Consider the following 120,603-nt stretch of genomic DNA (forward strand, 5'->3'; position numbering starts at 1 on the left):
AGAGAAAAGTGCCAAGAATGAAACTCTCAGGAAAACCAACATTTAAGGGACAATCTAGGAAGAATTGGCCAGCAAGGATATGGCATGAATTGCAATCTTAAATAGGATTATCAGTAAAGGAGACCCTCTTTCCCATCTGCCCATCTTTTTATGTAAACCTTTCTATATCCTTACAGTCTAGATGTCTTTTTGTAAACCGTATTTTATTGTTTTTTTCTCTTCTTTTTTTTTTTTTTGAGACAGAGTCTCGCTCTGTTGTTCAGGCTGGAGTGCAATAGTGTGATCTCGGCTCATTGCCACCTCTGCTGCCTTGGTTTGAGGTATTCTCCTGCCTCAGCCTCCTGAGTAGTTGGGACTACAAGCACCCACCACCATGCTCGGCTAATTTTATTGTTTGTTTGTTTGTTTGTTTGTGTTTTCGAGATAGAGTCTCTATTGCCCAGGCTGGAGTGCAATGGCATGATCTTGGCTCACTGCAACCTCTGCCTCCCAGGTTCAAGCAGTTCTCCTGCCCCAGCCTCTCGTGTAGCTGGGATTACAGGCGTGCACCACCACGCCTGGCTAATGTTTGCATTTTTAGTAGAGACGGGGTTTCACCTTGTTGGCCAGGCTGATCTCAAACTCCTGACCTTATGATCCGCCCGCCTTGGTCTCCCAAAGTGCTGGGATTATAGGCGTGAGCCACCACGCCTCGCTTTTTTTAAATTTTTTTTTTAGTAGAGACGGGGTTTCACCATTTTGGTCAGGCTGGTCTCAAACTCCCGACCTCAGGTGACCCACCCACCTTTGCCTCCCAAAGTACTGGGATTACAGGCATGAGTCACTGCGCCCAGTCCTATTGTTTTTTTTCTAAAGGTTTTCTATGTTTTTTTCTAACTGATTTCTAGGGTTTTTTTCTAAAATCTTAGCCTTTTAACTTGAACCTTGAGTCCATTTACATTCAGTGTAGTCATAGAAACATTGGATTTATTTTTTTCTTTTTTTTTTGAGACAGTCTTGCTTTGTCGCCCAGGCTGGAGTGCAGTGGCGCGATCTCGGCTCACTGCAAGCTCCGCCTCCCTGGTTCACGCCATTCTCCTGCCTCAGCCTCCCGAGTAGCTGGGACTACAGGTGCCCGCCACTACGCCCGGCTAATTTTTTGTATTTTTAGTAGAGACGGGGTTTCACTGTGTTAGCCAGGATGGTCTCGATCTCCTGACCTTTTGATCTGCCCGCCTCGGCCTCCCAAAGTGCTGGGATTACAGGTGTGAGCCACCACGCCCGGCCAGATTTATTTTTTTTCATCTTATGTTGTGCTTTTCATTTGTTCTGCCTTTTAAATTAAATTTTGTGTTTTTTTTTTCTTATTTCTTTACATCAATTATTTTCTCTCATTTTATTTTTTCCATTTACTAGTTTGGAAATTATACCTTCTTTTTATTTTTGTTTTCTTATTAGTTATAAGAAACTTTTTTTTTTTTTTTTGAGACAGAGTCTTCATCTGTGGCACAATGGCTTGATCTCAGCTCACTGCAACCTCCGCCTCCTGAGTTCAAGCTATTCTCGTGCCTCAGCCTCCTGAATAGCTGAGATTACAGGCGCCTGCCACCATGCCCAGCTAATGTTTGTGTTTTTAGTAGAGACAGGGTTTTGGCATGTTGGTCAGGCTGGTCTTGAACTCCTGACCTCAAGTGATCTGCCTGCCTTTACCTCCCAAAGTGTTGGGATTACAGGCGTGAGCCACTGTGCCCAGCCTTCTTTCGTTACTTTTAATATCTCTTTGCGTCTCTATATGCCAGGTATGGATACTGAAGTAAGTATAGTATGAGTTTATTTTTGTTCATACTGCTTCAAATTAATTGGGTAACCTGAACCTCAAGGTCGTTGTCTTCCTTCAGTTCTAGAGCATCAGTGGATGGTGGGGGTACACCCTCCTGCCTAGCTTCTGGAGGCTTCTCTCTGTAGCATTGAGGAAGTCTGGAATTTTCAGTCCTCTACTAGAGCTGGGAGTAGCAGAGAGAGAGAGAGCCAGTGTATCAGGCAGGGGTGAAGAACACGCATCCGAAGGCTGAGATGTAGACTGCCGACTTGGAACAAGAGGAGGAGGTAGCCATATCTTAGCAACCTGGTAAATGGCTGCTTCCTTGGGGATGTTGGTATCATAATCTGGGAAACTGCAAACTGCCCAAATACTGTAACACAAATGCAAGGAGTGCAAAAAGCATGACGAGACTGAGCGTGGTGGCTCACGCCTGTAATCCCAGAACTTTGGGAGGCTGAGGCGGGCAGATTGCTTTACACCGGGAGTTTGAGACCAGCCTGGCCAACAAGGCAAAAACCTGTCTCTACTAAAAATTACAAAAATTAGCCTGGCATGGTGGCGCATGCCTGTAATCCCAGCTACTCGGGAGGCTGAGGCAGGAGAATCGCTTGAACCTGGGAGATGGAGATTGCAGTGAGCTGAGATCATGCCACTGCACTCCAGCCTGGGTGACAGAGTTAGACTCTGTCTCAAAAAAAAAAGCATGACTAATTCCCCTAAAGAAGTAATTTTATCATTAATTGACTCCTTGTACATGATATTCATTTGTCATAGGCATCTGAAACATGTTCCCTCTTCCCTATGCCATGCCTCCACAAATAACACAGTTATCAAACCTCCTTGAAATTCTTTCTTCTTCTTGCCAAATATCTCTAGTTGTTTCAAATGTTAATTTTAGAACACGATTTCAGACTCCTTGAGAGTCAATCTGTCCTCCAGCATTTAGTTTATTCTACCAAAGCCCCTTTTACATAGAGTATCTGAATTATTAGTCCAATTTTAAGGGGTGAGGATGGGGAATTATATATATTTATATACTTATAAATATTTGTATTTATATACTTACATATAAATATATTTATTTATTTATTTATTTATTTTTATTTATTTATTTTTTTGAGACTGAGTCTCACTCTGTCGCCCAGGCTGGAGTGCAGTGGCGCAATCTCGGCTCACTGCAAGCTCCGCCTCCCAGGTTCACGCCATTCTCCTGCCTCAGCCTCTCCGAGTAGCTGGGACTACAGGCGCCCGCCACCACGCCCGGCTAATTTTTTTGTATTTTTAGTAGAGACAGGGTTTCACCGTGGTCTCGATCTCCTGACCTCGTGATCCACCTGCCTCGGCCTCCCAAAGTGCTGGGATTACAAGCGTGAGCCACCGCGCCCGGCCTAAATATATGTATTTATATAATATTGTATATAAATATGTATTTATATAGTATATGTAAATATATATAACTTATATTTATAAATGATATATTTATATATGTATATGTAATATGTATAATATATACTTATTATATATGAATTATAATAATATATTTATATTTATATATTTATATTTATTTATGTATATGTATATTTATATATGTATATGTATATTTATATATGCATATGTCATATCATGTATAATATATACTTATATATGAATTATAATAATATACATAATGTAAATATAGATATGGCAGAGGATGATAAGCACAATGTACTTGTATTTCCTAAAGGAGGTAGTCAAGAAGATTTAACCCTCCTGGCCAGGCACTGTGGCTCACACCCGTAATCCCAGCACTTTGGGAGGCGGAGATGGGCAGATCACCTGAGGTCAGGAGTTCAAGACCAGCCTGGCCAACATGGTGAAACCCCCGTCTCTACAAAAATACAAAAATTAGCCGGGCGTGGTGTCGAACATCTGTAAGCACAGCTACTCGGGAGGCTGAAGCAGGAGAATGGCGTGAACCCGGGAGGCGGCGGCTGCAGTGAGCCAAGATCACGCCATTGCACTCCAGCCTGGGCGACAAGAATGAAACTGTCTCAAAAAAAAAAAAAAAAAAAAAAGCCGTGTATAATGGTGCACGCCTGTAATCCCAGCTACTTGGGAGACTGAGGCACAAGAATCGCTTGAACCCAGGAGGTGGAGGTTGCAGTGAGCCGAGATTGCAGCCACTGCTCTCCAGCCTGGGTGACAGAGTGAGAATCCATCTCAAAAAAAAAAAAAAAAAATTGACCCCTCTTTATTAAGGCATATTAGGAAGCTGCCAGCCTGATTTGGCCCAGTGACTTCCCTGCCACTAAATATGTAAGCAGAAGACTAACAGAATTCCAGAATAATTATTTTTGGAGTTATGAGTTACAGGCCTCTAGGAAGAAAAGTATCGTGACTTTTTCCTTCCCTCCGCATTAAACTGGGAGTGAAAAGCATGAGTAGCTACATATGCTTAAAGTCACAGAATAGTTAGTGCCATGTGGTACTTCACAGATGGCATCTCAGCTGATATTCACAACAACCCTGGGGCAACTTGGGGAACCATCATTGCACTGCTAAGAAGCTAAAGTGACTTGTATTAGTCACAGGGAGGATCCCAGACTTGAACTCAGGTCTATTTGGCTCCAGAGCTCTGGGCATTTCCACTTTACCACACTCCCAGGATAATAAGCATTGGGAGAGACTGGGAGGAAGAGCATAAGGGCAGGGGACATAACTGTTGGAACGTAGGATGCCGAAGTTACTAGTTAATTACCTATTTGAAATGCCCTGAAAACACCTGACTGCAAATCCACTCTCAAAGGAAACTGGTGAGGCAGCCCGGAAGATGTACTTGAATGAATATGGATATAATTTTGCTTATTTTACTATGAAATACTACTGTATTAGTCTACTGTGGTTGCTGTAACAAAATATCACAAACTGGGTGGTTTAAAACAACAGAAATTTATTCTCTCACAGTTTTGAGGACCGGTCCAACATCAGTATCATGGGGCTGAAATCAAGGTGTCAGCAGGGCCACACTCCTTCTGGGAGCTTTAGGGGAGAATCCATTTATGCCTCTTCCAGCTGCAGGTGGCCGCTGGCATCTTTTGGCTCGTAGCCGTATTACTTGAATCTCTGCATTTATGGTCTTACTGACTTCTCCTGTCAGTTTCAAATCTCCCTCTGGCTCTCTCTAATAAGGACCATTATTATTATTATTATTATCATTATTATTATTATTATTTTTTGAGATGGAGTCTCGCTCTGTCACCCAGGCTGGAGTGCAGTGGCGCAATCTCGGCTCACTGCAAGCTCTGCTTCCCGGGTTCACGCCATTCTCCTGCCTCAGCCTCCCAAGTAGCGGGGACTGCAGGCACCTGCCACCATGCCCGGCTAATTTTTTTTTTTTATTTTTAGCAGAGACGGGGTTTCACTGTGTTAGCCAGGATGGTCTCGATCTCCTGACCTCGTGATCTGCCCGCCTCGGCCTCCCAAAGTGCTGGGATTACAGGCGTGAGCCACGGCGCCCGGCCGATAAGGACCATTATTAAGGGCCCACCTGGATCATCCAGAATTCTCTCCCCAACTTCAGAGCCTTAAATGGAACACATCTGAAAAGACACAATATTTGCGGTTCCCAGGGATTAGGATCTGGGATATTTGGGTAGCCATTATTCAGCCTACTACACTCATATTTCTACATTTTCCCTTTTTATTCTATATTACATCATTTATTAGTACAAAAGTAATAGGTGTTTGCTATGAAGAATTAGAATATACAGGCTGGGCATGGTGGCTCCCGCCTGTAATCCCATTACTTTAGGAGGACAACACGGGTGGATCGCTGGAGACCAAGAGCTCAAGACCAGCTTGGCCAACATAGCAAAACCCTGTCTCTACTAAAAATACAAAAAATTAGCCATGGTGGTGGCCCACACCTGAAATCCCAGCTACTCGAGAGGCTGAGGCACAATAATTGCTTGAGCCTGGGAGGCAGAGGTTGCAGTGAGCCAAGATGGAGCCACTGCACTCCACTCCAGCCTGGGCAACAGAACAAGACTCTGTCTCAAATAAATAAATAAATAAATAAATAAATAAAATAAAATAAAAAATAAATTAGTTAATAAATAGAATATACAGATAAGCCAAAGAAAGAAATTTAAAATTGCCTATAATTGTATTCCCCAGCAATAAGCACCATTACTATTTTGGTGGCTGTCTTTGCAGTTTTTTCTCTTGAACATATGTTTATATGTAAGCTTCATTACAATTTAAAAATCTAGCTGATAGTGTAGCCCTCAATCTCACTTCAGAGAAACCCACCTCACAAGTTGGGAAACACTGACACTGATGCCCCTTTAGAAAACCCAGGATGTAGACATTTATTTGCGGGGGAAACTTTGATATCCCTCTGTGGCAGATAGGCTACTGTCAGAATGCTCTTTTTGAAATAAGAAGTTACGTAACATAAAGACAAGTTCCTGGTAGTTTGTGCAAAGACAGAGGAAAGAGTATGCAAGAATGTCATCCTCAAGAGAAGCGCAGAGAGATTTCTTCAGTCCTCAGCTGAGTATAAGCTGGCTTCCTGGAGTCTGTGAACAGAAATATCCAATGTGAGTGTGCCTGTGCAAGCCCCTGGCTGTTTATACTCCGGAGGGTGTCCCCATGCGTCATCGGTGGAGTGGACCAAAACTGGTGATCTGTTTGCCCTGTGTGACCTTGCCCAGAGCCCTGCTGACTGAGAGAACACATCTGCTGGAAGTCCTCTGGGATTCAAGGTACAGGGGTAAGCATGACCTTGAATGCAGTAGCAATGTGCTTTAGACAACTAAGCTGGCTCATTTCATTTACTGCTCTATCTCCCACGGTTAAGCATTAAAAATACATGTTGGGGCTGGGCGTGGTGGCTCACGCCTGTAACCCCAGCACTTGGGGAGGCTGAGGTGGGCAGATTACCTGAGGTCAGGAGTTCGAGACCAGCCTGGCCAACATGGTGAAATCCTGTCTCTACTAAAAATACAAAGATTAGCCGGGCATGGTGGTGCACGCCTGTAGTCTTAGCTACTGGGAGGACTGAGGCAGGAAGAACGCTTGAACCTGGGAGGCAGAGGTTGCAGTGAGCTGAGATCGTGCCACTGCACTCCAGCCTGGGTGACAGAACAAGACTCTGTCTCAAAAAAAAAAAAAAAAAGAAAGAAAGAAAAAGAAAAAAAATACATGTCAGATGTTCAAAAGACTTTGTTTCATTTTAAGGTATAGAACAAGTAACTCAATAAGTAACAGCAATAGAATTCATATGTTGTGAACAAACAGGAAACAAATGAGTAATTCCTTTCTTGAAGGAATTGCTAGCTCTTGCATCTTTTACTCTGAAGTCCTACTTCTTCCCTGGCTACTCCTGCCTACACCCATCTTCCCTTTCTGAACTGGTAGTACTTGTGTCTAAACCACTCTTATTGTGCTTTGAAAAAAAAAAAAAGGAACTGCTCAGCAGTTCAGTTCCCCTCTCTGTACATTGTCCTCTCACAGAACAAGAAGGTATCTGGTCTACAAGAACTCGAGGCCTCACTGAAACAGAAAGCAAATACAAAGAAACTTTATTTTAAAAACGTGTCTTGGTCCCCCAAGAAGAGGGCAATTGGATTGCTCAGCCAGGTACTGTGGGTAGAGATGGGATTTTTAAGGTCTGGGGCCCAAATATTAAAATTTGGGTTTACATTCATTTAAAGCTTGTGTCTGGGATGTACAAAAGCCTTAACATTGACGAGTGTGGTTTGCATGCCTGGCTGGATTTGCCTGCCGAGAAACCTTTAGGGGTGGTTAATCGGGTCTGCTGGGGCTTCATCAGGTTCAAGGGGTACATGTACCCCTTGGACTACTGTGAGATGGAAAGGACTTTGGAAACACTTTTTGGCATTACAGAAAGGAAACTCACTCCTTTTTTTTTTTTTTTGAGACGGAGTCTTGCTCTGTCACCCAGGCTGGAGTGCAGTGGCGTGATCTCGGCTCACTGCAACCTCTGCCTCCTGGGTTCAAGCAATTCTCCCGAGTAGCTGGGATTACAGGTGCCCGGCACTGCGCCCCAGCTAATTTTTGTATTTTTAGTAGAGATAGGCTTTCCCCATGTTGGCTAGACTGGTCTTGACTCCTGACCTCGTGATCTGCCCACCTTGGCCTCCCAAAGTGCTGGGATTACAGGTGTGAGCCACCGCACCCGGCCAGGAAACTCACTCTTGTTGCTAAGACTGTTGTTAGAATCACAGATGATCAAAGCTGAAAGGAACCAGGTGGACTACTTAGTCCATCCAATCTCCCAAGTTACTGATGAGAAACCTGATATTTGGAGACAGAAGTGAAAGAAATCACCCTTTACGGGACACCTATTTCGTGATAGGGTCTTTACATACATTATCTCAGTTGATCCTTGCAGCCTGGCTTTGAGAGGTGGAAAATGTGGTAGAGAGGAGTTAAATGTCCTGCCCTACGTCACACTGCTAATTGTCTACAAAACTAGGATAGAACCTGGTCAGCACACTTCTTAACTGTTCACACACTTTTATAATATTAGTCGTATTAATGTGTTTAAAATACCACAGACTGGGTGACTTAAACAACAGAAATTTATATTCTCACAGTTCTGGAGGCTGCAAGTCCAAGATCAAGCTGTCAGCAGGGTTGGCTTCTCCCCACGCCTCTCTCTTTGGCCTTTTCTCTCTGTATGCACATTCCTGATATCTCCCTTTGTGTGTCCCAATTTCCTTTAAAGGCCCTGTCTGCAAATACAGTCACATTCCGAGGTTCAGGGCTTCAACATATGGATTTGGGGGAAGCCCAGTTCAGCACATAACACTAATATTAACATGTGAGATTGCCGAAGCCTATTAAAGACCTAAGAACATTCTAGTCTAGAGCCTTTTTACTAGAAAGGAAGACAGATAACACCTACTGACCATATTTGTCACAACTACTTTCATGTTTAATCTTCACAACAGTCCAGGGAGGTGGATATCATGCATGATTCGGAAAGCAAAATTCGGAAAGGCTAAGTAACATGTCTAGGGATACTTACCTCATAAGGTGCTGAGTGAGGATTTGAATTCAGATCTGCAATGCCAAAGCCCACACACATTTTCCATTTCTGTGTGCTTCCTGTCTGCTCCTAATTCTATGTACTCTTTCCCTTATTTTATCTGTGAGGTGTGGGAATGACCCCATAGACGTGGGTTATATGGGTCTAGAGAAACTTCAGTTCTCTGAGGAGCTCATGTAACCATTTATAAGAAAATACCAATTTTAGAATTAGTACTAAATATTATTTTCCAGCCAGGCACGGTGGCTCATGCCTGTAATCCCAGCACTTTGGGAGGCCGAGGCAGGCAGATTGCCTGAGCTCAGGAGTTCATGACCAGACTGGGCAACATGGTGAAACCCCGTCTCTACTAAAATACAAAAAATTAGCCAGGCATAGTGGCGTGCACCTGTAGTCCCAGCTACTCAGGAGGCTGAGGCAGGAGAATTGCTTAAACCTGGGAGGCGAAGGTTGCAGTGAGCCGAGATCATGTCACTGCACTCCAGCTTGGGAGACAGAGTGATACTCCATCTCTGTGTGTGTGTGTGTGTGTGTGTGTGTGTGTATGTATACATATATATTATACATACACAATATATATTATATATTATACATACACAATATATATTATATATTATACATACACAATATATATTATATATTATACATACACAATATATATTATATATTATACATACACAATATATATTATATATTATACATACACAATATATATTATATATTATACATATACAATATATATTATATATTATACATATACAATATATATTATATATTATACATATATAATATATATTATATATTATATATAATACATATATAATATATGTATAATATAATATATATTATACATATATAATATATATTATACATAATGCATATATAATATATGTATGATATAATATATATTATACATAATGCATATATAATATATATGTATTATATATAACATATATATATAATATATGTTATATATATTATTTTCCAATGTACAAATGTGGGGAAAGGACTTCTTCTACCCAATTCAGTTATTCACTGGACAGCTTACGGGGAGGGGTTGCAGGGCCATAGCTACATTCCAGGGGAGTACACAGGTCTCAGTCCTATTCTTTTTTTTTTTTTTTTCTAACACGGAGTCTCTCTCTTTCACCCAGGCTGGAGTGCAATGGTGCTATCTTGGCTCACTGAAACCTCCACCTCTGGGTTCAAGCAACTCTCCTGTCCCAGCTTCCCAGGTAGCTTGGTTTACAGGTGTGCACCTCCACACCTGGCTAATTTCTTGTATTTTTAGCAGAGACGGGGTTTCACCATGTTGGTCAGGCTGGTCTCAAACTCCTGACTTCAGGTGATCCACCCTCCTTGGTCTCCCAAAGCGCTGGGATTACAAGCATGAACCACCACACCTGGTCCACAGCCGTGTTCTTTATGCCAGTGGGTAACTGAGAAAAATTACATGAGCTTCAGCGTACGGGTTGATTTTGCTCTTGAGAGCAATTAAAAACTTTATACGTCTTAGCTCCTTCCTCTGTCTTCTTCCTCTTTTTCTACTCTCACTTAAACTTTGACCCAGTCAGGGATGGTCTGATTCTTCCCAAACCCACCCCTTTTTGGGGAAGTAGAAAGGGAGAGAAGAATCTACAGTTGCTGCCATTCACTGAGTCCTTCCTGTGTGCCACTCACTACCCCTTGATTGAGGACTCTTAGTGTGTCAGTGGTAGAGCTGTAGTTTGAACGCAATCCTGACACCAAAATGTGCCCTTGCTTAAGCTCCTGAGCTGCCCCAATTTCTTTTCCTTCTTTTTTTTTTTTTTTTTTTTTTTGACACAGAGTCTCGCTCTGTCACCAGGCTGGAGTGCAGTGGTGCAATCTCGGCTCACTGCAACCTCCGCCTCCCGGGTTCGAGTGATTCTCCTGCCTCAGCCTACCGAGTACCTGGGAGTACAGGCGCCTGCCACCACGCCTGGCTAATTCTTGTATTTTTAGTAGAGACGGGGTTTCACCATGTTGGCCAGGATGGTTTTGATCTCTTGACCTCGTGATCCACCTGCCTTGGCCTCCCAAAGTGCTGGGATTACAGGCATGAGCCACCGCGCCTGGCTGCTCCAATTTCAATGACAATTTTTTTATATTGTTAATGAATCAGTTTTAACATAAAAGGGAAATTTTATTTTCTAAAAATAGATATGCTTTTGAAGCAGCATCATTGTCTGGGGTAAATACCCGATGTTCGTTGTCTCACGCCAAAGGAATCCAGGACACAGACACACAAGAAGTGAGTTTGAGAGTGGAGGTTTAGGCTGGGCACGGTGGCTCACGCCTGTAATCCCAGCACTTTGGGAGGCTGAGGCGGGCAGATCACGAGGTCAGGAGATTGAGACCATCCTGGCCAACATGGTGAAACCCCATCTCTACTAAAAATACAAAAATCAGCTGGGTAAGGAGGCATGCATCTGTAATCCCAGCTACCCAGGAGGCTGAGGCAGGAGAATCGCTTGAACCCAGGCGGGAGAGGTTGTAGTGAGCTGAGGTCACACCATTGCACTCCAGCCTGGCTACACAGTGAGGCTCCATCACAAAAAAAAAAAAGTGGAGGTTTAATAGGCGAAAGAAAGAGAAAAGAGAATAGCTCTCTCTCCTGCAGAGAGAGAGGGGAACCTGAGTGAGTGGTTTTGTGGTGAAATGCATGGTTTTGTTGCTGTTGTTGTTTGTTTTGTTTTGTTTTTTCAGACGGAGCCTCACTCTGTCGCCCAGGCTGGAGTGCAGTGGCGTGATCTCTGCTCACTGCAAGCTCCGACTCCCGGGTTCACGCCATTCTCCTGCCTCAGACTCCCGAGTAGCTGGGACTACAGGCGCCCGCCATCACGCCTGGCTAATTTTTTGAATTTTTTAGTAGAGACGGGTTTTCACCGTGTTAGCCAGGATGGTCTGGATCTCCTGACCTCGTGATCCGCCTGCCTCGGCCTCCCAGAGTGCTGGGAGTACAAGCGTGAGCCACCGCGCCCAGCCAATGCATGGGGTTTTAGAGATGAACTTGAGGCCGGGCGCGGTGGCTCACGCTTGTAATCCCAGCACTTTGGGAGGCCGAGGCGGGCGAATCACAAGGTCAGGAGATCGAGACCACGGTGAAACCCCGTCTCTACTAAAAATACAAAAAATTAGCCGGGCACGGTGGCGGGCGCCTGTAGTCCCAGCTACTGGGTGAGGCTGAGCCAGGAGAATGGCGTGAACCCGGGAGGCGGAGCTTGCAGTGAGCCGAGATTGCGCCACTGCACTCCAGCCTGGGCGACAGAGCGAGACTCTGTCTCAAAAAAAAAAAAAAAAAAAAATAGAGATGAACTTGAGAAGGTGGTGTCTGATATACATAGGGCCGGAGAGATTGGTCAGAACAGGTATGACTTTGCATAGCGCACGAAGGAGCCGGCCATTCCACCCTTATGTTTTATTATGCTCTATCTGGCCGGCGCTATGTTGTCTGTTCCTACTGTACACATGGTTGAAAAAGAAAAGGGAAGATGGATCCGCCATGTTGAATATGCCTGGCCCCCAGGTGGCTTTTTTCTATGGGCACAGCTACTGGCATTTACCAATGCAAGCTTTTAGCTTATCTATACTTGCAGCTTGATTTTTCAGGCTGCTTTTTATTAGAAAAGAAATGATTTAGGTACTGCTTTTTATAAAAAGGAAACTTTACCTAGGACTTTCTTACCCTTACTTATCACTCTCACAACAGAAACATTCACAGCAAACTTGCCATGGCTGTGAGCACCTAGTTTAACCTGAGGAGATCCTTATTCAAAGAGCTTGTGAAATTAGAAAGATTAGAGTCAAAGTAAGCTATTCTTAGAGAAGTTTTTGTGGGAAAGGACCCCCTTGTACAAAATTATTCATTGTTCTGTATTTATGATAGCCCCAAACTGAAAACAACCCAAACATCCATCAATAGGAGAATAGATAAATAAATTCTAGTTTTTTGCTTTTTTCTTGTCGTTGTCCAGGCTGGAATGTGGTGGCACGATCTCGGCTCACTGCAACCTCTGCTTCCTGGGTTCAAGCGATTCTCCTGCCTCAGCCTCCCGAGTAGCTGGGATTACAGGCATGAGCCACCACGCCCGGGTAATTTTTGTATTTTTAGTAGAGACAGGGTTTCACTGTGTTGGCTAGGCTGGTCTTGAACTCCTGACCTCAGGTGATCCGCCCACCTCAGCCTCCCAATGTGTTGGGATTACAGGCATCAGCCACCGTGCCCGGCCAATACACTCTAGTATTTTATACAGTAGAATACTACTAAGCAATGAAATGTTACAAACTACTTATACTACAAGCAACAGCATGAGTAACTTACAGAGGCATTGTGTGGAATGAAAGGAGTAGCACATACTGTATGATTCCATTTATGTGAAGTTCTTCAACAGGCTAATTTATGGTTTAAAAAAATCAGGATAGCAATTGCCTTTGAGGATGTGGCGGAGATGGAATTTGACTGAGAAGGGGCACAGGATACTTTCTAAGGAGAGGGCAATGTTTTCTGTCTTGATAGGTGTTTGAGGTAGAAGCATTTTTCAGCTCATCAAAGAGTACAGTTAAGATCTCTGCTTTCACTGTAGGTGAATTTTTCCTAAGAAAGAATAATAAACCAATATTGAATTCTAGTTAATTATATGGACATAGAAATGTACTAACGTCTGCAACTTATATTGAATGTGCAAGAAAATAAGTAAAATAGATTGATAAATGAATAAAGGGATGGATTTTCTCTATGTTTGAAAATGTTCATAATAAAATGTTAGGGTAATGGCCAGATGCGGTGGCTCATGCTTGTGATCCCAGCATTTTGGGAGACTGAGGCAGGCAGATCACTTTTTTTTTTTTTTTGAGACGGAGTCTCGCTCTGTCGCCCAGGCTGGAGTGCAATGATGCCATCTCAGCTCACTGCAAGCTCCGTCTCCCGGGTTCACGCCATTCTCCTGCCTCAGCCTCCCGAGTAGCTGGGACTACAGGCGCCCGCCACCGTGCCCGGCTAATTTTTTGTTTTTTTAGTAGAGATAGGGTTTCACCTTGTTAGCCAGGATGGTCTCGATCTCCTGACCTCGTGATCCACCCGCCTCGGCCTCCCAAAGTGCTGGGATTATAGGCGTGAGCCACCGCGCCTGGCCGGCAGGCAGATCACTTTAGCCCAGGAGTTTGAGACCAGCCTGGGCAACATGGCAAAACTGTCTCTAAAAAAAAAAAAAAATTAGCCAGGCATGGTGGCACACACCTGTGGTCCCAGTTACTCAGGAGGCTGAGGTGGGAGGATCACCTGAGCCCAGAAGGTTAAGGATGCCATCAGCCATGATCAGGCCACTGCACTCCAGCCTGGGTGACAGAGTGAGACCCTGTCTCAAAAAAAGAGTTTTAATGTTAGGATAACATGAGTTCCCATGCCAACTCCATTCACATGAGTTCCCAAGCCAACTCCATTCACATACTGCAATCACACTCACATAGCTCCCATTTTGTTTCTCTCCACCCAGTGATTCTAGTTCTCTTCCCCACTTCCTGTCTGCCCTCTCATGCTGTCTTTAATTCAGACTTTGCATCTTCATCCTGATGCAGGGGGTCGTGTATGTGTGCATGAGGAGCCGGGGTAGATCATCTAACTTGGTTTGGGAATGCACACAGAGCAGTCTCAGAGGCTTCTGGGCCCCTGCTTTTCAGAGTGTGTGGAGGGGAAAGGGAGAAAGGAAGTTGCTTTTCAAAGCAGCTAGGAGGATGAATGACAGGACCATACCGTTTCTTATCTTAAAAAATTGAAATCCGTTTCTTATCTTAAAACATCACTTTAAACATGCTCTTCATACCATAATCTCTCCCAGTTGCTCATAGGATAAAGAACAAATGCCTCATCTTGGCATACAATCTTTCCATAGCTTTTCCCCTTTGTACCCTGGAAGCATAACTCCTTTTTTCTGTCTCCTCAATTACTCATATTGATAGGGAAAGGGGGCAGGGAAGTGCTGGGAAGAGAAGGGCGGGTCCCTGGCAAGGGCTCCACCCCCAGGCCTGTGCCCACGGACCTAGGTGAGGACAGGCGCTCCTGCTTTGGCGCCCAAATGTTGCATTTCCCAAGACCACCCTGGCCTGCCACACCGTCATCCTGTGCGTATAAAAATCCCAGAGTCCCTTGCAGGCAGACACACAAGCGGCTGGACATCGAGAGGAACACATCGGCGGAAGAAGATACAAGCAGCTGGACGTCGAGAAGACGTTGAAGGGAGAATGCTGGCGGAAGAGCACACAACAGACACTGGCACGCCAGTAGGCCATCCACCAGAGGAACTACGCGGAGTTTGGCGTGGAGGGTTGGAGAAGAGTTGGCGGTCTGTCTCCGGGGAAAAACCATCTCCCTTCTGGCTACCCCATCTGCTGAGAGCTTCTTCCACTCAATAAAACCTTGCGCTCATTCTCCAAGACCACGTGTGATCCAATTCCTCCGGTACACCAAGGCAAGAACCCCAAGGCAAGAACCTTGGAATACAGAAATCCCTCTGTCCTTGCAGTAAGGCTGGGGTCTCACTGAGCTAATACAAGCCGCCTACGGACAGCTAAACTAAAAGAGCACCCTGTAACACACACCCACTGGGGCTTCAGGAGCTGTAAACATTCATCACTAGACACTGCAGCGGGATTGGAACCCCACAGCCCGCCCATCTCTATGCTCCCCTAGAGGTCTGAGCAGCGGGCACTGAAGAAGCGAGCCACACCCCCATCGCACGCCCTGCGAGGGAACAAGAGAACTTTTCCCCTTTCCATACTCCCTGATCCCATCCTCTCATTTGCAAGGCGTTTTACATCCTCCCCTCCACCTCCACCCCAGCCCAACTACCTGGCTTCATTTTACTTATCCTTTTTTTTTTCTTTTTGAGGCAGAGTCTCACTCTGTCTGCCAGGCTGGGGTGTAGTGGCGCGATCTCGGCTCGATGCAACCTCCGTCTCCCGGGCTCAAGTGATTCTCCTGCCTCAGCCTCCCGAATAGCTGGGACTACAGGTGTGTGCCACCACGCCCCGCTAATTTTTGTATTTTTTTTTTTTTTTTTTTTTTTTGAGACGGAGTCTCGCTCTGTCGCCCAGGCTGGAGTGCAGTGGCGCAATCTCGGCTCACTGCAAGCTCCGCCTCCCGGGTTCACGCCATTCTCCTGCCTTAGCCTCTCCGACTAGCTGGGACTACAGGCGCCCACCACCACGCTGGGCTAATTTTTTTTGTATTTTTAGTAGAGACGGGGTTTCACCGTGGTCTCGATCTCCTGACCTCGTGATCCGCCCACCTCGGCCTCCCAAAGTGCTGGGATTACAAGCGTGAGCCAATTTTTGTATTTTTAATAGAGACGGGGATTCACCCATGTTGGTCAGGCTGGTCTCGAGCTCCTTACCTCAGGTGATCCGCCTGCCTCAGCCTCCCAAAGTGTTGGGATTACAGGCGTTAGCCACCGCGCCTGGCCGTACTTATCCTTTAAGACCTGGTTCATGTGCTCTCTCCTCCATGAAAACTTCCTCCCTGGATGATTCCAGTCCATATACTCTTTCCTGGAAATACTGGAGAGAACGTAACCTCTGCACCATTCATGTTGACACTTATACCGTCTTTTGGCATTTAATTCCAAGTTGCCTTCTTGGCTCTGAACAGCAGAAATGAGAAGAACCTTTGAAGAGAAGGGCAGAGTTCCAGTTGAACATAGTTTAGAGCTCTAGGCCAGGAGTCCAAACACCTGGGTTCTCTTTAGGGCTTGGCCATGAATAGCCAGGGGCTTTGAGCAAGTTTTTATCTGGTTTGGGTCACCATTTTCTCATCTATGAAAAGCGGGGCATTACCTAGATAATTGCACCAGCCCCTCCACCTGATAGTCTCTGGTTCTGTTTTGTTTGCTTTACAGAATGAAGAGTAGTTTTACAGAAAAAAGAGGACAATATTGGGATCACCTTTGATCTGTCCATTTGGAAATAATATTTTCTATTGAGTTATAGAAAGGTGGGAAGCTTTCATTCAGAACAAGTAAGTATATGAGAAATAACATCTGCCTGGTTATACAGTCTGCTACCAAATACTGGTGATGTTAAATGGAAAATCAGTTCATGGCTTCCTCTGACCAGTCATGTGTGGAATTACCAACAAATATTCTTCTGTTGTTTTAGGAATTCAGTTACAAACATGGTAACTTGTGATAAAAGGCAGAACCACAGATAGGATAGGACTTACACAAAGAGTGACCAGGTGTATGTTTTAAACTGTTAGTTCTCATCACCTGTTCAGCCAGACAGCAGAGAGCTACACGTCAAGCTCATTGTGAAGAAACATGGTGTAGATCTAAGTGGCAACAAAAATGTAGCTCTTTCCACTTTAACGACTGGGTGTAGACCTGAGCTATCTAGTATATTAATAGTAGCCACTAGCCCTCTGTAGCTATTTAAAGATGAATTTAAATAAAATAAAATAAAATGTAAACTTCAGTTGCAAAGTCACTGTAGCCAGATTTCAAGTACTCAGTAGTCACATGTGTCTAATGACTACCATATTGTATAATGCAGATATAGAACATGTTCATTATCACAGAAAGTTCTATTGAAAAGCATTGGTCTAGATAAAGAGATATTCTGAAAAGAATGAATAATGAATAAATGAGCAGCATTTTTTCCACCTAATTACTTGATAAGGAAGGAGTATGATGGTCTACATACAAGGAGATATAACAGTAAAATAATATCTTACTGTTTATATATATATATTTATTTTTAATTTTTTTTGTGAGACGGAGTCTTGCTGTGTAGCCCAGGCTGGAGTGCAGTGGTATGATCTTGGCTCACTGCAACCTCCACCTCCTGGGTTCAAGCGATGCTTCTGCCTCAGCCTCCTGAGTAGCTGGGACCACAGGCGTGTGCCACCATGCCCAGCTAATTTTTTGTATTTTTAGTAGAGATGAGGTTTCACCATATTAGCCAGGATGGTCTCCATCTCCTGACCTCGTGATCCACCCGCCTCAGCCTCCCAAAGTGCTGGATTACAGGCGTGAGCCACCGCACCTAGCCACTTTTCCAATTTTAAGACATTTTTGTGTATGAGAGTTATGTGACTTATTCAATATCATGAGTCTTTTAAATAACGTGTCTTCATTTTACAGGTGAAGAAAGGTAGTCTTAGGAAGGCTAGGCTGTGAACTTGTGTGTGTGGGTCTCTAAGCCTTTCTGAGGCTGTATTGCTTTTTTTTTTTTTTTTCCGAGACTGAGTTTTGCTCCTGTTGCCCAGGCTGGAGTGCAATGGCGCGATCTGGGCTCACCGCAACCTCTGCCTCCCAGGTTGAAGTGATTCACCTGCCTCAGCCTCCCAAGTAGCTGGGATTACAGGCGTGCGCCACCACGCCTCGCTAATTTTGTATTTTTAGTAGAGACAGAGTTTCTCCATGTTGGTCAGGCTAGTCTTGAACTCCCGACCTCAGATAATCCGCCCACCTCAGCCTTCCAAAGTGCTGGGATTACAGGCGTGAGCCACCGTGCCCGGCTAAGGCTGTATTTCTTTAGCTCTAAACTGAAGATCACAACGGGACACAGACTTAGAGGTTACTTCCATAGGGATGATGTGGAAGCTAGAGAACAGATGAGACCCCAGAAGGAGAGAGATGGGACTCTCTTTCAGGACATGTAGACAGGGAATATTCCGGCTGAGGTCAGCAGTAGAGCTCTGCAATGGTGAGAAACGACAGCTGGGGTGGGGTCCTGGTGCTTGGAGTGATTGATGGTGCATTTCAGGCCAGAGAGGTTCTGGGGTCTTTGAGAGGAGTGCATTCCCTCTCTGTTCAGTCAACACAGGTTTGAAAGACAGGAGCAGCCAGGTGCGGTGGCTCACGCCTGTAATCCTACACTTTGGGAGGCTGAGACGGGCAGATTACCTGAGGTCGGGAGTTCGAGACCAGCCTGACCAACATAGAGAACTCTCATCTCTACTAAAAATATAAGGCTGGGCGCAGTGGCTCATGCCTGTAATCCCAGCACTTTGGGAGGCCAAGGCGGGTGGATCACGAGGTCAGGAGTTCAAGACCAGCCTGGCCAAGATGGTGAAACTCCATCTCTACTAAAAATATAAAAAATTAGCCGGGCGCAGTGGCAGGCGCCTGTAGTCCCAGCTACTCAGGAGGCTGAGGAAGGAGAATCATTTGAACCCGGAAGGTGGAGGTTGCAGTGAGCCGAGATCGTGCCACTGCACTCCAGCCTGGGTGACAGAGTGAAATTCCGTCTCAAAAAATAAATAAATAAAATAAAAATACAAAATTAGCTGGGTGCGGTGGCACATGCCTGTAATCCCAGCTACTTGGGAGGCTGAGGCAGGAGAATCACTTGAACCTGGGAGGCAGAGGTTGTGGTGAGCTGAGATTGCGTCATTGCACTCCAGCCTGGGCAGCAAGAGCAAAACTTCATCTAAAACAAAAAAAAAAACAAACAAAAAAAACCAGGAGCGGCCTAGCCCAGGAAGAAATCTAGTGCAGATGGTGTCTGAGAGTTAAAAACCAGGAAGACATTTCTCCGAGCTGTCACAAACATAGCGTAGGTACAGTGCCTGGGTACGGTGTGGTCTGCATTTCAGAATTAGATCTTGCAAAGTCAGACACAAAAAGGACACAGCTACCCTCAACACCAGGCGAGAGAGCTTACATTGGATAAAAACCAATGTTTTGATGTGCTACTCTTCAGAAAAGACCTAAGTGTGTGGGAGATACAATGTGCTCTTCCTTTGTCCGGTGACACCTGAATAAAGGCTAACATATATTGAACGAACATATATTGAGCTACTATAAAAATAGTAGCTAACATATATTGAGTTATTACTTCGTATGAGATACTATACATGAATTATTGTAACAACTTCCTAAGTTAAATACTGTTCTTGACACCATTGTACGGATGAGGAATCCCCAGTGTGCTGGAGCTGGTTCTTACTGTGATGTGAAACCTGATTATTGAATTTTCAGTATTTTTGTTAGCGAGTTAACATAAGCTGTTAGCTTGAAATAGGCCATGGTAGGAATATTTATACCACGGGGATTGGTGAATGCTACAGATTAGGGCCTTTACTCCCAGAGGGCCAGTTTCTGAAACCATTTAGCAGCACATCCTTTTTTTTTTTTTTTTTGAGACGGAGTGTTTTGCTCTCATTGTCCAGGCTGGAGTGCAATGCCACCATCTCGGCTCACTGCAACCTCCACCTCCCAGGTTCAAGCGATTCTCCTGCCTCAGCCTCCTGAGTAGCTGAGACTATAGGCATGCACCACCACACCAGGCTAATTTTGCACTTTTAGTAGAGACAGGGTTTCTCCATGTTGGTCAGGCTGGTCTCAAACTCCCGACCTCTGGTGATCCACCTGCCTCGGCCTCCCAAAGTGCTGGGAATACAGGTGTGAGCCACTGCGCCCGGCCAGCAGCACATAATTGAAATAGACTCAAAGAGGCTTAGTGACTTGCCAAGGTCACACAGATGGTAGCAAGTGGCAGATCCTAGGCCAGTGCCATTATTCTAAAGCCAACGGTCTTACCACTACGACCTCACTGGGGACTGTTTTATATCAGAGGGACAAGATAACTCACCTTACTTCTTCACCAAAGCAAAACCATCTTGCTCATCAATAACTCTGGGGTTAGAAATGCTTTGCAGAGGCCGGGCACGGTGGCTCATGCCTATAATCCCAGCATTTTGGGAGGCCGAGGCAGGTGGATCACAAGGTCAGGAGTTCGAGACCAGTCTGACCAAAATGGTGAAACTCGTCTCTGAAAATAATACAAAAATAAGCTGGGCATGGTGGTGCGTGCCTGTAATCCCAGCTACTCAGGAGGCTGAGGCAGGAGAATTGCTTGAACCCAGGAGGTGGAGCTTGCAGTGAGCCGAGATCGCGTCACTGCACTCCAGCCTGGGTGACAGAGCAAGACTCCATCTCAGAAAAAAGAAATGCTTTGCAGAGCATTTCTTGTAGGTCTGGAATTCAGGCATTTGGCATCTCCATAACTCAGGAGATGCCCATAGGAAAAAAATGCATGGCCCTAATGCTCTGGAGACAGATGCTGATATGCACATTTTATATAAGCAAATAAATATGTATATTTCTCTCCATCTCCTCAGTGAATTTCATAAAGGACAATAGCCGAGCCCTTATTCAAAGAATGGGAATGACTGTTATAAAGCAAATTACAGATGACCTATTTGTATGGAATGTTCTGTATTGCGAAGAAGTAAACATCATTTGCTGCGAGAAGGTGGAACAGGATGCTACTAGAGGGATCATTCACATGATTTTGAAAAAGGGTTCAGAGGCCTGTAACCTCTTTCTCAAATCCCTTGAGGAGTGGAACTATCCTCTATTTCAGGACTTGAATGGACAAAGTAAGTATCAGTTAGTTTTGCATCTATTTCTGCAAGTAGAATAGACCATAACAAAGATCCATCATCCCCATGGCAGAGCCTCTGCTTTTCCTTCTCTTCATATCACCTGGCAGTGGCCTCTGATTCCTGCTAAGGAAAAGCTTAGATGATTTCAGGAAAAACTCATAGTAGATCAATTGATGGTGAAGCCAAACAAATAACCCCAGGGCCAGGGAATAAATGATTGAGTATAGTCTCACTGCAAGATAAAACTGGACAATAAGTGCACTAGTTAAGCTGCCAATGCAGCGATGGTTCTCAGCATTCCCTGGTTGGATGAGATCTACCTATGAGAGAGAGGCCCAGCTGACTACCTACTCCATGTCCAGGCCTCCTGGTAAAGACAGCCTGACTGACAGAGGACCATGATTCTATGTTTCATAAAATATTGTTTTTTTTAATTAGTAAATAAGGTCATGACAGATTTTACTCAGAGTGAAGGCCTAATATGCTGACAGTTATCCCTAACCATCTTTCTCTGCCAAATTCTTTACTTTCCCTAACCCAAACACAAGCTCCTCCCTTTTCCAACCAGCTGCTATAAGATTTGGTTGTGGAAAGGAGGAAACAGAAAGCAAAAAGGGGAGTGGGGTAAAGGATGCCGGGGAAAGGAGGAGCAGACAGAACCCTTTGTGCCAGCTCAGAACTGGGAAAGAATCTTACATTCACCAATGGCAGATTCTCAGCCTCACCCCCCCGTTCATCCTCCTGAACTCTAGGTTTTGAGGAGACACAGAATTGGGTCCTCTTTAACATCACCTCTTCTCTAATAGGTCTTTTTCATCAGATATCAGAAGGAGACTTGGACGATTTGGCTCAGGATTTAAAGGACTTGTACCATACCCCATCTTTTCTGAACTTCTATCCCCTTGGTGAAGATATTGACATTATTTTTAACTTGAAAAGCACCTTCACAGAACCTGTCCTGTGGAGGAAGGACCAACACCATCACCGCGTGGAGCAGCTGACCCTGAATGGCCTCCTGCCGGCTCTTCAGAGCCCCTGCATCATTGAAGGGGAATCTGGCAAAGGGAAGTCCACTCTGCTGCAGCGAATTGCCATGCTCTGGGGCTCTGGAAAATGCAAGGCTCTGACCAAGTTCAAATTCGTCTTCTTCCTCCGTCTCAGCAGGGCCCAGGGTGGACTTTTTGAAACCCTCTGTGATCAACTCCTGGATATACCTGGCACAATCAGGAAGCAGACATTCATGGCCATGCTGCTGAAGCTACGGCAGAGGGTTCTTTTCCTTCTTGATGGCTACAATGAATTCAAGTCCCAGAACTGCCCAGAAATCGAAGCCCTGATAAAGGAAAACCACCGCTTCAAGAACATGGTCATCGTCACCACCACCACTGAATGCCTGAGGCACATACGGCAGTTTGGTGCCCTGACTGCTGAGGTGGGGGATATGACAGAAGACAGCGCCCAGGCTCTCATCCGAGAATTGCTGATCAAGGAGCTTGCTGAAGGCTTGTTGCTCCAAATTCAGAAATCCAGGTGCTTGAGGAATCTCATGAAGACCTCTCTCTTTGTGGTCATCACTTGTGCAATCCAGATGGGTGAAAGTGAGTTCCACTCTCACACACAAACAACGCTGTTCCATACCTTCTATGATCTGTTGATACAGAAAAACAAACACAAACATAAAGGTGTGGCTGCAAGTGACTTCATTCGGAGCCTGGACCACTGTGGAGACCTAGCTCTGGAGGGTGTGTTCTCCCATTAAGTTTGATTTTGAACTGGAGGATGTGTCCAGTGTGAATGAGGATGTCCTGCTGACAACTGGGCTCCTCTGTAAATATACAGCTCAAAGGTTCAAGCCAAAGTATAAATTCTTCCACAAGTCATTCCAGGAGTACACAGCAGGATGAAGACTCAGCAGTTTATTGACGTCTCGTGAGCCAGAGGAGGTGACCAAGGGGAACGGTTACTTGCAGAAAATGGTTTCCATTTCGGACATTACATCCACTTACAGCAGCCTGCTCCGGTACACCTGTGGGTCATCTGTGGAAGCCACCAGGGCTGTTATGAAGCATCTCGCAGCAGTGTATCAACACGGCTGCCTTCTCGGGCTTTCCGTCGCCAAGAGGCCTCTCTGGAGACAGGAATCTTTGCAAAGTGTGAAAAACACCACTGAGCAAGAAATTCTGAAAGCCATAAACATCAATTCCTTTGTAGAGTGTGGCATCCATTTATATCAAGAGAGTACATCCAAATCAGCCCTAAGCCAAGAATTTGAAGCTTTCTTTCAAGGTAAAAGCTTATATATCAACTCAGGGAACATCCCCGATTACTTATTTGACTTCTTTGAACACTTGCCCAATTGTGCAAGTGCTCTGGACTTCATTAAACTGGACTTTTACGGCGGAGCTATGGCTTCATGGGAAAAGGCTGCAGAAGACACAGGCGGAATCCACATGGAAGAGGCCCCAGAAACCTACATTCCCAGCAGGGCTGTATCTTTGTTCTTCAACTGGAAGCAGGAATTCAGGACTCTGGAGGTCACACTCCGGGATTTCAGCAAGTTGAATAAGCAAGATATCAAATATCTGGGGAAAATATTCAGCTCTGCCACAAGCCTCAGGCTGCAAATAAAGAGATGTGCCGGTGTGGCTGGAAGCCTCAGTTTGGTCCTCAGCACCTGTAAGAACATTTATTCTCTCATGGTGGAAGCCAGTCCCCTCACCATAGAAGATGAGTGGCACATCACATCTGTAACAAACCTGAAAACCTTGAGTATTCACGACCTACAGAATCAACGGCTGCCGGGTATTGTAAATATCAGTGGTTTGTGCTATGTTCACTTAAAAAAAAATAACAGTGTATAAATTTGGAAAAGGAGAGAGGAGACTCTATTTCTTCTAAAGGGTTACAGCCTGCAAGGTAGCCATCCCACAGGCTGGGAAACATGCCTCCAACCAAGAACAGAGACAGGCACCTCGAAGGAGGGTTGGGGTAGACGCTTTATGTTGAATGGGTTGGCTAAACATACATATTCAACAGATTACAGGAGGAGCTATGAATATTCATGAAGGTGTTCTTGACTCATGCATATTGAATAAACATGTATGTAACATACAACCCATGTTCACTTTGGGGTGGAGATTTAGCATTTAAATCAAGCTTATCCAGCCTGCAGCCCGCGGCTGCACGTGGCCCAAGACGGCTTTGAATGTGGCCCAGCACAAATTCATAAACTTTTAGAAAACATTATGAGGTTTTTTTTGCAAAATTTTTTTTTTTTTTTTTTAGCTCATCAGCTATCATTAGCATTAGTGTATTTTATGTGTAGCCCAAGACAATTCTTCTTCCAATGTGGCCCAGGGAAACCAAAAGATTGTACACCCCTTTAAATGATTTAAATGTATTACAATTAGGCCTATACTTGAGAAGTTCTTTTCAGAACACAAAGGTAAGCAGGTACGCAACCTCTGTAAACCAGCCAGAACCAGTCTGTGGTTGGTGGTCCTCTGATCAGGAGAAAGTTACTGAAATCACTCTCTTCTCCAATCAAAGCTGTAGTTATGGCAGATGGAACAGGGATTGTTAGCATTTGTGAGCTAGATGAGTTGCGAATTGTTTAATATTCACAACTATCAATATTGCTTATCTTGAAACCAATGCTTGTTTAGCTACCAAAGAAGAAAAATCTGTGGCAGTTACGACACACTTTATTCTTTTTAAAATTTTTTTTTATTTTTCGAGGTAGGGTCTTGCTCTGTCACCCAGGTGGGAGTGCAGTGGTGCGATCACAGCTCATTGCAGCCTCAACCTCCTGGGCTCAGTTGATCCTCATTGTTTGATTTTTTTTTGGAGAGATGAGGACTCACTATGTTGCCCAGGCTGGTCTTGAACTCCTGGGATCAAGCAATTCTACTGCCTCCACCTTCCAAACTATTGGGATTACAGGCGTGAGCCACCATGCCCAGCCTAGGACAGTTTATTCTTTAAGTGTAAAGCTGCATGACTTAGCCTTTGCCTGGCATGGTCTTATGTCCTCTTTATAACTTGGTAATTTATTGCCACAAAAAGTCTGTTCTGTTAGTCTTTTTTTTTTTTTGAGACGGAGTCTCGCTCTGTCGCCCAGGCTGGAGTGCAGTGGCGCAATCTCGGCTCACTGCAAGCTCCGCCTCCCGGGTTCACGCCATTCTCCTGCCTCAGCCTCTCCGAGTAGCTGGGACTACAGGCGCCCGCCACCACGCCCGGCTAATTTTTTTGTATTTTTAGTAGAGACGGGGTTTCACCGTGGTCTCGATCTCCTGACCTCGTGATCCACCCGCCTCGGCCTCCCAAAGTGCTGGGATTACAAGCGTGAGCCACCGTGCCCAGCCCTGTTAGTCTTATGATCTCTATGTTAACAGTAATGTTGACGAGTTGTGTTCAAACCATACAAGAGAGGGAGTATAATGATATGTGTTTGACCTCCCATCCTGTCATGGCCAGGAACTGAGTTTAAGGTTTTTTTCTGGGGTCCCCTTAGCCCAGAGGGGATGCATTCAGTTGGTGGGGGGCTTAGGATTTTTAGTTTACGGCTATAATCAAGCCTGCTGGAAATATTAGCCAGGAATACTGTGAAAATGTTAGATATCATATAGTTTTGCTTTATTTATTATTTATTTTTATAGATATGGGGGTACAAGTGCAGTTTTGTTATATCGATATATTTCGTGGTGGTGAAATCTGAGCTTTTAGTGTAACCACCGTTATCAATTAGTAACCACCGTTATCAGATTATTTCTCATCCCTTGCCTCCCTGTCACCCTCCCACCTTTCCAAGTCTCCAGGTCTATTCTGCTTTCTATCTCCATGTGTACACATTATTTAGCTCCCACTTGTAAGTGAGTATATATGGTATTTGATTTTCCGTTTCTGAGTTATTTCACTTAAGATAATGGCCTCCAGTTCCATCAATGTTGCTGCTAAAGACATGATTTCATTTTTATTAGTTTTGTTTTAAATTTTCGCCGGGCGTGGTGGCTCACGCCTGTAATCCTAGCACTCTGGGAGGCCGAGGTGGGCGGATCATGAGGTCAGGAGATCGAGACCATCCTGGCTAACATGGTGAAACTCCGTTTCTACTAAAAGTACAAAAAATGAGCTGGGCGTGGTGGCGGGCACCTGTAGTCCCAGCTACTCGGGAGGCTGAGGCAGGAGAATGGCCTGAACCCGGGAGGCAGAACTTTCAGTGAGCCGAGATTGCGCCACTGTACTCCAGCCTGGGCTACAGAGCAAGACTCCATCTCAAAAAAAAATAAAAATAAAAATAAAAATATAAATAAATAAATAAATTTTCTAGTAGTTTCTACCAGGTGTCAGGACTTGAAAGGAAGGTAGAAGGGCTGTGGAGAGAGGTCTATGTTGGGGGAAAGCTGTTAGATTGGGAGCCATAGGGAAGATTCCCAGAGCTGTAGTCTGATTGGAAAGATATATATACACATACATGCATATATACATATATGTATGTGTTTAAATATATTCAAACTATTTTTATTAAAAATATAAATATATTTAAAACATTTTTATTAAAAAATGTATTGGGAGGCTGAGGCAGGTGGATCACCTGAGGTCGGGAGTTTGAGACCAGCCTGACCAACATGGAGAAACCCCATCTCTACTAAAAATACAAAATTAGCCAGGCGTGGTGGCTCATGCCTGTATTCCCAGCTACTCGGGAGGCTGAGGCAGGAGAATCACTTGAACCTGGAAGGTGGAGGTTGCGGTGGGCCAAGATCATGCCATTGCACTCCAGCCTGGGCAACAAGAGTGAAACTCTGTCTCAAAAAAAAAAATTAAAAAAAAATATATATATACATGCAGGTTAAGCTTGTCTTCAGCAAATCCTTCTCCTGCAAGCACCCCCATCTCTACCCAATACCCAGTCCTTCCCTGCCAAGTGGCACCCTGCCCTACTTCAAGTCTTGGAGGAAATCCAACCTGTAAATTAATCACCTGCAGGAGCTAGGAGCTAATTGTGTTACAAGATTCTCATCTGGGAAATTGTAGAAGATACTCAGCTCCATTCCCACCCTAACTGTTGTTTACTTGGTTGGGGCCAGGCCAGGTGACTCACACCTGTAATTCCAACACTTTGGGAGGCCAAGGCAGGAGGATTACTTGAGATCAGCCTGGGCACAATAGGAAGACCCTGTCTCCAACAAAAATTAATCATCTGGGCGTGATGGTGCATGCCTGTAATCCCAGATACTCTAGAGGCTGAGGTGGGAGGATCACTGGAGCCCAGGAATTTTCAGGCTGCAGTAAGATATGATCATACCCGTGCCTGGGCAACAGAGCAAGACCCTATCTCCAAAAAGACAAGAAAAAGAAGAATGAATGGCAGAAGATTTGGGGAATATTGTCTAACACGATGAAGTTTCAGATTTTAGACTTCAGACACAGATATGTGAGGGCAATCTTTCTGGGTAAAGGGGATACTTCCCCAAATTCTAAATAACACTAAAGGAGAATATCTGCCCTACCTGTGTAGACCAGCCTGGTTGCCCAGAGCAGGAACTGCTATGTGCTGTGAAGCTATGGGAAGCAGGAACCTTGCTGTACTTAACTGTAGCAGTCTGGGGTTAGTTTTCAAACACAAGCAATTTCCCACCCAGCTCTGCCTTGCTTGTCACCCTACAGAGAAACTTTCTATCATTTTAAGATTCTAGAATTTTTTGTAGATAATCTTTGAAACCTCCTCCCTAATGCGGGAATCCCTTCTGTAAGATTCTGGATGTCATGAAGACTGTATTAGACTACCTTCTGTGTCAGGAAGCTCATCATCTACTCATGACAACTATTCTTTTATACTGATCTTGTAAAGTGATCACCTATGTGCTGAATTTGGCCTACATGGTGTTTAGAATTCTTTTTTAATGTTTGCCATTTAAAAAAATTATTTACTTTATTTAATTATTATTTTTTTTGAGACAGGGTCTCACTCTGTCCCCCAGGCTGGAGTACAGTGGCACAATCTTGGCTCACTGCAACCTCCGCCTCCTGGATTCAAGCAAGTCTCCTGCCTCAGAATCCCAAGTAGCTGGGATTACAGGCGTGCGCCACCACACCTGGCTAATTTTTGTATTTTTAGTACAGAAGGGGTTTCACCATGTTGGCCAGGCTGGTTTCAAACTCCCAACCTCAGGTGATCCACCTGCCTCGGCCTCCCAAAGTGCTGGGATTACAGGTGTGAGCCACCACACCTGGCCCCAACCTGTTGATTTTTTAAAGGTATACATAACCATAGCCAACATTATTGAACACATACAGGTATTATTGAAGTGAATATCGTGTATGAACTCATTTAGATGTCTTAACCCTATAAGGTTAATTTTTTCATTTTTCATTTTTGTGGATACATAGTAGGTATATATATTTATGGGGTACATAAGATGCTTTGATCCAGGCATGCAATGTGTAATAATCACATCATGGAAAATGGGGTATCCATCCCTTCAAGCATTTATGTTTTGTGTTATGAACAATCCAATTGTACTGTTAGTTATTTTAAATATACAATTAACTTATTTTGACTTAGACACTATGTTGTGCTATCAAATACTAGATCTTATTTATCCCTTCTAAGTATTTTTTTGTATCCATTAACCATTTCCACCTCCTTCCTACTACCCTTCCCAGCCTTTGGTAACCATCCTTCTACTCTCTCTCCGTGAGTTCAATTGTTTTGATTTTTAGATCCTACAAATTAAGTGAGAACATGTGATGTCTGTCTTTCTGTGCCTGGCTTATTTCACTTGCCATAATGACCTCTCTTCATCTGGCTTTTTTGTTTGTTTGTTTGTTTGTTTTTGAGAAGGAGTCTCACTCTGTTGCCCAGGCTGGAGTGCAGTGGCGTGATCTCGGCTTACTGCAACCTCTGCCTCCCAGGTTCAAGTGTTCTCTTACCTCAGCCTCCTGAGTAGCTGGGACTACAGACGTCCAATAACATGCCTGGCTAATTTTTGTATTTTTTAATAGAGATGGGGTTTCACCATGTTGACCAGGCTGGCCTCGAACTCTGGACCTCAAGTGATCCACCCACCTCAGCCACCCAAATTGCTGGGATTACTGGCGTGAGCCACCGTGCCTGGCCTATAATCCCATTTTCTACATAATGCTCAGCCTCCTAAGTAGCTGGGACCACTGACATGTGCCACACCTCGCTACCTCACTAATTTTTTCTCTTCTCCTTCTCCTTCTCCTCTTCCTCCTCCTCCTACTTCTCTTCCTCCTCCTCCTCCTTCTTCCTCTCCCTTCCCCTCTCCTTCCCCCTCCCCCTCTCTCCCTCTCCTCCTCCTCCTCCTTCTTCTCCTTCTTTTTTGTAGAGAGGAGGTCTCTCTATGTTGCTGACACCAGTCTTGAACTCCTGGGCTCAAGTGATCCTTCCCCTCAGCCTCAAAAACTACTAGGATTATATGTATGAGCCACTGCACCCAGCCAGTTTTAGAAGGGTTTTTTTTGTGGGGTTTGCAGAAGGGGGTGTTGTAGATTCCTTGACATTTTTATCATAGACAATCATGTTATCTTCGAAAAGAATGATTTTAAATTCTTCCCTTCCAATCTGAATTCCTTTTATTTTACTTTTTTGCCTTATTTCCTGACTAGGACTTGTAGTACAATGTTGAATAGTGACATGAATGAACATCTTGCCTTGTTCCTGAACTTAGGGAGAAAGCATTCAGACTTTCACCTTTAAGTATAATGTCAAACGTAGTTTTCTTGTAGGTGTCTTTTATCAAGTTGCTTAGAATTTTTTTTTTTTGTCATGAATAGATGTTGGATTGCGCTAAAGGTGTTTTCTGTATCCATTTATATGATCATGTCATTTTACATGAATGGATGTTGGATTGTTTTTATTAAATTATTTTTAGATTATTTTTGAGGCAGGGTCTTGTTCTGTCACCCAGGCTGGAGTGCAGTGGCATGATCATAGCTCACTGTAGCCTTGACTTCCTGGGCTCAACAGATCCACCCACCTCAGACCCCTGACTAGCTGGGACCATAAGTGTGCACTATCACATCTGGTTAATTTTTAAATTTTTTGTAGAGACGAGTTCTCACTATGTTGCCCAGGCTGGAGTGCAGTGGCGCGATCTCAGCTCACTGCAATCTCCACCTCCTGGGTTCAAGCGATTCTCCTGCCTCAGCCTCCGGAGTAGTTGGGATTACAGGCGCCTGCCACTACGCCCAGCTAATTTTTTGTATTTTTAGTAGAGACGGGGTTTCACCATGTTGGCCAGGCTGGTCTCGAACTCCTGACCTCGTGATTCGCCTGCCTTGCCCTCCCAAATTGCTGGGATTACAGGCGTGAGCCACCTTGCCCAGCGTCAATTTTCTTTCTTTTCTTTTCCCTCCTTTCCTCCCTCCTTTCTCTCTCTCTCTCTTTCTTTCATTAAAGACAGTATCTCATTCTGTCACCAAGGCTGGCGTGCAGTGGTGTGATCACAGTTCATTGCAATCTTGAACTCCTGGGCTCAAGCGATTCTCTTGCCTCAGCCTCCTGAGTAGCCAGGACTACTCACACCTGCCACCACACCTGGGTAATTTAAAAAATATTTTGTAGGGATAGGGTCTGGATATATTGCCCAAGCTGGTCTTGAACTCCTGGCCTCAAGTGATCCTCCTACCTCTGTCCCCCAAACACGGGGATTATAGGAGTGAGCCACTGTGCTTGGACTAAAATTTTTTCTTCTACGTCTTTTTCTGGTTTTCATATCAAGTTAATGATGGCTTCATAAAATGAGTTGGGAATTATTCTTCGTACTTCTATTTTCTGGAAGTGATTGTGTAGAATTGGTGTTATTTCTTCTTTAAATGTGTGGTAGATATGAAGGCAGTTGAAGGAGGAAAAAAAATGAAAATAAATGTGTGGCAGAATTTGCAAGTGAACATATCTGTGCCTGCAGATTTCTTTTTGGGGAAATTTTAGATAACAAATTCAATTTCTTTAATAGCTAGCTATAAGGTTATTCTGGTTACCTACTCCGTATCACATGAGTGTTGGTAGTTTGTGGTTTTCAAAAAATTAGGCAATTTCATATATGTTGTCAAATTTATGTGCATAGATTTGTTTATATTATTCTGTAATTGTCCTTTTAATATCTGCAGTGTATGTAGTGATATCCCCTTTTTTGTTTCTGATATTGGTAATTTGTGTCTTTTTCTTTGTCAGCCTTGGTAGAAATTTTTTAATTTTATTGATCTTTTCAAAGATCCAACTTTTAGGTTCATTGATTTTTTTCTATTGTTTACCTGCTTATAATTTTGATTTCTGGGCTGGGCATGGTGGCTCACGCCTGTAATCCTAGCACTTTGGGAGGCTGAGGCCAAAGGATCACTTGTGCTCAGGAGTCCGAGACCAGCCTGGGCAACATTGTGAGACCTTGTCTGTGTTTTTAATTTTTATAATAAAGGCATAATAATTTTGATTTCCACCCTTATCTTTATTGTTTTCTTTCTTCTTTCATTTATTTTGCTCTCTTCTGTAATTTCTTAAGTAGTATGCCTAGGTTGTTGATTTGAGGCCTTTCCTCATTTCTAATATAAGTATGCAATGCTGTAAATGTCCCTGTAAGCACTGTGTTAGCTGCAGATTTTTTTTTCTTTTCACCCCTTTGTGAGGGGAGAGCTGCAGATTTTGAAGTTTTGTTTTTATTTTTATATTTTTCAGAATATTAACCAATTTTCCTTGAGACTTAAACGCATGATTATTTTAAAATGTGTTATTTAATTTCCAAGTATTTAGAAATTTCCCTGTTATTGGCCGGGCACGGTGGCTTACGCCTGTAATCCCAGCACTTTGGGAGGCCGAGGCAGGCAGATCATGAGGTCAGGAGATCGAGACCATCCTGGCTAACATGGTGAAACCCCGTCTCTACTAAAAATACAAAAAAAATTAGCCGGACATGGTGGCAGGTGCCTGTAGTCCCAGCTACTTGGGAGGCTGAGGCAGGAGAGTGGTGTGAACCCAGGAGGTGGAGCTGGCAGTGAGCCGAGATGGCACCACTGCACTCTAGCCTGGGCGACAGAGCAAGACTCTGTCTCAAAAAAAAAAAAAAAGGAATTTCCCTGTTATCTGGGAAATTGGTATCTAGTTTATTATTTGGAGAACATGCTTACGGTGAAGTACAATGCCCATCTCTTATAAAAAGTATATTTTTATGTCTATTTCATGAGCATTTTTGGCTCATGGTGATCATTAAAATATTTTGATTGGTAACAAAAATGACAGTAATAGTAAATGACATAGTAAATAGCAAATATCTGCTAAAGAGTCCAATCTTTTTTCTTTTGACAGGTGGTCTGACTGACAGCTTGGGTAATTTGAAAAACCTTACAAAGCTCATAATGGATAACATAAAGATGAATGAAGAAGATGCTATAAAACTAGGTCAGATCTCTGTTCTCATATTTGTATTAATGTAAGTTTGATAATAAGAGGAGTTAACTTTAGGCTGTGACACTGGCTGTGTCTGCACAAGGCAAGAATGTTTTTATGTACTTGTGGCTACATTGGTTTCCCTAGACATTTTCCCTACTGCCATTACAATCCTTCAGCATCATTTTATTCAAATTGTACAACACCAGATGGTAACCCTTTTGGGAAGAGAGCCCATGACGTGTTTTTAACTTCCGTCTCCCTGGCTCATTGGCTATGTTTTTATTTAATGCATAGAAACAATATTTTAAAGTTTATAGGATGGTTTCATAATTGCATAGAAACAATATTTTAAAGTTTATACTATGGTTTCATAATTAAGTAAAATTTCCTAAATGAAATAGGACACAGGAAACAATGTGAATCAAGAAAACTTTGGGGGAAGCATGCTTTCATTCTGCACTGGAGGTTGCGTTTCCCCAATCAAAAAAATGAAAAGGAAAAGGAAACTTCAGGAACACAAGCAGAACACATGGCTTACCACAGGGAACCAGGCCCTCCAGGCCAGGGAGGATTCCTGTTAAAGCTGCTTTCCTTGAATGTCCCTGTTTTCTCATGTGTTGGATTTTTTTTTTTTTGGCTCTTTTTTTCCCTATTTCAGTCCTCACTAAAATACTCCTCTCTTCCCTTCATCTTGTTCCTTCTTATTCTGCTTCCTGCCGAAAGACAACTCTAGCCTATAATCAAAACATGGCTGAAGCCTGGGCACAGTGGATCAACCTGTAATTCCAGCACTCTGGGAGGCCAAGGCGGGTGGATCACCTGAGTTCAGGAGTTCGAGATCAGCCTGGCCAACATGGTGAAACCCCGTCTCTACTAAAAATACAAAAATTAGCTGGGCATGGTGGTATGCACCTGTAATGCCAGCTACTTGGGAGGCTGAGGAAGGATAATCACTTGAACTCAGGAGGAGGAGGTTGTAGTGAGCTGAGATTGCTCCACTGCACTCCAGCCTGGGTGACAGAGAGAGACTCCATCTTGAAACAAAAGCAAAAACAAAAGCAAAACATGGCTGACTTCTTTTCTTTATATGGCCTACATGAGAATAATCAAATTAATTCAGTGTTCAATAAACATTTATTGCATGTATATAAATTACACAGAAAATCAGAGCTGGAAGGGGATTGAGAGCATCTAATTCCACTCATTCATTTCACAGAAAACTCCAATGCAACCTAAAATAGCTTATTGACTTGCTCAAGATCTTACCAACTGGTAGAAAGAGGTCAAAAAGTACCTCTCTAGGATAGCCTGCTTCTGCTATTAAGGAACCAAAATGTGAACTTGACTAAACCAGTCTAATTATATTAGTAATAATTTACTCTTTATTAAAGAGTTACTGTGCTATAGATTAGACATTAGCCTCAGCAGTTTTTATATACCTCATTCCATTGAATCCCCACAACAGTCCTAGTACATAATTATAATGATCCCTAACGCTTCAGCTAAAAGATTGAATAACTTGCCCAAGTTTATAATTATTAAGTAGGGGATCCAAGAACTGACTGCAAAGCTCATGCTCACAACCTCTAACCTGTATATACTCCCATGACAATAATGAACATTTATTGAGCACTTACTATGTGCCAGGCACCACATTACATATGTTACATACATTATCTGCAACCTTCCCGAAAGCTCTGCAAGATTGATATTATTAGAATCATATATTTCTTTTCTTTTCTTTTCCTTTCTTTTCTTTTCTTTTTCTTTTCTTTGAGATGGAGTCTCGTTCTGTCACCCAGGCTGGAGTGCAGTGGTGAGATGTCGGCTCACTGCAACCTCTGCCTCCTGGGTTCAAGCGATTCTAATGCTTCAACCTCTGAAGTAGCTGAGATTACAGGTGTGCACCATCACGCCCAGCTAATTTTTGTATTTTTAGTAGAGATGGGGTCTGCCATGTTGGACAGGCTGGTCTCGAACTCCTGACCTCAGGTGATCCGCCCATCACTGCTCCCATAGTGCTGGGATTACAGGTGTGAGCCACTGTGCCTGGTCATTAAAATCATTTATTTCTTTCCTGTAGGCTACAGTACCATCAAGATAAGGCAATATTTTAATGACACAAAGTGAGGCCTAACCAATCCTAAACTGCACATTAGCTTTAGACCTAAGAATGGGGGATATTTTAGAATGTTTCCAATTGTACTGTTGATATAAGGTAAATCTTTCTTCTGGTTAAACATGCTGCAGTGGATGTGGTCTTCATTCTAAAGCTTCAGGCAGGCCCCATATCATAAGTCCCAGGCAAGACTTTTGAGGCTGTAGACAGTTGCACTAGAAGCACTCCAAGGAGCCAAGTCCCCATCTACCCCCCTGAACTCAGCCCCCCACTGTTTAAGATTTTTGAGAAGATTGAAAGGAGAGTGCTCTGGAAGACTTCATCCATGTAAAGAATTATAGTAAGAGTATACATTGATGCCCATTAAAAAGACTACAAATTTACTATAGTGTTTCTCATGCTACTAAGAGAATAACCTCCATATAAGCGATTTTTGTGTGGTCCAAGAGACTGGAAAGTGAGAGTTGAAAGAAAAAAAGCTCTCTTTGACTCTTTGTAACTTAAGGTCGCTGCAGGAAGAACATGGGAAGGTCTCTGCACAATGATTCTTTGCTTTCTTTTCAGTTCATTAATCTATGCTTAAATCGAATTAACTTGGTATCCTAATACATTCCTTTCTATCTTTTTTCAGCTGAAGGCCTGAAAAACCTGAAGAAGATGTGTTTACTTCGTTTGACCCACTTGTCTGACATTGGAGAGGGAATGGATTACATAGTCAAGTCTCTGTCAAGTGAACCCTGTGACCTTGAAGAAATTCAATTAGTTTCCTGCTGCTTGTCTGCAAATGCAGTGAAAATCCTAGGTAACTGTTGCTTCCATTAACTTAATTAGGACAGTATAACAGAACATGTGATACTATTATACTAATTCACACTAAATGTCTCAAATGGAAATTTAATTTTAAGGAAAACTGGAAAAGATAATAAAAACTTCTGGATAATAAGCAGATTGTTTTTAATGATTTTTCTCCATATTGGAATTAAAATCAACTATTGATGGATAATAGGGGAGAATTTCAGAATAATTGAAGATGTAAATTTTAGAGAAAGTGAAAAGGAAGAAAATAAGAAATAGGTGCTTGAAACTTGCCACAGAACCTGTCATATAATTTACTGCCTAATAAACATTTAAATGAATGGATAAATGATTGAGAAGTGGGAGATAAAGATTTTCTTAAATGATCTCAGTCCTCTAATTCCTACCCATTGCCCTGTTAAGATGAAGTTAATGTGCATTGATATGACAATTGAGTCATATCAGTTCCCAAAGGGATGCATATCAACTAAGGGGAAACTTACTGCATATTTCTGGATAAACTATACATATGTAATTCAGACATATTTTAAAATTTAGATTTTGGAAAAGAGTGGTATAATCTTTTTAAAGTTAAACTATATAACTGCTGGGAGTCTCTAAAGATAACTAAGGAAGCTATTTGTATACTAATATAAAGTTACAGCTAGAGAAACCCACAGTTGAAAAAGGCTAGATAAGTACTGGGAATATGAGAACAATGAGCACATGCCTTTATTTCTCTACTTACTGATGGAGAGAGACAGGCTTAGAACTGGAAATAGCAAATGTACTCTTTTAAAGAGAAGTTCAGCAGGTTTCTTATTGTAGAGCACAAAACCCAGAAGATACTTTAAGAAAAGGGCTCATATGATTGATTAAAAATAATAATAGCCAATATTATAACAAGAGTACATATTCATGAAAAACTTGTCTGATTGTTTTAAAAAGGAGATTTTTCTAGCCCTGATAGAAAAAACTTCAGCTAGATTAAGCAAGAGTGATAATATGTGAAGAAAAGAACTAAGCAATTCTTAGCTAGACTGGTACCATTATAAAATTAATGTTTGCATGCAAAATAGTTTTCCATTACCTCAACATATTTGTGTCTTTGTCATTCAAATACGTCTTTTGTACATAGCATAAAACTGGGTCTTGCTTCAAAAAAAAGTTCTGAATATGTGATTATCTCTGCCTTTTAATTAGAATGTTTAGTCCATTAAGATTTAATGTAATTGTTGATATGGATAAATTTGAATCTGCCATTTTGCTATTTGTTTTCTTTTTTTCTCATCCATTTTTTTACTATGTTTTTATTATTATTATTATTTTTATTATTACTTTTTTTTTTTTGAGACGGAGTCTCACTCTGTCGCCCAGGCTGGAGTGCAGTGGCGCAATCTCGGCTCACTGCAACCTCCGCCTCCCGGGTTCACGCCATTCTCCTGCCTCAGCCTCTCCGAGTAGCTGGGACTACAGGCACCTGCCACCACGCCCGGCTAATTTTTTTTGTATTTTTAGTAGAGATGGGGTTTCACCGTGGTCTCGATCTCCTGACCTCGTGATCCGCCCGCCTCGGCCTCCCAAAGTGCTGGGATTACAAGCATGAGCCACCGCGCCCGGCCCTATGTTTTTATTATTATTAACATCACAACTATTATGTCAATAAAATCATCTAAGTTGAGGTACACAAAACCAGCTCATTTCATTTTTGTTGTTGTTGTTCCTGTTTCTCCTGCATGATTAAGGGCATTTATAATTGAAGCAACTTTACATTTTATCTGGTCCAACTACCTCATTCTATAGAGGAAGACATTGAGGCTTAGAGAGACCAAGTGATTTTTCCATGATGAAATAACAACTACATCCCATGCTACTTTAGGCTCTACGTGACCTGGAATTTATTACTGAGAACCTAGGACCAATGACTATTTGCCCATTTGGTCATAACCATGGGATTTGGGGGTTACACCTATGCCAGTGCCTTTGGAAATAATTAAAATAACCAAGGCAAGTTATGGTTTGCATTACTATTAGCAGAAAAGATAAGAACTCAAGTATTCTAAGGATACTTCAAAATACATTTATATTTACCTGAAAATATTTTTATTTTGGATTACTTTTTTTCCCAGCTCAGAATCTTCACAATTTGGTCAAACTGAGCATTCTTGATTTATCAGAAAATTACCTGGAAAAAGATGGAAATGAAGCTCTACATGAACTGAGTAAGAATGACAATTCAGCCAAAATCAGATACTTGAATATGTTTGGGTAGTCAAAATACATAGCCTGGGCCCTGAGGTCTTTTATACCCATGTGTGCCTTACTAGATGCACCCCCCTTAGGAAAATCATTTAGGCCTTTCTTAAACTGCCCTTAAGGAACACAGGCCCATGTCTTTTAAGTCACCAGTTTACATATGCTCACTGCACTGAGGCGGGATCCCACATGCTTTCCTCCTTTGAGGAGGCAACTGTCAAGAGTAGCTGATGTGCAAGACAAATTTGCTTAAGGAATTGGTGATACAATTTTTTAGGTGTGACAGTGATATGTGATTATGGTTAAAAGAAAAAAAAAGGAAAGAACTGATTCATATTGTCCATGATTTGCTTTAGGATAATACAGGAGGAATTAGGTCAGGATTAAGCAAGATTGCCCATGATTTAATGTTTTTGAAAGGTGGCTTATTAGTATATATAGTTTTATTATATTCTTCTGCATAATGTTTGTATATGCATGAATACTTTCCAAAAAATAACCAAAAATTAAGTAGATTCTCATTACAGATTGAGTAGGCTGCAGGGCCACCAAACATAAAGATCATTCCTTCCCCAACATCCCTTTGTTCTTCCTCAGTTTTGAGATCATCCAGTCCCTGAACTGCTCTTTGTTTCTTCCAGTTGACAGGCTGAACATGCTAGAACAGCTCACCGCACTGCTGCTGCCCTGGGGCTGTGATGTGCAAGGCAGCCTGACCAGCCTTTTGAAACAACTGGAGGAGGTCCCACAACTCACCAAGCTTGGGTTGAAAAACTGGGGACTCACAGATACAGAGATTAGAATTTTAGGTAGGTACACACATACAGAGCCAAGATAAATGGATCTGGCCCTTAAAAAGTTCTTAAGTTGGCTTTGCTTATTTTGCCCCCTTATTTTATTTTGCTTCCTCTTTTTTTAAAATATAAATGTGTCTAAGGAATTCATTCATGTTACAGTAAGAAGACTTAAAACACTGGCCTTCCTTCAGGTTGTACGCCCTTTACCTACAGAATTAAATGAAAAGCATTCACAGTATCCAACAAGATGTATTATATTAGTCATAGCTCTTACTAGCCTTAACTTTCTGAAATTCAGCAATGCCCCTCCCTCCAATATCAGGAAATATTTTCAAGTTACTTATTGGGTATTCAAAACATATAAAGATGAATGTAGCTGTATCTAAATAGAGCCACAAAGTATCTTTAAATAGCTGTAATATCCAGAAACAAATAGATCTATATAAATGACTGAAGACACCACAAACCTCAGACAGTTGATGAAAGAAGCCCTCATACTATCTGTATTAGTTTTCAATTTCTGTATAACATATGGCCTCAAAACATAATGGCTTAAAACAATAACCATTATCTCAGTTTCTGTGGTTCAGGAATTTGGGAGTTTAGCAGGTTAGCTCTGGCTTGACCTCTCTCATGAGAGGGTCTGCTGGAGGATCTCCTTCCAACATAACTTCTCACATGGTTGGCAAGTTAACACTGGCTGTTGGCTGGAGGCCTCACTTCCTCATCACTAGACCTCTTCATAGGCTGTGAGTGTCCTCACAACATGGCAGCCCACTCATTTCTGGTCATTTCTGACATATCCCACTGGTTGCACAAGTTATTCCAATCCAGCATATGGAAACATTAATACAAGGAGGTCAGGCTCATCAGGTTCAACTTGGAGGCTATCATACTAAAGCCAAGGACTCGTGAAAACAGCCTCGATCACCTTCATTTCTCTTACAGATTGTCTAAAATGTGTTTAGTTTATGTAACATACAATTTATTAAACTGTTTTTTTTGTTTGTGTTTGTTTGTTTTTGGCGGAGTCTTGCTCTGTCGCCCAGGCTGGAGTGCAGTTGTGCGATCTCGGCTCACTGCAAGCTCCGCCTCCCGGGTTCATGCCATTCTCCTGCCTCAGCCTCCCGAGTAGCTGGGACGACAGGTGCCCGCTACCATGCCTGGTTAATTTTTTTTTTTTTTTTTGTATTTTTAGTAGAGATGGGGTTTCACCGTGTTAGCCAGAATGGTCTTGAGCTCCTGACCTCGTGATCCGCCTGCCTCGGCCTCCCAAAGTGCTGGGATTACAGGCGTGAGCCACCACACCCGGCCCTATTTAAACTGTTTTTAAGTGTAAAAGCTTTGTGGCATTAAGTACATTCATATTATTGTGCCACCATCACAACGTCCATCTCCAGAGCTTCTTCATCTTCCCCAACTAAAATTCTGTACCCATCAAACATTAACTTCCATCTGCTGCTCTTTTTACAACCTTCTTTCCTGGAGATGTGTACCTAAGTCCTTAGGCTGCCCAAGGGTGTGCCTTCCTAATGGTGCTTTAAGTTCTAGATCTTTCCTTCCTTTAATTCCTAACTTCACTTCTATCCACTCCCTCAACCCATTAACTCACATCATCCTGGTGTCATTCTTTCAGGCCCTTCCTCTATTTTAGGTTATATTAGAGTCAGGTGGCTTCTGTGACAGACTAATTAGCTAGCTGATAAATAATCTCTCTTAGGTAACCTCATACCTTAAGTGAGCTGGAAAAGATGTGTCTTTTCAAAGAGGCCCTTGAAGAATATATAGATTTAGAATTCATGTTGGGGAGGCATTTTTAGGTTGAGGTCTTTTAGCGTCCTTTAAATCTTTAAGTAGGTAGCTGCCTACTTTGTCCACTCCCAAGGCTGGCCATTGAGACCAGAGAAGGAAATGGTGTGCTTACTGAAATAAAAACTGAGCTAGGCAATAATTTGTAATTGGACTTTATTTTTATTTCTTTGTTGAGAAAGAGTCTCACTCTGTCTCCCAGGCTGGAGTGCAGTGGCATGATCTTGGCTCACTGCAACCTCTGCTTCCCAGGTTCAAGTGATTCCCCTGCCTCTGCCTCAGCCTCAGCCTCAGCCGAGTAGCTGGGATTACAGGCATGCTCCACCACTCGGCTGATTTTTGTATTTTTAGTAGAGCAATTTGGCTTTTGCCATGTTGGCTAGGCTGGTCTCGAACTCCTGACCTCAAGTGATCCACCAGCCACAGCCTCAGCCTGCCAAAGTGCTGGGATTACAGGCATGAGCTGCACCAGGCCCTCAGTTTTTTTAAAAAAAGAATTTGTGAACTGGGCATAGTAGCTTACACCTGTAATCCCTGTGCTTTGGGAGGCTGGGGTGGGAGGATTGCTTGAGACCAGGGACTCAAGAGCAGCCTGAGCAACATAGGCAGACCCCATCTATACAAAATACTTTTTTAAAAAATTAGGCCGGGCGTGGTGGCTCACGCCTGTAATCCCAGCACTTTGGGAGGCCGAGGCAGGCGGATCACGAGGTCAGGAGATTGAGACCATCCTGGCTAACATGGTGAAACCCTGTCTCTACTAAATATACAAAAAATTAGCCGGGTGCCCAGCTACTCAGGAGGCTGAGGCAGGAGAATGGCATGAACCTGGGAGGCAGAGCTTGCAGTGAGCCAAGATCATGCCACTGCACTCCAGCATGGGCGACACAGACTCCGTCTCAAAAAAAAAAAAAAAAAATATTAGCTGGGCATGTTGGCACATGCCTGTAGTCCCAGCAATTTAGGAGGCTGAGGAGGGAGACAATCCCTTAAGCCCAGGAGGTTAAAGTTGTTGTGAGCTACGCTCATGCCACTGCACTCCAGCCTGGGTGACAGAGTAAGACCCTGTTTCTTAAAAAACAAAAAAGTCAATTCAGTAAGAAGATATAATCATTATATATATATATATATATACACATATATACACACACACACACACACACACGTATATTCAGACATATGTACATATATATATACACACACACACACACACACACGCATATATATGTCCCCAACACTGGAGAACCTAGATATATAAAGCAAATATTGTTAGAGCTAAAGAGATAGATAGAACCCAATACAACAATAGCTAGAGACTCAACACCCCATATACAGCATTGGACAGATCTCCCAGACAGAGAATCAACAAAGAAACATCAGACTTAATCTGCACTATACACCAAATGGACCTATGGGATATTTATAGAGCATTTCATCCAATAGCTGCAGAATACACATTCTTCTCCTTAGCACATGGATTATTCTCAAGGATAGACCACATGTTAGGCCACAAAATAAGTCTTAAAAAATCCCCCAAAATTGAAATCTGATTCAAGTATCTTCTCTGACCATAATAGAATAAAACTAGAAATCAATAACCAGAGGAACTTTGGAAACTATACAAACAAATGAAAATTAAACAATATGCTCTGGAATGACAAGTGTGCCAATGAAGAAATTCAGAAGGAAACTGAAAAATTTCTTGAAATAGGCTGGGTGTGGTGGCTCATGACTATAATCCCAGCACTTTGAGAGGCGAAGGCGGGAGGACTGCTTGAGCCCAGAAGTTTGAAACCAGCCTGGGCAATATGGTAACATGTCGTCTCTACAATTAAAAAAAAAAAAAAAAAAAAAAAAATATATATATATATATATATATATATATTTAAATTTTCTTTAAGACAAATGAAAATGGAAACACGACATACAGAAACCTACAGGATACAATGAAAGCAGTATGTCCTGTCCCCCACCTTCCTCCCTCCCTCCCTCCCTCCCTCCCCCACTCCTCTCTTTCTCTCTTTCTTTTGAGACAGGGTCTCCCTGTTGCCCAGGCTGTAGTGCAAAGATGTGATCACAGCTCACTAGCCTTGAACTTCTGGGCTCAAGGGATCCTTCTTCCTCAACCACCCAAGTAGCTGGGACTAGAGGCCACTATGCTCTGCTAATGGACCTTCCTCTTCAACGATCTTCCCTTCCACTCTCCTTCATCCATTCATTCTATGAGTATGCAATGACTAGATTATGATAAGCCACTTAAAATTGTTCTACCTGCAAAATAATAAATGCAGATATCCCATTCTCAAACCACAACCTCCTGTATTTCTATCTACTCCTAATCGCCAGTTCTTTTACTTCACTGGGACTTCCAGTCCGTTGATCCCACTACCTTCTACCTATTTTTCAGGCCCTTTCTATTTTGACTTGCCTTCCTACCTAATTTCAACTCCATCTTCCATCCCTGCAAACATTCTTGTCCTTAATAGCTGAAATTCTCATGGCTCACAGTAGCATGAGTCAATTCAGGCAATGACTTTGAGTGATGGATGTGTGTGATAGATGCAACGGTGAAATGAAAAGTGTAATGAGAGATGGAGTCTCTAATTAAAGAAAAACCACCTAATGAGATGCAGGCAGAACATGAGATGTGGAATGTGAGGTATGAAATGAAATACAGTAGATGGGGTGTACTTTCCTGACAAAACTCCAGGCCTGGATTGTCCTTAAATTTCCCTTTTTAAAATTTTGTAACTACACTCAGGATACGGGGGAAAAACTGCAAAATTTGGGAGATAAATACAAGTTCATACTGACAAATTTCAACGAAAATATTTAGAAGTGAATGCTAAGAAAACGCTGTATATCGAAACTTGTGGCATGCAGCAAAAGGCAGCAAAAAAGAGTAACTTTACAGTGGAGAAGGCTGTTGACACTACCTCGGTCAGGTGAACAAGGTCAACATTAACAATGGTGATTCATGTTGATAGTATGTACCTAGATATGACATGACGAAAATAGTACTTTACCTCTATGATATTCCTCCCCAAAGATCCATATCCCCCATCTAACGATGAGAAAAACATCAAACAATCCTAACTGAGGGACTTCTACAAAAAACCGACCAGTATTCCTTGAAACTGTCAAGGAAATAAAAAACAAGGTGATTATGAGAAATCGTCACAAGCATGAGGAACCTAAAGAGACATGACGATGAAACATAATGTGCTATCTTGGATGAGTTCCTGCAACAGAAAAAAAGACATTTGGTCAAAACTAAGACTGGGTGTGGTGGCTCACACCTGTAATCCCAGCACTCTGGGAGGCCGAAGTGGGCAGACTGCTTGAGCCCAGGAGTCCGAGCCCGGTCTGAGCAACATGGCAAAACTCAATCTCCAAAAAATTAGCTGGGTGTGGCAGCGTACACCTGTAGTCCCAGCTACCTGGGAGGCTGAGGTGGGAGGATGGCTTGAGCTCGGGAAGTTGAGGCTGCAGTGAGCTGTGATCATTCCACTGCATTGCAGCTCGGGTGACAGAGTGACATCCAGTCCCCTCCCCCCCAAAAAAAATAGAAACAGAAAGAAAGTGAAAATACAGGCCGGGCGCGGTGGCTCAAGCCTGTAATCCCAGCACTTTGGGAGGCCGAGGGGGGCAGATCACGAGGTCAGGAGATCGAGACCATCCTGGCTAACAGGGTGAAACCCCGTCTCTACTAAAAATACAAAAAATTAGCCGGGCGTGTTGGCGGGCACCTGTAGTCCCTACTCGGGAGGCTGAGGCAGGAGAATGGCGTGAACCCCGGGAGGCGGAGCTTGCAGTGAGCCAAGATCGCGCCACTGCACTCCAGCCTGGGGGACAGAGCAAGACTCCGTCTCAAAAAAAAAAAAAAAAAAAAAGAAAGTGAAAATACAAACTACAGAACGTGAAAAAAAAAACTGCAGATCACATTATCTGATAAAGGACTTCTATCTTGAATACATAAAAAAACTCTTATGGCCGGGCGCAGTGGCTCACATCTGTAATCCCAGCACTTTGGGAGGTCGAGGCAGGTGGATCACAAGGTCAGGAGTTCGAGACCAGCCTGGCCAATATGGTGAAATCCTGTCTCTACTAAAAATACAAAAAAATTAGCCAGGTGTGGTGGCACATATCTGTAATCCCAGCTACTCGGGAGGCTGAGGCAGAAGAATTGCTTGAATCCTGGAGGTGGAGGTTGCAGTGAGCCGAGATTGCACCACTGCACTCCAGCCTGGGTGACAGAGCGAGACTCCGTCTCAAAAAAAAAAAAACAAAACTCTTACAACTCACAGATAAAAAATGCAAATAACCCACTTTGTAATAACCCAATTTGTAAAATGGGCAAGAATCTGAACAGATATTTCACCAAGGAAGATATTTAAATCGCAAAATAAATACCAGAAAACATAATCAATATTAGCCATCAGGGTAATAATGTAAACCAAAACTACAATGAGATACCACCTGAGACCCACTAGGGATGGTTATTATTTTTTATTAAAAGACATACAATAACAAGTGTTGTTGGCAAGGATATGGAGAAATTCATATGCTGGTAGTTAGAATGTAAAATGATGCAGCTGCTGAGGAAAACATTCTGGCAAGTTGTTCAAAATGTTAAACATAGAGTTGTCATATAGACCCAACAACTCTTTTCCTAGGTACTCAAGATGAATGAAAACCAATATCCCCACAAAAACTTGTATATTAATGTTTATAATAGCATGTTTAATAGCTCAAAAGTGGAAACAATTCAAATGTCCATCAAATAATGAATGGATTAAAAAATGTAGTATGAAAAAAATTAGTCGTGTGTGGTGGCACATGCCTGTAATCCCGGCTACTTGGGAGGCTGAGGCAGGAGACTGTCTTCAACCGAGAAGGTGGAGGCTGCAGTGAGCCGAGATCGCGCCACTGCACTCCAGCCTGGGTTGGAGAGTGAGACTCTATCTCAAAAAAAAAAAAAAAAAAAAAAAAATTTATAGCACTAAATGCCCACAAGAGAAAGCAGGAAAGATCCAAAATTGACACCCTAACATCACAATTAAAAGAACTAGAAAAGCAAGAGCAAACACATTCAAAACCTAGCAGAAGGCAAGAAATAACTAAAATCAGAGCAGAACCGAAGAAAATAGAGACACAAAAAACCCTTCAAAAAATTAATGAATCCAGGAGCTGGTTTTTTGAAAAGATCAACAAAATTGATAGACTGCTAGCAAGACTAATAAAGAAGAAAAACGGAAAGTCTAAAAAAAAAAAAAAAAAAAAAAAAAAAAAAAAGAAAAGAGAGAAGGATCAAATAGATGCAATAAAAAATGATAAAGGGGATATCACCACCAATCCCACAGAAATACAATCTACCATCAGAGAATACTACAAACACCTCTACGCAAATAAACTAGAAAATCTAGAAGAAATGGACAAATTCCTCGACAAATACACCCTCCCAAGCAAGACTAAACCAGGAAGAAGTTGAATCTCTGAATAGACCAATAACAGGCTCTGAAATTGTGGCAATAATCAATAGCTTACCAACCAAAAACAGTCCAGGACCTGATGGATTCACAGCCGAATTCTACCAGAGGTAAAAGGAGGAACTGGTACCATTCCTTCTGAAACTATTCCAATTGATAGAAAAAGAGGGAATCCTCCCTAACACATTTTATGAGGCCAGCATCATCCTGATACCAAAGCCCGGCAGAGACACAACCAAAAAAGAGAATTTCAGACCAATATCCTTGATGAACATTGATGCAAAAATCCTCAATAAAATACTGGCAAACTGAATCCAACAGCACATCAAAAAGCTTATCCACCATGATCAAGTGGGCTTCATCCCTGGGATGCAAGGCTGGTTCAACATACGCAAACCAGTAAGTGTAATCCAGTATATAAACAGAACCAAAGACAAAACCCACGTGATTATCTCAATAGATGCAGAAAAGGCCTTTGACAAAATTCAACAACCCTTCATGCTAAAAACTCTCAATAAATTAGGTATTGATGGGACATATCTCAAAATCATAAGAGCTATCTATGACAAACCCACAGCCAATATCATACTGAATGGGCAAAAACTGGAAGCATTCCCTTTGAAAACTGGCACAAGACAGGGATGCCATCTCTCACCACTCCTATTCAACATAGAGCTGGAAGTTCTGGCCAGGGCAATCAGGCAGGAGAAGGAAATAAAGGGTATTCAATTAGGAAAAGAGGAAGTCAAATTGTCCCTGTTTGCAGATGATATGATTGTATATCTAGAAAACCCCATTGTCTCAGCCCAAAATCTCCTTAAGCTGATAAGCAACTTCAGCAAAGTATCAGGATACAAAATCAATGTACAAAAATCACAAGCATTCTTGTACACCAATCACAGACAAACAGAGAGCCAAATCATGAGTGAACTCCCATTCACAATTGCTTCAAAGAGAATAAAATACTTAGGAATCCAACTTACAAGGGATGTGAAGGACCTCTTCAAGGAGAACTACAAACCTCTGCTCAATGAAGTAAAAGAGGATACAAACAAATGGAAGAACATTCCATGCTCATGGGTTGGAAGAATCAATATCGTGAAAATGGCCATACAGCCCAAGGTAATTTATAGATTCAATGCCATCCCCATCAAGCTACCAATGACTTTCTTCACAGAATTGGAAAAAACTACTTTAAAGTTCATATGGAACCAAAAAAGAGCCCGCATCGCCAAGTCAATCCTAAGCCAAAAGAACAAAGCCAGAGGCATCACACTACCTGACTTCAAACTATACTACAAGGCTACAGTAACCAAAACAGCATGGTACTGGTACCAAAACAGAGACATAGATCAATGGAACAGAACAGAGCCCTCAGAAATAATGCTGAATATCTACAACTATCTGATCTTTGACAAACCTGACAAAAACAAGCAATGGGAAAAGGATTCCCTATTTAATAAATGGTGCTGGGAGAACTGGCTAGCCATATGTAGAAAGCTGAAACTGGATCCCTTCCTTACACCTTATACAAAAATTAATTCGAGATGGATTAAAGACTTACATGTTAGACCTAAAACCATAAAAACTCTAGAAGAAAACCTAGGCAATACCATTCAGGACATAGGCGTGGGCAAGGACTTCATGTCTAAAACACCAAAAGCAATGGCAACAAAAGCCAAAATTGACAAATGGGATCTCATTAAACTAAAGAGCTTCTGCACAGCAAAAGAAACTACCATCAGAGTGAACAAGCAACCTACAGAATGGGAGAAAATTTTCACAACCTACTCATCTGACAAAGGGCTAATATCCAGAATCTACAATGAACTCAAACAAATTTACAAGAAAAAAACAAACAACCCCATCATAAAGTGGGCAAAGGACATGAACAGACACTTCTCAAAAGAAGACATTTATGCAGCCAAAAAACACATGAAAAAAATGCTCATCATCACTGGCCATCAGAGAAATGCAAATCAAAACCACAATGAGATACCATCTCACACCAGTTAGAATGGCAATCATTAAAAAGTCAGGAAACAACAGGTGCTGGAGAGGATGTGGAGAAACAGGAACACTTTTACACTGTTGGTGGGACTGTAAACTAGTTCAACCATTGTGGAAGTCAGTGTGGCGATTCCTCAGGGATCTAGAACTAGAAATACCATTTGACCCAGCCATCCCATTACTGGGTATATACCCAAAGGACTATAAATCATGCTGCTATAAAGACACATGCACACGTATGTTTATTGCGGCACTATTCACAATAGCAAAGACTTGGAACCAACCCAAATGTCCAACAATGATAGACTGGATCAAGAAAATGTGGCACATATACATCATGGAATACTATGCAGCCATAAAAAATGATGAGTTCATGTCCTTTGTAGGGACATGGATGAAACTGGAAACCATCATTCTCAGTAAACTATCGCAAGGACAAAAAACCAAACACCGCATGTTCTCACTCATAGGTGGGAATTGAACAATGAGAACACATGGACACAGGAAGGGGAACATCACACTCCGGGGACTGCTGTGGGGGGGGGGAGGGGAGGGGAGGGACAGCATTAGGAGACATACCTAATGCTAAATGACGAGTTAATGGGTGCAGCACACCAACATGGCACATGGATACATATGTAACAAACCTGCACATTGTGCACATGCACCCTAAAACTTAAATAATAATAATAAAATAAAAAATAAATAAATAAATAAAATAAAATAGCGGGGGCTGGGCCTGGTGGCTCACGCTTGTAATCCCAGCACTTTGAGAGGCCAATCTCTCTTAATATTTCCTGGCAATCTTACTGTGTTTCTGTATTCAACACTGTATGTAAACTATTTCACACTTTTTTCTTCTCAATCAGTACTCAGCGTCTCCTATTTCACAGAGGATGTGATTGTTATTTTTTCTCTCCTTCTCCTGTAGAGCTTATAGTAGGTTTCTCTTCTCCTACCTAAGTGCAGTCTCTTTAGCAGTGCCTGAGATGCCAGCCTCGCCCTCACTCCGGTTCAGGGACATCATTTTATTGATTGTGCCTCTTGTTACTGGCTCCCTCCTGTCAGTTTTTAAAGTTGCTCAAATCTCTTCCATTTTAAATAAAACTCTCCCTGAGTCCTATCTTCCTCCTTTGGTTATCATTCTATCTCTCCTATCCTTCAAGGTAAAAGCTCTAAAACAAATTTTATGTACCCTTATGACATCTCCATTTCCTGACCATCTGCTACTTCCTACTCATTGCATCTCCCCACACCCCTCCATGTGGCTGAATTTCAATAGACACTTTCAGAAGTGTTTACTTGATTCCTCTGCAGGAGTTGACACTGAGCACTCCCTTCTTTTCAAAACATTCTCTTGACCTCCATGCCACCTTGGCTACTTCTCAGTCTTCTTTTCAATGGTGATTCCTCTACCCAGATATTAAATGTTCCTAGTTTTCCTTAAAGCTTGGTCTAGACTATCTGCTCTTCTTCCTCAGAGATTGCATTTGATCTCCAAGCTTTGCCATGTTTTGCTCTTCACTCCCAAAATTTTCTTACCCATCAGCAATCTGAGACTACAACATAAAAATCATTGCTAGTTCAGGTATCTGTTTCACCTGTTTTTTTGTTTGTTTGTTTTGTTCCAGGCTGGAGTGCAGTGGTGCGACCATGGCTCACTGCAACCTCTGCTTCCCGGGATTCTCTGTTCTCTATTCGCTTCTCCGAATCCCAAGTGATTCTCCTGCCTCAGCCTCCTGAGTAGCTGGGATTATGGGTCCCTGCCGCCACACCAGCTAATTTTCGTATTTTTAGTAGAGACGAGCTTTCATCATGTTGGCCAGGCTGGTCTCAAACTCCTGACCTCAAGTGATCTGCCTGCTTCAGCCTCCCAAAGTGCTGGGCTTACAGGCATGAGCCACCACACCTGACCAATTTCACCTGCTCTAACAAAACCCTTTGTTAAATGGCATCTTTCAACTTGGATGTTTGAAGCTGAACTCTGCTATCCAGCCTGTTCTCAAAGAGCTCATGCCTGTAATCCCAGCACTTTGTGAGGCCGAGGTGGGTGGATCACTTGAGGTCAGGAGTTCAAAACCAGCTATGAAACCCTGTCTCTACTAAAAATACAAAAATTAGCTGGGCATAGTGCACATACTTACAATCCCAGCTACATGGGAAGCTGAGTTGGCAGGATCACTTACTTGTGCCAGGGCGGCAGAGGTTGCAGTGAGCTGAGATCGTGCCACTGCACTCCAGCCTGGGCAACAGAGCCAGAACCTGTCTCAAAAAAAGAAAAAAAAAAAAAAAAAAAAAAAAGAGCCATCACAGACCGTATTCATGTTCTAGAAGCTCTGTGTTAAATCCTGGGCCCAATCATTCTGCTGTGTAGATCCTGCTATCATACTTTATTTTCCAAAAGCTCTTTCTTAGCATCTTATTGTTGCTGAGTAGATGCAGTCTACTGAAAAACTTAGGATCTCTGAAAAACTGAGGTCTTTGGAGTTTGATTTTTCTTGTTTTCTACAGTGCCTGATTTCTTTGGGAGTTGTTTGGCTTTTAGTCTCAGTCTTCCTTGTGGGAGGCTGTTGTCAAATGTCTGATAATCCTGTACTGTCCTCTTCACATTTGAGAGTGAGACAGAAGTTGATAGGGAGTTCTGTGTGTCTAAGGGAGGTGGTGACTTTTTGACAGGCTAACTTCACTAGGGGGTGATTGGGGAAGCAAAATGGCCCCTTCTTTGTAGGGCCTTTTCCTGGGGGGCAGTTCCATTTCTCCTAAGAAGAATCCTCCAGTCTTCCTCCTGGAGCATATAAGCCCAACTGCAAGTGTCTGGGAACAAAGTGGAGTGGGAAAGCCTATTGCTTTTGTGTGCTCCCAGGGTATCCTGACCTACCATAGCACCCACCACCCATCTAATTACTTGATAATGCATGTCTTCACACTATTTTGTAAGCCCATTTAGACAGGGACCATGTCTGTCGTTTGCACATATCCCCAGCACCCAGCATAATCTGCAGCACATAGTAGCACTAAAGATGTTGCTGAATGAATGAACAGTGAGAGCTCTGGTACTGGTTTAGGTGAACTACAGGACAACACTAACGAGAGTTGTGTTTGGGATACAGAAACCCCCAAGAATCAGAACCCTTCTACCCAGGGCATTTGAGATTTTTCCTGGAATTCCAATCAAGCCATTTGCACTCTCCACAGCCTACATACAGCCTATGGCTCTAAATGTCATGGATTCTGTTTCTCTCAGATATAGTCTGCTCCTCATAATATAAGCACTGCAGATTAAATGAACAAAAGACATGCCCTTGGTTCCTGCACTAGCACACATTCCAATAATTATCTAAGAAACTCTCTTAAATTGATGATAAAAGATCCTTATACCTTAGTAGATAACCAGTATAAATTGCTCACACTCTGAGGGTGGAATGGGCTTTAAATTCTTCTTAAATTCCTTTTAGGTGGTGCAAATATGTTCTGCTAGGTGAGAAGGAGAAAAAAAGTTGATCTTTGGGGAAGGAGCCTTAAATAGACACACAACTGGCAACCAGCATTTGGACTGAGTGCATGCCATGCTGGGAAGCATATGAAGAAGGGGCAAAGGCAGAAAGGACATGAACATGAGATGGAAGAGAGAGCAGGGAGAAAGCCATCCTCCAAGGAACAGAGGAGGTGGAAGGCAGGGGAAAGCGAGGACCTATGTACTATTTGGGCTGGGCACAGGCTAAGCTGCGATAACAGAGACCCAACTATACACATCTCCCAAGAAACACAAGTTTAATATACAACAAATTAACCCTCCAAAGTTGGGTGAGGTACACTAAGACTAAGATGAGCTCGGATGAGCCGAGTAATGTGGATTGATAAGCCAGGCATACATCTTCTGCAATTTGTGTGTGATACTCTGGAGTATAAACATGTAAGTAACAGAGTTCCCGTGTCCAGTCTGCCTGTCTGTCCACTCTGTACTTCAAGGTGAACTTAGTCATCCAGAAAAGGCCAGGTAGGTGGGTAGGGCTAACGTTTTGCACAATTTAATATGCATAATTAACACAGAGCTAGTTTTGTGAAATCCTAATGTTGTATACTGGCCAATCTGTATGATGGTACCTGACCTAAAAGAAAGGTAGTTTTTCTTATTGCAAGACTCACTTGGGTTCCAGTACCACCTAAACTGGTAACATAGGATAAAGGACGAACACTAAATTATTTGTGTGTGTGTGCATTCTTTGTGTATCAGAAAGACAGGATATCCACCTACCCTCTGTAGGAAATACTTTAGGTGCCCTATTATGTAAGGAATGGAGGAACTTCCTGAAGAGGCTCGGGAGGGTTATACATAAACAGATAAACAAAAACACCCAAATCTTTAGATACTGAAGGAGGCTCACTTACTCAAGTTTACAGTTAGGAACATACCCAAAGAAACAACAGTTAGGTAGTGTTTACTTTTTCAGAAGAGGAAACGACCTAATATTGCCAAAGATTGACTCCAGTTTTGAAAACAAGTACTGAATAATAGCATCTCTCACACATCAATTTTAAAGCAATCTTCCATTTCCTAGGAGTAAGGAAAAGGGAAAAAAATGTAATTCATTTATATATTGTTGCTACCTCATTACAAATCACTATTTATCAGATTCCCTTATACTCTAGGAAAAATATAATAGACCATATTCACAATCACTGCCCTAGCTATAGAGAATTATATTAATAATTTCTTTCTGAGGCAAAGCACTGGTTCAAACATGGCCATTTCAAAGTGAAAAAAAAGTATGTAAAATAAATGTAGAACCTATTTTTTTTTTTTAATATTTTTCTTCCAACTAATATACTTATTTCTTTACTCAGGTGCATTTTTTGGAAAGAACCCTCTGAAAAACTTCCAGCAGTTGAATTTGGCGGGAAATCGTGTGAGCAGTGATGGATGGCTTGCCTTCATGGGTGTATTTGGGAATCTTAAGCAATTAGTGTTTTTTGACTTCAGTACTAAAGAATTTCTACCTGATGCAGCATTAGTCAGAAAACTTAGCCATGTGTTATCCAAGTTAACTTTTCTGCAAGAAGCTAGGCTTGTTGGGTGGCAATTTGATGATGATGATCTCAGTGTTATTAAAGGTGCTTTTAAACTAGTAACTGCTTAAATAAAGTGTACTCGAAGCCAGTAAGTGCTCTGGGACCTCATTACTTTAAGCCTGGTAGTTAAAAAAAATCTTGCAAAAGGATGCCAAAGAAGATAAGGAAGTGGAAAGAAGTTTAATTTGATCATTAAAAACATGCAACAGTTTTGTGTCTTAGCTCTCCTACTAGGATTATTGGCTCCTTGAAGGAACCCTCATTCATCTTTGTGTTACCTTTGGTCTGGGTCACACCAACTGGTATACTGAATGCATAATTAACTTAGTATAGTGCCTGGCATGTAACAGATTCTCAACAATATTCTCAATAAATACTCGCTGAATATGAGATAAATTATTAATAGCTACTGAATAAAGATTATTTAAAATCAGAGAGGAAACTCCATATATGTTCTTTACTCCAAACAGTTTAATTCAAACAATCTGGAATGTAAAAAGCACTTTCTGATATTAGGAGATCAGACTCCCAAAAAAGATCAGCATTCTTTAGTCAAGCAAAACTTGGAAGTTTACAAACAGCTAAATCAGAGGCTTGAAATTCAGGTCCTCTCCAGTACCTGCTACATTATATGTAATTCCAAACATGACTTCAGAGATTAAAGAAGAAAGGGAAGATGTTTCCCATTCTTTTGTACCCTATATAAACTAAGGGTACCCTGCCCTAATCTTTTTTCCAACACTTCCCCAAATAACCCTTCCTTACAAAGAAAGAAGTCTAAGAAAACTCTCTAATCTAAATATATTTAAGTAGAGGCAAGCCTGAAAAAAAACAAAAACCTAAATGGTGTTAGGCTGTGGTTCACCTATTCTCATGGCACCTCAAATTAATGGCTTGGGTGTTGGTGTAGGTAACACTTGGCCCGTATGTTGAGGTAGTCACTAGATAAAATTCTGGGCACAACATCTGTTTAGCAACTGGGCACACACTCTACAGATTTAGCCATAACGTTTTGAAGCTGATATTTTACAGATCAACTAATTAATTCCTCTCCCTAACTTTACAGATGAGAAAGCTCATATGATTTGCCCATGGGTTATAAAACTACTTCCTTACACAGTGGCAGCATCAGAACTGGAATTCAGATCTCTTGCCTCCTAGGCAGTGTTTTTCTCATTATAATACGGTGACTTCATAAAGCAGGGTTAATTACACTCCACAGAGCCTACATCTTAATCACAAACAATGGGACAAATATTTAAAAATATTTAAATTGAACTTCTTTCTCTGTCTAGCTTCAAGTGATTCTGTGGCAAGATTTACTAGTAAGGCTGCTGCCTATAGGCCTATGCTGGGCGAGTTCCTTATTTTCATATCCAGAAGTTAGTCAGAGCTTGGCAAATAAGACTTCTCTATATAATAATGCATGGGCCAATGTCCCCTGTAACATCTTACATTCAGAAAGTAGGGCCAATTCTTTCATAACCCACAGGCAACTGTGAGTGTCCTTTCTCAAATAGTGAAGGTAGGTATTAAAGCACCTTTGGTGGGACAGATGCACAGGTGTTGCCTCTGAATTGGTGTTGAGGAAGTAGGCATAAAACCTCACACAGAACTGTGTTTGGTACCTGAACATTTTAAAATCCTATGGGGATGGGGAAGACATGCATGGGGTGGCAGCACATACCTCTTAACCATAACTCAGGACATGGCAGTTCAGATTTCATGCATGACCCTAATTCACATTTAGTTGAGATCAATGGAGGAAGAAGAATCATCCTGTAATAGTAGACCAATAACAGATACAGTAATAGTTGGAAAACATAAGATAAAGGCCAAGGAACAGGTTGCCTTATTACATTTTACGAAGTATCATTTTCCCCAGTAGTCAAGGTAGCGTAGGCTGTATTTCTTTAGCAGGTCACATGCCTCAACAGGGTTTGCAGATGTCAAAGACAATGACCAACTCCTCACTAAGAAAAAGTCTTTAGGGCATGGTCACTTATTACCACAGATGACAATTCTGCTTGACACAGATGGCTTCTTGGATGTTTTTAATCCACAGTGAAGAAAAAGGATTTCAAAGTGCTGCTCCTATTTGAAAGTGAATGAGTTGACTGAAGAAACTGTTGCAAATTCTAGAAAAACAAAAATCTTCTCTAGATAGCTGGCTGATGGCTGGGAGAGTCATAAATCTCCAGGAGCACTGGATTCCAGGAAAGTTAGGTCCATTCTCAAAATCCCATTTTAAAACTGTTATGGTATGCATAATAAAATAAAACAATAAAAAACCCTCCTAGGTCATGTGTGACTGCTGCTTGTTATACTTTTTGGAAGTAATATTAGCCATGTTAGAAAGTCCTTAAACTCTACATTTGGAAAACAACTAAAAAATAACATAATCTACATAATTCTCACACTTCATCACAGTTAACAATTTCCCATTTTTGACAAAGCAAAACAAAAAGAAACTGCCCACTGCAGACCTAACAATGCTGTATTCTATAATCTAAGGTCCATTATGCTTTGGTAAAATTATATTATATATGCTCAAATTCTTTGTGCAACTTGAAAAGACATCAAATCCCATATTATGTATGGAACTCCATGTGTTTTGGTAATATATTTGATATATTTTGTTAATAAAATAGGAAATTAAAAAGCCAATGAATGGAAATGTGTCAGAAAAGATAAATTCATTATGTCAGTATTTGATTAAATGTAACATAGAAAATTGGGATTCTTTCACTGCATATCACCAAAAGTTGGGTAATCCCTTAATCAAAATAAAACACCGAGAACCATGGACTATTTACAAATGTACTAAAATTTTTAAAGGAGAGAAACTTTAACAAAAATCTTGATAATTAAAAATTCAAATTGTGCTAGATAGCATGTATTCCAAAATTTCTGCTAAAAATTTTTGCTTTTAATTTGTAAGACATAATTCAGGAGAATCTCAAAGAAAAATGTAGCAATTAAGTTGGAAAAGCTATAAAAGAGACTTTTACTTTTTGAACAGACATTTTTCCCTTTCCCAAAATGTGTATTACTCAAGAAGCATGTTTATAAATTTCACTAAAGAAAATATCTGCCAGGCGCGGTGGCTCACACCTAATCCCAGCACTTTGGGAGGCTAAGGTGGGTGGATCATGAGGTCAGGAGTTCAAGACCAGCCTGGCCAACATGGTGAAATCCCCCGTCTTTACTAAAAATACAAAAATTAGCTGGGCGTGGTGGCAGATGCCTGTAATCCCAGCTACTTGGGAGGCCGAGGCAGGAGAATCATTTGAACCCAGGAGGCAGAGGTTGCAGTAAGCTGAGATCACGCCACTGCATTCCAGCCTGGGCAACAGAGTGAGACTCCATCTCAAAAAACAAAACAAAACAAAAACTAAGGAAGCCTTAATAAAGTACAGCCTTAAGTTAATAATAATGTATTGGCCGGGCACAGTGGCAGAGCAAGACTCCGTCTCGGGAAAAAAAAGAAATATTGGCCGGGCGCGGTGGCTCACGCTTGTAATCCCAGCACTTTGGGAGGCCGAGGCGGGCGGATCACGAGGTCAGGAGATCGAGACCACGGTGAAACCCCGTCTCTACTAAAAATACAAAAAATTAGCCGGGCGCGGTGGCGGGCGCCTGTAGTCCCAGCTACTCGGAGAGGCTGAGGCAGGAGAATGGCGTGAACCTGGGAGGCGGAGCTTGCAGTGAGCCGAGATTGCGCCACTGCACTCCAGCCTGGGCGACAGAGCGAGACTCCGTCTCAAAAAAAAAAAAAAAAAAAAAGAAATATTGTATCTTAGTAATGTGACAGATCCACTCCCCACTCCATCAAGTGGCTCTTATAAAGGTAAGGTCACATCACACTGCAGTCAACTACAAAACCAAAGATACCAAAATCCAAATTTAAAGAAACACATTTTCTAAAGGAAGCCTATTTAAAGCCTTTAACATTTACGAGGATTTCACTGTCACAAATACATTTTACAAAAATATAGTTTCATAGCTTTCATGAAATGTGAACAAGCTTACTATTATCTAACATTTAGAGTAAATGATTAAACAGTCAATGCAAAGTTGGATTACTAAATAAATTGGAAGCCAAAGAATCAATATTCTTCATAAAAATAAGTTAGAGTCTATCATGGTCTTGGTTGTCCAATTCTATTATTAGTTCCATATCTACTTGGTATATTTGTAAAACCTGTCCTCAATCCTTGAGTTGCTCCAATTCCTGGAACTCCAAGTCCTTGATTAAGCATGCTGCTGTAAGGTGTGTGTCCATGATTGAGACCGAAACCATAAGGCCTTGTTTGTGTGTTTAGAAGAATAACTGGGTTCACATTTTTCCCAGGAGTGTTAAATGAAAATTCTGGAGGTGGACTACTAGGTTTAGCTGGAGTTGATGTAACTGGGTTCAAATCATCAGTACCCTTTAAAAGAGGGATTGGGATTACGTGATGATCTGAAAAGTTTAGGACATTGGCTGCAACAGGCCCAGACAATAAGGCAGGCCTAATCCAGTCATCCTTGAAAATTTGAACAGTCAGAGTAGACACTAGAGTGTACAGCCTGTTGGTCACATGAGCAAGAACCATTTGTTCATTGGCATCTCGTCGAATTCTTACATGCACTGATCCAGCCTAAAAGGGGCAAAATCATAACAAAGAGATTGCTTAGAATTACACTAACGAAAATTTCATTAGATAAAACATTTATGATTTGTTAAGTTCCTGGCATTTTCTTTGAAAGAAAAAGCTTAATGTTAATATTTCTTAAAGACTACTTGCTGGTGATTATCATTGTAATGAGTTAAATAATTTGTGAATCTTTAAAATACAAAAAAAGAAATATCCACGTAGGAACAAGATAGGCATGTTATAATACAAGGAAGAATATAAATGAAACATAGGAAAAATACAATGTAAGAGCCGAAAAGGTAGGTATTAATTCCAATTGAAGAAGATTTCAAAAGGAGATGGCATTTAATCTAGGGTTGGTGATTAAACGGAATTTCAAAAAGTAGAGAGGCATTCCATACTGAGGGAAAAGCAATGAAAATGTATGGCATACTTGGTAAGAATAAGCAATAATACTAATATATAAAGAAGTCCTGGCCGGGCGCAGTGGCTCACATCTGTAATCCCAGCACTTTGGGAGGCCGAGGTGGGTGGATTACCTGAGGTCAGGAGTTCGAGACCAACCTGGCCAACATGGTGAAACCCCGTCTCCACTAAAAATACAAAAAATTAGCCATGCATAGTGGCGTGTGCCTGTAATCCCAGCTACTTGGCAGACTGAGGCAGGAGAATAGCTTGAACCCAGGAGGCGGAGGTTGCAGTGAGCCAAGATCGCACCACTGCACTCCAGCCTGAGTGACAGAGTGATATCCTATCTTGAAAAAGAAAAAAAAGAAGTCCAAGTATTTCAGGGGGCAGAAGGAGGAGGAGGGAGAGAGAAGGAGAGAAGGAAGAGAGGAAGAAGAGAAGGAGAAAAAGAGGAAGGGGCTGGGTGCGGTGGCTCACGCCTGTAATCCCAGCACTTTGGGAGGCTGAGGTGGGTGGATCACCCCTGAGGTCAGGAGTTCGAGACCAGCCTGACCAACATGGTGAAACCCCGCCTCTACTAAAAATACAAAAATTAGCCGGGTGTGGTGGCACGTGCCTATAATCCCAGCTACTCAGGGGGCTGAGGCAGTAGAATTGCTTGAACCTGGGAGGCGGAGGTTGCAGTGAACCAAGATCACGTCATTGCACTCCCAGCATGGGAAGAGAAGAAGGGAAGAAGGAAGGAAGAAAAATGATAGGTAGATAATAAGGTTAAAAAGAGGCTACCAGAAGACTCTAAAATGATAAGGAATTTCTATTTAACATCAGCAACCTAACAGAAATAAATAATCAGACTTCAGAAAAATTGTAGGTATAGATGACTGGAAATCAGGTAGGAAAAAAGCTTCAACAATCTAGATTAGAAATGAGAAGAGCTGCCAAGTGCAGTGGCTCATGCCTGTAATCCCAGCACTTTGGGAGGCCAAGGCAGGCGGGTCACCTGAGGTCAGGAGTTCGAGACCAGCCTGGCCAACATGGCGAAACCCCGTCTCTACTAAAAATACAAAAATTAGCTGGGCATGGTGGCATGCACCTGTAATCCCAACTACTCAGGAGGCTGAGGCAGGAGAATCACTTGAACCTAGGAGGCAGACGTTGCAGGGAGCAGAGATCATGCCACTGCACTCCAGCCTGGGAGACAGAACAAGACTCTGTCTCAAAAACAAAACAAAACAAAACAAAACAAAAGAGGAGAGCTGAGCCAGGCCAAAAATAGTGGGATCAAAGAGGGACAGATAGATATATCATATTCCAGGGGCAGAAATGGAAGGACTTGATACCCAGCTGGAAGTAAAGGATGAGGGAGATTGACTCATCAAAGATGATATCAAGGCTTCTAAGGGATAGAGAGCAGCAGCCATTACAATGAGAGTTAGAAGTATATTCGTTAACTTGAAAAAGTGTTTACCATAAATTATGGGTTTTTTTGGTTTTGTTTTTTCATTTTCTTTGTAGAGATGAGGTCTCACCATGTTGCCCAAGCTGGTCTCGAACTCCTAGGTTCAAGTGATCCTCCTGCCTCAGCCTCCCAAAGTGCTGGGATTACAGGCATGAGCCACCATGCCCGGTCCATAAATTATGTTTTTAAAGTAGATAATCAGCAAATGATCCTATTTTGGTTAACACACACACACACACACACACACACACACACACACACTCCCCCAGCCTGAGCAACATGGTGAAACCCCATCTCTACAAAAAATAAAAAAAAATTAGCTGGGTGTGGTGGCACACATCTGTAGTGCCAGCTACTCAGGAGGCTGAAGTGGGAGAATTGATTGAACCTAAGAGGTCGAGGCTGCAGTGGCTGCACCACTGCACTCCAGCCTGGGTGACAAAGACAGACCTTGTATCAAGAAAAAAAAAAAAAAGAATTCAACCCCATTTACAATATCCACAAAAGAAATAAAATACCTAGAAATACATCTAACCAAGGAGGTGAAAGCTCTCTACAAGGAGAACTATGAAACACTGCTCAAAGAAATCACAGATGATACAAACAAATGGAAAAACATTCCACGCTTATGGATTGGAAGATCAGTATCATTAAAATGGCCATATTGTCCAAAGCAATCTACAGATTCAATGCCATTACTATCAAACTACCAATGCCATTTTTCATAGAAGTAGAAAAAAATATTTTAAAATATCTATGGAACCAAAAAAGAGCCCAAATAGCCAAAGCAATTCTAAGCAGAAAGAACAAAGCTGGAAGCATAGCATTACGTTACCTGAATTCAAACTATAAGGCTACAGTAACCAAAACAGCATGGTACTGGTAAAAAGACAAACACACAGACCAATGGAACAGAATAGAGAACCCAGAAATAAAGCCACATACCTACAGCCATCTGATCTTTGACAAAGTCAACAAAAATAGGCAGTGGGGAAAGGACTACCTATTCAATAAATGGTACTAGGATAGCTAGCTAGCCATATGCAGAAGAATGAAGCTGGACCTTAACTTTCACCATATAAAAAGATTAACTCAAGATGGATTAAAGATTTCAATTTAAGACCTCAGCAGGGTGCTATGGCTCATGCCCTGTAATTCCAGCACTTTGGGTGGCTGAGGTAGGCACATCACCTGAGGTCAGGAGTTCAAGACCAGCCTGACCAACATGGTGAAACCCTGTTTCTTTTTTTTTTTTTTTTTTTTTTTTTTTTTTTTTTTTTTTTTTTTTTGAGACGGAGTCTCGCTCTGCCGCCCAGGCGGGAGTGCAGTGGCGCAATCTCGGCTCACTGCAAGCTCCGCCTCCCGGTTCACGCCATTCTCCTGCCTCAGCCTCTCCGAGTAGCTGGACTACAGCGCCCGCCACCACGCCCGCTAATTTTTTTATATTTGTAGAGACAGGTTTCACCGTGTCTCGATCTCCTGACCTCGTGATCCGCCCGCCTCGCCTCCCAAATACTGGATTACAAGCGTGAGCCACCGCCCGCCGTGAAACCCTGTTTCTACAAAAATGAAAAAAAAAAAAAAAAAAAAAAATAGCCGGGCGTGGTGGCAAACATCTGTAGTTTCAGCTACTTGGGAGGCTGAGAAGGAAAAATCACTTGAACCCAGGAGGCAGAGGTTGCAGTGAGCTGAGATCATGCCACTGCACTCCAGCCTGGGTGATAGAGCTAGACTTCATCTCAAAAAAAATCAGACCTCAAAACTGTAAGAATCTTGCAAGACAACCAAGAAACACCTACAGAATGGGAGAAAATATTCGCAAACTATGCATCAGACAAAGGTCTGATATCAGAATCTATATAGAACTTAAAAACTGAACAAGCAAAAAACAAATAACCCCATTAAAAAATGGGAAAAAAAAAACACGAACAAATATTTCTCAAAAGAAGTCATACAAGTGGCCAAGAAGCATTAAAAAAATGGTCATCATCACTAATCAGCAGAAAAATACAAATCAAAACCACAGTGAGATACCATCCCACACTAGTCAGAATGGCTACTACTATTATTATTATTATTTATTTATTTATTTATTTATTTATTTATTTATTTTGAGACAGAGTCTTGCTCTCTTGCCCAGGCTGGAGTGCAGTGGCACAATGTCAGCTCACAGCAACCTCCACCTCCTGGGTTCAAGCAATTGTCCTGCCTCAGCCTCCCAAGTAGCTGGGATTATAGGCCCATGCCACCATGCCCGGCTAATTTTAGTATTTTTAGTAGAGACAGGATTTCGCTATGTTGGCCAGGCTGGTCTTGAACTCCTGACCTCAGGTGATCCACCTGCCTCGGGCTCCCAAAGTGCTGGGATTACAGGCATGAGCCACCACGCCCGGGCAGAATGATTATTATTAAAAAGTGAAAAAACAACAGATGCTGGTGAGGCTGCAGAGAAAAGGGAATGTTTATACACTGTTGGTGGGGATGTAAATCAGTTCAGCCACTCCAAAAAGCAGTTTGAAGATTTCTCTAAGAACTTAAAACAGAACTACCATTTGACCCAGCAATCCCATAACTGGGTATATATCCAAAAGAAAATAAATCTTTCTACCAAAAAGACACATGTACCTGGATGTTCATCGCAGCACTATTCACACAGCAAAGGCATGGCATCAACCTAGGTGCCCAATAACTCCTAGGATTGATGGGCACCTAGGTTGGATTGCTTAAGGAAGAGTTCGAGACCAGCCTGGGCCACATAGCAAGACTATCGTTATAAAAAATAAATTAGCCAGGCACACATATGCAGTCCCAGCTACGAGGAAGGCTGAGGCAGGAAGACTGCTTGAGCCTAGAGGGTTGAGGCTGCAGTGAGCCATGACTATGCCCCTGCACTCTAGCCTGGGTGACAGAGCAAGACCCTGTCTCAATAAATAAAAAATAAGACATAAATAAGAAAAATAAAAGTTAAAGAAACGGACAGAGACAAGTATCAAGGATGACAGTATTTATCTCTAGATGGCAGAATTATTAATGATATTTACTCTCTTTTTTATGACTTAGTTACAAGTTTTTATTTTCTTAACAATTGGGTACTATTTGCCTAATAAAAACTTAAAAAATATATATATATATATCATAGATGGCCAGGCATGGTGGCTCATGCCTGTAATCCCAGCACTTTGGGAGGCTGAGGTAGATGGATCACTTGAGCTCAGGAGTTTGAGACCAGACTGGACAACATGGCAAAATCCCATCTCTACAAAAAAATACAAAAATTAGCCGGGCGTGGTGGTGCGCGCCTATAGTCACAGCTACTTGGGAGGCTGAGGTGTGAGAATGGCTTGAGCCCATGAAGCAGAGGTTGCAGTAAGCCAAGATCGTGCCACTTACACTCCAGGCTGGGCAACAGAGCCAGACTCAGTCTCAAAAAAATAGAGTAAATACAATTAAATAAAATGTCCAGCAGACACTCTATGTTGGTCTCTAAATAAACACAGATTTTCAAAAAAGAAAAAAAATTCTTACAAATCATAAACTGCACATAAATTAGCCAAATTGTTTAGTAACAACGTATCTGAATCTATGACTTGAAATACTAAATAGAGAAAAATAGTAAGAGAGTTATTGTCAATCATGAGACAGAGAAAATATCTATATTCCTTGAATTTGACTTCTAGTTTATTACTTTTAGCTAAGACAAGCCATGTCTTGAAATCAAGTCATCTTTGATTTTTCCCTTTTCCTTTGCCACTACCATTCACAGTTGTCACTACGTAAGTATTAAAGATGCCATATCCTCTTTCAGTCTGATATGGAAATCAAAGTAATTAAAATAAGGAAACTCTATTTTTAGAGTATGAACTTGAAAATTCTCCTATAATTACAGTGCATGCGTTAATCCATGGCTTTTGTGATATTAACTTTTAGCAGCTCAAAACTTGTTTTATTAAATTCCTGGGTCTTAACCAGGGACTTCATAGGTGTGGTTTCTAGATGCCAACTTCTGAGTTGATGACTATATTCTTTGCGTTTATAAGCCATCCAATGTCATTAACACAATTAAAAGAATGGTTAAGTGGTCACTTCGGCAGCACATATACTCAAATTGGAACAATACAGAGAAGATTAGCATGGCCTCTGTGCAAAGATGACATGCAAATTCATGAAGTATTCCATATTTTTAAAAATTAATTAATTAAAAAAATAAAGAATGGTTGAAAATGAACTATAAGACTCAAAGTGTGTAGTTCCAAAAGGCATTCTAGAAGGCAATTTGGGAATTTGCATCAAAAGCCATAAAAAATGTGGATATTTTCAGATTTACAAAAACTTCTAAAAATTCATCTTAAGAAATAATCATAGATATTTACAAAGATTATCCCATAAAAATGTTTATCCCAGGCTGGGTGCAGTGCCTCACGCCTGTAATCCCAGCACTTTGGGAGGCCGAGGTGGGCAGATCACAAGATCAGGAGTTCAAGACCAGCCTGGCCAACACAGTGAAACCCTGTCTCTACTAAAAATACAAAAAATTAGCCAGACGTGGGGCATGGTGGCGGGCATCTGTAATCCTGGCTGTCTCTCCGCAGATTCTACAAAAAGAGAGATTCCAACCTCCTGAATCAATAAAAAGGTTTAACTCTGTGATGAATCTACGCATCACAAAGCAGTTTCACAGAGAGCTTCTTTCTAGTTTTTATCTACTTGGGAGGCTGAGGCAGCAGAATTGCTTGAACTCAGGAGGCGGAGGCTGCGGTGAGCCAAGATCATGCCTTTGCACTCCAGCCCAGGTGACAGTGTGAGACTCCATCTCAAAAAAAAAAAAAAACTTATCCCAGACCTGTTAATATAGGAAAAATAGAAGAGAATCTAAATATTCATGAAGGGACTTATGAAATAAATTATGGCATATTTAGATAATGTAAAACTAAGAAAACCAAAAAATTATGTTGGGATTCTTGCAAGATGGCGGCAGTGGTGGCAGTTTTTGAAATGCCTCAAATATTTCCATTAAAACAAAGAAAGTAAAATAGCAAAACTGAAAATCTATGGACAATATCCACAAAAAACCAGGTAACCCAGTACCCCTATGAAAACCCAAATACAAGGTATAAGACCTTCAAGGTAACACAATCTGTGCAGCAGGAAGCAACAGCACATCTGACTGACCTAAAAACCCCAAAGCGGCTAACAAGACTTAACGGAAATCTAGGACAGCCAATATGAGAAGAGCAGCTGCAACTGGGAGGAGTTTTACACATTCACAACAGTGGGCAAATACACTGGGTCTGCAATAAGGGCTGGAATAGTCTGAGCCCTATGAGTTCTCGAAAGTAACCAGGCAAAGCTCCCCTCCAAAAAAAAGAAGCCCCATATCAAAAAGAAACAATGGCAAGAGAATCCAAACTCAGTAGTACAGTTGAGAAAAAGGACAGAAGAAGTTCAGATAAAAATGTAAGGCAGGGCCAGGCACAGTGGCTCGTGCCTGTAATCCCAAAACTTTGGGAGGCCAAGGCAGTAGGAGTGCTTAAGGCCAAGAGTTCAAGACCAGCCTAGGCAACACAGCAAGACTCAGTTTCTACAAAAAAAATTAAAAAGATCAGCTGGGCATGGTGGCGTGTACCTGTACCTGTAATCCCAGCTACTGGAAAGGCTGAGGTAGGAGGATCATTTGAGCCCAGACATTTGAGACTGCAGTGAGCTATATCTGTACCACTCACTCCAGCCTGGGTGACAGGGCAGGATGCTGTCTCCTTTAAAAAAAAAAAAAAGGCTGGACACAGTGGCTCACTCCTGTCATCTCAGGACTTTGGGAGGCCAAGAAGAGCAGGGAGGCCAAGAAGAGCAGATCACCTGAGGTCAGAAGTTTGAGACCAGCCTGGCCAACATGGTGAAACCCTGTTTCTACCAAAAAATTCAAAAATTAGCTGGGCATGGTGGCATGCACCTGTAGTCTCAGCTACTGGGGAGGCTGAGGTGAAAGGATCGCTTGAACCCGGGAGGCGGAGGTTGCAGTGAGCCGAGATCACGCCATTGCACTCACTCTAGCCTGGTGACAGAGTGAGACCCTGTCTCAAAAAACAAAAACAAAAACAAAAAAAGGTAAAAATGGCAGAGAGGAACAGAGCCAGAATAAAAAACTTGCTTCTTTCACAAAATCACCAGAAGATGGAGCTCTAGACCCATGAATTTGTACACACTATCCTAAACCATGCCTAATTTTAAAGTTCAGGAAAACTAATTTCACATAAAAATGAGTAACAGAAAAGGACAGAGGGTCAAATCCCACACAAAGTTATGTAAGAAAAAGAGACTATAAAACAGATTATAAAAGATTACCAGACAGATAAAACTACATGTCAGATAAAACTATAACCTACTTTTAAAAAACCAATCAAAAGATATAAAACAAGATCATAAATCAAAATCAGAAAACCTTGGAAATGAGATGACAATTGTAATACAAGAAAAAAGATCACTTTAGAAATGAAGACTTACTCAGAATACAAACATAAGGAAACATACAGGTATACTTTAAGAGACACAAAAGGTTAAAAAAACAAATTAAAAGGAAATTAAAAGATAAGAATTTGAGAGAAAATAACAATAAGAAAGGCAAAGATCCAACATATTCAACATGCACATAACAGAAGTTTCCACAAAAGAAAACCAAAGAAAGAGAATAGAACAAATATTACAAAATATAATTAGATGTTTTAAAAAATTATTTTTGAAACAGTATTATTGAAAGCGTGCACTGTGGACCGAGTGCAGTAGCTCACACCTGTAATCCCAACGCTTTGGGAGGCCAAGGCGGGAGGATCACTTTAGGTCAGGAGTCTGAGACCAGCTTAGTCAACGTGGTAAAACCCCATCTCTACTAAAAAAAAAAACAAAAATTAGCTGGGCATGGTGGTGCATGCCTGTAATCCCAGCTACTCGGGAGGCTGAGGCAGGAGAATCGCTTGAACCCTGGAGACAGAGGCTGCAGTGAGTCGAGATTGCACTACTGCACTCCCACCTGGGCGTCAGTGCGAGACTCTGTCTCAAAAAAAAAAAAAAAAAGAAGAAGAAGAAAGGGTGCACTGCATACCTGAAATAACTGATGAGGAATGACCAATGCCAAGACATGTTCTAGTAAAGGTACTGAACTTAAAAGAAAATCTTTTGGGCATCCAGGCAAAAAGATCAAGTGACATATAAAAGGAAAAAAATTAAGACTATCATTAGGCATTGTCTCAGAAATGCTTCATGCCAGAAATAAAAGGGATTACGTATTTTTAAGAAACTTGAAACAAATGTGTACTGAAGAGTTTATATCCAATCAAACTAATTTTTAATTATAATGTCCACAAGCTGCTTTCAACATTCAAGAATTTAGAGAATATTGTTCCCAACGGCCCCTTCTAAAGAATTTAAAGAAGTGTAGTGTGGTGGGTCCCCCACTAGGTTATTTGAGGGTGTATGTCCGCTGCCCGAACTCTGAAGGCCAGGCAGTGAGCCAAAGCCATGGTGCACAGTCGAGGAGCAAGCGACCCTGAGAACCAAAGATTGTAGAGAGCATCTGAGACCCTACCAAGGAAAACAGTCTCATTACACACATACAGCAGGCAAAGAGCGAGAAAATTAGCTTAAAAGCAGCTCAGAAATGGGAGGTGGGTAGATCTCTAAAGCTGTCCTGCTGCTTCCCAGGAGTGCCCCATAGGTAAGTCCTAATAAACTCACCTACTGGCCATGCTGGACCTGTCCAAGTCATTCTTTGGTCTCTTGACACTTTGGTCACTTGGCACCTTCCCAGTAAGGAGGCAGGGGATGTTACAGTCTCGTTTTTCTTGTAATAAGTTTTAGATATCCAAAATAATGAGAGAGGGAAAGAGTTGGGGAAGGTGGAGGTGAAGCAACCATTTTCCCATTACAAAAGTATAGCCTGAAACTAAAGGCTGCAAAGTGGGTAACATCATTGAACTGCTGGACCAGCTTTGATCTGTTTATCTATAAAATTTGTGTTATATTAGAAAAATCAAACCCTATCTGTTTTTTTAAAATAATACTGTAGAAGAGTATTTAATGACATAGAAAACTGTTCATGATAAGTTAATTAAATGAAAAGAGCTAATTATAAAACAGCATGATCTCATTTTCTGTTGTTTTTTTTTTTTTGGAGACAGAGTCTCACTCTGTCACCCAGGCTAGAGTGCAATGGCATGATCTTGGCTCACTGCAACCTCTGCCTCCCGGGTTCAAGTGATTCTCCTGCCTCAGCCTCCCGACTAACTGGAATTACAGGCGCGTGCCACACCACCATGCCCAGCTAATTTTGTATTTTTAGCAGAGATGGGGTTTCACCATGTTAGCCAAGTTGGTCTCAAACTCCAAACCTCAGGTGATCTGCCCGCCTCGGCCTCCCAAAGTACTGGTATTACAGGCGTGAGCTACCACGCCCAGCCCATGATCTCATTTTCTAAGGAAAATAAATGTATAAACACCAAAATATGAACAGCAGTTTTCTTTAGATGATAAGATTATAGTGCTTTACATTTTCTGTATTTTCCTCATCATTCCTAACGTACGAGTAAAACCATGTCACAATAAAGTCTGGTATTGAGGTTCAAACTGAATTAGAAAATACGAAATTTTATGCTGAAGCAAGTTGTGTTACTGTAGTTCTTCAAAATATTCAGCAAACTCTCCAAAATGAGAATTACAGTTAAAAAAGAAAGCAATTGCACTTTTAATTTTTTTTTAACATTTTCTTATTTGGGAATTACACTGACTACAAATTTGTCTTATCTGGACACTCTTGTATTATTATCATTAACATGTTTGAAGGAAAAAAAATAAAAACATTCCTCTATTGTTTGGGAGGTTAAGGTGGGAGGACTGCTTGAGGCCAGGAGTTCGAGACCAGCCTGGGCAACAGAGTGAGACCCTGTCTCTAAACAACAAAAAATCCCTCAGTTAGGTAATGGAATTCATGTACATTTCAGACTCTGCTTAACGTAACTAGGAATCAAAGGCTCTATGAAAATTTTAAGGAAATACTTTTTTTCAGTTTTAAAAATGGAAGACTATATTTTAAATTATAACTAAAGTCATATGTAAAAGAACATACCAATGAGCCAAAACCTAGGGTCCAAAAATGTTCATTTCGGACTTCTAAAACTCCATCTAAGGTAGATACCTAACCAAAAACAGAAAGAGGTGATCAGAGTTGTCTGTACTTAACATATCCAATGCAGTTTAGTCACATTATGGACTTAGTTTAAGCTTAAGAATGACACAGCCAAATCCTGCACAAGGACACTCATTAGCTAAGAGAAGTCTCAGACCACTCAAGATACCATTCCTGTTTGTTCCATACTGACCTAAGACTTTGCTTTCCTAGTTTCTTGTTTGCCCCAATTCTTTTAGAATGAGGTCCCCACTGCTCAGTTTTAAACCCCTACCCCCACCAATTTCTTCAGCAGTGTATGGTTCTTTTCATATCAATATGGAATATATTTATATCTAGCACTTTGTGGCATCAGATTTTTTACTTAATTTTTTTGTTTTCTCAATCACTTCTTTCTCTGAAATCCCTTATAACAAATCTCTGTACAACACAGGATGTTGTTTGGATGTGAGTCTAGAAGAAATTCCAAGGCCAGATATATAATGTGTAGCCAATTGGTACGGTTACACAGGACACATACCCAAGGCCAGGCTTCACTAGTTGACAGCAGTAGCCAGTTATATTGGTAAAAGTGGCCTCTGTCACACTGACAATCAAAGGTTTAAAATAGTTTCAACATAAAAATAGTTCACTATTTTATTTCTTCATTAGTTAGTAGGTGGAAATTTATAACAACTTAAAAGAAAGTCTAGGCTGGGCACGGTGGTTCATGTCTGCAATTCCAGCACTTTGGGAGGCTAAGGTGGGTAGATCACTTGAGGCCAGGAGTTTGAGTCCAGCCACGCCAACATGGCGAAACCCTGTCTCTACTAAAAAAGTACAATTAGCCAATGGGGAGCAGAGAACACGGCACTGCACTCCAGACTGGGTGACAGAGCAAGACCCTGTCCCCCCTGAAAAAAAAAAAAAAATCACAGCATTTGACCGGGCACAGTGGCTCATGCCTGTAATCCCAGCACTTCGGAAGGCCAAGATGGGAGGATGGCTTGAGAGCAGGAGTTCAAGACCAGCCTGGTCAACACAGCAAGACCCCATCTTTTTATATATATATATATATATATTTAAAAAAAACAAACAAACGTCTGGGCACAGTGGCTCATGCCTGTAATCCCAGCATTTTGGGAGGTCAAGAGGGGAGGATCATTTGAGGTCAGGAGTTCGAGACCAGCCCGGCCAACATGGTGAAACCTTGTTTCTACTAAAGATACAACAATTAGCTAGGCGCGGTGGTGGGGGCCTGTAATCCCAGCTACTCAGGAGGTTGAAGCAGGAGAATCGCTTGAACCCAGGAGGCGGAGGTTGCAGTGAACCGAGATCATGCCACTGCACTCCAGCCTGGGTGACAAGACTCAGTCTCAAAAAAAACAACAAACAGGCTGGGCACGGTGGCTCACACCTATAATTCCAGCACTTTGGGAGGCCGAGGCGGGTGGATCACAAGGTCAAGAGATCGAGACCATCTTGGCCAACATTGTGAAACCCCATCTCTATTAAAATACAAAAGTTAGGCCGGGCGCGGTGGCTCATGCCTGTAACCCCAGCACTTTGGGAGGTCGAGGTGGGTGGATCACAAGGTCAGGAGTTCAAGACCAGCCTGGTCGAGATGGTGAAACCCTGTCTCTACTAAAAATACAAAAATTAGACGGGCATGTGGTGGGCGCCTGTAATCTCAGCTGCTTGGGGGGCTGAGGCAGAAGAATCACTTGAACCTGGGAGGCGGAGGTTGCAGTGAGCCGAGATTGTGCCACTGCACTCCAGCCTGGGTGACAGAGCGAGACTCTGTCTCAAAAAAAAAAAAAAAAAAAAATACAAAAGTTAGCTGGGCAGGCCAGGCGCTGTGGTCATGCCTGTAATCCCAGCACTTTGGGAGGCCGAGGCGGGTGGATCACAAGGTCAGGAGTTCAAGACCAGCCTGGCCAACATAGCGAAACACTGTCTCTACTAAAAATACAAAAATTAGCTGGGCGGGGTGGCATGCACCTGTAGTCCCAGCTACTCAGGAGGCTGAGGCAGGAGAATCGCTTGAACCCAGGAGGCAGAGCTTGCAGGGAGCCAAGACGGCGCCATTGCACTCCAGCCTGGGCGACAGAGCAAGACTCTGTCTCAAAAAAAAAAAAAAAGTTAGCTGGGCATGGTGGCACGCGCCTGTAGTCTCAGCTACTCAGGAGGCTGAGGAAGGAGAATCGCTTGAGCCCGGGAGGAGGAGGTTGCAGTGAGCTGAGATTGCACCACTGCACTCCAGCCTGGTGACAGAGCAAGACTCTGTCTCAAAAAAAATAACTAAATAACTAAATAAAATAAATAAAAATCACAGCATTTATAATAGGGTGGTCATTAGGCCATTACCTTCCACATTTACTTCAAGTGAATTTGATTTCCAAATTGAACAATATCTCATATTTTTCTATGTTTGCCACTATATTATGGCTCCTAGTACGTTATTGTGAAGAACATGAACTTCCCTCAAATAAAATTCTAGGTAGAGTTGAATAAAGTATTAAAAGTATCCACCTTTTCAATTCCCTGACATAAAATAAAATGATTTTATTTACTATTCCATCTTACCTCTCTGATGAGTTTGTCCAACTGACCGATAACATGCGGTGGTGTTGTCTGGGGAAAAATATAACAAAATATGAATAACGGGGGAAGGAAAAAAGTTTGCCAACAATGGTCCTGAACCCCCCCCCCAAAAGGATTTTAAGCCAGTCTTTGCTTTGACAGGTGTCCTATCATGATTTAGAGAAGAGAGGTTTCAACTGGCCCCATTAGTGGAGCAATATCATCAACTGGCCCATACCTGCTTTTTTATCTTGAAGATAAGATAAAAAGATAAATAACACTTAAACAACCAACCAACCAACAAAAAATCTTTGGGAAATGATTACAAAGGTTGCATTTTGTATAGGGCATAGCACTATGCAACTATTATCTGATTATTTTTATTGTTTCTGGAGATGGAGCTACTGCCCTAAGTTTTGGAAAAGGCATAAGGAACCACAGTGCTTACATGCACATCCAAGCCCTGGGAAACTGCCTTTTTTTTTTTTTTTCTTGGAATCTCGCTCTGTCACCCAGGCTGGAGTGCAATGGCGCGATCTTGGCTCACTGCAAGCTCTGCCTCCCGGGTTCAAGCCATTCTCCTGCCTCAGCCTCCTGAGTAGCTGGGACTACAGGAACTCGCCACCATGCCCGGCTAATTTTTTGTATTTTTAGTCGAGATGGGGTTTCACTGTGTTAGCCAGGATGGTCTTGATCTCCTGACCTCGCGATCCAACCGCCTTGGCCTCCCAAAGTGAACACAATGAAACCTCGTCTCTACTAAAAAGTACAAAAAATTAGCCGGGCGTGGTGGCGGGCGCCTGTAGTCCCAGTTACTCGGGAGGCTGAGGCAGGAGAATGGCATGAACCCAGGAGGCAGAGCTTGCAGTGAGCCGAGATTGCACCACTGCACTCCAGCCTGGGCAACAGAGTGAGACTCCGTCACACACACACACAAAAAATCTAAAAAAAATTTTAGGCCGGGTGCAGTGGCTCACGCCTGTAATCCCAGCACTTTAGGAGGTTCAAGGCGGGTGGCTCACCTGAGGTCAGGAATTTGAGACCATCCTGGCCAATGTAGTGAAACTCCAGCTCTACTAAAAATACAAAAATTAGCTGGGTGTGGTGGCACGTGGCTGCAGTCCCAGCTACTTGGGATGCTGAGGTAGAAGAATCGCTTGAATCCTGGAGGCGAAGGCTGTAGTAACCTGAGTGTAGCGCCACTGCACTCCAGCCTGGGCAAGAGAGAGAGACTCCGTCTCAAAAAAAAAAAAAAAATTAAGTAACATTGTTTTCACTTGAAAAATAATAATAGTTTTAAATTTGTGATTTTGTCACATTATAAATATAGGAGGATTTGTGAGTATTTTACGGGCTAATGGACTTTCATCAGGTTCTTGCTATATGAATTTCAGAGATTATTGTTTGACTTCATTTCTCGCAGGGGCTTCCAGTAACTAAAAATTTCACAATCTGTACTGTTAAAGGGAGGGCATTAAAAAAATTTTTGTTTTGTTTTTTTGAGATGGAGTCTTGCTCTGTCACCCAGGCTGGATGCAGTGGTACAATGTCAGCTCACTGCAACCTCCGCCTCCCAGGTTCAAGCAATTCTCCTGCCTCAGCCTCCCGAGCAGCTGGGATTACAGGCGCACGCCACCATGCCCAGCTAATTTTTGTATTTTTTTAGTAGATACAGGGTTTCACCACGTTGGCCAGGCTGGTCTCGAACTACTGACCTTGTGATCTGCCTGCCTTGGCCTCCCAAAGTGCTGGGATTACAGGCGTGAGCCACCTCGCCTGGCCAAAAAACTTTTTGTAATTAAAAATTATGGCTGGGCACAATGGCTCTTGCGTATAGTCCCAACACTTTGGGAGGCCGCAGCAAGAGGATCATTTGAGACCAGGAGTTTGAGATCAGCCTGGGCAACATAGTGAGAGCCCAACTCTACAAATATATTTAAAAATTAGCTGGGTGTGGTGGTGTGTGCCTGTAGTCCTCGCTACTCAGCAGACTGAGGTGGGAGGGTCCTTTGAGCCTGGGAGGTCAAGGCAGCAGTGAGGCGAGATCCCACCACTGTATTCCAGTCTAGGTGACAGAGCAAGGCCCTGTCTCTTTAAAAAAAAAAAAAAAAAAATTAAAATTAAAAAATAAAAATAAAAATTTCACAATCTAGTAGAACAACACATACAACTTTTTAATCTGGTAGAAGAACATGGCTAATATTAAGCACACGCATTGGAAGAAGAACCTTACCTGGAGTAAGACTTTCCCACTGTACACACTCATGGGATACATAGTGCCAAATGTCATCAAGGCAATGGCTATAGCAGAGGCAGTGTCTACGGCAAAATAATTACTAAAAGGAAAAAAAATTCTAAATTTTAAATTTATATCTCAATGGGCATATTACAATTAAATCTCCTGAACATTAATTATCTAAAGCAACAGGACTGAGCAACAGGACACAATTTTATCACAACTGGCCACTACTTGCAAAGAAACATTTCAAAGAAAAAAAACTCCAGTTTTTAGAATTCTTTCCTTTCAAAGTTTAGTGGAAAAATAACTATTATGTTAATTAGTAGGAAGAAGTATGATGAAAACAAATGTGGACATTTCCCCGTCAGGCATTTTTTTGTCAAACTGTCTGTCAACTAGAAAGAGCTGAAACACATTTATTTGCTTGAGACAGACAAAAAACTTCAACTAGTAATTTTTTCTTGAAAAGAGACAATAAAAAGAGGTTTTTTAATTCAAAGGTATAACTGGATAAGTAGATTTGTTTAAAACCATTCTTGTGAAATACTTTTTAAAAAAATATGACCAATTTCTTTGCAAATAGCAGACACATACCTCAACTATTATGACCTAATTTTTGGTGGATAATGTACATCACTAGGCAGAAATAGGCAAGCCCATACTGGTAGATTAACTATCAAATAGTCAAAACTCCGTTTGTGGCTCCTACTTCTTTTTTTTTTTTTTTTTTTTTTTGAGACGGAGTCTCGCTCTGTCACCCAGGCTGGAGTGCAGTGGTGCGATCTCGGCTCACTGCAAGCTCTGCCTCCCGGGTTCACGCCATTCTCCTGCCTCAGCCTCTCCGAGTAGCTGGGACTACAGGCGCCCGCCACCACGCCTGGCTAATTTTTTGTATTTTTAGTAGAGATGGGGTTTCACCGTGGTCTCGATCTCCTGACCTCGTGATCCACCCGCCTCGGCCTCCCAAAGTGCTGGGATTACAAGCGTGAGCCACCGCGCCCGGCCTGGCTCCTACTTCTTGATCGATTTCTATTCCCACTTCATCTTCTACCATCTTGTCGACTTCCTGAGCGACTCCCTTGTGGACTCTGTCTCACTGACCGGCTGCCAGATCCACCACTTGATCGGCCCAACTGGCCACTTGACCAACCGCTCCTCTGTCTGGAATTAGAAGATGTGTTTCCATCATAATATTCTTCAATTTCAGGTAATTTGGCTGGCACTGAGAATATCCAGTTGGAATCATGCCACTCTGCCTGTAACCTTTCTGACTTAGTTGTAGGAACACCAAAGCAAACACCCACATTTCCTTTCAAGAGGCACATTCTGGTAATCTGAGACACTGCATTACGACTCAGCTTTCCATTAAGTTCTTTCCAAGCACAGCTGACATCCTGTATTTCCTCTAGGCTTTCCAGAGTCATGGTCACAAATCCCTTATCAGAGGTGATCAAAGATCGTGGTTCAAAGCTTGATGCACCAGAAATGTGGGCTAAAGCTGCAGCCAATGCATCCACTGCCCCTTTCTCTTCTATCAGTATCTGAGCTGATGGTTGGAAAAAATCAACAGCAGCATAAGAAACAGAAGCCAGAGACCTTATGGCACCCATGCTTTTAGATTTAACTAAATCCATTGTAGAAGGAACACCTACACATTTAAAAGTAATTCCTGCTTTTTGTTCCACATATCTTAGTTGACCTCTTTCTCTTGGTTGATAAAAACATATACAAATCCCTGTCCGTCCAGCTCTACCTGTGCGTCCAGAACGATGGATATAGACTCAACATCCTGAGGAGAATTTTGAATCACCAGGTCAACTTCAGGAATGTCCAAACCACAGGCAGCCACGTTGGTTGCCACCAAAACTTTAAAACTACCTTCTCTGAAGCCTTTTAGTGTAGTTTCTCTTTGTGACTGTGCAATGTCCCCATGTAAACACTGGGCATTCTATTTTATGTGTGGATTCATGGTCATTTCAGTTACACTCCTCTTGGTCTCACAGAAAATAATAGCCCTCCCTTCAGACCCACTGTAGACTTGAAGGACATCTCCAATAAATGCTGGCCTCTGAGACCAATGACACTGGATGGGCAAATGTTCCACAGTAGCTGCAGCCTTTTGAGTCATTTTTCCAACAACATCAATCTTCGTATCTGGATTTCACACATTTTTTTGCAACTTTGTATACCCACTGTGGGCAAGCTGCAGAAAAAAGTAAAGTCTGAGGAATGTCTTCAGAATCAGTTTTGTAGAATTCATGAATAATATCTTCAACTTGTTCAGCAAAACCTAAATCTAATATTTGATCCACTTCATCAAGCACAACATGGTACAGTTTAGAAAGATCCAGTTGGAGCTGGGCATAGTGGTTCACGCCTGCAATCCCAGCACTTTAGGAGGCCAAGATGGGCAGATCACAAGGTCAGGAGATCGAGACCATCCTGGCTAACACGGTGAAATCCCGTCTCTCCTAAAAATACACAAAAAAATTAGTCGGGGGTGGTGGTGGGCGCCTGTAGTCCCAGCTACTCGGGAGTCTGAGGCAGCAGAATGGTGTGAACCCGGGAGGCGGAGCTTGCAGTGAGCCGAGATCCAGCCTGGGCGACAGAGTGAGATTCTGTCTCAATAAACAGACAAACAAAAAACTGTTTCTTGATTTCTTTGGAGTCTTTCCACCAAAGGGATGGCAAAATAGAATGTCTTTCTTTCCTGTTCCCGTCTGTGCTTGAGCTATTAAATCTCTTCCTTCATATACAGGACCAAAGGTCTTAACTTGAACAGCAAAGAGAGATGTTACCCCTCAACCTTTCAGAAGCTTTATAGTCTCTTCAGAAATAGGAAAATTGGAGAAGGTTCCTTCTTTCTGTTCACGTTTTAAGGTCTCCTCTAGTTTATTATCACTTGATTTATGAGTAGAACTATCTAAGGATGATACTTGCTTTTTTTTTCATATTCATCAATATCTCATTCAGTAGATCTTTTCTTCTTGACTTATGAAATTTAGAGAATTCATCTGAAAGTCTATTAAATCCTTCTTCAGTGTCTCCATTTAGCTTCTCTTTCATTTTAGTTTTTTTGGTCTTGGGAGCATCCAGGTAATCTGTAACACCATTTTCTCTAGTTTCTGATTTCTCATCTGAGTCATAATGGTGACTTGACTTCCTTCTGCCACTCCAGCACTGTGTAATGTATTTTCAGCTTATCTTGTTTAAATCTTCATAACAACCATATAAGGGAAGTACAGGTCCATAATCCATTAGCCGAAATTGTGATATCCATAAAGCTCTCCTGCCTCTCCTCCTTCTGGCTCTTGGACTCCTCCAAGTGTGCTTCCAGTTCCATAATGTACCCCCAGAAGAGTTTCCCAGGCATTACTGGCCACTGCTGCCTCCCTCCAGGCACAGTGGCCACAACCACCTACATGCAGCGAAAACGTGAAAGGAAGCAGGGGCAGGGCGGCCACTCAGCCGTGGCTGTGCGTCACTCAACTAGTAATTTTTGATACAGAAAGACTAATGGAATCTGTCAGGAATTATATCAAGTTTCCAGTGAGCGATAATTATTTCCAATAAAACTTCAAATTCCCCAGGAATTTCACCAGGTAAGATTCTCCAGGAATTTTTTATGTTAACACTGTAGTCAACATCAACAATTCAAACTGGCTGAAGTTCTACCAACAATACAGACCAAAATGCCAATAATTACAAGCTGATTGTGCATTCTTTTCTACTTTTCCCCACATGCTGGGAATAGAAATGTGAATGAGACACAATCCTTGCCCTAGAAATAACAGGAGATACACATGTGAAAAACATAATGAAGCACTTTGGGCACTAAGGCAGAAATGTCTACAGAGTACCATGACCACACAAAAGATTGAGTGACAAGGCTACTGGGGTGGAGATAATCCAGAAGGTGATATTTGGGCAGAGACTTCAAAGATGAGCAAGTGAAAGCAGCATGTGCAGGGGCATGAAAACCCTGACCCAGCAATAAAACCACAAATGGTCAGGAATAGATAGATGGATGGTTAGTAAGGTTGGTAGGGGCCTGATTACACAGGACTCTGTACTAACAACTTCAATTTTTGCCACTATGCAAAGGGGAGGGTTTTGAAACAGGAAGATATTATGTCCAAACTAGCAATTTTGAATGATCACAGTAGCGACAAAATAAAAGATAACTAGCAATGGATGAGAATGAAAACTAGAAGACCAGAGGCTATTCTAGTTAGGCCAAGGAAATGATGATAAAGGTCTTAATTAGGACAGCAGCAATGAGAATGGGAAAGAGGGGACAAATAAACATATATATATATATATGTTTATATATGTATCAACATGTGTGTGTGTGTGTGTGTGTGTGTGTGTGTGTGCGTGTGTATATGTCTCATATATATATAACCTCCTCCGCTTCCTGGGTTGAAGTGATTCTCTTGCTTCAGCCGCCCAGGTGGTTGGGATTACAGGTGTGCATCACCACGCCCAGCTAATTTTTGTATTTTTAGCAGAGACGGGGTTTTGCCATGTTGGCCAGGGTGGTCTTGAACTCCTGACCTCAGGCGACCCAGCCGCCTCGGCTTCCCAAAGTGCTGGGACTACAGGTGTGAGCCACTGCACCCAGCCAAATAAATAAATATTAATAAACAATTACACAAGGCTTGGAGAAGAATTAGAAATGGCTTGGGGAGTGGTGAGAGAGGAGGAGGGAAGAAAAGTGGATATTTTAGGATGCACTGGAGTTCTTCAAAAAACTGAAATATTGGGGGGATGTGGGGGATGGTTAATGGATATAAAAATATAGTTAGAATAAATAAAATCTACTATTTGATAGCAAAACAGGGTTACTACAGTCAACAATAATTTATTGTACATTTTAAAATAAGAGCATAATTAGATTATAACACAAAGGAAAAATGCATCCTTGAGGTGATGGATACTCCATTTACCCTGATGTGATTATTATGCACTGTATGCCTGTATCAAAATATCTCATGTACCCCATAAATATATATACCTACTATGTGCCCACAAAAATAAAAAATTAAATAAATTAGATAAATACAGAATTATCATATCACATGACCCAGTAATTTCACTTCTGGGTATATATCCACAAGAACTGAAGAAGGACAGATATTTGTACACTCGTGTTCACAGCGGCATTATTCACAATAGCCAAAGAAATGGAACCAATTCAAATATCCATTGATGGATAAATGGGTAAACAAAATGCGCTGTTTACCCATTATGCATTGGAAAATGTGATTCAGCATTCCAATTTAAAAGGAAGGAAATTCTGACACGTTACAACATAGATGAACCTTGAGGACATTATGCTAAGTGAAATAAGCAGACACAAAAGAACAAATATTGTATGATTTCATTTCTATGAAGTACTTAGAGAAGTCAAATTCCTAGAGACAGAAAGTAGAATGGTGGTTTCCAGGGGCTGTGAGGAGGAAAAGGAAAGCTGTTTAATGAGCATGGAGTTTAAGGAAGGAAGGAGGAAAAAGGTTCTGGAGATGGATGGTGGTAATGGCTGCATGCAATGTCACTAAATTTTACACTCAATGTAAATAAAAAACTCTATGTTGGGATTACAGTCATGAGCCACCGAGGCAGGTGGATCACCTGAGGTCAGGAGTTCAAGACCAGCCTGGCCAACATGGCAAAACTTCATCTCTATTAAAAATACAAAAATTAGCCGGCTGTGGTGGCAGGTGCCTGTAATCCCAGCTACTCAGGAGGCTGAGGCAGGAGAATTGCTTGAACTCAGGAGGTGGAGGTTGCAGTGAGCTGAGATCATGCCATTGCACTCCAGCCTGGGCACCAAGAGAGAAACTCCATCTCAGAAAAAAACCAACTCTATATTATGTATATTTTAATGCAATTTAAAATAAGAATGCATTGGCATAAATGACAGTATTTTTCTTGTATTTCCCATTCACTGAGATGGGAGATAGAAGAAAAAACAGTTTCAGAGTTAAGGGAAAATAGGTTCAGTTAAAGTAGACACATATAGAAGTCAGGAAGATACGCCTTTTGGAATTCAATAGAGATGTGGGCTAGAAAAAAAAATCTGGGAATCCCACAGAAGTAGCAAACAAAAACAAATACTTGCATGTGATTTTAAAGGAAAATACACAAAACAGCAAGAACAATAAGGACAAATTCTAGTAAAGACTAATATTTAAAAGGTAGGTAGCCAAAGAATCACATGCCATAACATGTTAAGCTTAAAGCAGCTGTAAAGCCTATTTCCTAAAAGGCTTTATTTTTTAAAAATTGTTTCACACCTATGTCCTCTTCTCCTCCCTCTCTCGGCAATAGCAGCAGTGGTTCAGATCTCTTTCTTACTGTTCTCTTTTCTGTTTCACTCATCAGGTCAACAGTAGGGAATTTAAATTGTTTTCCAGTCTGCATTATACAATGTGGTAAGAAATACTTATTGAACCCAATCCCCTTAATTTTTCAGATGAAGACACCTAAGGAAAAGACGTGACCTAAGTTACACAGGTCATAAGCAAAACTGCTAGAAGCTTGACCACTATCCATCCTGTTGATGCCCTTAAAAGTAAGGCCCCGGAAATCAAAACATACTTGACAACAATACAAAATACTCACTTAATTTCAATGAGCATATATGTAATACAAAGAGCAAATGCTCCAGCAAGATCAATCAAAACAAATGGATTCATTCGGGGAAGGAAGATACTGCTAAGTCCTGGAATAATTCCACACAAGCTAAGAAAAAACAAACAAAGAGTATCCATTAGCAGAATTCACATAAAACTGGTGACAACCTTGTAAAAGATAACTTGTATTTTGGTACCACATAGTGTACTTCTTAAAGAAAGCAAAGAGGATTTGTGAACAAAGCCCTTTCATTTATAAAGTTCTCTTTTGTATTGTCAATTAAAAAGTAAAGGGAGAATAACAATCTGATCTGTGTGATTCATGTAGTAACCTCAGCAATGAATAATTTAAGTTCCCATGATAGATGCATTTCTTGTGTATTCCTTTAAATTATGCATATCATGAAACTCTATAACATCTTACCTTCGACTAAGATCTGCAACATGCTCTTGAAGCCAGCTCGTACTAGCAGCTTTAAGAAGAAAATACTTAAATTATCTATATAGAAGAAAAAAAACCCACTACCCGAAATATTTGAGTTCTTTAATTTTAAAAAATAAATTTGGCAGTGACTGAATAATATTACAAAAGAACATGCTACTCCTCAAATCTATAAATGTTTCCTCTTTTATGCCCTTATGCCACTAAGTCAAAAGCAGTTTCAACTATTACACAATATACAGTTGACCTGAAGGAATTTATGTCATTGTTACTATTAAAGTTTTAAAGGTTCTTTATACTTTTTCTTTTGAGATGGAGTTTCGCTCTTTTTGCCCAGGCTGGAGTGCAGTGGTGCCACCTCGGCTCACTGCAACCTCTGTCTCCCGCGTTCAAGCAATTCTCCGGCCTCAGCCTCCCGTGTGGCTCGGATTACAGGCGCGTGCCACCACACCTGGCTAATTTTGTATTTTTAGTAGAGATGGGGTTTCACCATGTTGGTCAGGCTGGTCTTCAACTCCTGACCTCAGGTGATCCACCTGCCTCGGCCTCCCAAAGTGCTGGGATTAAAGGTGTGAGCCACCGCGCCCGGCAGTTCTTTATACTTTTAAGCAGAGCTTCCTAACTAGTGCGCTGAGAATGGGCCATAGGTATAGGCTGAGTATCCCAAATCTGAAAACCAAAAATCCACAACTTTGAGCACCAACATGATACTCAAAGGAAATGCTCACAGGAGCGTTTTGAATTTTAAATTTTCAGGTTTGGGATGCTCAACCCATACATATAATGCAAACACATATAAGACAACCGAAAATGTGAAACACTTCTGGCCCCAAGCATTTCAGATAACGGATATTCAAACTACATACAAATTAATTCCCTCAACTCTCAAAAAAGCCAGGTGAGGACCTGGGTACCTACAAAGACACTTGCCAGTTACTAGTCTTGGACAAGCAGCCTGTGTCTAGACTCAAGAATCCTCTTCCATTTATCTCAGAGTGCTACAGAAATATCCATTTTTAAAATGTGTACCATGATGTAAAAAAGATTGGCAAGACTTACGCAAAAGAAAAATAGTTGAGCAGTTAAGATGTCAGAATATCTGGCTTTAAATCATAGCTCTGCCTGTAACTAGATGTGTAGCATTGGGAAAGTAATTTAATCTCTCAGTGCCTTAGTGTAAAATGGGCATGATAAAAGTATTTACTTCATATGACTAGAATTAAATGGGTTATTCTATGTAAAGTATTTGGCAGTGCTTGGCATGTAGAAAGTACTTAATATTATTTTCCACTCAAATTTCAAGTAATTTCACAAATCTTTTTTTTTTGTTTTGTTTTGAGATGGAGTTTCACTTTTATCACCCAGGCAGGAGTGCAATGACGTGATCTCGGCTCACTGCAACCTCCGCCTACTGGGTTCAAGGGATTCTCCTGCCTCAGCCTCCCGAGTAGCTGGGATCACAGGCGCCTGCCACCATGCCCAGCTAATTTTTATAATTTTTTAGTAGAGACAGGGTTTTGCCATGTTGGCCAGGCCGGTCTCGAACTGCTGACCTTGTGATCCGCCTGCCTTGGTCTCCCAAACTGCTGGGATTACAGGCGTGGGCCACTACACCCAGCCTTCATTTTTTTTTTTAAAGCCAGTCTTGCTATGTCTCCCAGGCTGGAATCAAACTCCTGAACTCAAGCAATACAACCACCTCAGCCTCCTGAGTAGCTGGGACTAGAGGCACATGCTACCAAGCCCAGCTAATGCCACAAATCTTGATGTTTCTGGTAACTTTCATTTCCAGCTAATGAAAATATAAAGTAGTCTGGGAGCAGTGGCTCACGCCTGTCGTCCCAGCACTTTGGGAGGCTGATGTGAGAGGACTGCTTGAGCCCAGGAGTTTGAGACCAGCCTGGGTAACACAGGGAGACTTTGTTTGTGTAAAAAATAAATAAATAAATAAATAAATAAATAAATAAATAAATAAAATAAAATAAAATATAATAAAAATACAAACTAGATAACTTTTCTGGAAATAAATTTGGCAATATACAACAAAGCCTTTGAAAAATACTGTATTTTTAATCCAGTAAATAATTCCTTCTCAGGGAATTTATCCTACAGAAAGAATAAAAAATGCAGACAAAGTTGATCTAAAGAGGCTGATTATAGAGTTATTTATAAAAGGAAAAGTTAGAAATGTATAAAATATTTTAAAATATTCATAACAATATTATGCAAGCATTAAAAAATCATTTACATTCAAAGAGTATTTAATGAGAAGCAATACTGAAGACATAATGCTAACAAAAAAGCCAGACATGGCCGGACGCAGTGGTTCACACCTGTAATCCCGGCACTTTGGGAGGCCAAGGTGGACAGATCACCTAAGGTCAGGAGTTCGAGACCAGCCTGGCCAACATGGGGAAACCCCGTCTCTGCTAAAAATACAAAAATCAGCCAGGCATCGTGGCACATTCCTGTAACCCCTTGAACCAAGGAGGCAGAGGTTGCAGTGAGCCAAGATTGCGCCACTGCACTCCAGCCTGGGCAACAGAGTGAGACTCCGTTTCAAAAAAAAAAAAAAAAGCCAGGCATAAAATTGTAACATATACAATTCTAAGTAAGCACATAAAATTATATGTACATATGCATACAAAAAACTGGAAGGAATAACATAGAAATGTTAACATATTATCTGTGGGTCATAAGATTATCAGTAGTCTTATTTCCTTCTTGTATCTTCCTGATCTTTACAGGGAAATAGTGTTTCTAAATCTTTGCACCATCTTGAAAATTTCTAGAGTAAGTGTTATAGTATTTTATAAATTATGAATTTTTTTCAAGAAATTCTGGTGATCTTAAGTATCATTATTTAATTTTCTAATTCATGCAGTAATTCTTTAACTCATACAAACACAATTTATCTTCATAACATTCATGAAGTTGTTTAAACTTCAATGGGCCTTTCAGAAAACTTTCTTGTCTTGACTGTCCTAGAGTGAAATCTAAAAAGATCCACACCTATCTGTGCTTCTCTATACTTCAAAGTGTGGGTCTGTGCACACATCCCATTTCTGTTTTCACCTCACTTCTCCATCTCTTAGTGGCTAACTCTTTTGTGGGTTAGTGGGATTCCAAAACACTGAAATTATTGAAAAAAGAAAATAATTTAGACTACAAAAGTGAAAAATCAGTCTGAAGTTGTAAACACTTCAAAATAAAAGAATATTTCAAAAGAAATAAAGTTTGGCTACTTGCAAATATATATGCCCATCCACCACTGCCAAAGAGAAGTTCCTGGGAACTTACTTTGTTAACAGAATACAATTATTTTCAATTAGCATATCAACTATTCTAAGTATACTGATATTTCTAAAATGCTTACAATAGACTTTTCTTAGATAGATTACACATTTAAAAATCTCACATTATTTGGTAAATGGAATTTTTCATCACCACATGACTTAATTTACAGGTCACTCCTGCCTGTTTTAAAATAATTTGTTATTTTAAAGCTTGAACTAATGAGATTTTGTTTTATAATTTTCCACTTAAAAAAGACTTGAGAACATTTGGGCTAGTTCTCTCTTCTCTTCAGAATACACTTCCTCATTGATTTGAGTGAATGAAACAAACAAAAGACTTGTTTTTATGAGAGATTAGCTGGATTTTTAAATTAATAGTAAATAAAAAACATACCTTCTGAGACATAAGCAAAAGGTTTATTCCGAATAGAAAGCATCGTGAACAGGTTGAAAGAAAGAGCCACAAAAGTACCAACTAATAATCTTCCCCTAAAAAGAACAACGATAACATTCACCTTTAATTTGTTCTTGGTATTATCAGTATGTAATTTCAATATGTAGAGGGACTAAGAGGTAGGAAGGTAAAGTGGTCTGCTTTAATGATTTGGTGTTTCCAGATACAGAATCTGAACTTAGTTTCTAGCCCCATCACCCATGTCCCATCTACTGTTGCTCCATCTTACAAAGGATAAGAAAGGACTTTTAGCATTAACAGTATCTTCCTACAGGTAAACGCTGTTATAAATATGTATAAATATTAATGGTATTTGTTTTACGATATACTGGACAAGTCAGACTTCATGGAATTAAACTGATCAGAATAGATAAGGTCCACACAGCAGCTATGCAGTTGAGAAATACAATTGTTTTTTCATATATATGATACATACAATTCTCTTTTCATATATATATGAAAATCACATAGTTGCAATATACATGAAACATATATACATTTCTTTTTTTTGGAGACAGGGTCTCACTCTGTTGTCCAGGTTGGTCTTGAACTCCTGGACTCAAGCGATCCTCCGGCCTTAGCCTCCCAAAGTGCTGGGATTACAGGTGTGAGCCCCTGAGCCTGGTCCAATTCTCTTTTCTATAGGTGCTATGAAAAGATTTTGAAGGTCAAATTTGAAATTACAGAAGACTAGGGGGAGCTGGCTTAGCGTTTCCTAGGTCTGGAAATAATGAGAAGCCTGAAGCCAAGATAGAAAGGCCTTCCTGTGTAGTATAAACATATTTAGAACTTGGGAACTGTTAAGAGTAAAGAAATGGAGTCTTGGTATTAGGGAATTTTGTTTGTGAAATACCAGCAAAAACGTTATGTTGCCACAGTCTGAACTCTGACATTGGCCAACTGTTTAATAATACATCAATTAATAATTAAGAATCAATAGTAAATTATATATCGAAAATAAAATCTCACGTGTGTATCTCGGGCTGTTCCAAAAAGCGTTCTGCACTAAAAGAAATAAAAATGTATTAAATAAGTCCTATAAATTATAAAGTTAAAAAGCTTTATTAAATATATCACTAACCCGCCTTAAAGTTCACAAAATCTTTTAACATTATAACTATTAACTATTAGCAGTGATGAGGCAAGGAGACTCACAAATTATCCTTTTTAGTTGTTTTCTTTTTTCACAAATTATCCTTAATATGTAATGTCAATCTTTCTCTGCCAAGCCTATTTCAATGGGTTTGTAATAAGCATCAAACATGCCTGACTGAATCTCTGTTGCATTCACAACTACTTCTGATTCAATTTAGTAGCATTAAGGAAGGAAGTAAAAAAAATGAAACAGAAGAAAAAGTCTGAAACATAAAGAAAGTGTACTATCAAAACTCTAGCCCTGCTCATCTAAATTTTCGTACCCTTGAAAGCAAATGTGTCTGATGGGTTTCTTTCATGTTCCCAAAGGTGTTATAGGTGGGATTTAGAATAATATCATACACAAGTGTACCTTTCTTTTAATATAAAGAGAGCTCCCAACTGTGCCAAGACTGTGGAGGCAAATACAGCCAGGACTTCTAATCTTTCAAACCTGAAACCAAAACATTAATTAGATCATCACAATTCTTTGAATTCACAAACCAGTCTCTCTAGAACACATTTACATTCATTTATTTGCTTACTTAATACACACATGTGCTGTCTACTATGAGCCAAACACTGTTAGAGCAGATTAGGGTTTCTAGAATAATAATAAACAATGAAAATCACAGATTCCAAAGAGTACCTATTTGTACAATTCCCAGGACTCAGAAGAGAGAGCCCATGTCAGAGGCTTTCTCTTCCCAGAAAAACTTAAAAATGATTAAAAAAAAAAAAAAAAGACAATTACCAGGACCCACTTATAGTCCTTATTTTTCTAGAAATAATCACAATCATAATAACACTTAATTGACCCACTGTGCGTTAGACACCAGAGTGCTTAACATATTACCTCATCTAAACCTCCCAACCCCTTATTAGAATTACTTTATCCACTTTTTTCTTTTTTTTCAAGAGATGGGGGTCTCGCTATGTTGCCCAGGCTGGACCCTGAACTCCCAGGCTCAAGTAATCCTCCCAGCTGCTCAGCCTCCCGAGTAGCTGGGACTACAGGCATGTGCCACCACACTTGGCTCATTTTTTTTTTTTTTTCCCAAACAGATAAGAAATTTAGGACACGAAGAAGAAAAGTAACTGTTTACAGTCATATAGCTAGCAAGTAGAAGGTTTTCAAACTCAAACACTCTGACTCTAGAATTCATATTTTAACCAGTTATTATACTGCCTCTCATTTCTATACATAATTACAGTGAATTATGAGTATATTTTATAATCCCTAGACTATAAGCCAGAGGCCAGGAACTGTTGTTTTAGTTTTTCCTGCAACACATAGTCTAATGGTATTCAACATTTATGGTAAGTATAAATGCTTAAAATTTTTCAAGAAAATAATCATGGAGGCACAGAAAAGATAAAAAAAATTAAGACTGTACATCATATTGTTATTTGTAAAGGAAAAATGTTAGAATCAACAATAGAACATTATATATTGTTAAACAAAAAAAGTATTTATTGACATGGAAAAAGGTGAGTGAAAAAAGTAGGTTATAATAGAATACAAATTAAGTGTTTTTTCCAGCTACTGAAAAAATAAAAAAGAACAGGAAAAAACAGTATGCAAATACATCAATGTTATTTGTGGAAGTTGAGAAGCTGATATTAAAATGCATATGGAACTGCAAAACATGAAGGAAAGCAAAGATAATCTTGAAGAAGAACGAAGCTGGAAGATTTATACTACCAGATATCAATAGGTATTTCAAAGCTGTAATAATTAACATGCAGTACTAATCCAAGTCCAAATACACCAAATCGTACAGAAAAGAGAATCTAGAGACAGATCTACACATATACAGTCATCTGATCGGTAAAAAAGGTGGCACATAAAAGCAGTAAAGAAGAGCCAGGTGCAGTGGCTCACACATGCAATCCCAGCACTTTGTGAGGCCGAGGCAGGCACATCACTTGAGGCCAGGAGTTCAAGACCAGCCTGGCTAACATGGCGAAACCCCGTCTCTACTAAAAATACAAAAAATTAGCTGGGCGTGGTGGTGCGCGCCTGTAATCCCAGCTGCCTGGGAGACTGAGGCACAAGAATTGCTTGAACCTGGGAGATGGAGGTTAGGGTGAGCCGAATTGCGCCACTGCAGTCCAGAATATGCCTTTACTCCTGCTTCACACCATACCAAAAATATCTATTCCAACTGGATTGTAGGATTAAATATGAAAAATCAAACAGTAAGGCTTCTAGGGGATAACAGAACAAAGTGTCTTCATGACCTGGGGGTATGCCAAGATTTCTTAACAAGTGCACAAAAGGATCAACCCAAAAAAATAAATTTAATTTAAAACTTTTTTTTTTTTTTTTGTGACGGAGTCTCACTCTGTCACCCAGGCTGGAGTGCAATGATGCGATATCAGCTCACTGCAACCTCCGCTTCCTGGGCTCAAGTGATTCTCCTTCCTCAGCCTCCTGGGTAGCTGGGATTACAGGCAACCACCACCATGAGTGGCTAATTTTAGTATTTTTAGTAGAGATGGGGTTTCACCATGTTGGTCAGGCTGGTTTCGAACTCCTGACCTCAAATGATCTGCCCACCTCACCCTCCCAAAGTGCTTGGATTACATGCGTGAGCCACCGTGCCCGGCCTAAAATTTAAAACTTTTATTCATCAGAAGATACCATTAAGAGAAAGAAGGGCAACTACGAGAAGGAAAAGATACTTATATATAAAGAACTGTTACAGATTAATACAGAAAAACGGAAAATGGTTAAAAGATTTTAACAAGCATTTTAAAAAAGAGGTGATCTGAATGGTTAATCAACATATGCAAAGGTGCTCAGTTAGTCATAAGGAAAATAACTTAAAACCACAATGAAATACCACTGCATATCATAGAATGGCCTTTATAAAAAAAGACAGTAACAGCTGGGCACGGTGGCTCCACACCTGTAATTCCAGCTACTCGGGGTATGGGAGGATCGCTTGAAGCCAGTTCAAGACCAGCCTGGGCAATATGGTGAGACCCCGACTCCAGAAATATTTTAAAAATTAGCCAGGCATGGTGGGATGTGCCTGTAGTCCTAGCAACTCAGGAGGCTGAGGCAGGAGAGCCACTTGAGCCCAGGTGTTGAAGGCTGCAATGAGCTATGATCATGCCACTGTACTCCAACATGGGTGACAGAGTGAGACCCTGTCTCAAAAAAAAAAAAAAACGGCCAGGTGTGGTGGCTCATGCCTGTAATCCCAGCACTTTGGGAGGCCAACGTGGGTGGATTACTTGAGGTCAGGAGTTCAAGACCAGCCTGGCCAACATGGTGGAACCCCATTTCTACTAAAAATAAAAAAATAAAAAAAAATTAGTCAGGCATGGTGGTGCGTGCCTGTAGTCCCAGCTACTCAGGAGGCTGAGGCACAAGAATTGCTTAAATTCAGGAGGTGGAGGTTGCAGTGAGCCAAGGTCGCACCACTGCACTCCACCCTGGGTGACCAAGCGAGACGCTGCCTCAAAAAAAAGAAAAAAAAAAAAAAAAAAAAGACAATATCAACTGTTGGCAAGGACATGAAGCAATTGCAACTCTCAAACACTACCAGTGGGAGTATAAATTGGTAAAACTGCTCTGGAAAACGGTTTGGTATCATCTTATCTTTTAATAATGAACATGCAAATCCAAACTAATTCCACTCAAAGATACATACCCAACATAAATGGGTACCCATGTGCACTAAAAGATATATACAAGAATGTTCAGAAGTAGTTTCATTTATAATAGCTAAAAAGTGAAAGTCATCTAAATGTCCTTAACAATTAAGCAATTTGTGATATATTCATATAATGGAATATGAGAGCAATGAACAAGAATGAACAAGATAGTACATACTACATTCCATCTACAGGATATTCAGAAACAGGCAAAACTAATATGCAATGTTAGAGGTCAGATTACCAGTTACTTCTGGTAGGGTCTGAATGCACATGAAGGGAGGTTTTGGGGGACTTGTAATGTTTTATATCATGGTCCAGATAGTAACTATACAAATTTATTCATTTCTTAAAATTCATCAAATTGCACAAAGATATTACAGAAAACAAGACACGGTCCCTACTTCTACGAAATTTATTTTTTTTTTTTTTTATGTTTTGAGACGGAGGATGGAGTAAAGTGGCACGATCTTAGCTCACTGCAGTCTCCGCCTCCCGGTCTCAAGTGATTCTCCTGCCTCAATCTCAAGAGTAGGTGGGACGACAGGCTCACACCACCACACCTGGCTAATTTTTGTGTTTTTAGTAGAGATGAGGTTTCACCATGTTGGTTAGGCTGGTCTCAAACTCTTGACCTCAGGTGATCCTCCCACCTCGGCCTCCCAAAGTGCTGGGATTACAGGCATAAGCCACCACACCCAGCTCTGAAATTTACATTTTAAAGGGTAGGAACAGAAAAACAAATACCTTGTTTGGTAAGTTCTGTACAGAGAATTATAGTAGTCTGATGGGACAAGAGATTAACCAGATGACTATTTTTGATTGGGCCAGTCACTTAATGGAAATTAGCATTTAGTGATATTAAGATATGAATAACACGATGAAGCCAGCCTTGCAAAGATCAGGTGAAGAGCATATCAGGCAGATGTTATACAAAGGCCCTAAAATGGGAATGAGTTAGTAGCGTTCAAACAACAGAAAGAAAGTCAGTGTCCTATAGAGGGCATGAGAAGATTAAGTTGAAGAAAAGTAGGCAGGGTCCTCATCATATACGGGCTTTGTAAATTAGAAAAAAGAGTTAGGATTTTATTCTAAGTATTATGGGAAACAACTGGATGGTTTTAAGGGGAGAGGGATAATATGATACAGGTTTAAAAAGAAAAACACTGGCTGCAAATGAAAGTGGCTTGGTCTGGTATGGCAGTAGTGGAGATAGAAATGGGATTGGGGGGTAATTCTGGATGTGTTCGTAGGTTACCTTGACATAATTAATCTGCTAATAGATTAAATGTGGGTGATGAGAGACAGTAATCAACAGAAATTCCCAGAACTTTTTGTTTGAGCAACTGAGTGCTGATGGTATTTACTGAGATGGGGAAAACTACAAAGGAATAGGTTTTTGGGGAAGAAACCAAGAATTTTTTCCTAAGTTTAAGATACCAATTAGACATCCATGTGAAGCTGTCAAGAAGGTAGTCTGAAATTCTAGATGGTTCTCAGGCCTAGAGAACTGGATTTTGAAGTCTCCAGATATATGTGATACTTCAGCTATGTGACTGATTCCAACCATATTTGAGTGTTTAACTTTATTGCTTAACTGCTCCTTTCTTTTCTGTTCACTCTAAGCAAGTGAGCCAAAATGGGAGCCGTCATGTCCTTACATGACCTTGTCTTCTATCCACAGTAACTGATCTATAAAGACTGATGCCTGTTCCAAGCTGGCCCAAGCAACAGTTTTTTCTCATGATTTTCTGAACTAGGCAGCATTTATTTTCCAGAAATACTCTAGCTAGCTCTTTATTGCCTACCATAAATATTATTTTAACAGTAGTAATTTATTATTTCCTCTCTCGGATGAAGGTGAGAAGGTGTGAATTAAGGTCTTGCTAGGAGTATCATTCCAGATTGGTGGAGAAAAGTGGTCTGACTGAACAGCATATGCAGAGAAAAGCAGGCCTGGGAGGCAAAAAAATGACAATGTCCTCAGTGGTCTAGTGCCTGCGCCAGTTACTGTCTTCCCACAGTAGTTTGGTTACATAAATTGTAAAAGTCCTCCCATTTTTTCCCCCAAACTCATTTTTCTTTTTCTTTTTCTTTTTTTTTTTTGGAGATAGGGTCTGGCTTTGTCTCCCAGGCAGGAGTGCAGTGGCACCATCTCAGCTCACTGCAACCTCTGCCTCCCAGGTTCAAGCCATTTTCCGCAATTCAGTCTCCTGAGTAGCTGGGAATGTAGGCACGCCTCACCACACCCAGCATATTTTTGTATTTCTTTGTAGAGACGGGGTCTCACTCTTTGCTCAGGATGGTCTCAAACTCCTAAGCTCAAGTGATCGACCACCTGGGCCTCCCATAATGCTGGGATTACAGGTTGGCCAACATGGCAACACTCCATCTCTACTAAAAATATAAAAATTAGCTGGGTGTGGTGGTGCACACCTGTAATCCCAGATACCCTGGAGGTTGAGGCATGAGAATTGCTCAAATCTGGTAGGTGGAGGTTGCAATGAGCCAAGATCACACCACTGCACTTCAGCCTGGGCAACACAGCAAAACAGTCAAAAAAAAAAAAGGCTGGGTGTGGTGGATCACACCGGTAATCCTAGCACTTTGGGAGGCAGAGGTAGGTGGATCATTTGAGGTCAGGAGTTCAAGACCAGCCTGGCCAACATAGTGAAACCCCATCTCCACTAAAAATACAAAAAAAAAAACTTAGCCAGGTGTGGTGGCACACGTCTGTAATCCCAGGTACTCGGGAGGCTTAGGCAGAAGAATCGCTGGAACCCGGAAGGCAGAGCCTGCAGTGAGCCCAGATCACGCCACTGCACTCCAGCCTGGGTGACAGAGTGAGAATCCATCTCAAAAAATAAATAAAATTAAAAATAATAAATATTTTTTAAAAATTCATTTTGATTTATGATTTATGAAAATCCTTATTTTGCATTAAAATTTTATGTTTACTTCTTCCCATTGCTTAAGCAAATAAAATCTAATTTTGTTCAGAAGAATATAGTCCCAATGAATGGTATGGTGGAAAAGAAGACTAAGTTTGGTCCAAAAGTTTCTTTACCAGGGTAAAATTCCTTGGTCGATATGCCTCTTCAGGTAAAAAAAATAATAATAAAGTAAAATTCTTTTAAGTTGTTTCCTAGAATCTAAAAGGAACTCATGTTTAAATACATTTTTAAACCTTTAATATAAAAGATTATTTCCTTTCAACTTTCAGTAAATTCTTTTTTTGAGACAGGGTCTTACTCTTGCCACCTGTAATGCAGTGATGCAATTATAGCTCACTGCAGCCTCAAACTCCTGGGCTTAAGCAATCCTTCCACCTCAGCCTCCCAAGCAGCTGGGACCACAGGTGTACACCACCATGTCCAGCTAATTAAAAAAAATTTTTTGTAGCGACAGGTCTCACTATGTTGCCCAGGCTGGCTTCTAACTCAAGCAATCCTCCTGCCTCAACCTACCAATGTGCTAGGATTACAGGTGTGAGCCACCACACCTGGCCTCAGTAATTTTTAAAATTATGGAAACAAATCTCAAATTATTTGTTGATCCATTGCCATCACAAATCCAGTTTCAGATGAAAATCCATCTTTACCACTGCCTGTTATTAAACTATATCACATTTATTTAACATCTAGAAGACACACTAACATGAAAATCCTTTGTACTTGCTCTAGCTAAAATAAATTCCCAAAATATTAAAGAACTTGATGTGAACTTTTTAAAATATTTGCTTTATAAAATATAAAAAACCTAATGTGAACATTTTATTTTAGTATGATTTATACCTTAAATATTTACGTTTCTTGGAAGATGCTTTTCTATCTATTTTCTTTTGTTTGAGATGGAGTCTTGCTCTGTTGCCCAGGCTGGAGTGCAATGGCACGATCTCGGCTCACTGCAACCTCTGCCTCCTGGGTTCAAGCGATTCTCCTGTCTCAGCCTCTCAAGTAGCTGGAATTACAGGTGCATGCCACCACGCCTGGCTAATTTTTGTATTTTTAGTAGAGATAGGGGTCTGCCATGTTGGCCAGGCTGGTCTCGAACTCCTGACCTCAAGTGATCTGCCTGCCTCAGCCTCCCAAAGTGCTGGGATTACAGGCGTGAGCCACTGTGCCCAGCCTATCTATTTTCACTATCTGATCATCATTTCACTAAGTACGCAGCATTTATTTTCCAGAAATACTCTAGCTAGCTCTTTATTGTGTACTATAAATAATATTTTAGTAGTCATAAGTTAGCAGAAAATAAAATAATTTGAACTTACCCAAATGAATAGACAGGGCTAGGTTTCCTCATTGTTACCCAGTAACTTATTAAACATGTCATTAAACTAAGTAAAAAGAAAAATAAATTTAGTATTAGAACGAGAAGAGAACATGTGAAGATAAATTAAGTTTTCAGAATTCCTAAGTGGTTGAAAGTTATCTGTGTTTGCACAGACTAAATTAATAATAAATTATTCCAATAATTAAGATAATTAATTCTAGTAGTTCACCATCTAATCGCAGTGAGCATCTGAACATGTGGTATACTTGGAAGATTTTAACATGTGAAGGAACAGAATAAAGTTATAATACATCAAGTCAGTTAAGCAGAACCTAAACTCATACTTCCACTACACAATGTTATCTACCCTAAATGGTTTCTGTAACTGAAAATGCTAAAAAATGACACATATGATCAATTTTAACTTTGATACGCTTCATTTCACCTTTGTTAAAAGTTAAACTAAATATTAATAATACCTTGACAACATTTTGAGTGAGATAAAATTATGTTCATTTTCCTAGTAGAGAGATTCACTCTAAAACAAGTTACTACAATATGAAATTGAGGTAATGACAATCTGCGTTAGACCCAATTAAATATGTTAGTTATCTGATTAATAAAAGGCATCCTTTTTTTTTTTTTTTTTGAGACAGAGTCTTGCTCTGTTGCCCAGGCTGGAGTGCAGTAGTGCCATCTCGGCTCACTGAAACCTCTTCCTTCCGGGTTCAAGTGATTGTCCTGCCTCAGCCTCCCAAGTAGCTGTGATTACAGGCGTGCACCACCATGCCCGGCTAATTTTTATATTTTTTTTTTAGTAGAGATGAGGTTTTGCCATGTTGGCCAGGCTGGTCTTGAACTCCTGGCCTCAAGTGACCCACCCGCCTTGGCCACCCAAAGTGCTGGGATTACAGGCGTAAGCCGCCACGCCTGGCCGAAAAGCCATCCTTATAATATACTCCTATCTCATGGATCTTGAAGACATCAAAGTATTTTGTAATCCTTAAATGGAAATATGAAAGGCTCCATGAAGCAGGGAGCCAAGAGTCTGTCTCCCTAGCTCACAATTCCTCAATTCTCAGTTATTAACTATCCTTCATTTTTTTCTCCATCTATATTACAGCAGGAACTGATATATGTTCTTTTTTTAGATGGAGTCTCACTCTATCGCCCAGGCTGCAGTGCAATGGCGCAATCTCGGCTCACTGCAACCTCCGCCTCCCAGGTTCAAGTGATTCTCCTGCCTGAGTAGCTGGGATTACAGGCATGTATCACCATGCCTGGCTAATTTTTGTATTTTTTTTTTTTTTTTTTTGAGACGGAGTCTTTCTCTGTCCCCCAGGCTGGAGTGCACTGGCACGATCTCGGCTCACTGCAAGCTCCGCCTCCCGGGTTCACGCCATTCTCCTGCCTCAGCCTCCCCAGTAGCTGGGATTACAGGCGCCCGCCACCACGCCCGGCTAATTTTTTGTATTTTTAGTAGAGACGGGATTTCACCATGTTAGCCAGGATGGTCTTGATCTCCTGACCTCGTGATCCGCCCGCCTCGGCCTCCCAAAGTGCTGGGATTACAGGCTTGAGCCACTGTGCCCGGCCAATTTTTGTATTTTTAATAGAGATGGAGTTTCACCATGTTGGCCAGGCTGGTCAGGAACTCCTGACCTCGTGATCCACCCACCTCGGCCTCCCAAAGTGCTGGGATTACAGGTGTGAGGCACCGTGCCTGGCCAGGAACTGGTATGTTCTTAACATGACCCTACTCCCTGGCCACAGCTGACTCATCCACAGATAGGCACCTGACGCATGCAACCTAAGCTGGGTCAAAATGCTGCTCTGGATTTGGAAGTAGGATTTGGAACTGGAACCAAGGCATTCCAGGCTTAATTTGGCTGCTTTCTTGAATGATGGAAATGCAAATTTGAAAATTTGGAGTAGTATTTGTATTTCTATCCCTATTTGGGAGTAGGGAACGTTGACCTACAGGAAGAAAATAGCTCAACGATGTCCATATACAGGGAACAGAGATGAGAGATAAAGAGAAGTTTGATTCTTACAGTGGGGCCCAGCTAAACCTCTGCCCTCAGATTCCATTAACACCCCTGAATCTGTAGAATTAAGTATCCTACACCTTTGCTCCCCAATATAGCTCCAGTGGAAGTCTGATGGCTGCAATCAAAAGAGCCCTGGCTAACTCCTTGAGAGTACTTCACACTCATCATGACAGGGTTCATATAGTGTGCTAACCTCACTTCCAACTCATGTAAGCAGCAAGAATATGGTATTTACATTGAAGTTAAGCAAATAATCTAGGTTGGTTTTGAATGGATGATTTTTGAAATTGCATCAGATAAAGGCAGCCAAATGAGTTTCTGCAGTCAGAAATATACAATTAGGCTGGGCGTGGTGGCTCATGCCTGTAATCCTAGCACTTTGGGAGGTCAGGGCAGGTGAATCATTTGAGAGCCCAGGAGTACAAGACCAGCCTAGGCAACATGTCGGGACCCCGTCACCACAAAAATATACAAAAATTAGCCAGATGTGGTGGTGAACACCTGTAGTCCCGGCTACCCCAGAGGCTGAGGTAGGAGGATCGCCTAAGCCCAGGAGATTGCAGCTGCAGTGAGCCATGACTATGTCCCTGTACTCAGCCTGGGTGACAGAGTAATACCCTGTCTCAAAAAAAAAAAAAAAAGAAAAGAAAAACGAAATATACAATTGAAGCTTCAATCATTAATTTATTATTTATGTTTTTTTTGAGACGGAGTCTCGCTCTGTCGCCCAGGTTGGAGTGCAGTGGCACAATCCTGGCTCACTGCAACCTCTACCTCCCGGGCTCAAGCGATTCTCCCACCTCAGCTTTCCAAGTAGCTGGGATTACAAGAGTGAGCCACCATGCCCACCTCATTTTTTGGTATTTTAGTAGAGATGGGTTTTTACCATGTTGCCCAGGGTGGTTTCGAACTCCTGGGCTCAGGGAATCTGCCAGCCTTGGCCTCCCAAAGTGCTGGGATTACAGGCGTGAGCCACCTTGCCCAGCCAAAGCTTCAATTATTAATTGTAAAATTTTTCTTTGTAAATAATACTCTATAGATAAGATTTGTTAATAATAAATCTGAAAAATTCAGTGTCTAAATATTAACTTTTGAAAATTTTACCCTTAAAAATGGATAAAAACCTCTGAAACTTTTTCTATAGTTCATCAATTTTAAGAAGTACATGTTTTTTCACATCTTAATAATCCTCAAATCAGGGTTAGTCTTACAACTTACAGTACATCACAGATGAATTAGCAGCATTTTTCTTGGGGACACATAAAATAAGTATTTGTCTTAAAACTGTTGGCATCTAATATTTGATGAAATATGGTACACTGATCGAATTTACTTCCCATTACTACATAAATCTAAAAAATCAGTACCCATTAACAAATCATTCAATATGTTTGATTTTATTTATATGAGTAAATCATTTTAATTTCCATAGTTTAATAACACCACTTTGGTATTAATGTTCTCCAATAAAATGTATTTCTACACCTCTTTGTAAAACAGTGGCATTTATTAACATTTAAAATTCTAAAATCAGATAACCACTTTCTTCTGTGTTTGGATATTAGTGAAGCTCTAAATGAATCTAAATCACACCTTTCATGTGAAATGTTATGTATTGATAGCTAACTCATATGGCAGATTATGAGCCTCTGAAGAAAGAAACTTCTTCAAATTAAATGAAAAGATTTTCCTTATGAAACTTAAGACATTAGGGAAACATTATTTAGTTTTAAAATTTTACTATTTTTATTACCATTAGTTTATTGTTATCAAATATGGTTGGTAACATTAGTAACTATTCCCCAAAGTAACTTTTTAAAGTATATGCATGGGCTGAGCACGGTGGTTCATGCCTGTAATCCCATCACTTTGGGAGGCTGAGGTGGGAGGACCACCTGAGGTCAGGAGTTCAAGACCAACCTGGCCAACATGGTGAAACCCCATCTCTACTAAAAATACAAAAATTAGCCGGGCATGGTGGTGGGCGCCTGTAATCCCAGCTACTTGGGAGGCTAAGACAGGAGAATCACTTGAGACTGGGAGGTGAAGGCTGCATGCAGTGAGCCAAGATCGTGCCACTGCACTTCAGCCTGGGTGGCAGGATGAGACCCTATCTCAAAAATAAATAAATAAAATCCTGGTTTTTGTTTTGTTTTGTTTTGTTTTTGAGACAGGGTATCAGTCTGTCACCAAGACCCAAGACTGGAGTACAGTGGTGCAATCATAGCTCACTGCAGCCTTGACCTTTTGGGCTCAAGTGATACTGCCTACTCTTCAGTGAGTAGCTGGGATTACAGGTGTGTACCACCACACTCGGCTAATTTTTAAAATTTTTTGTAGAGAAGAGGTTTCACTGTATTGCCCAGGCTGATCTTGAACTCCTGAGCTCAAGTGGTCCTTTCACCTTGGCTTCTCAAAGTGCTGGGATTACAGGCATGAGCCACTGTGCCTGGTCTATAGGGTATCTGTCACTGAGGCTGGAGTACAGTGCTAAGATCATAGCTCTCTGCAGCCTCAAACTCCTAGGCTCAAATGTCCTCCTGCCTCAGCCTCCCAAAGCACTGGGATTACAGGCATGAGACACCACTCTTGGCGGTAACATATTTAAACTGCTTTATTTTTAAATTGGCATTTTATTTATATAATTAAAATTCAAAATTTACAAAAGAGATATATAGTGGGAAGATTTTAAACGTGTCTCCCTGCCAGTCTTCCTCTTCAAAGACACCTATTATTATCAGTTTGTTTATCTTTCCTATGCATATTTACGCAAATACAAGCAAATGAGTGTAGTGTGTGGATGTGTATACATGTGTGTATTCTTATTCTTTCCCCCTTTTTAATACAAATTGCAGCATACTATATACACTGTTGTGTATCTTGCTTTTTCCCCTCATTAGGACCTCTAAACCATAAAATGCTTTGACTTTATTGTTTAAAGCTACATAATATTTAATTACACAGATAAGTGGGTTCCCTATATCCAGCAGGATCAGTTTCATCTGTTGCTAGAAATGCAAATGCTTAGGTCCTACCCTAGGCCTCCTGAATCAGTAACTCTGGAAATGAAGCAATATGTATTTTAACAAGACCTTCCAAGTAGTTGATGTGTGGTCAAGTTTGAGAATTCTATGATATATACGTACCAAAATATGGGGTATACATGCCCCATTATTTCATCATTCACATACTGATTGTTTCCAATCTTTTGTATGAATAACCTCATACGCAACTCATTTTTAACCACAGGAATATATCTATAGCATAAATTACTAGAAAAGGAACTGCTATGTTTAAGGTTATGGGCATTTATAAATTTAACTGATATTTCCAAATTGCCCTCGAGATGCTGCACCAATTTATATTCCCACCAACAATGTATAAAAGTGCCTGTTTCCAGCCAGGACAGGTAGTTCACACTTGTAATCCCAACACTTTCAGAGGGAAAGGCAGGAGGATCACTTGAGCTCAGAAATTTTAGACTTGCCTGGGCAACATAGGAAGACCTCATTTCTACAAAATATCAAAAAATTAGGCAGGTGTCGTGGCACAAGCCTGTGGTACCACCCACTCAGGAGACTGAGCTGGATCATTTGAGCTCAGGCGGTAAAGGCTGAGGCTGCAGTGAGCTGAGGTCAACCCACTGCACTCCAGCCTGAGAAAAAAGAATGCCTGTTTAGCCAAAACAATCTTGAAAAAGAACAAAGCTGGAATATTCACACTTTCCAATTTCAAAACTTACTACAGAGCTGCAGTAATCAAGACTGATGGTACTGGCATAAAGGACAGACATACAGATCAATGGGACAGACCTGAGAATCCAAAAATAAACATTCACATTTACAGTGAACTGGTGTTTGTTGTTGTTGTTTTGTTTTTTGAGATGGAGTCTTGCTCTGTTGTCCAGGCTGGAGTGCTATGGCGCGATTCCGGCTCGCTCACTGCAATCTCTGCCCCCCAGGTTCAAGCGATGCTTCTGCCTCAGCCTCCTGAGTAGCTGGGACTACAGGTGTATGGCACCATGCCCGGCTAATTTTTGTATTTCAGTAGAGATGGGGTTTTGTCATATTAGTCAGGCTGGTCTCAAACTCTTGACCTCAGGTGGTCCACCTGCCTTGGCCTCCCAAAGTGCTGGGATTACAGGCATGAGCCACCACACCTGGCCCGTGAACTGGTTTTTGACAAGGGTACCAAGACAATTCAATGGGGAAAGTAGTCTTTTCAACAAATGATGATAGGACAACTGGTTATCCACATGCAAAAGAATGAATCTGAACCCCCAATCTCACACCATATAAAAAAATTAACTCGGCCGGGTGCGGTGGCTCACGCCTGTAATCCCAGCACTTTGGGAGGCCGAGGCAGGCGGATCACAAGGTCAGGAGATTGAGACCATCCTGGCTAACACGGTGAAACCCCGTCTCTACTAAAAATACCAAAAATTAGCAGGGCATGGTGACGGGCGCCTGTAGTCCCAGCTACTTGGGAGGCTGAGGCAGGAGAATGGCAAGAACCCGGGAGGCGGAGATTGCAGTGAGCCAAGATTGCGCCACTGCACTGCAGCCTGGGTGACAGAACGAGACTTCATCTCAAAAAAAAAAAAAAAAAAATTAACTCAAAATGGATCAAAGGGCACAGTGGCTCACACCCATAATCTTAGCACTTTGGGAGGTGGAGGCAGGCAGATGAGTTGAGTTTGGGAGTTCGAGACCAGCCTATTCAATATGGCAAACCCTGTCTCTACTAAAAAATACAAAAATTAATTGGGCACGGTGGCTCATGCCTGTAATCCCAGCACTTTGGGAGGCTGAGGCTACAGTGAGCCAAGATCATGCCAATGCATTCCAGCCTGGGTGACAGAGTGAGACTCCATCTAAAAAAAACAAAAAAAAAAACAAAAAAACATGAAAGACCTAATTTTAAGAGCAAAAACTATAAAATTCTTAGAAGAAAACAAAACTATTGCTCAGGCATGGTAGCTCATGCCTGTTATCCCAGCACTTTGGTAGGCCGAGGCGGGTGGACCACTTGAGGTCAGGAGTTTGAGACCAGCCTGGCCAAAATGGTGAAACCCCGTCTCTAATAAAAATACAAAAAATTAGCCGTGCATGGTGGTACATGCCTGTAATCCCAGCTACTTGGGAGGCTGAGGCAAAAGAATCGCTTGAGCCAAGATCACGCCACTGCACTCCAGCCTAGGTGACAGAGTAAGACCCTAACTCAAAAAAAAAAAAGAAAGAGTAACTATTGATATATGCTACAACAAAACAGAAAAGCACTGTGCTAAGAAGACAGTCATAAAAGACTGTATATTGTATGATTCCACTTATATGACATGTCCAGAGTAGGCAAATCTATCTAGAGAAAAAACAGATTAGTGGTTGCCTAGGGCTGGAGAAGAGAATGGAATGAGTGGGAGAATGGAATGACTGGAGAGTAATAGCTAAGGGGAGTGGTCTCTTTTTGAGATAAGGAAAATACTGTAGGTCAGGCGTGGTGGCTCACACCTGTAATCCCAACACTTTGGGAGGCCAAGGTGGGCAGATCACTTGAGGTCAGGAGTTCGAGACCAGCCTGGCCAACACAGCAACACCCCATCTCCACTAAAAATACAAAAATTTGCCAGGCGTGGTGGTGCATGTCTGTATTCCCAGCTACTTGGGAGGCTGAGGCAAGAGAATAGCTTGAAACTGGGAGGCGAAGGTTGCAGTGAGCTGAGATCATGCCACTGCACTCCCGCCTGGGTGACAGAGTAAGATTCCATCTCAAAAAAAAAAAAAAAAAAAAAAAAAGAAAATATTGTAAAGTTGATTATGGTGATGAATCCACAACTCTATGTATGAAGAGACTAAAAGTCATTTTAAGGCATATGAATTATAATATCTCAATAAAGCCTTTTTTTTTTGAGACGGAGTCTCACTCTGTCGCCCAGGCTGGAGTGCAGTGCCGCGATCTCAGCTCACTGCAATCTCTGCCTCCCGGGTTCAAGCAATTGTCCGGCCTCAGCCTCCCAAGTAGCTGGGACTACAGACGCCCACCACCATGCCCGGCTAATTTTTGAATTTTTAGTAGAGACGGGGTTTCACCATATTGGCCAGGCTGGTCTCGAACTCCTGACTTTGTGATCTGCCCTCTTCAAACTTCCCAAAGTGCTAGGATTACAGGCGTGAGCCACTGAGCCCGGCCAAATAAAGCCATTTTTAAAAAAACAAAAGAGCACATGTTTCCCTAATACACTCAACGACACAGGTATACTCAAATTTTTTAAGCTTTCCCAAAGTGACAGGCAAAACAGCATCTCAGAGTAATTTTAATTTGCATTTCTCTTACTGTTAGTGAAGATGAGCAACTTTTCGTGTCATTTATATTTCCTTTTCTGTAAACTCTCTGTATGAATTATAATTTTTTTTCTTCCTTTTCTTTTTCTTGGTCTTTGTCTTAAATTGTAGGGCCCTTCAAATGTTAGTAAAATTAGCTCTTTGAGGTATGAATTACGAATATCTTCTCAGGTTATTCTGTTTATGGTGACATTTGTTACCTACAGTTTTTAACTTTAATATAATCAAATCTATAAATATTTTGTTTTTTGAGACTGAGTTTCGCTCTTGTTGCCCAGGCTGGAGTGTGGTGGCACAATCCCGGCTCACTGCAACCTCCGCCTCCTGGGTCCAAGCAATTCTTATGTCTCACCCTCCCAAGTAGCTGGGACTACAGGCACACGCCACCATGCCTGTCTAATTTTGTATTTTTAGTAGAGACGGGGTTTCACCATGTTGGCCAGGCTGGTCGTAAACTCCTGACCTCAAGTGATCCACCTGCCTCGGCCTCCCGAAGTGCTGGAATTGCAGGCATGAGCCACCCCACGTGCCCTCTAATTACTGTTATGTCTCTAATTATTGTTGTTTGTGTGTTTGTTCTATGTTGATAATTTTACTTATTTAGTAGTTTCCTTTAAGCAAAGAAAACTTCTTCATAATCTACTTTTTCTCTCCGTAGATTTGCCTGTTTTGGACATTTCATATAAATGAAATAATACAATATGTGGTCCTTTATGACTGTCTTCATAGCATAATGTTTTTGTTGTTTTCTTGTATGATATCAGTAGTTGCTGTTTTTATTGCTGAATTGTATGGCTATACCACATTTCTACCAAGTTCCTTATTGGCTCCAAAACATTAAGATTTCCTAAAAACTTACCTAAAAAGATCAAAAATGGTCAGGTAAGTATAGGCAGTTAAAGCTGCAAAACAACAAAAAAATGATTAAGATATTACTGACCCCTCTAAAAAAATATAGCAAGTTACCTAAATTATTTCTACCAGGGGTATCCATTATCAAAAAAACTTTTGAGTCACTGGCCAACCTCATATATTGGCAGTTATCTAGTAAATTTGATAAATATATGTAGCCAAAGTTGGTTGGTAGAAAAGCTTACTTCCCAACCTGATTTCTCCATTAGGAAAAATGAAGCAATGAATGTTCAAAAGCCCTGTTACCATTTTTCTGCCTGCTTCTGTAATCTCAGCACTATTTCAAATGTATTGTTTGAATAACAGAACAAAAGAACAATGCAATAAAAAACATAAAAAGTTAAGATACAAGAAAAAAATTACAGAATTTCCTTTTTAAGGAAAAGCCAACAAACCTCAAAATCTAACTTACAAACTGCATAAATTAAAGTTTTAATCTATTACATCAAAAACAAATCTCCAGCCAGGCATAGTGGCTCACGCCTGTAATCCCAGCACTTTGGGAGGCCGAGGCGGGCAGATCATAAGGTCAGGAGATCGAGACCATCTTGGCCAACATGGTGAAACCCCATCTCTACCAAAACTACAAAAATTAGCTGGGCGTGGTGGTACGTGCCTGTAATCCCAGCTACTTGGGAGGCTGAGGCAGGAGAATCGCTTGACCCAGAGAGTTGGAGGATGCAGTGGGCCATGATCACACCACTGCACTCCAGCATGGTGACAGAGTGAGACTCTGTCTCAAAAAAAAATAAAAAAAAAATCTCTAAATAGATTTAATGATTTTTTAAAAAATAACAGCTTATTTAAAATGAAAATGGCCAGGCATTGTGGCTTATGCCTGTAATCCCAGCACTTTGGGAGGCCGAGGTGGGTAGATCATTTGAGCTCAGGAGTTTGAGACCAGCCTGGGCAACATGGCGAGACCCCATTTCTGTTTTAAAATATATTTTAAAAGGAAAAAAACTTAAAAAAAAAATTACAATCCTAACAAATGAACAAAAGTTTATAGTTTACAGCGAAGTTTTAAATATATTCCCTTATTTAAATCATTTGAGTTATATACATTTCAGAATAATATGTTCTATGTAAGATACACCTTTATTTCCAATGAGAAAAATAAAAGTGAAAATAACAAATCCATAAAAATACGAAGGTGACATACCTATACTATTAGTAGAACTGCACCACATAAGCAGGAAGCCAGTACATATCAAGTTTATTACACCAAACAGCAGTATCTTCCAGGACTGTGAAAATAAAAATCACTCTTATGTGTACAGAAGTGATAAATTTCATGGGGTCTGTTCAAGTTGCTACAATTTATACTCTGATATTCAAAGGAATAAACATAACTTCCTTCAAAAAGTCTGTGTCACACTTTCTACATCTACCAAAATTGTCATCAGCTAAGTTATTATAGTATACAAGTTTAAAAGAATAATTCCAGAAGGAGAGTTGTTCAAGAGAAAATAAATTCTGACACAGAAATTCTCAAATAGTTGAGAAAAATATACATACATATGCATATCATTTTGTCTCTATAAGTACATATTATAGAGACAATGATGAAGCAAATGGGGCCAAATGTAAGCAACTGGTGAATCTGAATAAAGGGCATAATGATGTTCCTAAAAGTTACTAATCTTGTCCAGGTGCAATGCCTCATGCCTGTAATCCCAGCACTTTGGGAGGCTGAGGTGGGTGGAGGTCAGGAGTTCAAAATCAGCCTAGTCAACATGGTGAAACCCTGTCTCTACTAAAATAAAAAATCAGCCAGGCGTGGTGGCAGGCACCTCTATTTCCAGCTACTTGGGAGGCTGAGGCAGGAGAATCACTTGAACCAGGGAAGTGGGGGTTGCAGTAAGACGAGAATGCGCCACTGCACTCCAGCCTAGGCGACAGAGCGAGACTCTGTCTCAAAAAAAAAAAAAAAAAAAAAAAAAAAAGTACTGACCTTGGCTGTTCAACATCAACCAAGTAAGGTGAGAAATAAGGAAAAATCTTGATTTTGGCAACACAGAGGTTTTTGGTTACCTTGTAAAAGCGGTTTATGTGAATTAGTGGGCACAAGTACCTAACTGGTATGTGTTTAATAAATATAAGGAGAAGAGAAGGTGAACAGTGTACTGATAGTTCTTTCAAGTAGGTTTGCTACAAAAGGAAGCTGAGAAATGAAGCAGCCCTGAGAGTGGAACCTATAACATGTAATTACAATGCAAGAAAGAGGAGAATGATGCATGATGCAAGAAAAACAATGATGCAAGAAACAGAACAATTATAGGGACATCATCTTTCAGTAGGCAACAAGTGAAAGGATTGGCTTTATAGAGAACTGAAAGCTTGTCCAGAGAAACAGGAGGGAAGGCGGAGTGATGGCTGATGTGCTAATGATGGGATGTAGAAGTTTTCTTCTGATTACTTCTTTTCCCTTGGTGAAACAGGAAGCAAGATCATCGGGTTAGGGTGAGGATGAAGAAGGCATTAGAAGCTTGAGGATAGAAACGAAAGAACATCATATGAAATAGCCATCTAGGAAATTGGAAATTTGAATGAACGAAGGAAAGGAAATATAAAATGAAAGAAATATAGGCAGCACTAATGGTCTGTCTGATCATGAATTCAAAGTGAGACCAGTCACATGGTTTTATTTCTCTCAGGTTACATTCAGTTGCTTAGATGCAAGTACAGAGCAGAAAGAAAGTGAACTTAATGAAGGTTAGGGATTTTCCAGGAATTAAGACAGAGGGAAGGGGAGCACAAAAGAGTTGAGAACATATAAAAGAAAATGATGCTAGCTGGGAGTAGTGGTGTACCCCTGTAATCCCAGCTACTCAAGAGGCTGAGGAGGGAGGACCCCTTGACCAGGAGTTCAAGACCAGCCTGGATAATATAGCAAGATTCCATCTCAAAAAAAAAAGAACAAAAGGGAGGGAAATGATAATGATGGAGCATACAATCTAAGTTGGATAAGGAAGCAAATGAGAATAACGGAGTTGAAAAATAGTGAAAATATGGCAGAGTTTCAATTGGAGTGCCCATTGGTACTGCTTATTATTGTTTCATTGAAGCTGGCTTTACTTAAAAGTCATCAAATATTTACTGAATGCTTATATTGTACTTCTATAAAAAGGTGAGCAAAATAGAGACAGTCACTTCCCTCAGAGAGTTTATCATTTAGACAACAATGAGAAGCACGAAACACAGTAACTAGAAGGTTTACATTGGTGGCCTAAAAGGATGGCAATTACACCTTTTTATTTACAGTCTCAAAACATATTTTTCTTGCCCTACATTAAAAATGAGAAAACATGGGCCAGGCACGGTGGTTCACGCCTGTAATCCCAGCACTTTGGGAGGCTGAGGTGGGCGGATCACCTGAGGTCGGGAGTCGGAGATCAGCCTGACCAACATGGTGAAATCCCATCTCTACTAAAAACACAAAAAATTAGCCGGGCATGGTGGCGCATGCCTGTAATCCCAGCTACTTGGGAGGCTGAGGCAGGAGAATCGCTTGAACCCGGGAGGCAGAGGTTGCGGTGAGCCGCGATCATGCCATTGCACTCCAGCTTAGGCAACAAGAGTGAAACTCCATCTCAAAAAAAAAATAAAAGAGAAAACATGGCTTTAGACTGGATCCATTTAATTTTTTGAAAACTTATAACAAAAAGCAACCACAAAACCATTTTTCTTTAAAACACTTCAGAATTAGAATCAAAACTTTAACGGAAGCTTCCTACCAAAGCAAAACAATTTAACACCAGACAACTGCAATTTTACACTAAAAAAATACTTTTCCAACATAGAAAAATGAAAACAGTGTGGCGGGATCAGGAGTGATTTCTATTGGCCTTAAAAATTATCTTTCTTCAATGTTATAATGTTGTTTGTGCAATAATTAAAATTGGGGTTAAAGAATAACTTACCCTTCGGTCAGCTGCTACAAGTCTAAATTCCCGTAACAACTTGCCAAAAAAGGATCTTTGTGGTTTTCGAAAGAGATGAATTGTCCCCTTTCAAACAAACATATACAAATCAGCATTTAAGTATTTAATCGTCTTCAGAGTTACCATGATATGATATAGTGGTTCCTATGATATGGTATGAGATAGTGGTAATAATAACCAATATTTATTAAGTACTCAATATACACCAAGCACTTATTCTAGACACTTTATGTGTATTTATAGATTTAATATTCACAATAAACCTATGTGGTGGAGACAACTTTTAGTAAGTCATCCAAAGTCACAGAGTTAGTAAATGGCCGAGCAGAAATTCAAACCCAGGCTTTTTAGCTCCAGACCATACTCTTTATTTTTAAATGGATAAGGCAACTTGAACCAAAAAAGAAATAGTTTGCCAAATAGCTCTACTGGAAATTTCTACTGAAAATTCACCTAATTAAAGCTATATATGTGGTTGTGCTTGGGGCTCATGCCTGTAATCCTAGCACTTTGGGAGGCCAAGGCAGAGGGATAACTTGAGGCCAGGAGTTTGAGACCAGCCTGGCCAACATGGCAAAACCCTGTCTCTACTAAAAATATAAAAATTAGCTGGGTGTGGTGGTGCGCACCTACAATACCAGCTACTCAGGAGGCTGAGGTGTGAGAATCTCTTGAGCCTGCGAGGTGGAGTTTGCAGTGAGCCAAGATTGTGCCACTGCATTCTAACCTGGGTGACAGAGTGAGACTCTGTCTCAAAAAGAAAGAAGGTTCAGGCAACTATTATAGTAAAACCCCTGAGATTCTCTTGGGCATTCAGTCAAAGTATCTGACATCCTGGCTAGTCTCCCTGGCCCCTGCTAGTATACAGTTTGGGGATAGTAAAGACAGGGCTCACCAATGAGAGAGGAGACCAAGTGGCAACTAGAGGGGATTAACCACCCAAGTTTAGGAAATCATATGGGAAAGCCTTAGCAAAACGGAGAGTTCGAACACATATGAGAAATTAACTTATGAGAAAAGCAGTATCCAATATCAGGGGGAGAAAATATAAGCCAGTCAATAAATGGTATTTTGATCAAGGTAATGTTTCACCCTTACCATACTCCTTACTCTATTATTATTTTTAAAAATAAAATACAGAATTATAGAGTACTTGACTGAAGAAAGTCTAGTTGTATTATTTTATAATCTGGGAGTTGGGGGAAGCCTTTCTTAATAGGACATAAAACCCAAGAAGCTCTAAAGGAAAAAAATTGGTTGATTTTACTATATAATTTCATGGGCGAATGTAATACCCTAAAGGGGGAAAAAAGCTTTAAGAAGGTCAAACTGAAAAAAAAATTGTAATTCACAACAGACAATAGGCCAATCTTCTCTATACACAACGAGCTTCCACAAACTATTTTTAAAAAGATGAATAACCCAGTTTTAAAAGTTACACATTTATAAAGCTGGCCAAATCAATACCTGCTCATTATTCACATTTGCTTTTGCAACTTGGTATTGTTAATGTGAAATCATGATTTCTGTTGATACTTAAAAAATAAAAATGGTATGCCTCTCCCTATACACAGTCACATCCATGTCTTGAACCTCAGTTCCAGCTGCTTTTGAGGTCAGTCTGATTTTACTACACGGCAAACAGGATATTCACTCTATTGCAGCCCCATCCTGCGGGGAAGGAGTAGCTGGGACTACAGGTGCCCGCCACCACGCCCGGCTAATTTTTTTTTGTATCTTTAGTAGAGACGGGGTTTCACCATGTTAGCCAGGATGGTCTTGATCTCCTGACCTCGTGATCCGCCCGCCTTGGCCTCCCAAAGTGCTGGGATTACAGGTGTGAGCCACTGCGCCCAGCCAATAAATATACATATTTTTTTCTTGGCTGGCCATAGTGGCTCATGCCTGTAATTCCACCACTTTGGGTGGCTGAGTCAGGAGGATCACTTGAGCCCAGGAGTTCAAGACCAGCCTAGGAAATATACTAAGACCCTATCTCTACAAAAAAATTGAAAAGAAAAAATTAGCTGGGCATGGTGGTACATGCCTGTAGTCCCAGCTACTCAGGACACCAAGGTGGAAGGATAGCGTGAGCCCGGGAAGTCAAGTGGTGAGCCAGGACCACACTTTACTCCAGCCTGGGTGACAGAGCAAGACCCCATCTCAAAATAAATAAATAAATAAATAAATAAATGTACATATGTATAAATATTGTATATGCATATGTACATATGTATATATATTCTTTGCTTAAAGAATTACGTGTGAGTTATTTTGGTTCCAAAGATTTAAAAAGTTCTCCTTAATACTGTTATTTTGGACATCTTCTGTTTAACCCTAGCCAACTTTAAGTTTCACCCTAGCCAACTTTAAGTTTCAGGTTAAGAGAATCAACAAGGTTTCTAAGAGGCAGAAGGCCACTTCTGATGCCATCCTGACAATGAAAATAAAACAAATATCCTAATGTCATATCACTCTTCCCAAAATTATATTGGCTCTCCAATGCTATCAGAATAAACTCCAAATTTTACAACCTGAATTTCCAGGTTTTCAATGACTTAGCCTGTTTCTTTCCAGTCTTATCTCTTACTCCAGATAGAAACCCTCAACTTCAGTTAAACTGGTCTACTCTTTTGTCTCATAACCACTCTTGCGTGAAAAGGCCACATCTGTCTAACCCAAGCTCTTATTCATATAATGACAAACAAGTATTAGATTAAGAGTATTACAGTGGGGCACAAAGTACTTAGTTTCATGTTTGACTTCTTAAATGAAGTCTTCCTAGATCATTCCAAACTATAGTGCTTTTTATGCCACTTATTTTGCATTAACCAAAGTAAAGCCTTCAACTTGTTACATTGCTTTGTAATTTTTTAGTAACTTCACTAATGACAAGGGCTATTTTTCTTTATATTTTGTTTTTATATACTTTTATTTTTAATATCATATATTTATATTATTTATATTTTCTAAGAAAGCACTGTTTTCACACAGCATGTTGATAAACACGAAACCTTTTTCTCAATATTTTATTTTAAAATATTTATTTTAAAAAATAAACCTTAAATACTGTTTCCCTGCATGACTAATACTAATGTTTCAAGCATAAAGATATAGTGCCATAGGTTTTCAGTGCTTTATAAAACAGACGTTTTATTTGTATTTTTCTTTATATTTTCTAAGAAAGTACTGTTTTCACATAGCATGTTCTTAATAAACACAAAATCTTTTCTCAATATCCTTTAAAATAAACCTTAAATACTGTTTCCCTGCATGACTAATACTAATGTTTCAAGCATAAAGATACAGTGCCATAGGTTTTCAGTGTCTTATAAAACAGATGTTTATTGAAAACTTCCTCTGGGCCAGGCACTGTACAAAGCTCTGGGAATACTAGAGTGAAACACATAGGTCCTGCTCTCAATGAGCTTACAGTCTAAAAAGTGAGAAAGACAAATAAATATACAACTTTAACATTGTCTGTAAGGATTACAGATGTTACTGGTAAAAAGCACAAGATTCAAGTTTTACTTTCTTAAATTAGGGCTGTGAGTTAATGAAGGTGTATAATCTGAAAGACCTCTGAATTTTAAGTTTCTTATCCCTTTATCTTCAACTCCCTTCAAATCATCAGTATTATAGGCAAGTTGTTTCTATTGTATGTATTCGTTTAGTGCAGCTTTACGTAACAAAACTGGTGTGTGTGTCTAAGTGTGTGTGTATAAAAGCACAAGGTACCACCAGAGCAGGAAACTGGAACATGGGGGAAAGGCTCATGAAAAATAATTAAGGATATATAAGGGTTATTCTGATAAGGACAGCCGGTAGAGGACAGAGAACAAATCTGGGGATGGAAGAGCATATGCAATTTAGGTACAAAGGCTCAATTCATACAGCATGATTTGCAAGCTATTCACTGTGGCTGAAATACGGATGTTGCATACATGTATGCATTAAAAAAAAAAAAAAAAAAAAAAAAAAAAAAAAAAAAACAGAGGCTGTGGCCGGGCACGGTGGCTCACGCCTGTAATCCCAGAACTTTGGGAGGCAGAGGCGGGAGGATCACCTGAGGTCAGGAGTTCACGACCAGCCTGACCAACATGGAGAAACCCCGTCTCTACTAAAAATACAAAATTAGCCAGGCGTGGTGGCACATTCCTGTAATCCCAGCTGCTGGGGAAGGTGAGGCAGGAGAATCGCTTGAACCCGGGGGGCGGAAGTTGTGGTGAGCCGGGATCAAGCTATTGCACTCCAGCCTGGGCAACAAGAGCGGAACTCCCTCTCAAAAACAACAACAACAACAAAAAAAAGAGGCTGTAAAAGTAAGAAGTTTGATAATGGGTGGCTTTGTATGCCATGCTAAACAGGACTTTATCTTGAGTGCTACAGAAAAAAAAAAAAGAAAATTTGAGTAAGGGAGTGATGTGGTCAAATTTTAGAACTATAACTCTGGCTACAGGCTTCACAATGGTGAATGTTTTGAAGAGCGTAACTGAAGGCTATTTGATCATTAGCCAAAAAGGGTAAACTTTTACCCACTTTCTGTGTGCAAAAGGATTACAGAAAATTTACAAAACATAAAGTGTGTGAATAAGGCATTTTCCCGACCATATCCACTTAAGTAAAAAACTTAGTACAGTGACAAAAGCTTAGGCACAGAAATGTGGTCTCTTTCTCATACGTAGGCTATCAATAAGTACTCCATAAATTTTTCTAATAAAAGGCACACACCACTTGGACACTTGAAATCCCAACCAACTGCTTAAAGTTCAGAGCTATATATTTGAGCTCTAAAGGCAAAGAATGACTAATTCTAACAAATTTGAGAGAAAACACCATATCCAAACAACCATAACGTCTACTGGGTCTTCCATTAGTTTCCACAAATGCAGAAATAAAGCAGCAATAAGACGTCCTACCAACACCTTGACTTTCTGTAGTTACTGCGCTTATCAAACTTGTTGCCGTAATCAGGCTACTTAATATTTAGTAAAGCCAAGTTGCAGAGTGAGGCATCTGCCTTAAAACCCTATTACTAACCTTTTTTCTTCCGCTGGCGTTATCGCCACTGCTCTAAGAATCACTATTACAGTTGTTGCTGTGGACTTGTTTTCAGATCTTTTGTTGGTGGTCTAGTTGTTGACGCTGGCAAAGACTTTTATTACATTAAAGAAATCTCGGCAGAGGGAAGTCAGAAACTCGCCAGGAGCTGAAAGCTCGGCCTGCAGCGGGGCCTGGATCGTGAGCGCCTGCGGAACAGGTGAGGGACCGAAAGGGACCAGAACTCTGAGGGGAACATTTTGGGAGACAGCCGCTCCTGCCACGGGGCCCGACTTCAACTCCAATGACCCCTCCTCTGGGTGGCTGAGGGATTTCAAGGCCGCTTGTGGACCAAATAAGATAAACCGAATCAGCTACAGCCGAAACCCTCAACCCAACAGCCAACTCACCATGATAAAGAGCGGCACAGCTCCCGCCGGAAGCCGTTCTGGGTGCTCGAGTTTTCCCAGAACGGAAGAGGTGGGGCACCAGTGGGCGATTGGCTGTGAGGAAAGCGAAGGAGGAAGTGCGTGCTCTGGCCTCCGGGTTCCGCCCCCTTCCCGGCTGTCCCTGCACTCCCTGGCGGTAGGCGGCTAGAGCGGCTCCCTCTGAGCTCTCCGAGGGGATTGGTCGGGACCTAAAGCGTTGAGGCTAAGGGGAAGGCAAGGAGCAACGAGTATTTCGTTATGTTAGAAAAATTTCGTTGAGTGGTGAAGCGCTTTTACCTGTGTTGTATGATTTAACCTTATGAAAATATACAGTATTCCAGTTTTACAAGTGAGGAAAGAAGAAGATTAAGAAACTTGCCTCCGCCGGGCGTGGTGGTTCACTCCTGTAATCCCAGCACTTTCGGCGGCGAGGCAGGCGGATCACTTGAGGTCAGGAGTTCCAGACCAGCCTGGCAAACATGGTGAAACCCCGGCTCTACTAAAAATGCAAAAATTAGCCGGGCGTGGTGGCGCGCGCCTGTAATCCCAGCTACTCTGGAGGCTGAGGCAGGAGAATCGCTTGAACCCAGGAGGCGGAGGTTGCAGTGAGCCGAGATCGCGCCACTACACTCCAGACTGGGCGACAACGCTAGACTCCGTCTCAAAAAAAATAAACTTGAGTCCTACATACAGTTTGCTGTAGTAGCAGAATTTGAACTCGGACCGACTAATGGTCTACTTAATAAAATGCTATTTGGATTCTCTATAAAATTAATAATATAGAAGTAATGTTAATTATAGAAAACTTGGAAAATATTAAATTCATTCGATAAAGATTGAATATGTAGCACGTGTGTTTGTCAGGTGCTGGTCTCGTGAAAATTATATTCTGGTAGGGAAGACAGAAAACAAGTAGGGATAAAGAAATTTTTAAAAGATATTCATAAGTAGTGTCGTGTAGAAAACTGGGTACAGGTTGAGTATCCTTCATCCCAAATGCTTAGGACCAGAACTGTTTCCAGATTTTGGCTCTTTATCTTGGGGATGGGGCCAGAGTCTAAACTTGAAATTCATTTATGTTTCGTATACACCTTATACACATAGCCTCAGGGTAATTTTATGCAATTTTTAAAATTGTGTGTGTATCAAACAAAATTTTGACTACAACTTTTCACGTGCGGTCAGGTGTGGAATTTTCCACTGTGGCATCGTGTTGACGATCAAAAAGTTTTGATTTTGGAGCGTTTTAATTTCAGATAGTTGGATTAGGGATGCTGAACATGTAATGGTATACAGAACAACTGAGTAGGTGTGGTGCTCACGTCTGTAATCCCAGCACTTTGGGAGGCCTAGGCGGTCGAATCACGAGGTCAGGAGTTTGAGACCAGCCTGGCCAACATGGTGAAACCCTGTCTGTACTAAAAATACAAAAAATTAGCTAGGTGTAGTGGCGGGCGCCTGTAATCCCAGCTACTAAAAAGGCTGAGGCAGAATTGCTTGAACCCGGGAGGCAGAGGTTGCAGTGAGCCAAGATCGTGCCCCTGCTCTCCAGCCTGGGCAACAGTGCAAGACTTCGTCTCAAAAAAATAAATAAGAAGTAAAAAATAAATAAAATCTTAGGTATTATCATCTATCTACAATCTGTTCTCCGCACTGCAGCCACAGTAATCTTTTTTAGTAGAGGAGAGGTCTTGCTATGTTGCCCAGGCTGGTCTGGAACTCCTGGGCTCAAGTGATCCTCCTGCCTCGGCCTCCCAAAATGCTAGTATTACAGGCATGAGCCAACACCCCTGTCCTATACCTAGGATTTAATGAGCATTCAATATGTGGTAGGCAGTATTCTAAAGAATTTGAGGCCAGGCACAGTGGCTCATCCCTGTAATCCCAGCACTTTGGGAGGCTGAGGCAGGCAGATCACTTGAGGTCAAGAGTTTGAGATCAGCCTGGCCAACATGGCAAAGTTGGCAGACAGCACAAGCTCTCTGGTGTCCCTTTTTATAAGGGCATTAATCCCATCATGACAGTCCCATCCTCATTATCTCATCTAACCCTAGGTACTTCCCAAAGGCTGAATCGCCAAAGACCATCACATTGCTGGTGAAGCCTTCAACATATGAATTTGAGGGACACGAATATTCAGTCCATAACATCAACTAAAGGAACCAAGACTCTTTGATAAAATGGCTAAATTCAGGGCTGGGGCAGAAAAAATACATGAGTGTGGAACTTCTTGTGCCAGAGAGAAGAAAGTGCCCAAAGAATGATGAGGATGAATCATTGAAATGACACACAGATTAAAAGGGTTCCCACTGGACAAATCTGAGCATCAAAATAAGTAATTGTAGTAATTATAACCCATCAGATGAAATAAACCATGAGCTCATGTGAATATATGAATACATACATAAACAAATTACAAGCATAATGAGGAATGTGATATTTATATGGTTTAAAGGTACCTCTCCAGGTCGGGTGCAGTGGCTCATGCCTGTAATCCCAGCACTTTGGGAGGCCAAGGCAGGTAGATCACCTGAGGTCAGGCATTTGAGACCAGCCTGGACAACATGGTGAAACCCTGACTCTACTAAAAATACAAAAATTAGCCGGGTGTGGTGGCACATGTCTATTATCTGCCACTGACTAGGTGTGTGATTTTCCCAAGCAGGGATAATAGTAGTACCTATATCAAAGGCTGTTGTGAGGATTAAATGAGCTAACACATAGTCGTGGTTTTTTTTGTTTTTTTGTTTTTGTTTTTGTTTTTTTTGGAGACAGAGTCTTGCACTGTCGCCTGGGCTGGAGTGCAGTGGCACGATCTTGGCCCACTGCAACCTCTGCCTCCCAGGTTCAAGTGATTCTCCTGCCTCAGCCTCCTGAGTAGCTGGGATTATAGGCTCCTGCCACCACACCTGGCTATTTTCAATAGAGACGGGGTTTCACTATGTGGCCAGGCTAGTCTCAAAAACCTGACCTCGTGATCCACCCACCTTGGCCTCCCAAAGTGCTGGGATTACAGGCATGAGCCACTGCACCCGACCTGGAGAGGTACCTTTAAACCATATAAATATCACATTCCTCATTATGCTTGTAATTTGTTTATGTATGTATTCATATATTCACATGAGCTCATGGTTTATTTCATCTGATGGGTTATAATTACTACAATTACTTATTTTGATGCTCAGATTTGTCCAGTGGGAACCCTTTTAATCTGTGTGTCATTTCAATGATTCATCCTCATCATTCTTTGGGCACTTTCTTCTCTCTGGCACAAGAAGTTCCACACTCATGTATTTTTTCTGCCCCAGCCCTGAATTTAGCCATTTTATCAAAGAGTCTTGGTTCCTTTAGTTGATGTTATGGACTGAATATTCGTGTCCCTCAAATTCATATGTTGAAGCCTTCACCAGCAATGTGATGGACTTTGGCGATTCAGCCTTTGGGAAGTACCTAGGGTTAGATGAGATAATGAGGATGGGACTGTCATGATGGGATTAACGCCCTTATAAAAAGGGACATCAGAGAGCTTGTGCTGTCTGCCATACGAGGACATGGCGAGAAGGTGGCCATCTGCAAGCCAGGAAGAAAGCCCTCACCAGAAACCGAACTGGCTGGTACTTTAATCTTGGACTTCCAAGCTTCTAGAACTGTGAGGATAAATTTCTGTTATTTAAGCTGCCCAGTCTATGGTATTTTGTAATGCAGCCCAAGCAGACTAACACAGTGAAGAATTTGGAAGGCAAGATATGGGTACTTTATGTGCTCATTACTATTGGAACGTAACTGCTCCAAGGCCACCTTGGTGGACAGACTAGGGAATATACATATTTGGACACATACACACGTGTATATTTATATGCTTATAGGTCCTCTATTTTTATTTATTTTGAGACAGGATCTCGCTCTGTTGCCCAGGCTGGAGTGCAGTGGCACGCTGTCAGCCCACTGCAACCTCTGCCTCCCAGGTTCAAGTGATTCTCATGCCTCAGCCTCCTGAGTAGCTGGGACTACAGGTGCGCACCACCACACCTGGCTAATTTTTGTATTTTTAGTAGAGATGGGGTTTCGCAATGTTGGCCAGGCTGGTCTCAAACTCCTGATCTCAAGTGATCTGCCCGCCTCAGCCTCCCAAAGTGCTGGGATTATATGCATGAGCCACTGCACCCAGCCGATATTTCATCTATTTTAATAGATTTTAAACCATGAGTTCACTTTCTTAAACCCAATTCAAGCTGAACTCCAGGTTTCATTCTAGTTTTCCCCCTTTCTGTATTTATAATTACCTTCTCTGTGTTTAGTATATTCAATCAAGTCTTTGGTGTGCAACCAATCTACCATCTCTGCTGACACTCTTACCCCATATGGACACTCCTTTCTGTGCTTGAGCTTATTCCTCATTCCAGGTTGCCCCTATCCACCATGTGAATAACTGCCTCAATCTGTCCCTGACACCTCATACCTAGCTGTCCATCATTGTAGACACTGTCTTCACCCTGTTAGGTCTCTGACACCCAAATTTGGGCTTCCATAGGTCCCCTCTACCCAATGTAAGCACATTGATCTGAAGAACTGTACGAACGCGTGCCTGAGACTGCTATCCCCAGAAAGGCCTGCTGGCAAGGTTGGCCCTTGCCAGGCATCTGGGAACTTGAATTTGAGGGGAGATTCCCTCTATTCCCTAAGAAGCTTACTATGTCTAACAGTGAGGCATAACACTTTCACATGCTGTCACTTGTTGCTGGAGTGACATCCCGTGTGACTTCATTAGGAGAGAACCCTTAGAAGCTGGTGCTTGGTTTCCTCTGGACTTCACTTAATTCCTTTTTTCCCTTTGCTGAATTTGCTTCATATCCTTTTGCTCTAATAAATCGTTGGGAGTAAGACTATATGCTGAGTCCTGTGAGTGCTCCTAACGAATCATCAAACTTGCACATAGTCTCGAGGGCTTAACCACCTAATGACTTTAAAACAATAGTTCCGGCAGGGTGTGGTGGCTCTGCCTGCCTGTAATCCCAGCACTTTGGGAGGCCGAGGCAGGAGGATCACTTGAGCCCAGGAGTTTGAGACTACAGGGGGGTATGATTACGCCACTGCTGTCCAGCCTGGGGCAACAGACTCTGTCTCTAAAAAAAAACAACCCCCAACCCCCTGAAAAAAAAAATCCACAACAGTTCAGGAAGGAGGAAGCTAGGCAATTTAGTGACATTACTTAATTTCAGCTCTACCATCCCATTGTTTTATCTTACAGTTCTTTGCTGTTTTTCTTTCCTTGATTTCATTTGACCAATCACAAAATTCTTAGTAACCCATTTTATCTTCTCTAATGGCTTTTTAGATCTACTGCACCCCAGTGATGGGGTGAGAGATTACAAAATGCATTCTTATCACAATCTACCTTACACTAATGCTATCTCGCTTTGTGTACAATGTAGTAATATTATCTCAATATAATTACATTTATTGCCCTCTCTGACCCTTCATGCTACTTCTGTCCCATATTTTACTTATACATACATTATAAACACTGCAATACTATTTTTATTTGCTTTAAACAGCAATATTTAGAAAAAGAAAAAAGTCTTATTTACCAACATGTCTATCATTTCAAAATTCTTAATTCCATCCTGGAGATACAGGTTCCCACTGGGAAATCCATTTACTGGTAAGTCCACCCAAGGAAAATTTAAATTTCAGATACTACGTTTTTCACTTCAGATTTATATTTTCCTTCAGCCTGAAGAATTTCTTAAAGCATTCCGTATAAAGTCAGTCTGCCAGCAACAACTTCTGTTTTCATCTGGAAAAGATTTTGTCTTCAGTTTTTCAAGAGATAGGGACTCACTCTGTCCCCCAGGCTGGAGTGCAGTAGCACGACCATAGCCCATGCCCAGCTAATTTTATTTTTTGATGGAGTTCTCACTAGGTTGCCCAGGCTGGTTACTCATGGCCTCAAGTGATGCTCCTGTCTCAGCCCCCAAAGTGTTGGGATTACAGGCATAAGCCACTGAGCCTGGCCACTGCCTTAACATCTTGAAGGATATTTTAACCGGATACAGAGTTTTAAGTTAACCTTTGTTTCATCTTTGCACCTTAAAGATGTCATTCCATCATTTTCTTAATTCCATCATTTCTGATGAGGTTAGCTATCACTCTTGTTTATCTGAATGTAATGCTATTCCTTCTCACTCCCCACCTTGGTTGCTTTTAAGATTTTTTTTCTTTTTTTTGGCAATGTGATGTACCCAGATGCAGTCTTTGTTGTATTTATTCTGCTTGGGGGTTCAGTGAACTTCTTAGATCTGTACGTTGATGTCTTTCAACACTTTGGGGAAAATTTCAGGCATTATTGCTTCAAAGATTTCTCTGCCCCATTCTCTTCCTTTCCTTCTCTACTTCAAGTTACAGGAACTGATAATGTTCCAAAGGTCTCAAACCTCTGCTATTTATTATTACTTTTTTTTTTGAGACGGTTGCCCAGGCTGGAGTGCAGTGGTGCGATCTCAGCTCACTGCAAGCTCCGCCTCCTGCACTCATGCCATTCTCCTGCTTCAGCCTCCCGAGTAGCTGGGACTACAGGTGCCCGCCACCATGCCAGGCTAATTTTTTGTATTTTTAGTAGAGACGGGGTTTCACCATGTTAGCCAGGATGGTCTCAATCTCCTGACCTTGTGATCCACCCCTCTCGGCCTCCCAAAGTGCTGGGATTATAGGCGTGAGCCACCATGCCCAGCCAATTATTATTATTATTACTTTTTGAGATGGAGTTTTGCTCTTCTTACCCAGGCTGGAGTGCAATGGCATGATCTTGGCTCACTGCAACCTCTGCCTCCCGGGTTCAAGCGATTCTCCCGCTTCACCCTCCCAAGTAGCTAGGATTATGGGCATGCACCACCCATGCCCGGCTAATTTTGTATTTTTAGTAGAGACCGGGTTTCACCATGTTGGTCAGGCTGGTCTCGAACTCCTGACCTTAGGTGATCCGCCTGTCTTGGCCTCCCAAAGTGCTGGAATTACAGGCATGAGGCATGGTGCCCGGCCTCTGTTGGATTTTTAATTCTTATTTTTCTGCTGAAACTCCCACTCTATTCACCCATTATCTCTTTTCTCATAAATTATTTTAACATATTTTAAGGCTATTTTAAAATCACTCTCAAAGAGGTCACTTGTGCATCTGCTTCTATATATTTTCTGTTGATTATGGTATGGACCACTTTTTTTTTTTTTCCATCGGGGAAGTTGAGTCAAAAGAATCACATAATTTTTCTTTGCATGCTTAGTAACTGTTTATTACGTACTGAGCTTTGGATATATGCCGTGATGACTCTGAATTGTTTTCTTCTCAAGAATGCTGTGTTTCAGCCGGGTGCGGTGGCTCACGCTTGTAATCCTAGCACTTTGGGAGGCCAAGGCAGGTGGATCACGAGGTCAGGAGATCGAGACCACGGCAAAACCCCGTCTCTACTAAAAATACAAAAAAATTAGCCGGGCATGGTGGCGGGCGCCTGTAGTCCCAGCTACTCGGAGAGGTTGAGGCAGAAGAATGGCGTGAACCCGGGAGGCAGAGCTTGCAGTGAGCCGAGATCACGCCACTGCACTCCAGTCTGGGTGACAGAGCAAGACTCTGTCTCAAAAATAAAAAAGAATGCTGTGTTTTGTTCTGGTTTTAAATTACTAATGGATAACCTTGATGCTGTGAGATTTGATTTTAAGCTTCATTACAGTGAGTTTCTTTCCATTTTGTCCTTAGTGCTAAAGCACAGCCTTTAGTTCTAGGATGCTGTCATTCTTCCTTAAGGCAGGCATTTTGGGGGTTCAATGGGAAACACCAAGTATTTACTCAGTCCTTCTTAGTGGAACTTGAATTTCAAACTCTCTGTCCTTGGGCAGCTGCAATCTCTGCTGAGTTCTTTAGACTTTAACTTGCTTTCTGCTGGGTTCCTTTAAATAATCACACTGCACAAGCACAATTTTGGAATCCACCAAGGATTTGAAAGGAATATGTAGGCAGATTTTTGAGCTTACTTGCTGAGGCACTCTCCTTCCCAAAATTTCTCTTCTAATTTTCAGGTGTTCTAGAAGTCCCAAATCATTCCTCAGCCCATCAAGACTGTCACATTCTACTTGAATTCTATATCCAAGTGAACTGCACAAACTGGAAATTGCTCTATGGGTAAAAGCTGGTTAAGGTGAATCTCTTGTTTACTTTTTATTTTTTGAGACAGGGTCTCTGTAACCTGGGCTGGAGTGCAGTGGTGTGATCTTGGCTCACTGCAACCTCCTCCTCCCGGGCTCAGGCGATCCTCTAACCTCAGCCTCTCCAGTAACCGGGACTACAGGTGTAGGCCACCAAACCTGGCTAATTTTTAGTGTTTTTTTTTTTTTTTTTTGCAGAAACAGGGTCTCCCTATATTCCCCAGGCTGGTCTTGAATTCCTGGGTATAAGCGATTCTCCCATGCTGGCCTCCCAAACAGACATGAGCCACTGC

At 41.4% G+C, this 120,603-nt stretch overlaps 2 protein-coding genes, 1 non-coding gene and 1 pseudogene across 6 annotated transcripts; 2 read left to right on the top strand and 2 right to left on the bottom strand.

Annotated features, from left to right (window-relative positions):
- Positions 1-16,300: 16,300 nt before the first annotated feature.
- NLRC4 (NLR family CARD domain containing 4) lies at positions 16,301-55,152 on the top strand. Its single transcript, XM_030799844.1, is given in 9 exon segments — positions 16,301-16,887; positions 20,995-21,255; positions 22,068-23,017; positions 23,019-24,063; positions 32,588-32,680; positions 35,422-35,592; positions 37,715-37,807; positions 38,483-38,650; positions 52,792-55,152. Coding segments are annotated over 9 exon segments (3,075 nt in total). The 5' UTR covers positions 16,301-16,886; the 3' UTR covers positions 53,085-55,152.
- Positions 55,153-56,799: 1,647 nt separating this feature from the next.
- SLC30A6 (solute carrier family 30 member 6) lies at positions 56,800-112,161 on the bottom strand. Of its 4 annotated transcripts, none has more exons than XM_003262713.4 (14): positions 112,100-112,161; positions 106,629-106,715; positions 103,868-103,952; positions 102,653-102,695; positions 93,403-93,468; positions 85,834-85,914; positions 85,296-85,331; positions 84,267-84,361; positions 80,559-80,607; positions 80,124-80,243; positions 73,491-73,593; positions 71,261-71,308; positions 68,636-68,704; positions 56,800-57,659 (listed from the first exon to the last, which is right to left on the bottom strand). In XM_003262713.4, exons 1-14 carry the CDS (start codon positions 112,100-112,102, stop codon positions 57,159-57,161), a joined length of 1,386 nt encoding a protein of 461 aa, XP_003262761.1. In that variant the 5' UTR covers positions 112,103-112,161; the 3' UTR covers positions 56,800-57,158. The 4 variants fall into 4 exon arrangements, with proteins under 4 accessions (XP_003262761.1, XP_030655705.1, XP_030655706.1 ...); XM_030799845.1 differs by lacking the exon at positions 112,100-112,161 and adding an exon at positions 111,690-111,929; XM_030799846.1 differs by lacking the exon at positions 102,653-102,695 and having other exon boundaries at positions 112,100-112,139.
- LOC115831677 lies at positions 63,599-63,705 on the top strand. The gene has a single exon (XR_004027184.1). It is a non-coding gene; the product is annotated as a U6 spliceosomal RNA (small nuclear RNA).
- Positions 73,940-76,869, bottom strand: LOC105738598 (annotated as a pseudogene).
- Positions 112,162-120,603: the final 8,442 nt, after the last annotated feature.

Source organism: Nomascus leucogenys, chromosome 19 (genome assembly GCF_006542625.1).
Source record: "Nomascus leucogenys isolate Asia chromosome 19, Asia_NLE_v1, whole genome shotgun sequence".
NCBI lineage: Eukaryota > Metazoa > Chordata > Mammalia > Primates > Hylobatidae > Nomascus > Nomascus leucogenys.

Excerpts from the sequence above, each read along its gene's own strand:
- SLC30A6 (XM_003262713.4), bottom strand. Across the intron at positions 102,696-103,867 it reads CAGTTCTACTAATAGTATAG|CTTTAACTGCCTATACTTAC; the intron begins GTATGTCACCTT and ends GTTGTTTTGCAG. Across the intron at positions 93,469-102,652 it reads ACCATTTTTGATCTTTTTAG|TTTAATGACATGTTTAATAA; the intron begins GTAAGTTTTTAG and ends CTTTTTACTTAG.